Genomic DNA, 130,499 nt, shown 5'->3' with positions numbered 1-130,499 from the left:
AAACCTTCTCTGCACTCTTTCAACCTTATTAATATTCTTCCTGTAATTCGGTGACTAAAAGGTTAACTTGCAGGCTGAGTTTGTGGGAAGGAAAGTAAATACAATGTTAACATTCATTTTGAGAGGATTGGAGTACAAGAGTAAGGATGTAATGCTAAGAATTTCTTTATAAGGCATCAGACAGACTGCACTTGGAGTACTGTGAGCAGTTTTGGGCTCCCTATCCAAGAAAGGATGTGCTGACGTTGGTGAGGGTCACAGGAATGATCTCAGGAATGAAAGGGTTAACATATGAGGGGCATTTGTTTGGCCTCAGGCCTGTACTCGCTGTAGTTTAAAAGAACGAGGGGTGGATCTCATTGAATCCTATTGAATATAGAAAAACCTAGAGTGGACATGAGAGACCAGCTTTGTCAGAACTAAAAAGAGAATCTGTCGGAGTAAGAACTAAAAACAAGAAACAGTTGCCACTAGCCAGCAGTGGTGTATCTAAGGTATGGCAGGTATGGCACGTGGCCTGAGCGCCACCGAGCAGTTTCTGTTAAAGTCAGACAAGCCATCCTTGGATAGTGAAAAAAGAATTTTCTTCAGATGTATGATCTCTTTGATTATCATGAGTGAGAAGCACTAGGATGGCCTTATTTCAGAACATTGTGTAAGAAGCCCATGAAATGTTTCTTCATGAAGAAGGAAAGTGGAGCTGAAGGACAGAAGAGACAAAAGTTGGAGGCAGAGGAAGCCAAGAAGTCGAGCAAGTTCTTCATGCCCTTCTTTGAAAAGCCCGGAACAAGTAGTTCGACACATACCATGGAGTCGCCTGCACCTGCTACAAGTTTGTTAGAATCCGAAGGTGGAAAAAGTACAAATGTGTCATAAGCCACGGAAGAAGTCGAGTCAGATAAATTCGAGTATGATGAGATTAAGAGTGAGGCTGCCACAAAGAGCATGGACATGACAGGAGGGGAAGACGATGGTGGTGGTGGTGATGTTGAGTTTATTATGGAGATTTTACCTGATGAGATTGAACCTGACAACACTGAACCTAGTGAACTGGATGGTGTGAAAGAGCCTTTGAATTGTCATACCAGAAGTGAGTGAACAGCATGACATTGGACTTCTGAAGTTCGACAAGGATACTGGAAAAGCAATTCTGCCTGACGTGTTGAGAACAGAAATAATAAAGCTGGGCTTGAAGTATTTGCAGAACAGTGAGGGGCCTTTCCTACCACCAAATAACCACTCAATGAACAAAACTTGGTTCAAGAGGAAATTGGGAAATGGTCGTGGTGAGGAAGTGACTCACTTATGGCTGGTCTATTCCCCTTCTAAAAGGTCTGCATTTTGTATCTGTTGTCTTCTCTATTCCCGGTCAGACCATCAATCCTCATTGGTGCAGGAAAGTGGATTCAACCTGTGGAAAGCACCAGAAAAGATTAGTGCTCATGAAAATGCCAAGAATTATCGGGAATGCTTCATACAGTGGAAAGAAATGGAAAGAAATTCAGCTGGAAACAGAGGGAGTTATTGACAAGGTATTTCAGTCACAGATTAAGTAGGAAAAGGAGAAGCAGCGTGATATCTTGACGAGAATCCTTCACTGCATAAAGTTCCTTGCGACTCAGAACCTGGCTTTGAGAGGACACAGGGAGTCAATTCAGCTACACAATGACTCCAATGTGGGAAATTTCCTTGGCTTACTGAAACTACTGGCCATCTTTGACCCTGTCATAAAAGAACACCTCACTCATTTGGAAAGTCATCCTGGATCCACGTCTTATCTTTCACTGGGTGTCCAGAACAAGTTCATCCACATCATGGCATCCACTGTTAGCCAGAGTTTACTGAGAAGCATTCGTGAAGCCAAGTATGTTTGACTTGACTGCTGATCAGGCACACCATAAGCAGATGTCAGAAGTAATGAGGTATGTGGAAGTTGATTTTGAGAGGAAAACAGTCCGTGTTAGAGAGTACTTCCTTGGTTTTATCCAGATAATCAAGAAGGATGCTGAGAGCTTGGTTGAAGTCATCTTGAAACAGCTAGAGAAGGACGAAATGGAGCTACAAGATTGTCGGTCACAGTGCTATGATAACGCTGCTGTGATGGCTGGACACAGAAGTGGTGTTCATCAAAGAATAAGTGAGTTGAACAACCTCACAGTGTTTGGGAATTGCAAAAATTAGTCACTCACCTTGGTGGGTGTACATGCAGCCAAGCATGGTCACCTTTTTTGGAACCATCGAAGCTCTTTACATGTTTTTCTCTTGTTCAACACAATGCTGGAAAAGACTCAAAAACTCTGTGCCTGCGGTTGTTAAGTCGGAGTCCGTAACCAGGTGGAGTGCAAGGACAGAAGCAGTGAAACCCGTCAACAAGTACCTTGAGGAGATACTTCAAGTTCTCCAGGACATGATAGACAATGAAAACAAGATCAGTGAAACAAGAAGTGATGCAAGGCAGTTGTACAACTGCATGTTGAGTTACGATTTTCTGATTTTGCTAGGATTTTGGAACAAAGAACTCATTCGCATTGGCCATGTTCAAAAGAGACTGCAGGATCGTAGCATGAACTTCCATGATGCTGCCTTGGATTTGAAAGCCCTCCAAGATCATTTTTATGATGAAAGAGAAGTGTTGGTCAGTGAGTCACTCGAAGGAGTCAGCCTCTTTCAAGAATAGAATATTGAAGTTGAAAGATGTCAGAGGCGGAAGAAATGGATATCTGATGAGAACTCGAGATGTGCTGGGTTAATAGCTAAGGAGGAAATGGAACGAGTCATGAAAGGAACACTCGACCATCTTCACAGAGAAATGAACGAAAGGTTCGCTTGTTTGCACGACACTGATGCCAAGTTTTGGTTTCTTCTCGATGGCGAGGGACTGTGTTATGGCGCTGACAGTGCTACAAACCCCGTAACTGGGTGTTTTACCAGCAAAGATAAAAGATAGAAAAGATAGAAGTGTTCATTTTCAACAATAGTGATACTATTTTCAACAATATTTATTAGCAAAAATATACAAAATAATATCAATGCGAATATACAGAGAATATACGTTAGCAATACTAAACCTAAAAGTACAGGTATAATAATAACCACTAATGAAACAAGCTCTATTGTTGTCTAGGGGATAATGAATTGTCAGATGGAAATATATAGTTCAGTTCATGCAGGCTGCGGTAGTTGTTTGTCGATGTGTTGCAATTGTTGGAGAGAGAGAGGGAGAAAACGTGTGAACAGTAACAGCTATTATCTTGCCAGCCTTCCTTTACGATTTCAATCCGTTGATGCGTTGTTGTTGTGGCCATTCACGTATGACCCCTCCATCCTTTAGCTAGACCGTTCTTCCGTGGTGGACTCGTCACCCAGGCAAGGGTGGACACACACTCAAGCCCCCACCGGTCTCACTACAAAACACTGTGAGTTAAAATTTACCGACCCTTCGTTTGGTCTCCAATCTCCTACCCTGTCTCGTGGAGGTTCTGATGCTCACTAGCATTTTGCCTGGTGCATCTGAGGGGTGTACCCCAGACCTCATTTTTATCCCCACTCAAGGGGTCTCAGGTGTCAATCAGGTTGGGATGATGTAACCCATCAAACCAGCCCACTCTGGTTGTCCCCTGAGGGGTTTCAATGAATAGAACAGTACCAAGTAAACAATCCTTCTCCAAAAGACAATAGCAGTAATCAATGGTTCCGCTCCTCTTTTGTCAGTTGTGTCTCTCTCTCATTAATTTTCATGCTGTTATCAATAACAACTGCCCTGGCAGCTTTCCTTTGTCCCTCTTACTTCCTTGATAACAGCATCGAAATAGTAGCGATTTGCAATTCTCCAAAAGGGGGGGACATGGGCACCCTTCTGCCCATCAGAGTTGTTCATCCTTCGTAACAACAGTAATGACCTAAAGAAGAAGTGTGAAAATTTGGGTGAATTGTACAGCTCTGATGTTGATGGACAGCAGCTATATGAAGAAATTTTGGATTGCAGAATGTTGCTATCAAGGCCGGTCAACATGAAAATATCAAGATCTCAAGAGCTTCTTGAATTTATTGTCCAGTATGGAGATGAGAGCGTCTTCCCCAATCTTTGCATTGCTATTCAGATAATGCTAACCATCGCAGTTTCCATCGCCAGCTGTGACAGATCATTCAGCAAGTTAAAACTAATATTTTTGTATTTGAGAGCTTCCGAGGGTCGAGGCAGAGTCTGTGATCTTGCTCTGCTGAGTGTAGAAAGAGAAGAAACTGAAAAAACTGACTTTGATCACATCATAGACCAATTCACATCAGTGAAAGCAAGGAAGGTGCAGTTATAATTTTCATGTAGTGCCATAATTTGTTAATTAAAAGATTAACAAGCTTGACTTGTATTTTTGAGCTGATGTTATGGTAAAGTTATCTAAAAGATGGGTACCAGATGTTTGGACAGGGGGCGCATTTTCAGTGCTTGCTGTGTTGCCTTTATGGCATTTGTTTAGTTTATAATATTTTCGCTTCAGTAATTCATTTGTTAGCATTTTTTAGTTAAAGTTAGGATTGTTTCAAGTAAATTTGTTGCCTGTGATATATCGTGGCATGCGATGACGTCACATCTGGTTTCACCGCGTCTTGTGGGAAAATACTGGTTTGGAGAAATGGGCTCACATGTGTAGGATCAGCGCAAGAAAAGTTATCTTTCTATGCACTAGAAACATAGTGAAGCAACGCCGTAAGTCGGTGAGATAATTGATATGCTGAATTAAAATGTTAACGCTGATTCTGTTGAAAGTAATGACGGTTGATAAGGTTTATGTTTTCGTTAGTTTAAGAGTTGCGGATAGTTTGTGTTGAAGTGTATTTAAAGCAGTCAATGGCGTAAGTAGATTCTGACTGTATGCTGCATTTTAATGGAATGTAGTTGTTGTAGTTTACTTTTGCAAGTATTTACGATGTAAATGTTATATCAAGAAGGAAACAAATACTGTACAAATCTTGTATTGTTTTATCAACAGTTTTCACCATACGTTAATATGGAAGAGTGAACAGTAAACGGTTAATCTTACTGCGATCCTGTTTTCATTGACCACGGTTTACCTCGGTGTTTAGTTCAGCGTTCTCTTACACCTGAGCGAGAACACTACACTTGCCATAGGTGCTATTTTCCGTAGATATGCCCCTGCTAGCCAGTGACCGCTACTGAATTGATATACTTGCATGACACACCCCCAGGTCCAATTATTGCTCCAAAAGTCGAATGCTGTAATCAATCCTTTATTACCAAACATGGAATCTTGTTTGATGAACATCATCTTGAATGATGAAATTAAATGTATCTAAGCATTATTTTGCATTATCTCAGTGGACAGCAAAAGATATGACCTCTGCTGGTCCCAAGGTGCAAACTGCCACAAAATAAGCAAGAATATGTAACTTACTTCCTTTGCATTTACCACATCCCCACTCAGTTCAGTTTCAGTTTATTGTCATTTAGAAACCACAAATGTAATGCAGTTAAAAAATGAGACAACGTTCCTCCAGAATGACATCACAAAAACACATGACAGAACAGACTACACCAGAAAATCCACATAACGTTTGGCAACCCCCAAATCCAGAGTCTGGAGAGGCTGCTGCGTATTAATATCATGCTACCGTCTTAGAGCATTCCCTGGAAAGGAGCTCCAAACCCACCAGACAAAACAAGACTACCCAGACACACCAAGTCAGGAGACCAACTCTACCACCCAATAAACCAAAAACTAAAGCTACAAAACCACATAGTTACATATAACATGTAACCCCGTGGCTAGCCTCAGGCTCGCTCAGCTTGTTTCGTCTAGGGGGAGCAGCCTTCAGCTCCGCCAAACTGGGTAATCAGCTTGTGTGGATGCTGTGTGATGTCCCCACCTCGCCAATTAACAGACAGTACACCATATGCGATTAAATGATTACTCTTTATAGAGATTACTAAAACTAAGTGATTAATAATGATACAGTATATATGAAGGAAAGGAAAATAAAGAAACGGTGCCAAAACTTATCAAAGTCCAAATCACTTCGTGCATAACCATTGGAGCTCAATTAACAAAGTCTTCTGGCCACCATTTGATCCCCTCAGACCTCCTTGACTCGCAGCTCAGGACCACCCGAAGTGATCAACCAAGCACCCCTGGTACGTCTGTCTTCGTCTCCTCTCCTCGCCGAACCTCCTGGCCTCGGACCCCCGTTCGGGGTCCGTTCCATTGCCCAGTTTACAGCATCACATCCTCTCTCTCTCACCCCCTCACGCTGACCGCCCAATTCCTCGCCAACAATAGTTTACAGACTCAGAAGAGATAGAATAACATTAATCCCAATTGGTTAACAAATGAATACAATTCTCATTATCAGTAAATTCTAAACACAAACAAACTGAGAGAAAGCACTTATCATAACAAAAAAGCATTCCTACTTTTAACAAAACAAAGAAGCCATGTGCAGTAACACAAAAAAACCCACAAAAGAAGAAACCACCTTACAAACATATAACACTCATGTGACTAGTTACCATAATAATCACCCAACACAGAATACAAAGCAAATAGAGAACAGATATGTAGCTCCTACACCCACCTCACCTTCCTCACAACCCTATCTCTCAAAGCATAGAGTGTATGAGGGTTTTTTCCCATTGGAAACAGTTTGAAGTTGTACACAACATATACACAAAAGAATTTTTTAGTTTCAGGCTCTCTTAATGGAAAAAAAATCTGTTGGCCCATTGAAAACTTCCCATTTAACATCTTTGCAGGTACCATAGCATGTTTTTGCTTTTGAAAATACATGCATATTTACCTCAGTGAGCCTTACATGAGACTCCACTTGTCTTGTGGTAATTGGAGTACTATCTGGAGCTTAATTTTGTCTTCTCAAATCTGCGTAAAACTCTTGCTCTGCTTGAGTTGTTCGTGCAGATAACTTTGAACAAATATAACAATATGCATATCCTACAGATCTTCTTGTAACTGATGAGGGAGGTATGGGATCAAAATCTTCTCCAGTGGAATCCTCTGTGAAGCTAACAGACATTAGGTGTTCAGTCAATTAGAAAAAGACATCCCAGTCATTGCCCTGTACCAAATGAAGTGGCCACTGTGTTTTCATAGGCCATCTACTTCAAGATTCGATGTGTTGCACTTTCAGAGAGGCTCCTCTGGACACCACTGCTAAAAATGAGTGGTTAATTGAGTTACTGTCACTTTCCTGTCAGCTTGAACAAGTCTGGACACTCTCCTCTGACTTCCCTCATTAGCAAGGTGCTTTCACCCACAGAACTGCCACTCACTGGAAGTTTTATTTTGTTTTTCACCTCATTCTCTGTGAATTCTGGGACTGTTGTGTGAAAATCCCAGGAGATCAGCAGTTTCTGAGATATTCAAATAACCCCCATCTGGCATCAGCAATCATTCCACAGAAAAAGTTACTCTATCACATTTTGACCCCATTCTGATGTTTGGTCTGAACAACTTATGAGACGTATGGATTATCATCAACAGTAGCTTATCACAAAGGGGACCATCTTCAAGGGAACCACCACCAGGCAAGGGTCAACACATCAGTAGATTCCACAAGGTTACCCCAATCACACAACATGATAGCCACTTATCCAGTTCCACGACATACGAAATAACTTCCAACAGTGATTTGCCAGAGGGGTGCCTTTCTTCAGTGAACTACCACACCCAGACAAAGGGTAACACAGAGACCAGTGAGTTGGTTGCTGGTTTAAACTTTCAGTCGCCCAAAAGGGTGAGTTGAGATCGATCCAGAGTATTGATAAATGGCTCTCACAAGTTTGCTGCAACTAGAAGAAGTTTGCAGAGAGGAGAAGAGAGGAGAGGAAGGTTTGAAACAGAAGATACCTAGTGACAAAGAGATCACTGTTTGGACTCTCTCTCTAAGTAGCCCGTGAGGGTGAGTTTGTTTCCATTTGACTACGAAGGTGTGGTAGTCACTTAGTTAATCCACAGGAGTGGGTTCTCTGGTGAGGGGAAAACCTTTATGAGTACCACATGTGCGCTACTGACACCACTTGCAGCCTCTCCACCCTCAAGATCCCTCCCCCAATGCTGTTCGCCAACCTGACCCCCAACTGTAAACCTGTGGCATAATGATGCCCAAATATTTGAAAGACTCTATTTACCATGCCCAGGGATATCTACTTTCAATTTCTCTTGGTGTGCTATAGTTAAATGAAAGTAATTGGGTTTTATCTATGTTGATCTTGTATCCTAATAATTGACCATATTGTTCAAAGAATTACATCAATTTAGGTAAAGAGTATGTTGGTTGCCCTTGATGCACCATCAATAACTCACTCTGAGACGTAAAGGCGAGGTATTGGCTTTTATTGACTGGAAGAAGGAAGCAGCAGTGAGTGACCACCATACTACATCCTGGAGACTGAGAGGCCGGGCCCAGGCTCTGATCGCCTTTATACAGGGGTCTGTGGGAGGAGCCACGGGAGCATTCAGCAGGGGGCTTGTCCAGACAGGCACACGTAGTTCACCACAGCCCTAAATAGATCAAAATGTCATCTGCGAAACAGGCCAGTTTATGCTCTGTCCCTTTAATAGTAATTCCCCTGATATCTTCATTTTGTCTGGTGTATTGAGCTAATGGTTCCAGATATAATGCGAAGAGTAGCGGTGACCATGCTAAACCTTGTCTCATGCCCCTTTCCAGGGTAAGACTATTTGATAAATATCCATTGATTTTAATCCTAGCAGTAGAGTTGTCATATAGTGTCTGTATAGATTTAATAATTGTCATGGAAACTAAATCAATGTAAAACTCCGTAAAGAAAATTCCAATTAACCGAATCAAACACCGGGAGAAGGCAGGGGAGTGGCATTGAGAGGAACAATAAATCAACTATGATAAAACGGCAAAGCAGACTTAGGAGGAAATAGGAAGAGTCATGAAAGGAACACTCGACCGTCTTCACAGAGAAATGAACGAAAGGTTCGCTTGTTTGCATGACACTGATGCCAAGTTTTGGTTTCTTCTCGATGTCGAGGGACTGTGTTATGGCGCTGCAATATCTTATGATTACTTCACAAAATGTTTGCAGGCTAGTCCAATAATCTAAGCAGAATTTTTGTCTTTATTGCAAAGGGAATGGAGTTTAAGAATAAGGAGGTTTTGTTACAGTTGTACAGAACAGAGTGTTGATGAGGCCACATCTGTGAACAGTTTGCTTCCACTCATGAAGGAGCATTCAGTAGCGTTAGAAGCATTCCAGGTTAACTTCTTGAATGAAAGGATTGTTCTATCAAGAGAGCAGATATTTTTTAAATCATGGTGTGACAAGGGTAGACTGTAATTTTTGGAGCTTAGAAGAATGAGAGGTGCCCTTATTTGAACTTGCACGATCCCAGGAGTCTTGTGAGAACAGATATTGACTTATTTTCACTAGTGGGAGAATTGTGAACATGAGGACAGTTTTGCAAAATAAGGTGATTTAAAACTGTTGTGAATAAGTTCCTTCTCTCAGAGGGCAGTAGATATTGGGAATTCCCTGCTCGAGTTGGTGAAGGCCAGATTATTAGGTATATTTAAAATGGAAATAGGTAAGTTTTTGAAATAGATATAGGAGTTGAGGATTATGGAGTACCTGACCAAGTACTGAAGAGCTGTAATGACCAACTGGCTCTGGCAGAATGTGGTACCCAACTCCTTCAAGCAGGCTTCAATCGTACCGGTTGAATCGTACGCCCAAGAAGAGTGTGGTAGCCTGCCTAAGTGACTATCACCCAGTGGCACTTACATCAACAGTGATTAAGTGTCTGGACAGGCTGGTGTTGAAGCTCCTGTCTGAACAGTGACTTGGATCTGCTCCAATTCTTCTACTAAAGGAACAGGTCTACGGCAGATGCTGTCTCACTGGCTCTTCACACCACTCTGGAACATCGGTACAGCAAAGGTGAATGCATCAGGATGCTCTTCATCAATTATAGCACCATCATCCCCTCAAAACTAATCAATAACCTCTGAGACCTGGGCCTCAAAACCCCTTTGTGCAATTGAATCCCAATTTTCCTCACTTGTAGACCCCAGTCAGTTTGAATTGGCAAAAACATCTCCTCTACAATCTCCTATAATCACAGGAACGCCACACCACAGGGATGTGTACTTAGCCCCCTGTTCTACCCGCTTTACACCTAGGACTGTGTGGCTAAGTACAATTCGAACACCAATGCAAATTTGCATATGACACCACTGTATCAAAGGGAGTGATGAATCAGCATACAGGAGGGAGATTGAAAATTTAGCTGAGTGGTGTAATAACAACCACCTCTCACTCAATGTCAATAAGACCAAGGAACTGATTGTAGACTTCAGGAATGGGAAACCAGAGGTCCATGAGCCAGTAATCATTGGAGGATCAGAGGTGGAGAGGGTCAATAACTTTAAATTCCTGGGTGTCACAATCTCAGAGGACTTGAACTGGGCCCATTATTAAATACTATTGCAAAGAAGGCACAACAGTGCCCCTACTTTCTCAGAAGTCTGTGGAGGTTCATTGTAAACCTTAGCAAACTTCTATAGACGTGCGGTGGAAAGCATGCTGACTGGCTGCGTTACAGCCTGGTATGGGAACACCACTGCCTTTGAGTGGAAAATCCTACAAAAGGTAGTGGATTTGGCTCAGTACATCATGGGTAAAACTCTCCCAACCATTGAGCACATCTACATGATCTGTTGCCATAGAAAAGCAGCATCCATCATCAAAGATCCTTACCACCTAGACCAGGTTCTTTTCTCGCTGCTGCCATCAGGCCATTTTCATACATTTGTAAGTTGCGTGAAGCTGAGTCTCAATAGATTGAGACTTGTGGCCATACTATCCTGTAATCATCATGCAACCAGAAGTTCAAGGATCATATCCTAACTCTTCCAGTAGCATAGGGCAGCCATTGTTGTGCCCAAATTACATAGAATTCCATGGCAGATCCTGTTTGAAAACTGTGAAAATAGATATGGGCAAATTCATGGGTGTGATTCTCAAAGTAAAAGGTAACTTTTGCAGAATTTCAATATTGATCTGTTTCTGGTTTGAACAGAAAATGGATGACCAATGTGATTTCAGGTCTAGCAATGCTCATTATTAAAAAGGCTGCTAAAAGGGTTAAGTAATGAAAATTTGTTTGTAATTATTGTTCCCTGAATTGTTGCAGGAAATCAAATCAACTAGCAACAAATGCAATTGATTGTTATCGCGAACTAAATGCAGGAATACCAGTTTTAGCATGAAGCTATTCACGACACGGGGGACAGAGAAATGGGTCACAGTCAGGAGAGGGAAGGGGAAGAGTCAGGTATCAGAGAGTACCCCTGTGGCTGTACCCCTTGACAATAAGTACTCCTATTTGAGTGCTGTTGGGGGGACAGCCTACCTGGGGCAAGCGACAGTGGCCGTGCCTCTGGCACTGTGATTCAGAAGGGTAGGAAAAGGAAGAGGAAGGCAGTAGTGATAGGGGACTCTATAGTCAGGGGTTCTGACAGGCGATTCTGTGGACGCAGGAAAGAAACTCGGATGGTAGTTTGCCTGCCAGGTGCCAGGGTCCGGGATGTTTCTGATCGCATCCAAGGTATCCTGCGGTGGGAGGGAGAGCAGCCAGAGGTCGTGATACATATTGATAACAAAGACATAGGTAGGAAAAGGGAAGAGGTCCTGAAAGAAGACTACAGGGAGTTAGGAAGGAAGTTGAAAAGCAGGACCTCAAAGGTAGTAATCTTGGGATTACTGCCTGTGCCATGCGACAGTGAGAATAGGAATAGAATGAGGTGAAGGATAAATGTGTTGCTGAGGGATGGGAGCAGGGGGCAGGGATTCAGATTTCTGGTTCATTGGGACCTCTTTTGGGGCAGGTGTGACCTGTACAAAAAGGATGGGTTGCACTTGAATCCCAGGGGGACCAATATCCTGGTGGGCAGGTTTGATAAAGTTGTTGGGGAGGGTTTAAACTAGTTTGGCAGGGAGGTGGGAATCAGAATGTGAGTGCAGGGATTAAAGTAGAAGGACAAGGGCATGATGCTAAGAGTTCTGAGTTGATGAGGAAGGACAGGTAGGGTCAGAACATAATTGTAGCAAGTTAAAGGGGTTGAAATGTGTCTATTTCAATGCTAGGGGTATTAGGAACAAGGAGAATGAACATAGAACACGGATTAGTACATGGAACTACGATGTTGTGGCCGTTACTGAAACTCGGTTGGAGGAAGGGCAGGATTGGATGATGCAGGTCCTGGGGTTCAGGTGTTTTAAAAGGAATAGGATGGGAGGTAGAAAGGGGAGGGAATGGCATTGCTGGTCAGGGATAGTATCACAGCTATAGAAATGGAGGATGCTGCAGACAGAGTGTCCACTGAGTCAGTGTGGGTGGAAGTCAGAAATGGAAAGGGATCAATCACTGTGCTGGAATTAGTCTATAGGCCCCCAAATAGCCCTCGGGACACCAAGGAGCAGATAAGCAGGCAGATTTTAGAATGGTGCAGTGAATACAGGGTTGTAGTTATGGGTGATTTCAACTTCCCTTATATTGACTGGTACCTCCTGAGTGCAAGGGGGATAGATGGGGCTGAATTTGTCAGGTTTGTTCAAGAAGGATTCCTGACAGAGTACGTGGACCGGCTGACGAGAGGAGAGGCCATACTAGATCTAGTTCTGGGTAATGAACCTGGTCAGGCGACAGACCTCTTGGTGGGGGAGCATTTTGGTGAGAGTGACACAACTCCCTTAGCTTCAGCATAGCTATGGAAAGGGATAAAATCAGACGAAATGGTAAAACACTTAACTGGGGAAGGGCTAAATTTGAAGGGATGAGGCAGGAACTAGCGAGAGTAAATTGGAAACAGATGTTCAAAGGGGAAAGCACAGAAGTAATGTGGGAGAAGTTTAGGGACCATTTGAGCTGGGTTCAGGATAGGTTTGTCCCACTGAGGCAAGGAAAAAATGGTAGGAAAAGGGAACCGTAGCTGACGAAACATGTGAGGCAACTGATCAAGAGGAAAAAGGAAGCATATGTTAGATATAAGAAGCAGGAACTGGGAGGGGAGAAATATATGAGAAATATATTTCATGAGAAATATAGGATAACTGGGAAGGAGCTAAAGAAAGGACTTAGGAGAGCTCGAAGGGGGCATAAGAAGGCCTTGGCGTGTAGGATTAAGGAGAACCCCAAGGTGTTCTATGCATATGTGAAGAATAGGAAGATGATGAGAACGAAGGTGGGACCGCTAAAGGATAAAGAGGGCAACATGTGCCTGGAGGCGGAGGAGGTTGGGGAGGTCCGAAGTGAATACTTTGCTTCATTATTCACAAGTGAAAAGGATCTTGATCAGGATGAGGTCGAAGCAGAGCAGGCCTGTGTGCTGCACAGTGTGGAGATTAAGGAAGAAGAAGGACTGGATCTTCTTAAAAACATTAAGATCGACAAATCCCCAGGGCCAGATATGATACACCCTAGGTTGTTGTGGGAATTGAGAGAAGAGATTGCAGGAGCATTAGCCATGATCTTTGAATCCTCTTTGGCTGCAGGGGAAGTGCTGGAGGACTGGGGAATGGCAAATGGAGTTCCCTTGTTTAAAAAAAGTAATAGGGAGAAATCTGGGAACTATAGACCGGTGAGCCTAACGTCGGTGGTATGCAAACTACTGGAAAGGATTCTTAAGGATAGGATCTATGAGAATTTGGAGAAGTACAGTCTACTCATGGATAGTCAACATGGCTTTGTGAAGGGAAGATCATGCCTCATGAGCCTGATTGAGTTTTTTGAAGAGGTAACAAAAGAAATTGATGAGGGTAGGGCAGTGGATGTGGTCTACATGGACTTTAGCAAAGCATTTGACAAGGTCCCTCATGAGAGACTCATCCAGGAAGTCATGAGGCATGGGATAAGTGGAACCTTGGCTGTTCGGATAAAAAAATTGGCTTAAAGGAAGAAAGCAGAGGGTAGTTGTGGAAGGAAAGTATTTTGCCTGGAGGTCAGTGACTAGTGGAGTGCCACAGGGATCTATCCTGGGACCCCTGCTATTTGTGATTTTTATAAATGACCTGGACGTAGAGGTGGAAGGATGGGTGAGTAAGTTTGCGGATGACACAAAGATTGGAGGAGTTGTGGATGGAGCTGTAGGTGGTCGAAGTTTATGAGAGGATATAGACAGGCTGCAGAGTTGGGCAGAAAAATGGCATATGGAGTTCAATCCAGACAAGTGTGAGGTTATGTATTTTGGAAGGACAAACCAGAAGACTGAGTACAGGATTAATGGTCAATTACTTAAGAATGTGCATGAACAAAGGGACCTTGGGGTTCAAATCCATACATTCCTCAAGGTCACTGCGCAGGTTGATAGGGTAGTTAAGAAGGCCTATGGGATGCTAGGCTTCATTAACGGGGATTGAATTCAAGAGAAGAGAGGTCATGTTGCAACTCTACAAATTTCTGGTGAGACCGCACTTAGGGTATTGTGTTCAATTCTGGTCACCTCATTATAGGAAGGATGTGGAAGCTATGGAGAGGGTGCAGAGGAGATATACCAGGATGTTGCCTGGTTTGGAGAACAAGTCATATGAAACAAAGTTAGCAGAGCTGGGACTTTTCTCTTTGGAGCGTAGAAGAATGAGAAGGGACTTGATTAGAGGTCTACAAGATTATGAGAGGCATAGATAGGGTGGATAGTCAGTACCCGTTTCCCAGGGCACCAATAGCAAACACAAGAGGGCATATGTACAAAATTAAGGGAGGGAAGTTTAGGGGAGACATCAGGGGTAAGTTTTTACACAGAGGGTTGTGAGTGCCTGGAATGACTTGCCAGGGATGGTGGTGGAGGCTAAAACATTAGGGGTATTTAAGAGCCTCTTCGACAGGCACATGGATGAAAGAAAAATGGAGGGTTATGAGGTAGTGTGGGTTTAGTACTTTTTTTAAGGATTATATGGGTCGGCACAACATGGAGGGCTGAAGGGCCTGTACTGTGCTGTAGTGTTCTATGGTTCTATAATTCTAACTGCTCTCTAGATGGAATGACACATGCTGTAGAGTCCTTTTATTTTTGAATATTTAATCAAATTAAATTTAATCGAAGGAGTTATATCCCTTTTCATCAATCCACAATATTAAATTCTACTTTATTTCATTTCATTAATAATGCTTCTTTTAATTATCTAAAGACTCAATGATTAAGTGTAAGTTCTTAATAGCTAGAACACCATTAATTTCAAAGTATTCTTTATTTATGTAATCAATGCAAACACATGAAAAGTGGTTTTGAGACAATACCTTTACCTAACATTCCCCTAACTGGAAGAGAGGTTTTTGAAAATGCATGGCTGTAATTTTGTTGAAGTTTCATTCTGGGCTATAACTGCAGGGAATTGTGTTATTCTTGGTGTAATGTTAAATTTGAGGTGTGATTGCAAGATACTTTTTTGCAGAATTAAGGCAGAACCCTCAGCTGCATTTAACTATACAGTATAACTCTCAGTTGTTTCTCTAAACTGCTGCACTAAAACACATGTATAACATTTCAAATGGCTAATTAAAATCATGAAGTGCTTTATTAGTTTCAAAATAAGAAAGATTTCCCTTTGAGGTTTTCCTGACATATGACAGTGATACTAAACCTGAATTTGATTCCGGTATCAGGGGAATCAAGAGTTTGAGGGTATGGGGTTAGGGCAAGAAAGTGATACGGAGTAAAATGTGGAGCAAACAAGAGGATCAAACATCAGAGAAACAGCTTCCTTTCCAACACAGTAAATCAGATTTAATAAACCTCAGTTTTTTTCAAAATTATACTATTGTTTACTTTACCACCAGAAGTTCATCTACTTTTTTTGCAAAATCAAATTTCTAATCCAGACCCATTTTATAGGTATTAGCTAATTTTTGTTTCACCAGAGTAGATCTCCCTATTGAAGGTTCTTTAAAGACATCATCATCTTCTTCCAATTCACTCTCTTCAGTGTGTACAACTTGAAGGATGGTGCCTTTCTTTTAAGACCTCGTGAAACCTCATTCAGAAAGAAAGTTGTTAGTAATTAGATTATCCAGGATGCTACCTTGCCTATTATTTAATTTTGTTTAGAATGGGACACGCTGTTCTGGCTCTTCGAGCAGTGCCACCAGCAACCCACCGATTTAACCCCAGCCTAATCACAGGACAATTTACAATGACCTACTCACTGGTATGTCTTTGCAAAGTGGGAAGAAACCGGAACACCTGGGGAAATCCATGTATCTTACGAGGAGGACAATCAGACTCCTTACAGATGACACCGGAATTGAACTCCAAACTTCAACCCCCCCCCCCCCCATCCCCGAGCTGTAACAGCATTGTGTGAACCACAATGCCTGGTAGACATCTATTATTCACATGAAGTATTGAAAATGGCTGATAATTGAGTGTATTACAGAAAAATGAGTGAATACAAGCAGAATTTCATTCAATTTAATATAATGCAAAGATTTTATACAAGCAGTGTAACAAACCAAATTTGCTAGTGGAGTGATTAACAGGGAAATCTTACCTACAGTACTTCCTAAATTCACAGCCTTATTGTCTGAACAATGGAAACAGTTAAGTTGACTGCCCTGTAAATGAAAAACAACTGAACAACAGGTGGAGGGCAAGACGTGAGCCTATAGTTATGAGCTGTAAAAGTTTTGCCGGCTGCTCACTGTACAGAACCTACTCTCTCCTTGGCATTATGTGGGCTGCAAAGAAAAGAGCCATCAGCTGCTGAGCCAGCCTTAAGATGTCTGTGGATCAAGAGGTGTGACCCGTTGACCAATGCTGCTGGGACACAAGCCAGGGCCTGATCAACCCTGGCTGGGTCAGCTGAGAGAGAGTGTCTGGTGTTGAATGACCTGAAACACCCAATGACCTCAGGTCACATCATTGGTGATGTGTCCCAGTGCATTCGAGGATGCATCTCAGCATCAGATCAATATAAAGACATTGTTTTCGCCTTGTGTACGAGAGGGAGAGAGAGACAAATGGGGGAATGAGTGGAGTCTACTTTACGTGGATTCAAAGCAAAAATCTAAGTGAAAGGCTGAAACAACAAACTATCTGCAGGTTGAACAGCATCTGGGGGGGGTGAAAGGAACCGACAACTTTTCAGCTAGAGATCCTGCATCAGGTCTTGAACAGTGTTTCGATCCAAAACATCAGCACTTCCTCTCAGTCCTGATTTGGGGGGAGGTCATTTTTTTGTTTAAACTGTAACTCTTTACCAGCAGGAACATTAAAGAAAGAAATGTGAATAAATCCTTCAAACCCTTGTGCCTACTGTCCTATCCATAAGGTCATGGCAAACTTTTTTAACCAGTGACACTAATCCCACTGTGGTAAACTATGTATACCTGTCTGGACATGCCCCTCTGCTGACTGCTCCTGTGGCTCCTCCCACAGACCCCTGTATAAAGGCGATTGGAGACGCTACTCCTCCCTCAGTCTCCGAGATGTTGTGGTCTCTTTTGCTGCTAATAAAAGCCTATCGTTCACCTCCCATCTCCGAGAGTTATTGATGGTGCATCACCCACATCCTGTGATTCCCTAAATGTGAACAACTGAGCCTTCATATCCCTCGGAAGATTCTCTGCCCTACACATGGAGAAGTTCCCTCTCATTTCAGTCCAGAATGTCTAACCACTTATTCTGAGACTTCAGACCTGTGAAAGAAGGCAATTCTGATGGACAGTGAAAAATCAATCAGCAGCGGGAAACTGGTGCTCACAATGAGCATACTGGTTCCATAGATGAGGGAAGCACGGAGACAAAGCAGAGGCACTTGCTCCAGTTTCCTCCCACTTTCCAAAGGTTAGAGTTAGAACAGGGGTTCCAAACCTGAGTCCGTTGACCCCTTGCCTAATGGAATTGGTCCATGGCATGAAGAAGATTGGGAATCCCTGGGTTAGAAGGTTGTGCGCATGCAATGTTGGTGCCAGGAGCATACCGACACTTGCAAGCTGTCCCTGTACGTCCCTGCACTGAGCTGGTTCTTTTGTAGTTTCTCTGTATATGTGAAAAGTTAAGCTGATCTTTCAGATAACCCTAGGTTTCTCTAAGAGTTAATGATCATCCGATCTGCCAACAAACCTATTTGTGTTTACACTGACACAGGGCATCAGAGTCACAAAAAGGTGGAAGTTTGGAGACAGTATAGTTTAAGGCAAAAGTTATGTGAAAGCACATCTGGGAATATATCCAAAAAGAGAAATCCTGCGATTACCCCCACTGGGAATGATATTCCAAAATCATGGAGAAGAATTGAAAGTGCTGGATATTTTCAACAAGACAGGCAGCATCCGTGGAGAGACAAGTTGAATAAGCATTTCAGGTCATTGACTCTTCAGAACTGTGACAGTGAGAAGATAAATCTGTTCTAAATTGCAGAGGAGGCAGAATGGAGAGAATAAAGAGAATGTCTCCATGAGGACAAAATGTACGAATATCTAAAAAGTTAGGTAACATAGCCATTTTCAGACCAGCAGGTAAAAGTTCACAATAAAAGATAGCATTGAGATGTTTAGAAGTCTGTATTGGTTTCCAAAGGTTTAGAACACAACTTCCAACATCATAAGAACAATAGCAAAGGAATAAAGATTCAAGTTGGAATTTTTCTTGCCCACTGAGCTCACAGTTAAAGAGACTTGACCCCCAGCCCTTTCTAAGGAAATAAGCTGTTGTTCAAAAGGCTGAGTGAGGCAGATGCCACTCAAAGAAAAAAAAAACATAGAGGATCACATCATCTACAAAGCTCCTAGACTGGGAAAAAAAACAAAAGTATGTCACTAGAACAGACTCGTGGTACTATAAGCATTTTCTTTGACTTTGAAACCTGGAATGAAGCACTAGTGGTGGTAACCATGAAATTATTGGATTGTTGCTGAATTTAAATCCTACAATTTCCACCTCAGTGATTTTTCTCTTGCTGCAGTACTGAGAAGCAGTCATGAAATAAGCTGCCTGCCATCTATTAATGGAATAATTAGAAATATTCCAATCAGAGGGTAGAGAATTCCCTGGAACCACTGTACAACACTTCACTAAGGACTGCCATAGTTCAAGGAACTGAATCATCAAGGTTTCATTAAGAATGGGCAATACAAGTTGGCCTTCTCACTGACCCCCTTAACTAGAAAATGAATTAAAGACACAAATCTGCTCATCAGCTCCTCATGGAGTGAAGCATGCCATTCCTCCTCAGTATGACTTGTCTATTAATCAGATCACTTTCTTCCTCCAACCGCCAATTTGACCTACACTGAACCAGGGAATAAGTGGCAGCCAATTCTGGCTTGGGAATACAGTAAATTTCAGCCCTCTCTGTGGGGGTGACTACAAAGGGCAAAGGCTGAGCTGAGAAGAGGGAAGTGAGGCAATTGTTTTCTACACAGTGGGTGCCTGGAATCCAGAGGAAGAAAACTTAAAGTAGAGGCCCAAAGGAATCATAGGGCCACAGTAGACAGGGGAAGTCCAGAGGCTGCCTGTCTGACAGTTGGAGAACTGCTGGATGAGTGGAGGGATGGGAAATGTACTTTGTTTTGTTGTTGCATTATGGGTATGCTTTGTTGCTGCTGGAATGTTTGGCAACAGATGCAGGCAACCTTCAGCACGTTCTCAGGTGTGTTGGCTGTTAAGATGCATTTCACAGCATGTATATGTGATAAATAAATCTGTATCTCAATATGGGAACACGCTGCATGAATGGGTGGTGGAGGCAGAGACCATCAAGACATTTAAGAAGCCACTGGATGTATACTTGAATTGGGAATAAGTCAGCTACAGATGGTAGCCCGAAGGCGATGGGCCGAAGGACCGTATCTGCATCATCCCGAAACACCAACACAGGTGTGAAGGAAAGCGGGGAGACATCACGTGATACCAAAACCGCCCAATCCGAGGGACGCGGAGCACGTGACCAACAGAAGGCGGGGTTTGAGATGATTGACAGCGGAGGGTCAAGTGCGGCAGTCTTTCCTTGAACACGCTGGGCAGCTTCGTCCGCTCGACAACCCGATCCGGCCCACAGGTACGCTGGCCTTGAGCTCGTCCAATTCTGACTCCCCTGTGTCGGTAGATACGCCCTTCTTCGCTACGACTCCAAAAGGCCCCATCTGGCCCTCAGGCACGTCCGATGCGCCAATTCCTAAACCCCGCCCCTAGAATCGTTAGACCAATGAAATGAGAGGGGCTAATAAACCACGTGATCATTGACGCGTTTTCCCCGCCCTCCAATGGTCGTCACATAGATCCGGCGAATGGGAGGGGGGGAAAGAAATTCCCTTTCTCCTGATTGGCTGTCCCGGACGAACGGGTATCCAATGGAAATGCGCGGTTGCCTTCCATCCTGTGGACAGTGAAGCTGGATCAGGGCAATGGGCCGGAGGTTTCCGTCCCTCAGACCGGGTTGTCGGTCTGGCGACGCTGTCGGCGGCATATCTCACTCCGTCAATTGGCAGCAGTATCTGACAGTCCCACTTTGTGCTTGTTTTCAGATCTGCTTTTCAAAGTGATCTTCCTTTCCCCTTAAACAATAACACAAGATGCTGGGGGAACGCAGCAGGCCAGGCAGCATCTATAGGGAGAAGCGCTGTCGACGTTTCGGGCCGAGACCCTTCGTCAGGACTAACCGAAACGTCGACATCGCTTCTCCCTATAGATGCTGCCTGGCCTGCTGCGTTCCCCCAGCATTTTGTGTTGTTTGAATTTCCAGCACCTGCAGATTTCCTCGTGTTTGTTCCTTTCCCATTATTTGAATCAGTAAAGTTGTTTACTTCTCAGATTTCCCAATGTAATGAAAATTTTTTGTTTCAAAAATGTTAACTTTCCTTCTTGCTGTGCTTATTTCTGAAATTAAAATCCCTACTTCATTTCTCTAGTTGAATAAATAATCTTTAATCTCCATATCTAATTCATTTTTAAAAAAACAATTGATTTTGCTTCAACGAAACCTTTAGGACATATCTGTGTAAAATAATAAAATTTACATTTTTTATCTCTGGTCAGAAAATTGGAAGTTATATTTCCTTGTCCTTGAACAAATCTCTACTGAAAGTGGCTCCTCTCTGTTTAGCTGGTGTATTGTACACAGAACACATCTTTTAATATCAGCAGATTCTGAAAATCTTAAAGTTTAATATGTTGGCTGTATGTATCGCATCAGGTAAAACAAAAATAGTCATAAGTTCAAGATAGAAGATTCTCTGCCAGAACTGGTGAGGAAAGATCAAGTTAGTTTGTACTGTAACCAGTGTATAGGATAAATAAACTTGAGGGAGATAAGAGCAAGGTTAACAATTAAGAATTCACCTTTGACCATGTACTTGGAGTTGGGTCTTACTGGGCCTTGGCCAGATCAGGTATGCACCTCTGATCATATATACTGGGAGTTGGATCGTACTGGGCCTTTGCCAGATCAGGTATGCACCTCTGATCATATATACTGGGAGCTGGATCGTACTGGGCCTTTGCCAGATCAGGTATGCACCTCTGATCATATATACTGGGAGTTGGATCGTACTGGGCCTTTGCCAGATCAGGTAGGCACCTCTGATCATATATACTGGGAGTTGGGTCTTACTGGGCCTTTGCCAGATCAGGTATGCACCTCTGATCATATATACTGGGAGTTGGATTGTACTGGGCCTTTGCCAGATCAGGTATGCACCTCTGATCATATATACTGGGAGCTGGATCGTACTGGGCCTTTGCCAGATCAGGTATCCACCTCTGATCATATATACTGGGAGTTGGATCGTACTGGGCCTTTGCCAGATCAGGTATGCACCTCTGATCATATATACTGGGAGTTGGATCGTACTGGGCCTTTGCCAGATCAGGTATGCACCTCTGATCATATATACTGGGAGTTGGATCGTACTGGGCCTTTGCCAGATCAGGTATGCACCTCTGATCATATATATTGGGAGTTGGATTGTACACTGGGCCTTTGCCAGATCAGGTATGCACCTCTGATCATATATACTGGGAGTTGGATCGTACTGGGCCTTTGCCAGATCAGGTATCAACCTCTGATCATATATACTGGGATTGTACTGGGCCTTTGCCAGATCAGGTATCAACCTCTGATCATATATACTGGGAGTTGGATTGTACTGGGCCTTTGCCAGATCAGGTATGCACCTCTGATCATATATACTGGGAGTTGGATCGTACTGGGCCTTTGCCAGATCAGGTATCAACCTCTGATCATATATACTGGGATTGTACTGGGCCTTTGCCAGATCAGGTATCAACCTCTGATCATATATACTGGGAGTTGGATTGTACTGGGCCTTTGCCAGATCAGGTATGCACCTCTGATCATATATACTGGGAATTGGATCATACTGGGCCTTTGCCAGATCAGGTATGCTCCTCTGATCATATATATTGGGAGTTGGATTGTACTGGGCCTTTGCCAGGTCAGCTATGCACCTCTGATCATATATACTGGGAGTTGGGTCTTACTGGGCCTTTGCCAGATCAGGTATGCACCTCTGATCATATATACTGGGAGTTGGATCGTACTGGGCCTTTGCCAGATCAGGTATGCACCTCTGATCATATATAATGGGAGTTGGATCGTACTGGGCCTTTGCCAGATCAGGTATGCACCTCTGATCATATATACTGGGAGTTGGATCGTACTGGGCCTTTGCCAGATCAGGTATGCACCTCTGATTATATATACTGGGTGTTGGGTCTTACTGGGCCTTTGCCAGATCAGGTATGCACCTCTGATCATATATATTGGGAGTTGGATCGTACACCTGGCCTTTGCCAGATCAGGTATCCACCTCTGATCATATATACTGGGAGTTGGGTCTTACTGGGCCTTTGCCAGATCAGGTATGCACCTCTGATCATATATACTGGGAGTTGGATCGTACTGGGCCTTTGCCAGATCAGGTATCAACCTCTGATCATATATACTGGGAGTTGGATTGTACTGGGCCTTTGCCAGATCAGGTATGCTCCTCTGATCATATATACTGGGAATTGGATTGTACTGGGCCTTTGCCAGATCAGGTATGCACCTCTGATCATATATACTGGGAATTGGATTGTACTGGGCCTTTGCCAGATCAGGTATGCTCCTCTGATCATATATACTGGGAGTTGGGTCTTACTGGGCCTTTGCCAGATCAGGTATGCACCTCTGATCATATATACTGGGAGTTGGATCGTACTGGGCCTTTGCCAGATTTATTACTGAGAGAATTCTGGCTGTATGAATGGTTTTACTCTGAGGAGCGGTAGCCTATTGTAAGCTGCTACATTGACTACTGAAACCACACAATCTCAAAGACATCGCTGCAGAGTACGGGTATCTTGCTTCTTGTCAGTTAGGTAATGTTATGTAGAGGCAAGGGAGATTTCAGTCATGTCTCAATCTTCGGAATCCTGATGTTTTGAGCAAAAATACTCTGGGAATGAGGAACAGTGCCACAGTAACGTAACAGCACATCGTTATTACAGCGCAGGATGTTGGGAGATCGAAGTTGAATTCCAGCGCTGTCTGTAAGAAATTTCAACGTCGTTCCTGTAAGCATGTCGCTTTTCTTGGCTGCTCTGGTTTACTCCCACATTCTGAAGATGAACCAGTTAGTAGGTGAATTGGTTTTTGTAAATTGTCCCAGATTAAATAGGTGGGTTGCTGGATGGTGCATCTGACTGGACTGCAGGGGCCCGTTCTGCACTGTATCTCTAAATAGACATAAGGTAGTTTATTGGTAACCCTCCATCAACTAGAGCTTGAGGCATCCAACAGTAAACCAAGTTGATTCACTGAGAAAGTATTCAAACTGCAATGGAAACCTACCCAACACAATTTTCTCCCAATAAACATAGAGTAATTTATAGCAATTGATGGTGGGGTGGAGATATGTCTCTACCAAAGGAGGTGTAAAGCAGACAAGATGTAGCAGTTGCTTAACAACCCCCAGATCAGGGTCATGTGAAGCCATGGGAGCAGGTGGTGGATGGTCATAAGAGCAGCCGGTGCAAATCACAAGTCCTGGTTATGTGACCAGTGATGCCGGATAGACAATCTCTGAAGAGTATTGATAATAAGTGGTGTCACTGGTCTTGGAAAGTCCCTGCCCAGAAGAAGGCAATGGCAAACTAGTTCTGTAGAAGAATGTACCAAGAACAATAGTGGTCATGAGACCATGATTGTCCACATCATAAGTCACAGCAAATGATGAATTTATAGCAGAAAGTGTCAGTGTGGAACTACATCACTGATGAAGTGTGGCAGATAAAGTTATCTGTATAGTCAGTCTCAATCACTTGAAGCCAGGTGGTTATTAAGTCTGACTGAAGCAGAAATTATCCAATTGTTTCCACTTTGTCTGATGCCCTTCTATTTTACAGATGTGAGCTTGAAATGTGTTTGCCACAAGGTTCTGTGAACAATGTTCTTCTGTGATTTTTGAAGGGGATGGGAACCAGAGTGATGGGGCAGTTGGTATACAAGTCAATGCAGTGTGCGGTGTGACTGTGAGGAAAAACAGATACATGACAGGGCAAAACTGCAGTCAGAGGGATGAGTAAGAGTGTAACATGGGGGTACAATCAAAAAGCGTGATGAATACAGGACTGAAGGTGTTATATTTGAATGCATGTAGCATGCAGAATAAGGTTGGTGATCTTGCAGCATGGTTAGAGATTAGCTGAAAGAAGATCATGGTTGGGAGCTATGATCGTCCAAGGATACACATTATATTGAAAAGATAGGCAAGTGGGCAGAGGGTGAGGAGTTGCCTCTGTTGTTTAAAAAATGAAATCAAATCCAAAGAGAGGTGACATTGGATCAGAAGACGTAGAGTTAAGGAACTGCAGGGATAAAAAGACACTGACAGGAGTTATATACAGGTCTCCAAAGGGTAGAAATTACAATGGAGTAGAAAAGGCCAATGTTATGGTAGTCGTGGGGGAATTCATTATGCAGGTAGATTGGGAAAATCAGGTTGATGCTGGAGGGAGAATTTCTAGAATGCCCATGAAGTGGTTTTTTAAGGCAGCTCATGGTTGAGTACAGAAGAGAAAAGGCAATTCTGGGTTGGGTGTTATGTAATGAACAAGATTTGATTAGAGAGCTTCAGGTAATGGAACCCTCAGTAGGCAGTGATCATAATGTGATAGAATTTGAGAAGGAGAAGCTAATGTCAGATGTGTCAGTAACAACAGTGGAGTAAAGGGAATTAGAGGCATGAGAGAGGAGCTAGTCAAAGTTGGCTGGAAGGGGGCAGCAGCAGGGATGACAGCTGAATAGCAGTAGCTGGTGTTTCTGGGGGAAATTTGGAAGGCACGGGATAGATACATACCAAAGGAGAAATATTGTGAATGGAGGGCAAGGCAACTGAGCTGACCGGGGAAGTCAAAGACCAGATAAAGGTACAAGAGAGGGCATATAATATAGCAAAATGAATGGGAAGATAGAGGATTGGGAAGCTTTTAAAAACCAGCAGAAGGTTTTAACAAGAGAAAAGATGAAATATGAAGGTAAACTAGGCAATAATATGAAAGAGGATGCAAGAAGGTTTTTTTCAGGTTAATAAAGAGGTGAGAGTGGATTTAAAGAGCAAACACGAGGAAATCTGCAGATGCTGGAAATTCAAACAACAACACACACAAAATGCTGGTGGAACACAACAGACCAGGCAGCATCTATAGGGAGAAGCGCTGTCGACATTTTGGGCCGAGACCCTTCATCAGGACTAACTGAAAGGAAAGATAGTAAGAGGTTTGAAAGTAGTGAGGGGAGGGGGAAATGCGAAATGATAGGAGAAGACCGGAGGGGGTGGGATGAAGCTAAGAACTGGAAAGGTGATTGGCAAAAGTGATACAGAGCTGGAGAAGGGAAAGGATCATGGGACGGGAGGCCTCAGGAGAAAGAAGGGGGGGGGAAACACCAGAGGGAGATGGAGAACAGGCAAACAACTAAATATGTCAGGGATGGGGTAAGAAGGGGAGGAGGGGCATTAACGGAAGTTAGAGAAGTCAATGTTCGTGCCATCAGGTTGGAGGCTACCCAGTTGGTATATAAGGTGTTGTTCCTCCAACCTGAGTTTGGATTCATTTTGACAATGGAGGAGGCCATGGATAGACATATCAGAATGGGAATGGAACGTGGAATTAAAATATGTGGCCACTGGGAGATCCTGCTTTTTCTGCGGATGAGCGTAGGTGTTCAACGAAACGGACTCCCAGTCTGCGTCGGGTCTCACCAATATATAAAAGGCCACACCGGGAGCACTGGACGCAGTATACCACACCAGCCGACTCAAGGTGAAGTGTCGCCTCACCTGGAAGGACTGTCTGGGGCCCTGAGTGGTGGTGAGGGAGGGTGTAAGGGCAGGTGTAGCTCTTGTTCCATTTACAAGGATAAGTGCCAGGAGGGCGATCGGTGGGAAGGGATGGGGGGGGGACGAGTGGACAAGGGAGTCGCGTAGGGAGCGATCCCTGCGAAAAGCAGAAGGAGTGGGGAGGGAAAAATGTGTTTGGTAGTTGGATCCCGTTGGAGGTGGTGGAAGTTACAGAGAATTATACGTGAGAGTGGATATCGGGCCGCTGGAATATGACACTGAAGAGGCAGTAATTGGGGATCAGTCTTCACTGTGGAAGACATTAGCAGAATTTTGAGAGTGTCAGTGGGCAGATGTGAGTGTCGTTGCTATTACAAAGAAGAAGGTGCTTGGGAGATTGAAAGATCTGAAGGTTGCAGTGTCACCTAGACCAGATTGACTCAGCCCTGAGTTATGAATGAGGTACTTGAAGAGATTGTGGAGCAGTGATCTTTCAAGGATTGCTAGATTCCAGAGTTCTCACGGAGGACTGAAATATTCCAAATGTCACCCCGTTCTGAAAGAAGGGAAGGAGACAGAAGAATGGAAATTATAGGCCTCATAGCCTGACCTCAGTGGTTAGCCTGACTAGCAGTAGGCAATGGATGGGAATAAAGGGGTCTTTCTGATTGGTTGCCAGTGACCAGTGGTCTTCCTTAGGGCTCTGTGTTGGGACTGCTTCTTTTGATATTACTGTATATGTTAATGATTTTGGATGACAGAATTGAAGGCTTGGACAGATTGGGAAAATGGACAAAGAAGTGGCAGATAGAATACAGTGTGAGGAAGTCTATGGTCATGCACTTTGGTAAAAGGAATAAAGGCGTAGACTTTCTAAATGGGGAGAAAATTTAAAAAATCAGAGGTGCAAAAGGACTTGGAAGTCCTTGTGCAGGATTCCCTAAAGGTGAACTTGCAGGTTGAGTCAGTGGCGCGGAACCAAAATGCACGGAACCATTCATGTCGAGGGAACTAGAATATAAGAGCAAGGAAGTACTGCTGAGACTTTCTTTATAAGCCATTGGCCACACTGCACTTGGAGTATTGTGTGCAGTTTTGGGCTCTTTATCTAAGAAAATATGTTCTGGCATCAGAGAAGATCCAGAGGAGTTTCAGGAGAATAATTCTGGGAGTGTGTTACGAATGGGTCCAAAGTAGCCCCCTCCTTTTTGAGAATCACAAGATCGCTATTAATTCGGGTCTGGGACCCAGGAAATGAGAGAGAGACACACGCAGAATCCACAAGGTTTGGAATGTGTCCTGACCTCAGCGAAAACGGAACCATTGATAACGGCTGTTGTCTCTTGGAGATGGAATTGTGTATTGAGTACTGTACTATTCAATGAAACCCCTCAGGGGACGACCACAGTGGGCTGGTTGAGGGATTGCATCATCCCAACCTGATTGACATCTGAGACCCCGTGAGTAAGGATAAAAGAGGGTCTGGGGAATACCCCTTTAGACGCACCAGGAGAAATGCTAGAAATCCTGTGACAGTGTTTAATAGCGAAAGCTAGTGGGGGCTCGTGTGCGTCCTTCCCTTGCCTGGGATTGGCGGGCTTACCACGGAAGAATGGCTTAGCTAAAAGAGAGGCCACAAGTGAACAGCCACACCAACGGATTGAAATCATAAAAGGAAAATCGGCAAGTTTTTCTCCCAAATCCCTCTCTCTCTCTCCAACCATTGCAACCCCAGAGGTCCCCAAAGGCTGCAGCCTGCATGAACTGAGTGAACTTTATATTTCCATCGGACAATACATTATCCCCTAGACAACGATAGAGCTTATTTCTTATTGATTATTATTATACCCGCACTTTTAGATTTAGTATTGATGATGTATATTATCTGTATATTTGCATTGATATTATTTTTGTGTATTTTTACCAATAAATACTGTTAAAAATAGTATCATCAGACTTCAATGGACCTCTCTATCTTTGCTGGTAAGTGACCCAGTTACAGGGGTTCATAACAAAGTGGGGGCCTTGTCTTGAGATTTGATACCAAATTGGAGGGCCAGTGAATCGGGCTTTTAAGTCCAAACGTGGGTCTGGTTGCGCGGGTAACCAGATGGGAAACTAGCAAAGATGGACGTTGATGAATTTATAGAAAACCCGACTCTGGAGGTGCTAGAGGCTGCCACAAAGTTGGACTTGATAAATATTGCGAAAGGACTAAATCTCGCAGAGGTAAGGTTGTCGATGAAAAAGCGGGAGGTGCGGAGGGCCATAACTCAGTATTATATTGTGAAGAATGTGTTTTCGGCTGAGGTATTGGAAAATATCCCTGAAAAGGCACCAGCTCGTGGGACGGCTCAGTTAGAGTTGGAGAAATTAAGATTGGAACATGAAGTTAAGTTAAAGCAGCTGAGCTGGAAGCAGCTGAAAAGGAAAAAGAAAAAGCCGAAAAGCAACGGGAACATGAGCTCCAGCTAAAGGAGTTAGAGGTGAAAAGGGAGCAGGAAATTAAGTTAAAGCAGCTGAAAAGGAGAAGGAAAGGGCTGAAAAAGAGAGGGAGAAGGAGAAACAGAGGCAACATGACTTGGACATGGAGAAGTTAAGGCAAGAGTGAAGAGCTCAAGGGTCAGACCGAGAGGAGCGGTTTAATGTTAGTCGGGAGTTTAGGTTAGTACCTCTGTTCGAGGAGACGGATGTTGATAGTTATTTCTTGCATTTTGAAAAGGTGGCAGTGAGTCAGAAGTGGCCCAGAGATCAGTGGGTGGCGTTGTTACAAAGTGTGTTAAAAAGGAAGGCACAACGGGCATATGTGGCGTTGTCCATGGAGGAGGAGGAGTCTGAGAATTATGAGAAAGTAAAGGAGGCCATTCTTCGGACCTACGAATTGGTGCCTGAAGCCTATAGACAAAAGTTCAGAAATGTAAAGAAAGGGTGGAATCAGACGTATGCAGAGTTTGCCTATGAGAAGGGTGTGCTCTTGGATCGTTGGTGTGCAGCAGAAATGGTGGAAAAAGATTTTTGGCGTCTCAGGGAGTTAATTCTGATTGAGGAATTTAAAGGTTGTGTTTTGGATGATATCCGGATGTATTTGAACGAGAAGCCGAATAAATCCATATCCAAATTTGCTAGGTTCGCAGATGAATATGCCCTAACCCACAAGACAAAGTTTTCCTCAAATACAATTTACCAGAGAGACTGTGGGAATGGTAGAGAAAGCCCGCCGGCTGAGGCAGAGATTCAGCTGGGAGCTAGTGGTAAAAATCAAGGGGAGGAAAGGCAAGATGGCAGGAGAGGTCCTGGCTTGACCTGTTTTAATTGTGGAAAGGTGGATCATATTGCATCTAAGTGCCTTGCTCTGAGGAAGGAGATAGGGAAAGGGAGAGCAGCAGTCCCTACAGGATGTGTTGTGGTGATCAGTAAATCGACGAGAAAGCCCCAGGTAGACAGAATATGAGAGGGGCCTGAGAAATATATTTTGGAAGGAACCGTGTCTGTGAAAGAGGGAGACACACCAATTCCAGTGCGGATCTGGAGAGACACGGGAGCTGAGCTGTCATTGATTCGCAGTACGGTACTAGATTTTGGTCGCGAGACTGGAGAGGTAGCTTTGAGAGGCATAGGAAAAGGGACAGAAGCGGTGCCCTTGCATAGCATCATTATAAATTGTGAGCTGGTATCTGGACCAGTTGAAATAGGGGTGCGATCCGAATTCCCGAGAACTGACGTAGGCCTCCTTCTGGATAACGATTTAGCTGGTGGTGACGTTTGGTCGGCCATGGAGCTGATGAGCCAGCCTGTAAGTGTTGTGGACCCGCCCCTAGATTCCAAGATCTATCCCGCTTGTGCGACCACTCGCAGCATGTCGAGAAAGGCAGCTGAGAATGAGACCAGTTTAAATCCGGCCGGTATCGATTTGGCCGAGACGTTTTTACGGACCCTGTACCAAGAGGAGTTAGAGGGTGGTAAAACGGAGAATAGGAAAGTGGAAGAGTAAGGGAGAGGAGGTAGACCTGCCCTTAGCCAGGAGGAAATTTATAGAGGCACGGAGTAAAGATGAGAAACAGATAAGGCTGTTAGAAGGTCCAGGGTTGGACATGGAGGATCTGTCTGGTTTGGCAGAACTGTTTGAAGAAGTTGTAAGTTTTAAATGTGTTCCCAATAATGAAATGAGGGCAGTCCTAGATGAAAAGGATGCCATTACCTTGAAGAAGTCTGCTGGGTTGGCAGATGAGGTTGTTTCAGCCCGCAGGGTTGAGCTTACTCCGGAAGGGAGTTGCCCAGAGAGTAACTGGGAGGATCAGGGGAACTTAGAATTTGAAAAGGGTACTGGTATTGAAAGCCTGGAAGAGGTAGATGTCCCATTTGAGTGTGTTCAAGATGTGGATGCACGTGGTACTGAACCTAGTAATGAAACTCAGGAAAAGTCTGAGGTATTTGATTCAGTTAAAAAGGAATGCAGTCCTTGTCGGTCAGATGGACTTGGTTCAGTGAAGAAAGGGTTAACCTTGGTGCTAGTGGGAAGTGAGAATTCCCAGTTGTTTGTGTTCGAAGGTGTGTTAAAAGTTAGTGAGGAGATAAAAGGTGGTGAGGTGAATATTATTATTGAAGGAGAAGGGAAAAGTGTAGTTCCTAAATTGAATGAAGAAAATTTAAAGTCTGGATTGATGTCAGAAGCAGCAACCAGGCTACAGAGACAATGGCTTGGTAACACGGTGCCTGCGAATCAATTACAGGTTGATTTGGAATGTAAAGGTGCCCCACGCGCTATTGTTATTCAAGAGAGTGCTGTGAAGAGGCAGAATTTGAAATGCTGTTTGGACAAAGAGGGATCGCTTGCAGAGTTTAAACTGAAAACTAATAGCATGAAGGGTCCTGAAGATAAAACTAACAACTTGCTTAAAATTAAAGAATTGTGTGGAAATTCGGAAAAGGGTCTACGTTTGGAACACATTGTTGATAAAATAACTCTTATGAAAGGAGCATGCAAAAGCCTATTCCACACTGGTATACAAGTTAACCACGTGGGAGTTAACTGGAAAAGGGGCGAGGGTTGATGGGATGTCATTTTAAATAACAGGATCCGGTTTTAAGGGATTTCGATGAAGCATGTGAATAATAAAGACAACCCATGGAAGATTGACTGTTAAGTTTGAAAGTAAAATAAAGATTAGTATTTGCATGAACTTTTGTAATATACACGTAAGCTAAGATCACAACTCTTTGGTTTTTGTTTGTTGAAGAAAAGGAATAGAAATAGGTGGTTATTAAATTGGAGTCTGATGCTACAAGAATTTATTAAGGTACAAGATGTTAAGATATTAAAGGAAGTGACAATGTAATTGCTAACTGTTTAGATGCTGAATTGAATGCATAACTGTATTACTCTGTAGTGAAAAAAAACTCTTTTGTATTGTGTTAGATTCTGAAATCCTGTAAGACTCTGTATTAATTCATTTTTACCGGTGGTAAAAATATTAGAAGGAAGGGGGTGTTACGAATGTGCCGCAACTCTGAGGGGCCGAAGGGTACAAAGTAGCCCCCTCCTTTTTGAGAATTGCAAGATCGCTATTAATTTGGGTCTGGGACCCAGGAAATGAGAGAGAGACATGCAGAATCCACGAGGTTTGGAATGTGTCCTGGCCTCAGCGAAAACGGAGCCATTGATAACGGCTATTGTCTCTTGGAGACGGAATTGTGTATTGAGTACTGTACTATTCATTGAAACCCCTCAGGGGACAACCACAGTGGGCTGTTTGAGGGATTGCATCATCCCAACCTGATTGACATCTGAGACCCCGTGAGTAAGGATAAAAGAGGGTCTGGGGAACAACCCCTTCAGACACACCAGGAGAAACGCTGGAAATCCAGTGACAGCGTTTAATAGCGACAGCCGGTGGGGGGGCTCGTGTGCGTCCTTCCCTTGCCTGGGTTGGCGGGCTCACCACGGAAGAACGGCTTAGCTAAAGGAGAGGCCACAAGTGAACGGCCACACCAACGAGACTGATGGATTGAAATCATAAAAGGAAAATCGGCAAGTTTTTCTCCCAAATCCCTCTCTCTCTCCAACCATTGCAACCCCAGCGGTCTCCAAAGGCTGCAGCCTGCATGAACTGAGTGAACTTTATATTTCCATCAGACAATACATTATCCCCTAGACAACGATAGAGCTTATTTCTTATTGATTATTATTATACCCGCACTTTTAGATTTAGTATTGATGACGTATATTATCTGTATATTTGCATTGATATTACTTTTGTGTATTTTTACCAATAAATACTGTTAAAAATAGTATCATCAGACTTCAACGGACCTCTCTATCTTTGCTGGTAAGTGATCCAGTTACGGTGTTCGTAACAAGTGAAAGGGTTAATGTATGAGGAGTGTTTGATGGCTCAGGGCCTGTACTTACTGGAGTTTAGAAGAATGAGGGGATCTCATTGAAACCTTTGAATATTGAGGCCTAGATATAGTAGATGTTTAAAGGTGTTTTCTATAGTGGAGGAGTCTAGGACAAGAGGGTGCAGCCTCCGAATAGTAGCACATGGAGGAGTGAATTTCTTTAGTGAGAGGGTGGTGAATCTGTGGAATTCATTGCCACAGACAGCTGTGGAGGCTAAGGCTACGTCCACACTAGACCAGATAATTTTGAAAATGCCGGTTTTGCGTAAAAACAATAGGCGTCCACACTATGGGTTTTTAAAAATATCTCTATCCACATTGAAACGGAGATTTCGGCGAATCTGTTCCTGTGCATGCGCAGAACACATCTACCGAAAACAAGCGACATGTTTGGTGTTGAATCTCGCCGTAAAAGTGCGCATTTGTGTAGTTACAGATTAGAAAAACTTAAAACTTAAAACTTAAAACAGCTGTTGGCTTTCACGCAGGAGAACTTAAAAGTAAAAAAAAATACTGGAGCGTACGGAGGCAACCGACAGGGAGTTCATGGACAGATTGACCTGGCTGACGACGAACATTGAAAAACTGAATAACTCTGTTGCATTAATAAAGCACCTTGTTAAATGTATAAAACATGTCTGCATCAGTGTTATCTTGTATTTCCATACAATGTTACATTAGGCTGTTACACATCTATTGTCAGAGAAGTACTTGCATAAATAGGTAAACCACCTTCATAGGAGCAAGGACAGAAAACAGGGCAAAGTGAGTATACTTATTTATTCAGTAAGTTATGGGTCAAAGTGTTTGGTAAGTACATTTCTAACTCTTCTGGCTTCAGTTTTGTTGCCGTCTGTTCTGAAATTGTTAGGTTGCGTTCATGAAAACAATGAAATAGCGTGCTGCTGTCTGACAGTGTTTTCAGAAGTCTCCGGTTACCCCGTTCACACTGATCCCACCAATCTGGCGTTTTCAAAAATACACACTTTGGAGAGCGTTTCTGAAAAAGCTCTGGTTTCGGGGGACGAAAACGCTGTTTTAGTGTGGACGGAGGGTAAAAACGAAGAGAAAAAGCTTCAGTTATGGATTTATCCGGTGTAGTGTGGATGTAGCCTAAATCATTTAGTATATTTCTTACAGAGATTGATAGGTTCTTGATTAGTCAGTGTGTCAGAAGTGGGTAGAAGGCAGGAGAAAGATTGATCGTGATAATAAATCAGCCATGATGGAATGGCAGAGCAGATTCTGAGCCAAATGGCCTAATTCTCCTAATTCTTAATGGTCTTGAGGCAGGTGGACTGTTTGCAGATCTGTCCTGGTGTGGGGAATGAACTCAGCAGTGAACAGTGAGAGCAGTAGTCAGTGCCAGTGATCATCAATTGGGGTTCAACTCTCATCACTTTCTGTAAGGAGTTTGTACATTCTCCCTATTAGCATATGGGAGTTTTCTCCAGGTTTGGCTTTCATCCATGTTCCAAGGTTAAGGTTAGTAAGCAGTGTGTTGACAAATGCAGGCTGCCACAAGCACATCCTTATGTTTACACAAAACGAAGCATTTCATTGTATGTGTTGAAGTACATGGGACAACTGATGCCAATCTCTTTTCACTGCTCAGAAACCACTGCCTCAAGGAAGAAGGGTTAAACTTTAGACTCTTGACCCTTGGCAGTGACGTTAGGGATGTGGTGGAATGTCAAGATTTGATTTGATCATCTCAAAGGAGAGTAGGGAATTAAGCCAGCTATGCTTGTTGATGGTTATCCTAAAATCAAAAGGGCAACAACTGACTTATTTAGTTATTACTGGTTTTGGCCATCTCTTTGGAAAAATTGAAGCTTCATTTCTTGCCAAACCATAGAGGTTCAAGGTTCCAAAGTCGGTCATTGCTTAAAGTATTTTGGAATGCCCCAAGGCTCTGAAGAACAGTAGGGAAACGTAAACTTCTTGTTTTGTTTCTTTGCCTGATATGGGCCTGCTGATTTAAGTGCTCTGTTCTTTGTTGTAATGTCTAGAATTGGAAATATTGTCACATTATTTCCACAATAATGGCGCTGCTACAAGAAGGTAGCGTCAAGGCCATGCCGTTCTTGCTATTGCCATCAGGAAGGAGGTTCAAGAGCCTTTGGTCTTATACCATCAGGTTCAGGAACAGTTCTAACCCGTCGACCATCAGGCTGCTGTAATTTCACTCACCTCTGCATTAAACTGATTTCACTATCAATGGACTCGCTTTCAAGGACTCTGCAACACGTTCTCAGAGTCTTTAAAAAAATTATTGTATTTGCACAGTTTATCTTTTGGACATTGGTTGTTTGTCAGTCATTTGTGTGCAGCTTTTAATTAATTCTATTGTATTTTTTAAAGTGTGAATGCCTGCAAGAAAGTGAATCTGCGGGTAGCATGGGTGCCACGATAGTGTAGCAGTTAACGCAACGCTATTACAGCACGGGGTGTATTGTCCTGTGATTAGATTAGGATTAATCAGTTTGTCAAGGTGTTACTGGGCAACAGGGCCTACTCTGTGCTGTGTGGCTAAATATGGTGATGTGTATGTACTTTGATAATGAATTTATTTGATTATAAATTTACTTTATTGGTCTTTTCACCCTTCTCACAAACTAAATCAATGTTTTTTAAAGGTTCTTTTGAAGGATTTAGGAAGTGAGAACATGTGCTTGGCTCCAATGGCAGCTGCTGAGCATCTAACAACCTGCCTTTCTGAAGCAGTGCATCACATGGTTTGTCAGCTTGGCTTCGAGAGGGCAGACGGTGCAGATCTGGGCCACTTCGTGACCGTATCTGGGCAAGTCTGCTGGGAGACAATTACCAGTACACTACACATGTCAGACACAGGTAGCCTCTTGCATATTTATGATTTGCAAAACTTTGTAATGACACTGAGGAAAACTGATAATTCCATTCTGATTATTGTTACAGAAGAGCATAATCTGGATTATGTGGAAAGTGTGAGACAACTGGGACCTGTTTGTAAATCTGTCCATTCATATCTACTCTCACTCAGTGCAAAGCAATTCAAAGACCAGTATGATGTTTGGTTTAAGTGGACGGACAACTCAGAGGTAGAGAAAGCCAATAACTTGGTGATATTTTCATGACTGCCTTCAAGTGTTAATATCTCCCATTAGTTGAACGACGGTGTATTTGTGGGTCAGCTCTTTGCCTTCCCGATCTTGTTTCTTGCTTTGCTGGGTTATTCTGACTATTAATTTGTATTCTTGAAATGGCTTCCTTTTACCCAGTGCCTTGCTCGAGCTGCTGCATTGTGGTTGATGAGAAGAGAACGGTTGGGGGAAAAATAGCAGAGCACAGACACCATTATAGGTTTAGAATCCACTTCCTGAATAGTATTGATATTTTTGGACCCTTCTAAGGGAATTCATAGACGTAGAGATGACAGCACCAAAACAGGCCCTGCGACCCGTGTAGTCGGTTAATCTGCCTAGACCCTTTTGCCTGAATCCAGTCCATGGCCCCCCATACCTTTCTCATCCACACTCCTCCTAATATAACAATTGAACCTGATCCACCTCTTGCACTGGTAGCTCGCACCAACCCGTCAGTCTCCACTCAGTTCGCCCTTCACCTTTCACCGTAAACCTCTGACCTCTAGTTCTATTTTTGCTCACCCTGAGGGGTGGAAGCGGGGAGAAGTCTGCTTGCATTCACCTTGTCTATATCCTCAAAATTTTGTATACCTCTGGAAGATCTCCCTTCGTTTTCCTGCATTCTGATGGCCTTTGACTAATCCTACATTCTTCTCGTTCTTATTTGGCTCTGAAAGCCAGTTCTGCATTCAAAATGATCATGGCTGATGATACTCGGTTAAAGCCTTCATAGAAAAATAATCTCCATTTTCTCCTTCTCTTTTTCTATGTGTAGTATAAGTAGTTGCTCCCACATATCATAGCCTTGATACTTTCAAACTGGCTACAGGGTATCGTTTGACACAAAATACTCTGCAGATGCTGGTGTCAAAGCAACTCATACAACATGGAGGAACTCAGCAGGTTGGGTAGCATTTGTAGAAACAAACAGTCAACGTTTCAGGCTGAGATCCTTTGTCAGGACTGAAGAGGGAGGGGGCAGGGGCCCTATAAAGGGTTTGGGAAGGAGAAGGCTGGTAGGTGCCAGGTGAAAAACCAGTAAGGGGAAAGATTAAGGGGAGGGGATAGGCAGGAAAGGTGAAGGAGGAATGTAAGAGGAAAGCACTATTGATACTGAGAACGTATAAGTGTGCACACAGTTGTTTGATTGCTCAGTGAAACAATTGGGCCTCTTACACTCAGAAGTTTTCCATCTCTTTTCATAAAGACTTTCAAGTGTGCATGTGTTTTGTCTTGTCGGCCCCAGTTCATATCTCCCACATTGTAGCTTGTCCAGTGCATGCTGTTACTAACGTGACTCAGTAAAAATGTTTAATAATAATACTCTGTTGTCATTCTTGCTCCTCACATACATAACACTGGCAAATGGATTTCATTAAATGGTCGTCAGCATTGCTCTTTTCTTCATAATTGCAGTTGTTTATTGAAGTGTTTGAGGCCAGCAAGAGTTCACAACACACAGCCATAGCTCTCGGTTTGATGAAATTGACAGCATGCCTGGAACGAGCCTTGGGCAATGTAAGTAGCAATGTTAAGCTGTTTTTCTATTGTAGGGATAAGAGTGCAGTTGATTCCAGGTAATTGGGACCAGTATGTTTTGGCCCAATTAAGTGGCTGCCCCAATTAGCTGAAGTTTCATGGAAATAGTCAAAGTACTTTTTATTATCAAAGTATGTATAAATTATACAACCTCGAGATTCTTCTGCTTAACAGGTGACAAAGCAAGAAACCTGAAAACCCAATTTGAAAAAAAAGACCAATCCCCAACGTGCTGACAGAGAGGGAGAAAAAGGGGAAAAAAAACCCAAATTATATCAAGTCATAAAGCAAGTGTCACCATTCAGAGTGAAATTGAGTCCATAAACCGGAAGCTGAGAGCAGCTGGAGTAGGCCCATAGTCTCAGTCTTAGTCGTCAGTAAACAGTTAAAAAGGTAAAACAGTTAAAAAACAGTGGTAAAACAGTTAAAAAAGGACAAATTGCCATGTAACTGAATTTGAATCATGCATTTAAATGACATGCAGAACAAATTAGAATGCTGTTGGCGGTTATCCATCTTATCTAACAATGACAGGGAATTTACGCAGGCGGATGTTAAAGAGGAATCAACGTTACACTGGGTCAGTTCTACTCTGGATTTCAGAAGATGTCACAACTGGAATCTTCCTGGTTGTCGTGGATGACCATGACTACTTCTGTACCCTTTTGCTCTGCACAGTGCATTGCAGAGTTCCCTTCCTGGCTGTAGATCTCATCTACCCAGCCTACCATAGCTGACTTTGCATGCTAGGACAGGCATGGCCCTATCTCACTGGGAAATGACACCCACAGGCTACCCTCACCTGGTTTAGCCTGCCTGTTGAAGTGGTGTGCCGGATGTGGTTGCTGTCACATGCTAACAGCTACTTGGAGCTTCACGTGAGAACTGAGTATCACAGCTGAAGATGACTGTCAATACCTTCAAATCTTTGTCACTTTCTCTGCCGGCCGTTTCTGGCATCTCCAAGCGTGAATGCTTGAAACTGCTGTGAGCAAAACAGTTCTGAATTGTCTTCTGCTTATTTCTCACCAACTATCAGTACAAAGGTCACTGCTTTTTGAACTCAAACACATGCAACCGACACTATTTTAAAAACAATTCACACTAAGCATGATGTAGCGTTTAATGGCCACTCAAGTGCATGTGTCTGATTCTGGTTGTAAACTTTTCAGCAAAGTCTCCTGTCCCAATTCAGTGGCATAGTGTCCTAAATAAATGAAATAATCCGGGCAATTTTCTCGATTTGTTCTTTTCTTTAAGAGTTCTCCCAAATAAGTGCTTGCCCTGATGATCCGGTGGCCCACTTAACCAGAATCCACTGTACTTCCAGTTTTTCTGACTAAGGTGCAGTTAAAAAGGTTGCAGGAAACATTGGCCTTTTGATGCTCATTCTTTTCGATATCTAAAGGAAATAAGGGTTTGTTCCCAAGGTCGTCACTTATACCCCATTCCCAATTGCATTTGAAGTGAGCTGGATCATTTTAGAAACTAATTAAGAGTCACTTGGTACAGTGGAGAAACAAACTTGAATATAATGTGAGGAGGTTTCATTCCCTGAGAAAGTTTATAGTGGAGTTTGAACTTGTGAATTAGTTCTAGTCCTCTTAAAACAATTGCTAACATTGTATTTGCCTTCCTCACCACTGACTCAACCTGCAAACTAACTGTTAGGGAATTCTGCACGAGGACTCCCAAGTCCCTTCACGTTGCAGATTTTTGAATTTTCTCACCATTTAGAAAATAGTCTTCACCTTTTATTTCTTCTGTGAAGATGTATGACTAAATACTACCCAACACGGTATTCCATTTCCCATCTCTTTGCCTATTCTCCTCATCTAAGTCCTTCTGTAGCCTCTCTGACTCCTCAACACTACCTGCCCTTCCACCTATCTTCATATCGCCAGCAAATGTGGCCACAAAGCCATCAATTCCATCACCCAAATCACTGACATATAATGTAAAAAGAAGCAGCCTCAACACAGACCCTGTGGATAACCACCTGTCACCAGCAGCCAACCAGAAAAGGCTCCCTTTATTCCCACTGATCGGCCTCCTGCCAATCAGCTAATGCTCTGTACATCCTGGTATCTTTTCTGTAATGCTATGTGCTCATATATTGCTAAGCAGCCTTATATGTGGCACCTTCTGAAAATCAAAGTAGACAACATCCACCAATTCTCCTTTGTCTATCCTGTTTGTTATTTTCTCAAAGAATTCCAACAGATTTGTCAAGCAAGCTTTTCCCATCAGGAAACCATGCTGACTGCGGTCTTTTAATCATGGGACTCCAAGTACCCCAAAAACACATCTTTTAACTATAGACCCCAACACCTTCCTAACCACTGAGGTCAGACTAACTGGCCATTAACTTCCTTTCTTCTGCCTCTCTTCCTTGAAGAGTAGAGTGACGGTTGTAATTTTCTAGTCCTATAAAACCATGCCAGAAACCATTGATTCTTAAAAAATCATTACTAATCCCTCCACAATCTCTTCACCACCTCTTTTAGAACACTTGGGTGTAGGCCATTAGATCTTTCAGTTTCCCAAGTACCTCCCTAGTAATAGAAACTTAACTCTGCCCCCAAAACACTTGAACTTCCACAGTGAAGACTGATGCAAAGTACTTATTCAGATCATTCTCAATTTCCTTGTCCCCCATTTCTACCTCTCCAGCATTGTTTTCCAGTGGTCCGATATCTACTCTTGCCTCTCTTTTACACTTGTGTTACTTAAAGAAAGTTTCAGTATCCTCTTTAATACTATTTGCTAGCTTACCTTTGTATTCCATCTTTTCCTTACTGACTTTTTAGTTGCCTGCTGTTTGTTTTTAAAAAGCCTCGCAATCCTCTCAACATCCCACTATTTTTTTGCTCTATCATTACCCTCTCTTTGGCTTTTATGTTGGTTTAACTTTGATTGTCAGCCACTGTTGCATGATCCCGCCTTTAGAAGATTTCTGTGGGATATATCTATTCTGTCCCTTCCGAATTGCTCCCAGAAACTCCAGCCATTGCTGCTCTGCCATCATCCCTGCCACTGTCCTTTTCCAATCAATTCTGGCCAACTCCTCTCTCATGTCTCTATAATTCCCTTTATGTTACTGTAATACTGATATACCTGACTTTTGCTTCTCACATTGCAGGGTGAATTCTATCATTTTATTATTGCTGGTCGCTAAGGGTTCCTTTAGCTTGAGCTCTCTAATCAATTCCGGTTCATTGCACAATACTCAATCCAGAATAGCTGATCCCCTAGTCTGCTCAAGCATGAGCTGCTCTAAAAAGCCATCTTGTACGCATTCTACAAACTCCTCTCTTGGGATCCAGCACCAAACTGACTTTCCCAATCTGCCTGCATATTGAAGTCCCTCATGACTATCATAACGTGACCCTTTTGACAAGCATTTTCTATATCCTGTGGTAATTTGTAGACCACATCTTTGTCACTGTTTGGAGAACTATATATTGCTCCCACCTGGGTCTTTTTAACCCTTGCAGTTTTTTTTAGCTCTACCCACAACAATTCTTCACCTAATGATCCTATGTCATCTCTTTCTAAGGATTTGATCTAATTTTTTACCAACAGAGCCACCCCACCCCTCTACCTACCTACCTGCCTGTCCTTTTGATACAATGTGTATCCTTGGACATTAACGTCCCAGCTATAATTTTCTTTCAGCCAAGAGTCAATGATGCCCACAACATCATTCATGCTAACCTGTAACTGTGCTACAAGTTTATCAATCTTATTCCATATACTGTGTTCATTCCAATATAACACTTTCAGTCCTGTATTCTCCCTTTTTGATTCTGTTCCTTTTACATTGCAACTCATCCCATTGACTGCAATTGTGTTCCATCATCAGCCTGTCTTTGCTAGCAGTTTCACTACACACTTCCTCTGTTTGTAAACCAACTAACCCATGCTCAGTCCTATGACACTGCCAAAGTAGTACAAACTTTGCTGAACAGCTCAAGCAAACCTGCTCGCAGGATATTGCTCCTCCTCATGTTCAGGTGTAACTTGTTCCTTTCGTACAAGTCGTACCCCCTGTAGAAGAGATCCCAATGATCCAGAAATCTGAACCCTACCCCCTGCACCAATTCCTCAGCCACACATTCTTCTGCCAAATGCTCCTATTCTTGCCTTTGTTGGTGGATGGCATAAATTAATACCCTGACGGTCCTACTTTTCAGCTGTTTACCTAGCTCCATAAATTCTCTCTTCAGGACCTCCTCACCTTTCCTACCTTTGCCATTGGTGCCAATATGTACCAAGATACCTGGCTGCTCACTCTCCTTCTTTAGAATGCTGTCGACCCAGTCCGAGACATCCCTGACCCTGGCACTTGGGAGACGACACACCATCCGGGTGTCTCTATCGTGTCCACAGCATTTTGTTCCTATTCCTCTGACTATGGAATCTCCTATCACACTGCAGTCCTCTTCACCTCTCTGCTCTTCTGAGCCACAGAGCCAGACTCCGTGCCAGAGACCCATGGCTCCTCACGGTAGGTTGATGGTATCCAAAGTGGTATACGTACTACTGAGGGGAACAGCCACAGGGGGACTCTGCAATGGTTGTCCATTTCCCTTCCTTCTCCTTAGGTAGAAGAATAATGATGCAGAATAAAGTGAACTAGATTGAGGTCAAGAGTCCATCTTGTACCAACGATATAGGTAAAAAACGGGATGAGGTCCTACAAGGTGAATTTAGGGAGTTAGGAGATAAACTAAAAAGTAGGACCACAAAGGTAATAATCTCTGGATTGCTACCAGTGCCACGTGCTAGTCAGAGTAGAATTAGGAGGATATTTCAGATGAATACGTGGCTTGAAAAGTGGTGCAAGGGGGAGGGATTCAAATTTCTGGGGCATTGGAACCAGTTCTGGGGGAGGTGGGACCGGTATAAACAGGATGGTCTGCACCTGGGCTGTACTGGAACCAATGTCCTAGGGGGAGTGTTTGCTACTGCTGTTCAGGAGGCTTTAAACTAATGTGGCAGGGGGATGGGAACAAGTGCAGAGCGACGGGTGTAAAATGAGGGTTGAAGCAAAAAGTAGTAAAGTGAAAAGTAAAAGTGGCAGGCAGGCAAATCCAGGGCAAAAAGAAAAAAGAGGCACTTTTCAACATAATTGTATAGTGGCTAAGGCCTGAAGGCTTTGTGTGTCAATGTGAGGAGCATTTGTAACAAGGTGGATGAATTGAACGTGCAGATAGTTATTAATGAATATGATGTAGTTGTGATCACAAAGACATGGCTCCAGGGTGACCAAGGATGGGAGCTCAACATCCAGGGGTATTCAATATTCAGGAGGGATAGACAGGAAAGAAAAGGAGGTGGGTTAGCATTGCTGGTTAGAGAGGAGATTAACGCAATAGAAAGGAAGGACATTAGCCTGGAGGATGTGGAATCGATATAGGTAGAGCTGCATAACACTAAGGGGCAGAAAACGCTGGTGGGAGTTGTGTACAGGCCACCTAACAGTAGTAGTGAGGTTGGGGATGACATTAAACAGGAAATTAGAAATGTGTACAATAAAGGAACAGTAGTTATAATGGGTGACTTCAATCTACATATAGATTGGGTGAACCAAATTGGTAAGGGTGCTGAGGAAGAGGATTTCTTGGAATGTATGCCGGATGGTTTTCTGAATCAACATGTTGAGGAACCAACTAGAGAGCAGGCCATTCTAGATTGGGTATTGAGCAATCAGGAAGGATTAGTTAGCAATCTTGTCGTGCGAGGCCCCTTGGGTAAGAGTGACCATAATATGGTGGAATTCTTCATTAAGATGGAGAGTGACATAGTTAATTCAGAAACAAAGGTTCTGAACTTAAAGAAGGGTAACTTTGAAGGTATGAGGCGTGAATTAGCTAAGATAGACTGGCAAATGATACTGAAAGGGTTGACGGTGGATATGCAATGGCAAGCATTTAAAGATTGCATGGATGAACTACAACAATTGTTCATCCCAGTTTGGCAAAAGAATAAACCAGGGAAGGTAGTGCACCCGTGGCTGACAAGGGAAATTAGGGATAGTATCAAGTCCAAAGGAGAAACATATAAATTAGCAAAAAAAAAGCGGCACACCTGAGGACTGGGAGAAATTCAGAGACCAGCAGAGGAGGACAAAGGACTTAATTAGGAAAGGGAAAAAAGATTATGAGAGAAAGCTGGCAGGGAACATAAAAACTGACTGTAAAACACGCTGGAATTAAGGAGATTGAGAGGGGATCTGATTGAAACATATAAGATTATTAAGGGATTGGACAAGATAGAGGCAGGAAATATGTTCCAGATGCTGGGAGAGTCCAGTACCAGAGGGCATGGTTTGAGAATAACGGGTAGGTCATTTAGGAAAGAGTTAAGGAAAAACTTCTTCTCCCAGAGAGTTGTGGGGGTCTGGAATGCACTGCCTTGGAAGGTAGTGGAGGCCAATTCTCTGGATGCTTTCAAGAAGGAGCTAGATAGGTATCTTATGGATAGGGGAATCAAGGGATATGGGGACAAGGCAGGAACCGGGTATTGATAGTGAATGATCAGCCATGATCTCAAAATGGCGGTGCAGGCTCGAAGGGCCAAATGATCTACTTCTGCACCTATTTTCTATTGTCTATTAAAAGCTTTTATAGATACGTGAAAAGAAAAAGATTGGTCAAGACAAATGTAGGTCCTTTACAGTCAGAAACAGGTGAATTGATCATAGGGAACAAAGACATGGCAGACCAATTGAATAACTACTTTGGTTCTGTCTTCACTAAGGAGGACATAAATAATCTTCCGGAAATAGTAAGGGACCGAGGGTCTAGTGAGATGGAGGAACTGAGGGAAATACATGTTAGTAGGGAAGTGGTGTTAGGTAAATTGAAAGGCAGATAAATCCCCAGGGCTAGATGGTCTGCATCCCAGAGTGCTTAAGGAAGTAGCCCAAGAAATAGTGGATGCATTAGTGATCATTTTTCAAAACTCCTTAGATTCTGGATTAGTCCCTGAGACTTGGAGGGTGGCTAATGTAACCTCACTTTTTAAAAAAGGAGGGGGAGAGAAATCAGGGAATTATAGACTGGTTAGTCTGACATCGGTGGTGGGGAAAATGCTAGAGTTGGTTATCAAAGATGTGATAACAGCACATTTGGAAAGAGGTGAAATCATCAGACAAAGTCAGCATGGATTTGTGAAAGGCAAATCATGTCTGACGAATCTTATAGAATTTTTTGAAGATGTAACTAGTAGAGTGGATAGGGGAGAGCCAGTGGATGTGGTATATTTAGATTTTCAAAAGGCTTTTGACAAGGTCCCACACAGGAGATTAGTGTGCAAACTTAAAGCACACGGTATTGGGGTTATGGTATTGATGTGGATAGAGAACTGGTTGGCAGACAGGAAGCAAAGAGTGGGAGTAAACAGGACCTTTTCAGATTGGCAGGCAGTGACTAGTGGGGTACTGCAAGGCTCAGTGCTGGGACCCCAGTTGTTTACAATATATATTAATGATTTAGACGAGGGAATTAAATGCAGCATCTCCAAGTTTGCGGATGGCACGAAGCTGGGCGGCGGTGTTAGCTGTGAGGAGGATGCTAAGAGGATGCAGGGTGACTTGGATAGGTCAGGTGAGTGGGCAAATTCATGGCAGATGCAACTTAATGTGGATAAATGTGAGGTTATCTACTTTGGTTGCAAGAACAGGAAAACAGATTATTATCTGAATGGTGGCCGATTAGGAAAAGGGGAGATGCAACGAGACCTGGGTGTCATTGTACACCAGTCATTGAAGGTGGGCATGCAGGTACAGCAGGCAGTGAAAAAGGCAAATGGTATGTAGGCATTTATAGCAAAAGGATTTGAGTACAGGAGCAGGGAGGTTCTACTGCAGTTGTACAAGGCCTTGGTGAGACCACACCTAGAATATTGTGTGCAGTTTTGGTCCCCTAATCTGAGGAAAGACATTCTTGCCATAGAGGGAGTACAAAGAAGGTTCACCAGATTGATTCCTGGGATGGCAGGACTTTCATATGAAGAAAGACTGGATTGATTAGGCTTATACTCACTGGAATTTAGAAGATTGAGGGGGGATCTTATTGAAACATATAAAATTCTAAAGGGATTGGACATGCTAGATGCAGAAATATTGTTTCCAATGTTGGGGAAGTCCAGAACGAGGAGTCACAGTTTAAGGATAAAGGGGAAGCCTTTTAGGACTGAGATGAGGAAAAACTTCTTCACACAGAATCTGTGGAATTCTCTGCCACAGGAAACAGTTGAGGCTGGTTCATTGGCTATATTTAAGAGGAAGTTAGATGTGGCCCTTGTGGCTAAAGGGATCGGGGGTTTGGAGAGAAAGCAGGTACAGGGTTATGAGTTGGATGATCAGCCATGATCATACTGAATGGCGGTGCAGGCTCGAAGGGCCGAATGGCCTACTCCTGCACCTATTTTCTATGTTTCTATGTTTAATATACAAGAAGTCTGTTCAATTTTCTGATAATTGTTTAAAGTTAATTTATTGTCAAAGTCACTGTTTATTGTCACTGTATATGAGATTCATTTTCTACCATGTGTTCACTGTAAATTCAAAAAAAAAGTATAGGTGTCAATTTAGGCCATTTGGCCCATTGAGTCTGCTGTGCCATTTCATCATTGCGGATCCAATTTTCCTCTCAGCCCCATTCTCCTGCCAGATTTTATATCTCCCTCTATACTGATCACACACCCTCGATCCAGCCATTGACTGTGGTGTCATCAGCAGCAAACGTAACTATGGCATTGGAGCTGTGCTTAGCCTCGCGTTCATTAGTGTAAAATGAGGAGAGCAGTAGCCTTGTACTGATGGTGATTGTGGAGGAGATGTTGCCAATCTGAACTGACTGGGATTTGCAGGTGAGGAAGTTAAGGATTCAACTGCAGAAGGAAGTATTGAAGCCAAGGTCTTGAAGCCTACTGGTTAGTTTTGAATGGATGATAGTATTGAATACTGAGCTGTAGTTAATGAAAAGCATCCTGATGTATGGATTTTCACTGTCCAGATGTTGCAGGGTTGAGTGAAGAGCCAATGCTGTTGACCTGATAAGTTGGAGAGGATCCAAGTTGCTCCTCCGGCAAGAGTAGAGATGTTTCATCATCAATCCCTCAAAGCACTTCATCACAGTGGATGTAATTGCTTCTGAATGATAGTCATTGAGGCATGTTACCATGTTCTTCTTAGGCACTGATATAAAAGAACTCTTACTCTGCCAAACATAGAGTTAAGATATTGGTGAACCCTCCAGTCAGCTGACTAGCACAGGTTACTGAAGGATGCTCTCACGTTGGCCTGAGAGACCTGGAATCACAGGGTTGGCTGAGCTGTTGGAGTTTATGAAAGTGCCTCCATGTTCTGATGGTCAAAGCAAGTATAAAAGGTATTGAGCTCCGCTGAAAGCGTAACCTTGTCACCTGTGTCGCTTGATTTCACCTTGTAGGGAGTAACCTTGAGCTTGGTGGTGCATGCTCACTGGCTTTTGTATCTTCTGGCTGACGGGAGAGTAGAAAAGAAGGAATGTCTGGGGAGGATGGGGTCTTTAATTATGCTGGCTGCTTTACTACTGAAGCAGCAGAAAGTATGGACAGAGTCTAGAAAGAGGAGACTGGTTTCTGTGATGTGCTGAGCTGTGTCCACAACTCTCTCAGCTTCTTGTGGTCACGCGCAGAGCAGTTTCCATACCAAGCCTTTAGGCATCTAGATACTAGATAAAATGCCTTTGTGATTCATTGATTAAAAAATTAGTAAGGGTTCATGCTGAATTTCTTTGGCCTCTTGAGGAAGTGGGGGCATTACTGAGCTTTCTTGGCCGTGAGATAAATGTGATTGGACCAGGACACACTCTTGGTGATGTTTACCCTCTCAACCTCAACACTATTGACAGGAGCATGTGTACACCCCCGCCCTCCCCCCCCCCGAAGTTAATGACCAGATCTCGTTTTGCTGACATTGGGGAAAAGGTTCTTGTCATGACACCATGTTACTAAGGTCTCTGTCTCCTTTCTGTACTTTAACTTATTATTTGAGATATGACCCACTACGGTGTATTGTCTGCAAACTTGTAGATAGAGTTGGGCAAAATCTGGCCTCACTATTTTGAATGTACAGGGAGTGGAGTAGAAGATACATACTTGTGGGGCACCAGTATTGAGAGTAATCATGGTGAAGGTGTTGTTGCCTATACTTAGTGGTTCTAGACTGTTCGTCAGAAGGTCAAGGATCCATTTGAAAAGAGTCCCAGGTGTGGGAGTTTGGAGAAGAATTTCCTTGGAATCTTATTATTCAAGGCATCATCCCTGCAGAAGATGGCAGAGTTTGTCATCAAAATGTCAATTATAACTGATACCTATACCCGGCTGGAAGCCCAAGAAGAGTTTATTCGTCATGTACGCCAGGAAAGCATAGATCCTTTTCCAATAACCAGTTGTCTAGCGTAGGTATCTTTACTGGCCAAATGCTGCAGAACAGGTCCAGGGAGATGAAGTCTCCTGTAGACTTGTTTTAGTGGTAGGTAAATTGCAGTGTGTTGAAGTTAATGTGTGCAATATCAAAGATAAATGCTGTTTGCAAAGGACAGGATAGGTTGTAGTATAGCCCTATTAAACAATAACCTGCATCCAGAATGATTAAGGTGGTGAAATATCCCACGTGGCTTCACACAAGTCTGCAGGTTTGACACAAAATACACAAAGTAATAGAGACTTCTAGCTAAAAAATACATCAAAGTGGTAGAGTTTTCAGGAACAATTTAAAGGAAGGAGGAAAAATGTAGATATGAAGATGTAATCTGAAAGTCTTGGGCCTTGGCAGCTGAAGGCAAGGCCAATTAATAAATGATTTACAGTGTAGATGGGTCCTCTCCAGAAATTCCTTCTGCATAAGCCTATAGTTCAAAAAGTGGGTAAACCTCATTGTCAAGTTTATAATTGATTTGTCTGTTCCTTCTCAGTACCTTGTTACCAATGTTGAGCAAATGGTTATGGGTGTGTGTGTCTGCATGCACTGAAGACTTATGAGACAATCTCACAGATTCTGAGACAGGGTGTTATGTTGAAGTTGTGCAAGACATTGGTGAAGTCTAATTTGGAGTATCATGTGCAGTTTTGGTTACCTACCTATAGGAAAGATGTAAATAGGGTTGAAAGAGTACAGAGAGTTTATAAAATCTTGCCATCCCTGGAGGGCCTGAGTTATAGGGAAAGACTGAATAAGTTAGGATTTTATTCCTTGGAACATAGAAGATTGAGTGGAGATTTAACAGAGGGGTGAAGAGAGGGTAAATGCAAGCGGGCTTTTTCTACTGAGGTTGGGTGAGACTGCAACTAGAGGTTGTGGGTTAAGGGTGAAAGGTGAAAATTTTAAAGTGGAACATGAGGGGAATCTTCTTCACCCAGGGGGTTGTGATAGTGTAGAATAAGCTGCCAGTGCAAGTGGTTCATGTAAGCTTGATTTCAGTGTTTAAGAGAAGTTTGGATAGGTACATGGATCGTTGGGGACAATGGTCCCAATGCAGGTTGATGGGACCAGGCAGTTTCAATGGCTTGGCATGGACTAGATGGGCCAAAGGGCCTGTTCCAGTGCTGTACTTTTCTAGGACTCTGTTCCTAACGCCTGTCAAAACAAACAAAAGATCCAGCTGCAGGTCTGTTCTGGATAGATGTCATCTCTAAGAATGGCTGTTAATAGTAGGCTGATTTTCCTGTGTATTAGGTATTTCTCATGATTGGCAAAGATTGTCCTTTTCTGCTGAGAGACCTGTTGGCCTCGCGAGAGCTGGCTACGGTGTTTGGACAAAATGTGGTAAGAGTGTGTTTTTTTTCATGCTGTTGTTTGCTGGTGAAGTAAAAGCAAGATTTTTTTTTCGCCTTCAACTAGGCATGCAGATATAAAGTGTGTATTAACTTTGCCTGACTGGCTTTAATACTCTGTGTGATGTGTCTATTAGCTTGTATTGCAGTAAATGATTGGTTTGTTTTGCTCAAATGCAGATGAATGTTCTGCGTGTGTTCCTGGGATCACCTCGAAGTTTAAATCTCCGCAATATCTTGTGGCATGGATTTGCAGCACCTGGAGAAATTCCACCCATGTAAGGATTTTATTTGATGTATGTTTTTGATGTAGGAAGCGAGTGTTGTTACTAAGGCCATCTGTAATAACTTGGAGGGTAGCAGAATTACTGACTGGACATTGTGCAAGCAGGCAGATTTTTATACCCTGAAACTTAACAATAAATGCAAGTGGATACAAGGGTTAAGAAGGCTGGGGGAGTGGTGTACTTTGCACAGAGTACAGCTGTATAAGACTTCATTTAGATCACACTACAACTTCAGGGCATTTCTGGTCACCAAACTTCAGGAAGGATATAGTAACTTTATAACATATAACCATATAACAATTACAGCACAGAAACAGGCCATCTTGGCCCTTCTAGTTCGTGCCGAACACTTTCTCTCACCTAGTCCCACTGGCCCACACTCAGCCCATAACCCTCCATTCCTTTCCTGTCCATATACCTATCTATATACCATATACCTATCCATATATAACTTTGTAGAGTTTTCCAGCATGTCGCCTGAGTTGGAGAGTATTAGCTATAAGGGCTGGTCGCATAAAGTTGGATAGTTTTCTCTGGAGCATCAGGGTCTGAGGGCCTCTTGACCTGATAAAAGCATTTAGAATTGAGAAGTGAAGATAGAGTCTGAATTTTTAGAAATGAGTAATTCCGAACTCAGCTACTGGGGGTTTAGAGCTGATGTTCCCAAAAGGATACCTGAGGGGTTGAAGACACTGATCCAGATGAAGAGGAACTGGTAGAACAGTGAGCAGTGGGTCTGATATAATTTCAGATTCAGATTGATTAATTTATCACATGGACATCAAAGCATACAGTGAAATGTGTTAACAACCATCACATCCTAGGAATGTGCTGGGGGATGCCTGCAAGTGTCACCACTCATTCCAGCACCAGCAAAGCATGCCCACTATGTTCAGAACACAAGCAACAGCAACATCAAAAATAAACCAGCAGCAAACCAAGACCCTTTCCTTTCTTCCTCCCACCCACTCACATACAGATAGGCCTCCAGTGGACTGGCAAACATTGGGCCTCCAACTTCCCCAGTGGACTTGCTGACCCAGAGATCTGGCCATTTAGCCTTGACTCACCGACTTTGGTCTTCAACATTCGGGTTTTGATCTACATTATCGACCCCAGTACTCAACAATGATGGGGCCCAAACTCTGGACTTGCCAACCTAGGGTGTCACCAGCCCTCATTTTAACATGATGTACTGCCAGTACAGTGCTATTTTAAAAATCTGAAATAAAACTCGTTTTTTTTTGTTCTGGTGCTGAATTTATGATATGGAAAGCACCCTGTGACCTACTCAAGGAAAACCAGGAACACGTTAAGTGCTAGGGAATCTGGGCTCTTGGACACCTTTGATGCCAATGGAAGGGAATTCATGGATGGAACTTGGATAAATATATACCCTAAGTTTCCATAAATCAGAATCAGGTTTATCATCACTGGCATGTTTTGTGAAATTTGTTAACTTAGTAGCAGCAGTTCAATGCAATACATAATATAGAAGAGAGAAAAATATAAGTAAATCAATTACACTATATGTGTATTGAATAGATTTTTTAAAAGTGCAAAAAATGGAAATACCGTATATTTAAAAAATGTGAGGGAGCGTCCAAGGGTTCAATGTCCATTTAGGAATCAGATGGCAGAGGGGAAGAAGCTGTTCCTGAATCAGTGAGTGTCTGCCTTCGGGCTTCTGCACCTCCTACCTGCTGGTAACAGTGAGAAAAGGGCATGCCCTGGGTGCTGGAGGTCCTTAATAATGGACGCTGCCTTTCTGAGACATCACTCTCTGAAGGTGTCCTGGGTACTTCATAGGCTAATGCCCAAGATGAAGCAGATCAGATTTACAACCATTAGAACCGTAGAACATTACAGCACAGAAACAGACCTTTTGGCCCTTCTTGGCTGTGCTGAACCATTTTTATGCCTAGTCCCACTGACCTGCACCTGGACCATATCCCTCCATACAAGGCACAGAATTCAATTTTTAAAGTGCCTGCTGATCACAAAGAAAAAAAAATCATTCATGGATTTGCCAAGATCGTCACTGTTGAAAATCTTAACATGCTGAACGGCTGCATCATATGTGTGATGAACAAGTGTAAGACAAAGACTGGTTATTGGTAGTGTACAGATTCAGAATTGGGAATGATGGTGATCCCAGGCTTTCTCATTATATATTCCAAAAGATGAAACACTTCCTGCCCCAGATAAAGGGTACTCAACCTGTACTTGAAACTACGTCTGTGGTACATCCTCCAGTTATGATGAAATGTTTACATCGTGTTGTGTACATAAGCTCCTGATCTAAAATCTCCAACACTTTTATTGCTCTTTGTTCTAATTTTTTAAAGTCACATTGATAGCATGCTGCTAAGTATGCCCACAGAAAAAGAATCTCAGGGTTGTATGTGTTGACATGTATGTACTCCGATAATATGTTTTACTTTGAACATTTAAGACGAGTACGAGTTTCATTGTTGTTCCATTATCCCTAGGTACACTTCTATGCTGCTGTTGCTGACAGCTGGTTTAGGGCAGATACTGCAGACAGAATCCATGCCCCTACATCGACCTTATTTCAGATTGACACAATTGGAAGAACTTGCTGTATTTCCTGGTAAGCAACACAAATTGAAGCAGGAAATTAGTTTTGGAACTCTTTGTTGAGCTGGTGAAGGGGAAGGATGTCAGATGGGGAATGCTCCGGTCTTCCTGAGACACAGGACGGTTCAGCACAGACACAGACCCTTCTGCCTGTCTGGTTCACGCCCAGTCCCATTAACCTGCACCCAGACCAGAGCCCTCCATACCCCTTCCCATGTAGCTGTCCAAATTTCTCTTAAATGTTGAAATCGTTGCTGCATCCGCCATTTCTGCTGGCAGCTCGTTCCACACTCTCAATACCTCCTGAGGGAAAAAGTTCCCCCTCCTGTTCTCCTTGAACATTTCACCTTTTACCCTGAACCCATGATTCTCATCCTAGTTCCAACCTCAATAGAAAAAGCCTGCTTGCATTTACCCTATCTATATTCCTCATAATTTTGTGTATCTCTATTAAATTTCAAACTTTCTCTACTGGGAGCAGGTACTTTTCAGTTTGTGGGTGGCCATGTAAGTAATTTATTTACAGAAATCGCTGACTCCTTCAGCAGCACTAAGTGACAGCGTCTTCTGATCAGTAATGGGTGTGTAATGTAGTTGGAATGATTGTGGCTCATTATCCTGTGAGTACACTTGAGAGAAATGGCCACTTGGTGGCAGTAATATTGGCCTACTTACAGGAGAAATGGAAAACTTTCAGCAGTATCATAGGCACATGCATCTGGAGTTCAAAGTCCATTTACTATCAATGAACATATCACCAAATGCTATCCTGTAATGCATTTTCTTGTAGGCATATACAGGGAAATTAAGAAATACATTAGAATATATGAAAAAAATCTATACTTAACAAGATTTTAAACAAAAATCTGACAAACATAAAATGTGCAAAAGAGGAGAAATCATGCAAATAATTTTTAAAATGTACATAAATAACACTGAGTTATGGAGTTGTTGAAATGAGTTTACAGACTGTGGAATTAGTTCAGTATTGAGGTGAGTGAAGTTCTCCAGACAAGTTCCTGAACCTGGTGGTGTCAGACCTAAGACTCCTGTATTTCCTTCCTGATTGCAGCAGTGAGAAGACCACATGTCCTGGATGGTGGGGGCCCTTGATGATGTTGCTGCCTTCTTGTGGCAGCTCTCCTTTTTTTAAAATAAATTTTTTAATTGAGTTTTCAAATGGTTACAGAAAGAAAAAAATTATCAACCCTTCCCCCCTCCCCTTAACCCCTCCCCCCTAACATATCCCTGTAGAAGGAGAAAAAGAAAGAAAGAAAGAATGAATGCCTGGACATCGGAAGATCCTCACATGCTCCATGGAGTTCATAATAGCTTTAGTATATATATTTATCTCTTTCCCCAAATAACCAATAATTTTATCTTTGGAGCACCTATATATTTAATCCTATCTTTTGTAAATAATGGCGCCAAATTCTCAGAAATATTTCATATATATCTCATAAATTATAAGTAATTTTTTCAAATGGAATGCAGCTAAAAGCTGTATCTATTTTCATTTTCTTAATGTATGTTAAAATTCTTTTTCTTTTCACCGGTCCATTAAGCCCATTAACATTAAAACTTAAAAAATTTAGTAAATTAGTCATTATTTTTAACAGGGTTACTCCAGTCTATAGTAATACCTAACTTTTCAACTTTCGTAGTACCTTGGGGAATCTTTTTAAAATTCTCCATGTTGCTATGTGTCTCCCCACCCCCCGATTGTCCAGGCAAAGAAAGAAAGATTAAAGAAAAATAGATTATAAAAGAAAAAAATAACAAAATGCCCCCCTACTAATATTGTGAATAAAAAAAGAACACAACATTACCCCCCTCCGTTGTACGGGTCATGGCAATCGCCATGATTACACACGTGAATCCCGTAGCAATTGATCCGAAGTTCCCGCAGCTCCCCGTAACATAGAAAAGTATATATAAGAGAAGAAAAAATAATATCACTACTCTCGATTAATATTTCTCAAATTTTTACCTTTCTCCCCCTGTATCATATAATTAAGAATATATTTAAATATTCTTCTGTCCTTAAACATCCATCAACTCCATTCACTGTCCCTGTCTTCATCTTTAATCCGTTTCACTTTTAAATCTTTGGCTGTGGTTAGCGAATATTTGGGAGTTCTTGTGCAAATTCTTCCGCATCCCGATAATCAGTAAAAGATCTTCTTTTTCCGTCATCCAAAAAAATTATCAGGGTTGCTGGATGGCGCAATATAAATTTAGAACCCTTTTCCCATTAAACTTTTTTCACTGGGTTTAATTCCTTCTTTCTCTTCAAAAGCTCATAACTTATATCAGGATAGAAAAGAACTGTTTTCCCTTCTATCATCAATGGCCCATTTCTCTTTCTGGCACGTTGGGCAGCCACCTTCAGGATCTTTTTTTTATCTTGATATCTTAAGCATTTTATCAAGATTGATCATGGGTTTTGATCAACTTGAAGTCTTGATCTTAAGGCTCTGTGAGCCCTTTCAATTTCAATTAACTGGGCTCCTTCTTCCATTTCCAAAATTTCCAGAATCCATTTAAAAAAAAATTATTGGATCCTCTCCATCTATACCTTCTTTAAGTCCAACAATCTTAATATTATTTTGTCTGATAAAATTTTCAAGTACATCCACTTTTTCCAACAACCGTTTTCTTTCTGATGTCCAGGCAGAAATATTATCTTCCATTTTATTCACTCTATCAGTGGTGTCTCTCATTGTTTCTTCCAAGTTTTTAATTTTCTTGTCCATTTTGTCCTGTCTTTTCATCATTTTATCAAACATAACCTTCATATTTTTTAAAATTTTTTATTACTTTTAATGCTTTTAATTCATGCATTATTTGCACCAAAGATTTTTTTTATGTCTCCAATATCACCTCCAACCTCTTCCTGTTGCTCTTCTTTGTTTGTCTCTTCATCTTCGTCTGATTTATCCAGAGAACCTTGATTCCACCTCATATTCACTTTCACTTTCAGTTCCGATCATAGCTGGGATTTGTAGTTTTGTTTGCTCGTGTTTGCGCATGCCCCTTCCTTCACGCATGCGCAATTCCTGTTGCTCTTTTTTTTGGAAACGGTTGATGTTGCCGCAGTTTCCTTTTCTGTATCGCCAGAGGTAAAATGCACTTGAGCCCAAGGCTCTTTCATGGCAGCTGGCCTTGATTCTTTTCCAACTTGTGTTGTCTTCAAAGTAGTAGTTTTCTTCTGTTTTTGTTTAGGAGACACATCTGAAGACAATCCTGAGTAGTTTATAAGTAATCTTAAAAAAGTATTTACTAACTTTTCTTCACTTAAACATTATTTTACTGATTTTTTATGGGAGAGCTGTATTTCCACGTCTCGGTCCTACGTCATCACGGTCGTCCCCCGTGGCAGCTCTCCTTGTAGATGTGCTCAGTGGTGGTGAGGGTTTTGCCTGTGATGGACTGGGCTGTATCATTCATCGTGCATCTCTAGAAGTTTAGACATTCACAAGAGAAGAAAGCTGGCATTTTCAAGATTCAAGATTCAAGATTCAAAAATTTTATTGTCATTCTAACCATACATCAGCTCTGCAGGGCAGAATGAGACAGTGTTTCCCAGGAGCGTTTCATGTGGACCATGAAGGAGCCAACACAATTAGGTACTATCAGTTTGATAACGCCCATACACGTAATTTATTTACAGGAAGTTGGAGCATAAAGAGACACAAGTTGGCTCTTTGAGTGAGCGAGAGAGAGAGAGAGAGAGATGTAATTGGTCCCTAGTGTAATCTGCAAATATTTCTTGTTGTGCCCACACATATTAAATTTCCAGATTTTCTCTCAGCCTGTTGGTCTTTTTAAAGAGCTGTTTCTAATTAGGACATACTTCGTGAGCTCTTGAGATTTTGCCATGACCATCATGTTTTTTAACATGTTTCTTGTTTGCTGTGGAATACTATCACTTGGACAAGACTGAACTATCAAGAAAGCAATTTTCAAGTAGCCAGACATTCTCAGACAAAAAAATCTGGTACAACTGTATTGTATAATACCTTCTCCAAGGATTGTTGCTTTGTTGTGGTGGAGAGGCTTGTAAGTTCCTGAGATCCTGAGAGTTATGCCTTCTGGTGCTTAGGTCCTGGTAATGACCCCCATGGTGGTAAGGTCAGGGGGAGGTTCCAGACAAAGAGCGATCCAACCAAGACCTCAGCAGTGGAGCTGGTGGAATAGGATGACAGATGAATTACAACAGGAGTTAGTAAAGGCATGTAAAAAGGGCAACATTATAATAGTTATGGGGATTTCAATATGCAGGTAGATTGGGAAAATCAGGTTGGTACTGAATCTCGAGAGGGAATTTATAGAATGCTTATGAGATGGCTTTTTTAGAGCATGTTGTGGTTGAGCCACTTGGGGAAAGGTAATTCTGGATTGGGTGTTGTGTATTGATTAGGGAGCTTAAGGTGAAGGAGGCAGTGATTGTAATCTGATGGAATTCACTCTGCAGTTTAAAAGGGAGAAGATAAAGTCAGATGTATCAGTATTACAGCAGAGTGAAGGGAATTAGAGAGGCATGAGAGAGGAGTTGGTCAAAGTTGATTGGAAGGGGGACATAGCAAGGATGATGACAGAACAGCAATGGCTAGAGTTTCTGCGGGCAGTTTGGAAGGCACAGGGTAGAGGCAACCTGGCTGAAGTCAGAAACAGCATAAAAGCAAAGGAGAAGGGGATATATTATAGCAAAAACCAGTGGGCAGTTAGATAATTGGGAAATTTTTAACTGCCAATAGAAGACAACTAAAAAGCCATAAGGCAAGAAAAGATGAAATATGAAGGTAAGCAAGCCAGTAAGAGGATACCAGAAGTTTTTTTTCTGATACTTAAAGAGTAAATCAGAGGGGAGAGTGGATATCGGACCACTGGAAAATGATGGTGCAGGGAGAGTAATGGGAGACAAAGAAATGGTGGACAAACTTGAGTATTTTGCATCATGAAAGACACTAGCAGTATGCCAGAAATTAATTTCAGAAACAGTACTTCAATAAAAGTGATGTGATCCAGTTGTCTACCACAATTGCTGGTACACATTCAAAATCTAGCACTGTGCTGGGACTCGAATTTTCCTGCCAGACACCTAGCAGACCTTTTACACGACCCTGAGGCTGTCTCCCTATTAGCTGCCGATAATGTGCAGTTCAGCAAAAGGTGTTGAAAATATTCCTAAAATGCATTTTCTGAAGTCACAAGAGTGAATTACCATGGTGTCCAGATGGTGTCAGAAGACCAGGCTTGATTTGCTATACATAATGCAAGCCTATTCATCCTCTGCCATTCTTGTTAATCCAGCCTGTATAAGATTTATGATGGTACTAGACTAGCAGATTTTCCAATTCATCAATGTTGTTTGAACTGGTACTCAATTTGCTACTTTCAGAAAATGTTACCCAGCATCTGGTAAGCTTCACAGGAGCATAGCAATCAGTAGTTGGCGAGCCAGAGGCAGACCATCAGGATTGGAATAAGACATAGGAGCAGAAGTAGGGCATTCAGCCCATCAAGTGCTCCACCATTCCATCATGGCTGATTTATTTTCCCTCTCAACCCCATTCTTCTGCCTTCTCTCCGTATCCTTTGATACTCTGACTAATCAAGAACCTATCAGCCTCTGCATTAAATATACCCAATGACTTGGCTTGCACAGCCTTCGGTGGCAATGAATTCCACAGATTCACCACCCTCTGGCTAAAGAAATTCCTCCTCATCTCTGTTCTAAAGGGAATTCATTCTATTCTTTATAAAATGACTTCGTTCATTCTATATAAATTTACATGGAATAATTACTAACCTTTCTTTTGTTGCAAGTGAAGAAAATTGCTTTTCATTTCAAGCAGTAAAGTAGGGTATTGAAGATTTCTCTGCTAGCAAAATGATCTGAAATACAGATGTAAAATTCTTTGTTGTTTTTCCTAAAACAGATATTAATGAGGAAGCTATTGCTTTGGCCGAAGACTTCATTGGTAAATCTGGTTTTGTAGTGGAGATCATGCGACCTTACTGGAGAGAGGCGCTTGAAGCTTACAGAAATCAAAGGTAAGTTTGAAATTTATTGTACATTTATACAAAATGTGAATTGTGTCGTTTATTGCTTATTGTGTAAGGATCATTTCTTGGGAAAAAAACACATCAAAAGCAGGAAGACAAAATCTGATTTTTGCTGCACTGGCACTAGTCCTATTGATAAGATTTTTAAACTGGAGTGCCGTCTTCTCTGCCAAGCAGGCATGAGCTATTCAGTGACTGTAGTTGAGATAATGGCAACATAGTAGTTAGCGTGATGCTATTCCAACTCGGGTTGTCAGAGTTCGGAGTTCAATTCTAGTGCTGTTTGTAGGGAGTTGGTACATCCTGACTATGAACCATGTGGGTTTCCTCCTAGGTTCCAAAGATGTGCCATTTAATAGGTTAATTGGTCATTGTAAATTGTCCTGTAATTAGGCTAGTGCTCAATAGGTGGGTTGCTGGGCAGCGTGACTCGGGCTGGAAGGGCCAGTTCTGTGATATACCTCTAATAAATAAAATTGGGAAATTCTTCCAAATATAGACATTTAAAAAAAATCTTGTTATTATCATTGCCCTTTCAAATAAAGCTGTAAAGCTTGTTTGTCTATTAAGCTTCTGTAGAACATACCAAGGTTGTGAAAGCCTCTATAGTTATAAAGTAAATAGAGTGACGATATCCCTGTAGTCACTGAGCTGGATGTGGGACATATGACTTGCATTGAAGCGTCTGTTGTGCACCAAGCAGTCAAACAACTCATAAAACAGAGACACAAGGTGCTGGAATCTGGAGCAACAATCTGTTGGAAAACTTCAGTGGTCAAGCAGCATCTGTTGCAGTGTAGGGGGTGGAAGGAGGAATAGTCAATGTCTTGGTCCTGTTCAGGGTCTCAACCTGAAATGCTGACATTTCCTCTCCAGCTCAGTGGCATTATACTATTGCATTTTTAACGACATGTCATATGCACTTTATGTCAACTTGTACATCTATAGAATACTCTTTTAAAATCTGTTAATATTAATTTAAGTGTTATTCCACGTGTGTGTGTATATACACACACACACACACACACACACACACACACACACACACACGCACAATAAGATACTGTTTCCACTTCACAAATGCCCCCTCACCTGCTGTGTTTCTCCAGTAGATGGGTTTGTTACTCATGTTCAGATTTATTTTCATTCAACTGTACACATGTGTACAACAAAATGAAACAACGTTCCCCAGGGACCAAGATGCAAAATGCAGTACATGTATCACAAACACCACATAAAATAATATTAAAACAGTCATACATACAAATAAAAAAAGTATTCTGTAGATGTGGAAGCTGATGTAAAGTGCAAAAATTATATATAATTAAATATACAACTGTATAATGCTACTGGCACTGTCATAAATAAAGTGTACTGGGTAGTAACAGTGTGTTCAGAGTATCACAGTCTGGGGGAACAATCTATTTAAAATGGGGTAACCAAGATTGTATTCCAACACAGAAGGATAGATTGCTGGCAGGGCACTAATAGTCCCACTGTGGAACAGAAAATCTGAAGAGCAGCATCTACTGTCTTCTCTGTATGTAGACAGCTGTGCAGCAAGCTACGCAGCTTCGCAAAAATCACCCAATAGAAGCTTTCCGCTGTAGTTTTTTTCTGTGAAACTGCGGAGAATTAAATAAAATATGTATTAAATTCAATAGAAATCATTGTGCACCTGAATATACTAATAACATTGATTACTCTCACAACTGGCGTTAAACAAGGTAGTACACGTGCACTGCACTCCATAACTACATAGTGTAAGCAAGAGTAAAACTCGTGTCGCAATGATAAACTTAAACATAATCCTTCCTTCAAAATATATTTACTAAATGTTTACCAATATTACCAAAAACTCAAGACTCACAGATATTGCTATTTTAAGGGCAAATAAACATAGTCAGGAAATGATATAACACGACAGTTTATGTATAGGAAGTGATGTTTATGCAAAATGAACTGTGCCTGTAGAGGCAAGAATACAGCATTTCCAACAGGCAATGCATGGAATAATATTAAATATGTAGAAGGAAATATAGAACTCAAGAGATTCTGCAAATGTTGGAAATCCAGAGTAGCACACAGAATTCTGGAGGAACTCAGCAGGTCAGGCAGCATCCATAGAGAGTAATAAACAGTTACCATTTTCAGCTGAGACTCATGGCCTGAAATAATGGCTTTTTTTGTTCCTCTCCATAGTGCTGCCTGGCCTGCCATATAACCATATAACAATTACAGCACGGAAACAGGCCAACTCAGCCCTTCTAGTCCGTGCCGAACACTCACTGTCACCTAGTCCCACTGACCCGCACTCAGCCCATAACTCTCCATTCCTTTCTATATACCTATCCAATTTTGCTTTAAATGACAATATTGAACCTGCCTCTACCACTTCTACTGGAAGCTCATTCCACACAGTAAAGAAATTCCCCCTCATGTTACCCTTAAACTTTTGCCCACTAAGTCTCAACTCATGTCCTCTTGTTTGAATCTCCCCTACTCTCAATGGAAAAAGCCTATCCACGTCAACCCTATCTATCCTCCTCATAATTTTAAATACCTCTATCGTCCCCCCTCAACCTTCTACACTCCAAAGAATAAAGACTTAACTTGTTCAATCTTTTCCTGTAACTTAGGTGCTGAAACCCAGGTAATATTCTAGTAAATCTTCTCTGTACTCTCTATCTTGTTGACATCTTTCCTATAATTCGGTGACCAGAACCGTACACAATACTCCAAATTTGGCCTTACTAATGCCTTGTACAATTTTAACATTACATCCCAACTCCTATACTCAATGCTCTGATTTATAAAGGCCAACATACCAAAAGCTTTCTTCACCACCCTATCCACATGAGGTTCCACCTTCAGGGAACTATGCACCATTATTCCTAGATCACTCTGTTCTACTGCATTCTTCAATGCCCTACCATTTACCATGTATGTCCTATTTGGATTATTCCTACCAAAATGTAGCACCTCACATTTATCAGCATTAAACTCCATCTGCCATCGCTCAGCCCACTCTTCTAACTGGCCTAAATCTCTTTGCAAACTTTGAAAACCTACTTCGTTATCCACAATGCCACCTTCCTTAGTATCATCTGCATTCTTGCTAATCCAATTTACCACCCCATCATCCAGATCATTAATGTATATGACAAACAACACTGGACCCAGTACAGATCCATGAGGCACACCACTAGTCACCGGCCTCCAACCTGACAAACAGTTATCTACCACTGCTCTCTGGCATCTCCCATTCAGCCACTGTTGAATCTATTTTACTACTTTAATATTAATACCTAACAATTGAACCTTCTTAACCTTCCATGCAGAACCTTGTCAAAGGCCTTACTGAAGTCCATATAGACAACATCCACTGCTTTACCCTCATCAACTTTCAGCAACTCATCAACTGTCGAGTTGCTTAAAGAAAAATTGAATCTGCTAGTTAGTTGCTCTAAAATTTGACCTTTAAATTCAGAAGGCAATGCTCAGTCATTTCGTAGGGTGGGTGGGAGTGAGGAGAATGTGAAAACTAATTTCTTATTTTCTAGATTACCATTTTTTAAAAATATCCTCATCTAGTTCACCTGTGTCATTCAGGGCCCTTATCCACTCTGTCAAGAGTGACCACAGATCCAGAGCAATGGAGTTGACTCATTGCCCCTGAAATGTTGTGGCAAGCTGTCAGTAATTGAAAACAAAAACTGCATCTGTTGGAAATCTGAAATCAAAGCAGAAAATTCTGGAAATGTTCAGGAGATCCAGTAGTTTCTATGGTCCTCAAATTGTAACTTTTAAGACTTTCTTCCTGACCTGATAACTATTTATAGCTTTGGTTTTCATAGGAAAACCATTGGTCCTCCATTCAGTTCACTTTCTGCCCTTGCCTATACTTTCAAGTAATGGACTCTGGCCATGATACGGGGAGACCTATTGCCAAGAGCTCCAAGTTCTTCTCTGCTGCATCATCCAATCTGAACATTATGAAAAGTGAAATGACTTATTTTTTAAGGTGACCCGAAGAGAGTTTAGGGGGTTGTCAGAAATAGTTTTCCTGCACAGTATGTGGTAGGTACTTGGAATGGGCAAGGTGGTAGAGATTGGTACATTAGGGACATTTAAGAGCCTCGTAGTTTGGTACATGGATGAAAGAAGGACATCGGCTGCGTAATAGGAAAGAGTTACGTTGACCTTGGAGTAGGATAAAATGGTATAACATCGTGGTGGACCGACAGGCTTGTGCTTGCTATGTTCTATTTCAAGGCAAGGCTTTGTCAAATACAGAAACTGCAACTTTTTGGCCATTCTAGCTATGTATCACATGATCACAAATAATATAGGAAGCATTTCTTTTTGCCAGGGCATTATTCAGTCCATAGTGAGCTGATACTTGTTTCCACAGGTATGCGGACTGTGTAATACTACTGCTACCTCAGCTGGAAACTGGACTCCGCAAGCTTTTCACAGTAGTTAATAATTGTCCCAATAGGCTTCTAACCGCAGAGGTAAATACATTCATATTTGTGGAGCTTAGGACAAATCAGTTAAATGTCAGGATATTTACACAGGAGTGAGAGCAATTCAAGAGCTGTCTATTGGTTGCATTGTGCTTGTGGCTTGTTATTTAAATACATGAACTTAGAGTCGTACAGCATTACAGCACAGAAACAGGTCCTTAAGCCTTTCTAGTTCATGCTGAACTGTCTAGTCCCATTGACTCAGACTGTAGTCCCTCCTCATACCTCTCCCATTCATGTACTTAACCAAATTTCTCTTAAGTGTTGCAAATGAACCTCCATCCACTTCTGCTGGCAGCTCGTTCCACACTCATATCACCCTCTGAATGAAGAAATTCCCCCTCAGAGCACTCTGAGCTGTAATAGAGCCATATTAATGCTACCAAGGCACCCAAATTCCAACATCCCGCTTACCTGGTTTCATTTAGCTCAATGGAGCTATATATTTGGTTTGGCTTGCTTTATTTTTCTTTATCCTGTTTTGTTTTCTTGGTCTATAGAGGTAGATGAACAAGTAGATTGAGGTGTAAATCTGTGATTGCTTACTGTATGTATTGACATGTGAAGTCAACTATGCATTCAGAAGATGGAGGGGGTTAACAGTGCTTATGATTATACACGTGATGGGCTGTTAGTCTATTACCAAGCTACATATAGCCACAAGGATGTTGGGGGAGGTGTGAAAGGAGGCTGTGAAACTCTGCAGTCCATCATCCCTATCCAGAACCCATTTGGTGTTAGTGTGCCTCTAGGAACAGGGTAAAGATTCTCTCATGGAGACATCTGAAACAGGATAGCTGGAAGGAAGAGGAAGGTTTTAAAGTAAAAGAAAATGCTTTATGTAATAGAAATGTGAGACATAATCAAGAAATTCTGAGCTGGTCAGGGTAGTATCTGCTAGAAAAACAGTTATTGTTTCTTATCCAGTTAAACTACTTCCTAAGTATTCCACCATTTTTCTATTTCAAAGTATAATTGCACATTTGGTTTGTGAATCTCTCTGTACCTGATTTTTTTTTTGTATTTAGAGAATCTGATGTTTTGGTTGATGTGTGACATATTTATTGTGTAACTCCCCGGGTCGCCTCAGGCTCGCTCAGCTCGTTCTCGTTTAGGGGGAGCAGCCTTCGGCCCCGCCAAACTGGGTAATCAGCTGGTGTGGATGCTGTGTGATGTCCCCGCCTCGCCCAAAAACAGACAGTACACCATATGCAATTAAATGAGTACAATTTATAAAGGTTACTATAACTAAGTGATTAATAACGATACAGTATATATGAAGAGAAAATTAAAGAAAAGGCGCCAAACTTATCAAAGTCCAAACCACTTCGTGCACAGCCGTTGGAGCTCAGTTTCTGAAGTCTTCTGGCCACCATTCTATCCCCTCCGAACTCCTCGACTCGCAGCTCAGGACCCTCCGAACTCCTCGGACTCTCCAAACAGCTCAGGACCCTCCGAGTGGTCAACCAAGCACATCTAGCTTCATTCCCCCCCCCTCCTTGGAGAATCTCCCGGCCTCGGACCCCCCCTTTGGGGTCCGATCCTCGCCCAGCTTAGAGCATTGCGTCCTCTCTCTCGACCCCCTCGTGCCGATCTGCCCAAAAGCCCGTCAACAAAAGCTTACAGACTTAGAAGAAAGAACATTAATCCCCATTTGGTTTACAAAGAAATACCATTCTCGTTATCAGTAAATTAGCATTCCTGCTAGTTAACAAAAAGAAGAAACCCTCTTTACACTCTCCCTGCACCAAATAAAAGTCATGTCCTCATGACTACTAAATAACTCGCCACCTTTCCTGCCAACACACCGTAACCCAAGCACAAACAGTGACATCTCCTCCCCACACAGTAACCCTCATGCCCTGTTCCTCAGGCGCTACTTAGGCCAACTATTTGGGAGTTCCCTAACCCTTCTGAGACCTCCGTACCCCCTCACCTAAACCCTTCAGGCTCGGACACAACTGGGGATAACTTGGGCCCACTACCAACTCCTCTCTCAACCTCTCACTCATGCCCCACACTGCACACAGCTAACCCTCCCCGCTACACCTGACTCAATGGGAGAAGGGCCAAAGGTCTCTTCCTCAATCGAGGGAAAGTCAGCAAAAGGCAGCATGTACCACACATCCAGCACATCATCCATCGAATCTGTATTCTTCCTCATTCCTGTGATCGGTAGCTGCTGTTTGATCTTCTCCAAACGGAAACACGTGGCCTGCACTGCTCCCGCAGTCTCTTCAGCCTCCTGTTCAGTATTCACTGCACTTCTCTCCAGCTTTTTCTTCCTCATGACTTCTTCCAGATCAACTTTCAGGTTTTGCACTTCATTTGAACTGTCGATGGTCATCTTCAGGTTCCCTTCAAGCTTCCGCTTCTCTCTTCTGAGATTCATCTGTAATTTCTTCACCTCCACAAACTCCCCTCTCCGGGTTCTCAGTTTGCTATTACCCTCAGTCAGACAACTTTCTTCATTCTCTCCAACTTGTAAGTCTTCCGAATGGTTCCAGATCACTTTCTCCAGTCTCTCCGTCTTCATTTCAAACTTGATTCCGTAGAGACAGTCTCTCACGAGCTGCGACCTTCGCCAGCCCTGGCACGTGTCCCGAAAACACTTTAACTCGGTAGTTCTCAGCTGCTCCTGCAACGACCTCACTTCATATTCTCCTGAGGCAAATCCAAATACCAATAGATCATCCACATACACCAAAACTCCAAACGCCTCCACATCCCCTATGGTCTTCCACCTGCCCCACAGGAAGGTTGCAAGGGCTCCAGATATGCCCTGTGGCATCTTTTCGGACCCGAAGACTCCTAGGGAATTTATAACGGCAGTCTTCTCCTTGTTGGCCCCACTCATCGGGATCTGGCAACATCCACTCCTCAGATCCAGCACCTTAAACCACTTCACACCACTCAGACAGGCCATCGCCTCTCTGGCCCTCAGGGCCATATTCTGGTCACTGACAGTGCGCCTCTTCAACGCAATATAATCCATACACACGCTGCCTACGTCTTCCACGGCTGTAGGGGCCAGTCGCCGCAACCTCTCTCTCTCCGAGGTGTCTTCAGCAGTCAACTCCCCTCCCTTGTGGTATTTCGCAGCGTCCACGAAGAGGGTCTCACCATCAGATACTTCCCCCAGGCCGTACCACCACTGGCTCTTGTTTGAATTCGTTATCAGCCCAAAGCTGCTACACACGTCCGCACAAGCAGCTCGAAACCCTGGGTGCATCGACAATGCCTCCAAACAGCGCTCACCCTCCTCCTCCGGGCAGGCTCCCAAGCGCACCAGCAGGATTTTGGTTCTCTCTAGAACAGAAACTCTGCCCGTCTCAACAGGGTCCGGACACATCAGCATTAACGATTCCTGAACCTCAGTCTCCTCCACATTTGCCTCCAAGAACTCCATTTTCACTGACCAACAACCGTTGTCTGGATAATCACCGACACTGGTACCCCGAATCTCCAGTGTCCTCAATGTCGTCAAGGGTAAATGCTTCCAATAACGGTTATGAAACAAACTGTACAGCAACTTCACCGGCGCCCCGGTGCCGAGGATGGCTTTAACTTGACTTCCATCCATCCGTAACAACACCTGTGCGCATGGCCCCTCTAAGCCTTCAGGAATAGGGTCTGCTCCTTTCGGGAGTTCCTTGGTACATTGCTGGGAACGTGCTCCCCCAGAGACCCCAAGCCGTTCCCCCACTGGGCCTCCTCTAAGTTTCCCGACACCTCTCGAATCAACGGAACAACTGATCCCCTTGACAGATCCCCTTGGCACCACAAGCAATTTATCTGCCCCCCTAGGCAAAAAGGGATACCCTAAAAACTTTCCACCAATCTCCTGCCACGGATATGATAAGCCCCCCAGCTGCGGCATTTGACTTCCAGTCGAACCACACGCATTTTCCCACACTTTCCCAGAACTGGCAGCGGTCACTTCGAGGTAATTGCGCCTGACAGTTCTAACAAAGTCACCAGCCCGCCTACTCAAACTTTCAACCAGTCCCTGTCGCTTTTCCTCAGCCAAGCACTGCCACTCACCCAACAACTGAGGGGTCCGCTCCGCCCATGCCTCCGCCCCTTTAGGGCTGGACATTATTCCAATAACTGGGCGGAGCTCACCACTGCTGAAACATCCCAACCTGTCACTCCTCAATCTCCAAACAGTACGGACAACCCATGGTCCCACCACCATTTCGTCAGCCAACAGCAACCACCCCACCCAACACACACACCCCGATAACCAGCAATCGCACACCCACAAAGGCACACCAGCTCTTCGCCGCAGACACAATTTAAAGAGGGTGATCACACAGCTTCCACAGAAATCAATCCCGGACGAGCACCCCACAATGTAACTCCCCGGGTCGCCTCAGGCTCGCTCAGCTCGTTCTCGTTTAGGGGGAGCAGCCTTCGGCCCCGCCAAACTGGGTAATCAGCTGGTGTGGATGCTGTGTGATGTCCCCGCCTCGCCCAAAAACAGACAGTACACCATATGCAATTAAATGAGTACAATTTATAAAGGTTACTATAACTAAGTGATTAATAACGATACAGTATATATGAAGAGAAAATTAAAGAAAAGGCGCCAAACTTATCAAAGTCCAAACCACTTCGTGCACAGCCGTTGGAGCTCAGTTTCTGAAGTCTTCTGGCCACCATTCTATCCCCTCCGAACTCCTCGACTCGCAGCTCAGGACCCTCCGAACTCCTCGGACTCTCCAAACAGCTCAGGACCCTCCGAGTGGTCAACCAAGCACATCTAGCTTCATTCCCCCCCCCTCCTTGGAGAATCTCCCGGCCTCGGACCCCCCCTTTGGGGTCCGATCCTCGCCCAGCTTAGAGCATTGCGTCCTCTCTCTCGACCCCCTCGTGCCGATCTGCCCAAAAGCCCGTCAACAAAAGCTTACAGACTTAGAAGAAAGAACATTAATCCCCATTTGGTTTACAAAGGAATACCATTCTCGTTATCAGTAAATTAGCATTCCTGCTAGTTAACAAAAAGAAGAAACCCTCTTTACAATTGCAAGAAAATTGATGCTTTAAATATATTCTAAATTCTATTTCTTTTGTTGCAGTCCACAACGCTTTACACCACATTTGATGAAGTAAGTCTGGACTTTATTTTTATTTGGAAACTTCAACTACTGTCTTCTCAGAACCAGTTATCTACTGAGGGTTGGAGGAGTTGTAAAATTATGCACAGGATGAGAGGCATTAGCCTATTGAGCCAGCACAAATTCGAAAGCCTGTGCTTTACAATTTCCTACCACTGCACTGCACATATTTCTCTTCAAAAATATCCAGTTCCTTTTTTAAAGTAACATTGAAACTGCTTTGACCAGGCTTTAATGTAATACATTGCCAGTGAGTTAAGTCCTTTGCAAGGTTACTTACCAATTACTTTCAATCTAACTACTGACCCACTTGCTAATGATAGTTCTGTTCACATTGGCAAGGACATTAGTTCCACAATTATCATTGTGTCCATGTAACCATCAGCTCCAGTAAATGTCGATCATGGCGTCAGAACAAGACAGAGAGTACACAGTCCTGTGGAAGGGTCTCGGCCTGAAACATCGACTGTACTCTTTTCCTAGATGCTGCCTGGCTTGCTGAGTTCCCCTAGCATTTTGTTTGTGTTGCTTGGATTTCCAGCATCTGCAGATTTTCTCTTGTTTGTGAGTGTGCGAGAAGTCTAAGATTACTCTACAATGCATTGCTCATTCAAAAAGTGCATTAAATGAGGTTGTTAAGTTGCAGGCACAGTTTGCCAAGATATTGCAAGTCTGTTTGGCAATGAGAAGCTAATAAGGGCAGGAAAGAGTTTCAGATATTCCGAGATACAGGGTAGTTGTTTATTATTGTCACGTGTACTGAGATACTCTGAGAAGCTTTGTTTCACTTGCCATCCACTCAGTTCATTACAGAACATGAGTACATTGCAGTATTACAAAAGAAAGGGTGATGACAGAACGTGGGATAGAAGTAGCAGAACATCTGGCCTTATGGGCCTCTGCTGTGCTAAAGACATGTTCTATGCCATTTGCTTTCTGAACTGCTGAGTCCAGTTGTATGAGGAGAATGCAGGAAATTATTACTAAAACAATTCTTGAATAGCCTAGTGAAGATGGGATGGTACTATTTGGAGCACGTTTACAAAGCAAGGCACTAGCGATATGCAGAGTAAGAACAAACATTCAGAGAATGGAGGTGATTGAACAAGACATTAAAAAAGTGATATGTAGAGAAATATTTTATAGTAACAATGGTTTTGGTTAGGAAAGCTCTGCCCAGTGTAGTGTTGGACCATTCAGAAGGAGCTGGTCAGTACCTGAAAGAGAAGAATTTGTAGCTTTATGGGGAATGGGACGAACCAAGGTGCTTGCTTTAAACTGGTATGGATGTGGAATCGAATGGCGACTAGCTGTTACTGTTGTGTGATGTGCTTTCATAAGTGATCTGAAACCAATGAGGTTCACTGGTTGCTCTTTACAGATGCTGGCGAAATACCTAGAGAAAGGTGATACAAATCAACTTCCAACAGCCCTGGGAGATCCTATAGTGGTATGTCCCACAATGACAAACTGCATTTGATAAATATGTACAGCACTGGTTGTTTGAAGGGGGAAAAGCACAAGTGTATCGATACAATTTCCAGGCACGTTTGCTTAGAGCGTGGTGAAATTGGGCTGGTTGAAGCAAATGTGCATCATCACAGAGTAAGAAAGCTCAGAGGCAAGCCTGCAAATACCTTGTGCCTGAGTAACATCACAACTGTAGATCCTGTGATGGGTATAATGTGTCTTCAGCAGCGTTCCCCTTTGTTCCTGCAGAAAGTAATTACAATTATGCCATCAAGATCTTATCTCGTTGTTTGCGACCAGTAAGTAGATGAGAATGATTAAAATGAAAGATTAGTTTTATTTGCCACATGTACATCAAAACATACAGATTTGTTTGCTTCAAATCAAATCAGCGAGGATTGTACTGTGGGGGCAGCCTGCAAATGTTGCCAACGTAGCATCCTCATGACTGACTTTGTATGTCTTTATGTCCTTGGAATGTGGGAGGAAACTGGAGCAGCCACGGGAAACCTGTGCGGCCACGGAAAGAACATTCAAATTCTTTCAAGACAATGGCAGGAATTGATCAGTGATCTCTGATGCTGATATATTGTTACACAGAACATTACAGCACAATAAAGGCCCTTCAACCCATAATACTGTGAAGACCTTGTATCCTACTCTTAAGATCAATCTAACTCTTCCCTCCTACATAACCCTCCATTTTTTATTAATCATCCACGTGCCTATATAAGAGTTTCTTAAATATCGCTAATCTGCCTCTATCTCCACCCCAGGCCGGGTGTCCCATACACCTACTGCCCCAGGCAGGGTGTCCCATACACCCACCACCCCAGGTAGGGTGTCCCATACACCCACCACCCCAGGCAGGGTGTCCCATACAGGCAGGGTGTTCTATACACCCACCACTGTCCTCTAAAATTCACCTCTAACTTATACTTCCCTCCAATCACCTTAAAATTATGCCCCATTGGATTAGCCATTTCTGCACTAGAAAAAATCTTTGGCTGTCTACTCGATCTACTATGTGTCTCGTAACACATTGTACACTTCTATCAGTCATGTCTCATCCTCCATTGCTCCAAAGAAAAAAGCCCTAGCTTGTTTAACCTATCTTCATAAGATAAGTCTTTGAGTCCAGGCAGCATCCTGGTAATTCTCTTCTGTAGAGCTTCCACATCCTTCCTAACAAAGTAGTTCTGCTAACTACTGTGCAACTGTGCCACTCCATTTAGCTTTTGGCATCTAGGATAAGGAGCCTCTTGGGGCAAGTACTATGAAAATGATTAAAGGCTGTCACTATTTAGGGAAGGGCTAGTGGGATTTGACATCATGAGGATACAGGGTTAATATCAATGATTTTGCATTCCATATAGGAAATCCTTTGGGATCTTTTAAACCATCAAGAGGGTCCCCGAATCCGCGACCACTTGAGTCATGGTGAGCTGGATTTGAACACGTTTCCTGAGGAAATGGCCAGTCACATGGTAGCACTGGCCATTGTTCTACTACATCGCTGCTGTAGAAAAGGAAATGAAACTGTCAAGGTAACTGGCTAATTCTTCCATTCACCATTCTGTTAAGTGACAGTCATGTGTACGTTTGATGTGGGCTGACGCGTGCTTCATTGAATATAGGAAAGTGAGTGCTTGAAGGCGATCATCAGTTCGATGGATTCGTACTGCTCTCGGTTCCATCCCATCGGAAGACTTAAACAGCAGGTACTCAGTTCTTTCCTACTGCTTTATTAGATTAAAACCTCCAGGTGGAATTTCTGTTCCTGTTCAACATTAAAGTCTTTTAAAGATTTTCTGACATTTGCAGAACAGAATAATGGCACACTGGCCTGGAGCAATGGCAAGAGGTGTAATCTGTCCTCTCTGTACTGTTCACTTAATTGAAGGTGATTGATTTTCTAAAACACTGTGTAGGTGTAATGGTCTTTGTGTAGGTGTAATGGTCTTCAGAGATTCAGTATTTATTTTGCCGGTTGCGTAAAATATTTGCAGGAGAACAAAGGGGTCAGCATTATTCATTAGACAGCTGCTTCAGTGCTGTCTTGGCACTCACCACCTTCAAACTAATTTAGTATGTTAGACACCATAAAACATTGGAGCACAGTTAGGCCATTTGGCCCATCAAGCCTGCTCCACCTTTCCATCATGGCTGATCTATTGTCTCTTTTAGCCCCTTTCTCCTGCCTTCTCCCCATAACTTTTGATGTCCTGACTAATCATGAACATATTCACCTCTGCTTTAAGAATACCCAATGACTTGGGCTTCATGGCTGTCTGTGGTAATGAATATCACAGTGTCACCACCCTCTGGTTAAAGAAATTCCTCCTTATCTCTGTTTTGAGGGATATCTTTCTATTGTGAGGTTGTTTCCTCTGGTTCTAGACTCCCCCACTATAGGAAACATTCTCTCCACGTTCACACTATCTAAGATAATCCAAATTTTGCTCCAAAATTCCATTAATTTTCTAAGTTATATCAATGTCTGCCTTGTACTGTCTCAGTTTGTTTACAAAGCCACATAAACTGTGATGTGGGGGTACTGAGTGAAATGCCTCGGCAGGAAGTTCTTGTTTTTCATTGCAGTCCCGAGTTATTAAAGGCAGCAACTCACATAGTTTGTATGATGTCAGATGGAGCTGGCTCATTATTGAAAGAATTGGCTGGATGCCTGTTGTTGGGGGTATTGCTTTGTGTTGATTCTTCAGCTGTTTCCTCTTCCAGCTTCGACACTGCGTCGGATGCCTACAGAAATGGAATGAGATTCCCAGACCCTCAGTAGAGCAAACTTCGGAAGGACCAGGGTAGGAAAATAAGTAGAATAATTTCAAATTTATTATCAAAGTACCTATACTGTACATCACCATGTACAACTGAGATTTATTTTCTTGAGGGGATTCACAGTAAATAGAAAAAAAAGAAAATGGAAAACTGCACACCCAAGTAACATGGGACAAGCTAACAATGTGCAAAAGATAGTAAATCGTGCAAGTGAAACAAAAAAAGCAAAATAATAATCAAAGTTCTAAATGTTCGAAGTAAATTTTATTATCAAAGTACATATATGCCACCGTATACAACCCTGCAATTTATTTTCCTGCAGGCATACTCTGCAAATCCATAGAATATTAGCTATAAGAGGATCAATAAAAGTCGAACCAGAGTGCAGAAGGCAACAAATCATGCAAATGCAAATATAAATAAATAGCAAAAAATAATGAGATCAAGAGTCCTTAAAGTGAAATCATTGGTTGTGGAACCATCTCAGTGGATGGGCGGGTGATAATTAATAATACTGAGAACATGAGTTGTAGAGTCCTTGGAAGTGGGTCCGTAGGGTGTGGCTTTCAGTGATGGGGTGTGTGAAGTTATCCATGCTGGTTCAGGGGTAAGAACTGTACCTGAACCCAGCGGTATGGGAAATTAAAGCTTAGTAACGTCATGTTGCTGCTGAAAGGTTGTAACCAGGCTGGGAAGCGCCTGGTGTAGCTGAATTGTGGCGACAGGGGAAGTAACACGTTTAATTTTTGGCCTACGCTGGGCTTGCTGATATTCACACTCTCGCAGTACGGTAGTTTCATTGCTTTCCATAAGATCATCAGACGTAGGAGCAGTACTAGGCCCATCATAGCTGATTTATTATCCCTCTAAACCCCACTCAACTGCCTTCTCCCCATATCCTTTGATGCCCTTACTTTTGGGGGTAGAGCGAGGGGGGGAGAGCTACTGTCCAGCTAACCTCTGAGGAGGAGGGTGTGGGATAGTAGTTATTGGGCAACATAATTTATTTTGTTGTGACAAAATAAATTCGGCACACAGAGGATGGACTCTTCATTCTTTACTCACCAGATAGCTCTATTGAATGGTTCTTACCAGCTAATTTCACCTAGACCGCTGTTGACTTCGCCTTTCCTGACCTAACGTAACTAGTGTCTAATAAAACCATAAGACACAGGAGCAGAATTAGGCCATTTGGTCCATCGAGTCTGTTCCACCATTCAATCATGGCTGATCCTTTTTTCCCCTCCTCAGCCCCACTCCCCAGCCTTCTCCCTGTAACTTTTGCTGCTGTGTCCAATCAAGAACCCATCAAACTCTGCCTTAAATACCAATCAATGACCTGGCTTCCACAGCTGCCTATGGTAACAGATTCCACAAATTCACCACCCCTGGCTAAAGAAATTTCTCCGCATCTCTGTTTTAAATGGACAACCCTCTATCCTGAGGCTGTGCCACCTTGTCCTAGACTCTCCCACAAAGGAAAACATCCTTTCCACATCTACTCTGTCTGGGCCTTTCAGCATTCAAAAGGATCCAATGAGATCCCCCCTCATTCTTCTAAATTCCAGTGAGTACAGACCCAGAACTATCAAATATTCCTCGTATGATATCCCTCTCATTCCTGGAATCATCCTTGTGAACCTCTTCTGAACCCTCTCCAATGCCAGCACATGTTTTCTAAGATGAGGAGCCCAAAACCATTCACAATAGTCAAGGTGAGGCCTCACCAGTGCCTCACCATCACATCCCTGCTCTTGTATTCTAGACCTCTTGCATGCTAACATTGCATTTGCCTTCCTTACCACTGACTCTACCTGCAAGTTAACCTTTAGACTGTTCTGCACAAAGACTCCCAAGTCCCTTTGCATCTCAGATTTTTGGATTTTCTCCCTGTTTAGAAGATAGTCTGCACTATTTTTTTCTACTACCAAAGTGCATGACCATGCGTTATCCAACATTGAATTTCATTTGTCGCTTTCTTGCCCTTCTCCTAATCTGTCTTAAGTCCTTCCACCTGTTTCCTCAACACTACCTGCCCCTCCACCAATCTTTGTATCATCAACAAACTTGGCAACAAAGCCATCTATTCCATCATCTAAATCAGTGATATACAGCATAAAAAGAAGCAGTCCCAACACCAATCCCTGCAGAACACAACTAGTTACCGGCAGCTAACCTGAAAAGGATCCTTTTATTCCTATTTGCTGTCTCCTACCAACCAGACAATGCTCTAACCATGCCAGTAAATTTTCTGTGATACCATGGGCTGGTAAGCAGCCTCATGTGTGGCACCTTGTCAAAGGCCTTCTGAAGGTTCAACTATACAACATCCACTGCAGCCCCTTTATCTATCCTACTTGAAATCTCCTCAAAGAATTACAATAGGTTCATCAGGCAAGATTTCCCCTTAATGAAACCATGCTGATTTTTCCTGTCTTGTCCTGTGTCTCCAAGTACTCTATAACCTCATCCTTAACAATTGACTCCAACATCTTCCCAACCACTGAGGTCAGGCTAACTGGTCTATAATTGTCTTTCTGCTGCCTTCCTCCTTTCTTAAAGAGTGGAATGACATTTATAATTTTCCAGTCCAGTGGTTTTTGAAAGATCATTACTAATGCCTCCACAATCTCTACCATTACCTCTTTCAGAACACTAGGGTGCAGTTCATCTGGCCTGTGTGACTTGTGTACTCTTGGGTCTTTCAACTTTTTGAACATCTTCTCCCTAGTAATTGTAACTGCACTCACTTCTCTTCCCTCACAACTTCAACACCTGGCACACTGCTAGTGTCTTCCACAGTGAAGACTGATGCAAAATACTCATCTAGTTCACCTGCCATCTCCTTGTCCCTAATTATTATTTCTCCTGCTTCTTTTGCTAGCAATCCTATATCTACTCTCATCTCTTCTTTATTCTTTACATATTTGAAAAAGCTTTTACTGTCCACTTTGATATTGTTTGTTAGCTTGCTTTCATATTTCATCTTTTTCCCTCTTAATGATTCTTTTAGTTGCTCTCTGTAGGGTTTTAAAAGCTTTCCAATCCTCTATCTTCCAACTAATTTTTGCTTTGTATGGCCTTTCTTTTGCCTTTACATTAGCTTTGACTTCCCTTGTCAGCCATGGTTGTATTATTTTGCCATTTTGAGTATTTCTTTACTTTTGGAATATATCCATCCTGCAGCTTCTGTATCTTTCTCAGAAACTCACACCATTGCTGCTCTGCTGTCATCCCTGCCAACATCTCCTTCCAATTAACCTTGGCCAGCTCCTCTCTCATACCATTGTAATTTCTTTTATTCAACAGTTCAATATAATGTCAGAGAAATTGTATACAATATACATTCTGAAATTCTTTTTCTTCACAAACATCCATGAAAACAGAGGAGTGCCCCAAAGAATGAATGACAGTTAAATGTAGAACCCCAAAGCCCCCCCAGCTTCCCCCTCCCACACACAAGCAGCAGCAAAGCAATGACCCCCCCTTCTCCACCAGCAAAAAAGCATCGGCGACCCCACCGAGCACTCAAGTGTGCAGCAATAAAGACACAGTATTGCAGTTACACCAAAGATACTCGTTCAACATACCACAGGCTCTCTCTCTCCCTAATAAGGGAAGAAGAGGTGTCCCCATTTTACAGCGAGCGGGGAGACATAACAAACATCTCATTGATTTACGACGTTAAAAGTCTGTTGCGTCACTTTTTCTGAGCTCTGGGCCCAAAGATCTCGGGCCTCTGGGCACACAGCCGGCAGCCAGCTTGCTGCTTTCGATCTTCTCCTTCCCATGACACACGGATTTCCTACAGAGACACCAAGGGTCACCAACCTTGAGCCTGCCGGTTCCAGAACCAGGAGATCCCGGGACCCTGAAGGTGCGCTAGCCTTCTAGGTTGCATATATCAAATAGCAGCCAGTAGTGAGACCCTGAGAGCAGGACCCGTTCCCACAAAGTCAGCATGCAATTTCAGGTCAGGGTTTTCAAAAGAAAAATAGAAATATTAAAGATGGAAATAGAGCTGTTTCCAAAGACAGGCTACGTCAAATAAACAGTATATTTCTGTGTGGAATGAGCTTCCTGTAGAAGTAGTAGAGGCCAGTTCAGTTGTGTCATTTAAGGTAAAATTGGATAGGTATATGGACAGGAAAGGAGTGGAGGGTTATGGGCTGAGTGCGGGTAGGTGGGACTAGGTGAGATTAAGAGTTCGGCACGGACTAGGAGGGCCGAGATGGCCTGTTTCCGTGCTGTGATTGTTATATGGTTATATGGTCCACTGAAATACTACTGCATCAGACTTTCTCCCTATCAGATTTCAAGTTGAATTCAATCATATTATGATCACTGCTTTCTAAGGGCTCTTTTTTACCTTAAGCTCCCTAATCGCCTCTGGTTCATTACGTGACACCCAATCCGGTATAGCTGATTCCCTAGTAGGCTCAAGGACAAACTACTCTAAAAAGCCATCTTGCAGACATTCAACAAGCTCACTCTCTTGAGATCCATTTCTAAGCTGATTTCCAAATCGACCTGCATGTTGAAATCTTCCATGATTATCAAAATTCTGCCTATTTGACTCACCATTGCTATTTCTTGTTGTAATCTGTGGTCCACATCCCAGCTACTGTTGGGAGGCCTGTATATAACTGTCGTCAGTGTCCTTTTACCCTTGCAATTTCTTCACTCAGCCCACAAGGATTCAACATCTTCCAATCCTATGTCTCATCTTTTCACTGATTTGATGCCATTGTTTACCAGTAGAGTCACACCACTCCCTATATTGACTTTGCTGTCCCTCTGATACAACATGTAACCTTGGACATTCAGCTCCCAACTACAATTATCCTTCAGCCATGATTCAGTTATGGTCACAACATCGTACTTGGCATTCTGTAATAGTTCAACAAGATCATCCACCTTATTTCTTATACTCCATGCATTGAGATATAACACTTTGAGTACCATATTGGCTGCCCTTTTTGATTCTGCATCCCTAATGCACTGATACTCACCCTGCTGGCTGCAATTATGTCCTGTGATCCCCCTGCCCTGCCTGACAGTCTGACTGCATGCTATCTTTACTTTTGAACAGGTCATACCTCCCCCAGAAGAGGTCCCAATGATCCAAGAACCTGAAACCCTGTCCCCTGCACCAGCTTCTCAGCCACACATTTATTTGCCACATCATCCTGTTTCTGCCCTCACTAACACATAGCATGGGCTGCGATCCAGAAATTACTACCCGGGAGGTTCTGTTTCTCAGCTTTCTACCTAGCTCTCTAAATTCTCTTTTCAGGACCTCTTTGCTTTTCCTTCCTATGTCATTGGTACCAATATGTCCAGAGACATCTGGCTGCTCCCCCTCCCTCCCCAAAGTGTTGTGGGCGTGATTAAAGATATCCCAGACTCTGGCATCTAGGAGGCAACATACCATCCGGGTGTCCCGTTCACATCCACAGAATCTCCTGTCTGTTCCCCTCACTATTGAGTCCCCTGTCACTACCGCTTCCCTCTTTTCCCTCTTTCCCTTCTGCACCACGGATCTATGCATAGTGCCAGGAAGCAGTCTCCATGGCATTCCCCTGCGAGGTCATCCCCACAACAGTACTGATCACTTCTGGAACATTGAAATCTGGATCAGGCTCACAAGAATGACCGTGGGAATAAAAGGGTTAAGTGTTTGATGGTTCTGGGCCTGTATGCACTTTTTTTCAGAAGAATGAAGAGAGATCTCATTGAAACCTAGCCAATACTGAAAGGCTTAGATAAGAGTGGACGTGGAGAGGATGTTTTGGAAAGTGGAGGGAGTCTATGACCAGGCAGCACAGCCTCAGAACTAAAGGACGTCTGTTTAGAACAGAGATGAGGGTGGTGCATTTGTGGAACTCATTGTCACAGCCAGCTGAGAAGGCCAAATCATTTGGTGTATTTAAAGCGGAAGTGATAGGTTCTTGATTTCAAGGGTTCCAGAGAGGAGGCAGGAGAATAAGGTTGAGGGCGATAATAAGTCAGCCAAGATGGATTGGCGGAGCAGACTCTGGGCTGAATGGCCTAATTCTGCTCCTGTGTTTTATGGGCTGAATCAGGCTTCAATGAGGATCCCACCACAGCTAAATGGACTGCTGATTGAGTAAGCTTGCATATTAGCAAGCTGACCAAAGTTTGTTATTGCTGGGGCTGGGATGCATGCAGTAAGCGTCTGCAAACCCAGGTTCACCAGATTTGATCCACAGAATGGTAGGTTGTCATTGCAGGAGATGCAAGGTTGAGCAGGCCTTTACCTCCTTTGCAAAGTGCAGAGATGATGTTCACCCCAGGTGTCACTGTCTCAAATAAGGGATAAGGGCTCAGCATTTTGTTACAAAGATGATGCTTACTTGCTCATCCAGGGTGTGGTGAATCTTTTGTACGCAGCACCAAGTGGTCTGTGGGAAGTTCACTCACAGGCAACATAGACCATTCAGCCCATTAAGTCTGTCCCAGCATTTGTTAATGGCTGCTTTACTATCCCTCTCAACCACCTTCTCCCCATAATCTTTGACACCCTTACTAATCGAGACCTACCAATCTCTGCTTTAAATATACCCAAAGATTTGGCCTCCAGAGCCATCTGTGGCAATGAATTCCACAGATTCACCATCCTCTGGCTAAAGAAATTCCATTTCATCTCCATTCTAAATGGATGTCCCTCTATTCTGAGGCTGTGCCCTCTGGCAGTGACTTCCACAGATGCACCATCCTCTGGCTAAAGAAATTGCTCCTCATTTCTGTTCTAGATGGACATCCCTCTATTCTGAGGCTGTGCCCTCTGGTGGTTTATCCTCCCACTATTGGAACTACCCTCTCTACGTCCATTCTATCCAAGCCTTTCAGTGTTCCTGATGAAGGGTCTCAGCACGAAACGTCGACTGTTTACTCTTTTCCGTAGATGTTGCCTGGGCTGCTGAGTTCCTCTGGCGTTTTGTGGGTTTTGCTTTCAATATTCAGAACGTTTCACTGAGATTTCCCCTCATTCTACTAAACTCCAGCGAGTACAGTAAACTCATCAAACGTTCCTTAGATTTTTGTCTATTCATCTGGGATTTGTGCAGGGTAGTGGTGCTGAGGCTGGAAGTTAACTATCATCTAACTCTGGTAGAGCAAGTGCAAGGGGCCGAATAGGTAATCTTTTGTCACATTATACAATACTGTATCCTTTGGAGAGGAAAGTAAAGTAGAGTTGGAGAACAGATACTCTATGCTTGGACAGAAATGTAGGTAGGAAGGTTCCGGAGAGATGTGGGCCACACATAGGCAAGTGGTACCAGCGCAGTAAGGCACCTTGGTGAGATGGGATTAATTCCATGCTGCACAACTTCATAATAAGCATTGTTATCAGAGGAAACAAGTATTACTTTAATGTAAAAGTAGAATTTGAAAGGTAACGCACAGAAAATGCTGGAGGTGCTCAGCAGGTCAGGCAGCATCTATGGAGAAGAATAAACAGCCAATGTTTTGGGCTGAGTCTGTTCATCAGAATCTTTATTCCTCTTCATTGATGCTGCCTGACCTGTATATTTACTCCTGCATTTTGTCTGTGTTACTCTAGATTTCCAGCATCTATAAACTTCTGTGTGTGTAGTATACGCAAAGTGAATTGGGAATTAAGGGGAAAGCTTACTGATTATAGTGTTGATGTACCTTTCTTCCACCCCACATTACTGACAGGTCTGAGTACTCAAGCCCAAGAGCTCAAGCTATTTCTGCCTGCCTTGTGAAGGAACTAGTTCCCTACTTAATAAAGCGACTACAGCCAGTCTACAGTGAAGAACTGAATATGTCACAATATTTGTTAGCTGAGGAGTAAGTATTCTGGGATTTGTTGGCAGTTTCGCTGTTATAAAACCGTAAGACGGGTACAGAGTTAGGCCATTTGACCCACTGAGTCTGCTCCGCCATTCTATCATGGCTAGTTATTATCCCTCTCAACCCCATTCTACTGCCTTCTCCCTTTAATATCCTTACTACTTAAGAACCTATCAAGCTCCACCCTCTAACTTGGCTTCCACAGCCATCTGTAAAGGGGGTGAGTAATTATGCCATCAATTATTTTGTGTTTTAATAATTGTCATAAATTTAGACCAATTTGTAGAAATTTGCTTTCACTTTGACACAAACGTGTCTTTTCTGTTGACCAGAGTCAAAAAAGCCAAATTCACTCAACTGTGATTCAATGTTGTAAAACAATAACACATGAAAAATCCCAACCCGGGGTGTTGTGTGTGTGCTTGTGTGTGGGGGGATCATTTGGCTGCGTGAACTTGCTCTGTGGTTTTCCAATTCTGAACCTTGCACATTCCCATTTCCTATACCGGGTTGGCTTCAACGGTCTAAGTAACTGACTTAGTTAGCAACTCTCTGCAGCTTATTTCAATCCTGTGCAGTAACCCTGCCTCTCCCATACCAGATGATGATGCAGCCAGTTAGAACGCTCTCCACAGTGCAGCTGTAGAAATTTTCAAGTGTCTTTGGTGACATACCAAATCTCTTCAAACTCCTAATGAAATATCGGCAGTCATGCCTTCTTTGCAGCTGCATCGAAGTGTTGGGTCCAGGATAAATCCTAGGAGATCTTGACTCCCAGGAACTTGAAATTGTTCACCCTGTCCACTTCTGATTCTGAGTGGGACATTAAGGAAATTGAGCAGGTGGCTTTATGAGAGGGAAATAGAGTTTGCTAAATTTGCTAAAATTAATGGATAAGAAGGATGTCCAGAAGGCCTTCAGTAAGATGCCACGAGGTTATTGCACAAGATAAAAGTGCATGGATTAGTTAAAAAGTTGAAGTCTGTTCCGGACCTTACAGACTTAACAGGCCGGTTTCCGTGGCGTGAAGTGACTGAGAGTATGAGACTACAGCCCCCCCCCCGGATAGGATGCCAGTCTATCGCAAAATTAACCCCCAGCATTTTGCCAGTACCCATTTTCAGCTGGGTGGACTGGAGCAATGTGTGATTGAGTGCCTTGCTCAAGGATACCTCGGCTGGGGCTTGAACTCATGACCTTCAGATCACTAGTCCAACACTTTAACCACTTGGCCATGTGCCACACAATGCATGGATTGGTAGTAATATAAATATTGATAGGGAAATGGCTGACAGAAAAAACAGAAAACTATGTCAGGGTAAATGAGTTGTTTTTCCATTGGTGGTCTGGGGCTTCAATTATTTAGAATCTGTATTAATGACTTGGAGGAAGAGACCACATGTACTGTCACCAGGTTGGTCTTTGATTTAAAAAAATATAAATGTGGTTAGCAATTGATGAGCACAGAGAAAGATCTGAAATAAAAGCAAATCTGCTAGAAAGCCTCCAGCTGGTCAACAACAGCGTGTGGAAAGAGAAACAGAGTTCAATTCTGTCAAAACTTAAAAGGATATTATTACATAAGTGAGCAAAAAGTTGGCAGTGCGTGTTGTGGAGTAAGTGTGACACTATTCACTTTTGAAAGGAAGAATAAAACTATAAATTACTATTTAAATGGAGTAAGACTGAAATATTGCACCACAGAAGGATCTGAGGTTCTTCAAACATAAAACTCAAAGGGCGTTATGGGCTTTTGGGATGGCAAAATAGGACAACCTTCTGCTTCTGTTTATGTTCTTAATAGATCACTCAGCTGTGTGAACTTGTTCCGCGGTTCTCGAGATCACAGTATCTGAACTCTACTTAATCCCATTCATTCCATATCCATTTAATACTTGGATTAAGTTGAAAGAGAACTGCTTTGAGTTTTCATTTCACTGAATCCCAGGCTTGTGTTTGAAATTCTTCATGGTCTTGCCTGTAACCCCTCCAATTCTACCACACTCAAATCTGAACATCTCCAATTCTGAATCTTACACATTCCCATTCCCTACTCCAGGTTTGCTAAACATGTCTTAGCTCCAGAATTCCCACTCTAAAACTCTCTGCTTCTCTTTTTCCTCCTCATAAGGCACTTACTTTTTTTTTAAACAAAAACAGTTACTTCCATTGACCAAATATTGGTCAGTAGCACTGACACCATCTTACCCATTCTCTGTGAAACCTTGTTCAATAATCCTTGGGATGCTATGCTACACTGTTAATGATACTATGCAAATGAGAGTTCCTTATGTTATATCCTTCCTAAGCTCTTTGAGTTTAGTGCATTGTCTTTACTGAGAATGGTTCTTCCTACTACAGGCAACTTCACCTGGTAACTAAACTGCTGGGCAGCTCCATACGCACTTTGTACTGTCCTCGGACTGTTTTGGAAGTGGTTGCCCTGCTGCGGAAAGTGGTCTCACAGTGCCTGACTGTTTCAGAGCAGGTGACAAGCGGTGCTGTGACTCGCCAGCAACTGTGGTTGAGCAAGTCTCTGCGTTCGCGCCAGAGGCACAATTATCTCCGTATGTTGGGCAGGTGAGGGTTTCCTGTAAAATGCTTTATGTGCAAGCTGTGTGGGCATAAGGGATTAGTTCAGATACTGATTTATTTGGTTCAGCGGTACTTTGTGGGCTGAAGGGCCTGTTCCTGTGCTGTAGTGTTCGATGTCCTATGCTTTAAACTGTTACAGTTATCTAGCTGAGAAATTCAGAAGTCCCTTTCAGGGAAATGGAACCCCCTGGGCTCTTGTGTGTATTGGTATTTCATAAATGTCCAGCATCTGAATGAATTTCTGACAAAGCTACCATCTTGTTCATTTCCCCCATTTCACAGAATGATTTGTTGTAGTTTAACATTGTGATTTCTGCACCAGCAAAGCAAGTTCTGACTGCAATGACTTTTCTACTGAGATCACAACAGTCACAAATCACTCCCTAACTCTGCGTATAAGGCTCTCCTTCTTGCCTCTGCAAAATGTGTGGTCATAATCTCCACTCAAATGCCATTTGTCAACAGCATAGAAACTAAGCTTTTTTTGCCTTTTTTTTCTATGATTAATATGCTGATGTTCTCCAGTAACTTATCACTTTGATTTTGCAAAAGCCTCAAGACCATGCCTCCAAGAAGACCACAACCTTGTCGTGGTTTGGAGGCTTGTGTGCCTCAGTGACCCAGAGAGCCGTGTTGGCTGGAGTCAGGGCCTTATGCTTTGGCTCTTGGTAGGGTCACCCATGCCACACAGGTCAAAGGGTAGAGGCCAGGTGAAGAGTGGTCCACCAGTCCTCCAGGTTCGGGGGTTCAGCTCAGGGCTAACGACCCTGACAGGTAAAACAAAATTGTTATGTAAACAGCACGTCTGAGTGTGACGCTGTTCCTGAGTCTACACCTGGTACTTGTATGGCTGACTGTAGTGAAAACTGAGCTACTGACACGATGAAGGAAGTCCTGAACACTGCCAGAGATGGAAGACCTGCATTGCTGACCTAAACGCCAGACCATGGTTAACTTCACCAAACTGATGTGTTGCATCTTAATCAAATGATAAGTGTAAAGCCTTATAATGTAATTGTTCTGGAAATTTAAACAACTCAGATGTGCACACACAATTTACACACGTCTGCTGACAACTTTCCACATTTGTTTCTTACTCCATAAAATTGAGATTACTCAGGGCACAAATTAGGACTTAGCCATGAAACCACAGTGGATGTTTATTTCTAGATAACCTGAATGTGCTGGTACTTCTAACTGAACAACTTTGAATAAAAAGAATGGATTATGTATTTCTTTAAAGTCCTGGTTTTTAAAATATTCTCTCATGAGATGTTTGTTTTGCTGGTATAACCAGCATTTTAGACATATCCCTTTTTCCCTGAAGCGTGGTAGAAGAAATTATCTTTGAAATACTGCAGACATAAGATATAGGAGCAGAATTAGGCCATTTGGCCCATCGAGTCTTCCCTGTCATTCCATCAATGCTGATTTCTCACCTCTCTCTCAACCCCATTCTCCTGCCTTCTCCCTGTAACCTTTGATTCACTTACTAATCAAGAACCTATCAACCTCCACTTTAATCATACACAATGTGGCATTGAATTCCACAGATTCACCACCCTCTGGCTAAAGAAATTCCTTACTGTTCTAAAGGGATGTCCTATTCCGAGGTTGTACCCTCTAGTCCTAGTGTACCCCATTATAGGAAATATCCACTCTATCTATTCAATAGATTTCAATGAGATTTACCCCTCATTCTAAACTCCATCAAATGCTCCTCATACAAGTGCTCTCATATTCATGTCCTCCAAGATGTTGACCTAGCAGCTCTGAAGATGCAGTAAAATTTGCAAGTCAGTTTGGTGTGAATGTAATGAATGCATGTGCTAAGTTATTGGTTGTGTTCAGTGAGAATTAATTACTGTTTTATTTTACAGTGTTCAGTATTTGCACTCCATCTTCAGCTTAATCACTCTACTAGTAACTGTGGAACTGCTCAACACAAGGACAATAAGTGAAATGGATTCTTCTGAATGCCGCATTTACTTGAAGTAAGTGCATTAGTCTATGTTCTTCACTACACTTCATAAAAGAAGTTGTGTATTTGTACTCCTAATATTTTAATGACTTATATTGGAATGCAAACTGATGACTAGATGTTGATACTCCCCGCTTCCTGCCCCCTTCCCACTCTCAGTCTACAATTGAAACCCCCCTCCCACACACACAAACAGAATCAGGTTTATCATCACTCACATGTCACAATTTTTTTTGGCGGCAGCAATACAGTGCAATACATAAAATTACTATTGTGCTATGCAAAAGTCTTAGACACTATATATACACATACACCTATGACTTTTGCATAGTACTGTATAATGTGCTTTCTCCTTGAACTTGCTCAAGTGAAGCAAATTCCATCATAGTGTATTTATAGCACAGAAGGACAGCTAGTTTTTCTTGCCAACCCCACTTTGGAAGAGCAGTCACATTAGTCTTGCTCTCCTTATAGTCCTAGAAATGTCTTAAGTACGACCAAGTGATGACGAAGGAAAAATGGACGTCTGTATGCAAGGGGCGTCATTTGGAGGGAAAATGGGGAACTGGTTTTCCAAATCTAGTTGGGGGGAAGAAGTCAATTTCCCCCTTTTTACTGATATGCCAATCTCTTGCTCCCTGAGATGGGGGCGGTAAGGTGAGGAAAGACAATCCATTATCTCTATATGCTTTTAAAATGTTTAATTTTGGTCTCTGTGAGACATCAACTTCAGGTAGAGTGAGGAGACTTTCCTAGCAGGAGAATTTTATATGTAGCAAGATCATGAAGAACTTGCTATTAGTGTCATTAACTGGACCAAAACTCTCCTTTACCTATCTGTCATTACAAGAGGACCAGTATTAGTTGTTATATTTAAGACTATAAGATATCGGAGCAGAACTAGGCCCATTGAGTCAGCTCCACCATTTCATAGTGGTTGATCCAATTTTTCTCTCAGCCCCAATTCCTGCCTCCCCCCCACCCCCATCCCATATCCCTTCAAGCCCTGACCAATCAAGAATCTATCAACCATTGCCTTAAATGTACATAAAGAGTTGGGCTCCACAGTAACTGTGGCAAAGAATTCTACAGATTCTCCACCCTCTGGCTAAAGAAATTCCCCTCATCTCCATTCTAAAAGGATGCCCCTCTATTCTCAGCATTTTCTATTGCTTGGACCCTGAGCTTTAAACTTCCCTAGGTAAACTCCCTGCCTCCCGCTCCTTTTTAATAGTTGTGTGAAGTACTAAGGAATACTTTATTATATGAAGGACCAATGGACACTTAAATAATGGTCTGGAATATCCTGAACTGCCACAACTACTGAGCAGGCAGAGTGACAGAGAGATTCAGCCCTCCAGGTCCAAACTGGCCATCAAGCACCCTCTTTTTCCATGAACCATACCCCAGACTGTTTAACCTTCCTGCAGATTCTGCTGTGCAGTGTCTAATCAAACTACTAACTTAATGTTTCTGGGATGGAGGTATCTGGAGCACCTGGAGGAAACCTTTGTGTCACAGGGAGAAGGTGCAGACTCAGCCTCACACCACTGCAGGTTGCAACTGAACCCAACCCTGGTTGCTGGAGCTGGGAGACTTTGGCTGCACTGTATCATCTCTACAACTCTATATATAATTTGACAGAACAAATCTTTTTTTTTTGTAGTAAATCCTGCTCTTGCACTTGCAGATTCTTGAAGTCTTTGTTGCAGTACACAGAAAATACGGTGACGTACACAAGCCCAGGGAAGAATAAATGGGAGGAAACCTGGGACCTGACTGAAAAGATGCAACAGAAAGTTAAAGAATTTTATAACAGATGGAATGATATCTGTGCAATGAGTGTGGCTGGGAATACTTGGTCTTAACCCAACATATTTATGTACTTCTAAAAATACCTTGAAGAATTTCAAACAAGCCTGGGATTCTGCTGAAGGAATGGACCTTAGCTATGTCTGTGGATGTAGGTTTACTTGTGTGAAACTAGAGCAAGAATTAATGAGATATTTTGTTATGGAGGCCAATGCAGTAATACTCAGTCCTCCCCACATGGACATACTGAGCATGATCCTCTTCCCTACTAGTCCTGGTATGAGAAGAGTTTGTTCAACAGGGACGTTCTCTCTTCTCCTCTTTCCCAGTGGATAGACAGTAGAAGATCCAGTTGCCTCAGAACTCAAACCACCAGGCTCAAAGACGGCTTCTGGTATTAAAAGATGATTGAATAGTTCCCTATAATCTACCTCATTATGATCCTGCACCTATTGTCTTAACTGACTGAACTTTCTTTGTACCTGTTGCACTTTATTCTGCATTGTTATTGTTTTACCTTATTCTAGTTAAATGCACTGTGTAATTGATCTGTACAAACAGTATACAAGACAAGCTTTTCACTGTATCTCAGTACATTTGACAATGATGAACCAATTCCAATTATGGATCAAATCTAGCCAACTTGCATTTGGTGCTGATGGGTGTTACCTTACACAATCGACTATTGAAAGGAGCACAAAAATCCATTCTCGATAGTTGCAAGCTTTATCCCCTAAAATAAAGTTCTTTTTGCCAAGGAGAGTTCCACAGAAGGTACAGCATTCCAGCTTACTTGCAGTGGTTAATGGTCACTTGTAATAAAGAGGCCATCACATCACACACACATGCCTCTCCCACCTGGGATCAACAGGCAGGAATTTCCAGGGCATTGAATCTTGAGTCTATCTCACTCAGCAAGAGGGATGGATTGTTACTGGAACTGCCTCGCTGATGTGGCTTGGATAACCTGAGAGGTTGTGGAGACCTTGGAACCTATTTGTATCTTAAAGAAAAAGAAGTTAATTTTGGGGAAATGGGATAGGTAAAAATTACAATTTGAATTAATCTTTCTTTTTTGAAAATAAATTGGTGAAAAATTATAATATTGTTTGGTAGAACATGAGTGTGGTGGGTGTGTGGAACGCCCTGCCAGGCTGGTGGTAAAGGCAGATACATTGGGGACATTTAAGGTGCTCTTAGATATGCACGTGATGATAGAACAATGGAGAGCTATGTAGGAGGGAAGAGTTAGACTAGTGTAAGAGTAGTTTATAAGGACACTCTAGTGTCTCAGAATGGTAACTGGTGGCATTGTAGATTCAATGAGTCCTGTTCAAGACAAAATTTGCATGTTCTGCAACCGGTGATGTACCCTTACTGTTACTGTCTGTTATATGCATTAATGATTTAGAGTTGTGATTAGTAGGTTTGCAGATGACAAAATTCACGTAATCAGGTCATGGAATAATATTGATAATGGACAAATGAAATTTAACCCCCAGAAGTGTGATGTGATGCATTTTGGGATGTCAAATAAGGCAAAGAAATGTACAATGAATGATAGGCCTTTGTAGTATTGAGGGACTGAAAGACCTTGGTTTATAAGAAGGTGGCAGCATAAGGAGATAGAGTGGTAAAGAAGGCACTGTTTATTAGCTGGGGCATAAAATGTAAGAGAGTAGGGCAACTATGATATATAGTACAGGTTGAGTACCCCTTATCTCAAATGCTTGGGGCTAGAAGTGTTTCACATTTTAGAAGATACAATGAGGTAGGTTGGGATCACCATTGTTTCTCACTCTGAATTTAGGTGCTACCAGTTAAGCAGTCTTTGTCTTACACTTGTTCATCACACATAGATAATGATGCAGCCATTCGCATGTTTTCATCAGCAACAATCTTAGCGATCTCATCAATTAATTTCTCTGATGCTTGGTGATCAGCAGACACTTTAGCACCACAAATCTTTTAAAAAGTTAATGCATTTACTTAAATTTGTTAAACAAACCTGCTGAATATTCTAATTACCTTTAATTTTCAGTTTGTCTGATAGATCTTTGCTTGTTTGATGATCAGCTTATCATTAAGTGGCATGTTCACTCCAGGGCTGACAAACCTCCTCTTTCACTACATAATCGAGTTTCTCATTTTTCACTTTATGTAGTGTTTTCCTATTTTTCATTAACTTGTTCATTACAAATATGAGCTTACTTCTTAGAACTGCCTGTGATGTATAGATACCCAGTGCCTTGTGGTATTTTCCATTTGTGATGCGCTCAACAATATTTTGGATTTTGGAATTTTGGATAAAGGGTGGCCACTTTATTAGGTACACCTGCTCATTAATGCAAATATCTAATCAGCCACTCATGTGGTAGCAACTCATTGCATAAAATCATGCAGACATGGTCAAGAGGTTTAGTTATTGTTTAGACCAAACATCAGAATGGGAAAGAAATGTGGTCTAAGTGACTTTGACGGTGGAATGATTGTTGGTGCCAGATGGGGCAGTTTGAGGATCTCAGAAACTGCTGATCTTCTGGGATTTTCAAGTACAGCAGTCTGTAGAGTTTACAGCGAATGGTGCTAAAAACAAAAATGCTCTGTGAGCAACAATACTTTGTTAATGAGAGAGGTCAGAGGAGAATGACCAGACTGGTTCAAGCTGACAGGAAGGTGACAGTAACTCAGATATGCATACGTAACAACAGGATGTGCATTTCTGAATTCTGAAAATGTTGAATCTTGAAGTGGGTGGGCTACAACAGCAGAAGACACACTGGGTTCCACTCCTGTACCTAACAAAGTGGCCACTGAGCATATCTCTCTAGCAGTTTTATTTCAGATTTTCCTTTGGCAAAATTAAACAAAATATAAAGGGTCTCAGCCTGAAACATCGACTGTTCATTCCTCTCCATAGATGCTGCCCGACCTGCTGAGTTCCTCCAGCATTGTGTGTGTGTGTGTTAAATAAAATACGGCTTATTTATTTTCTATGGAGCTGAGGTGGGATCGGATAGAGGTGTACATAATTATGTGGAGCATAGATAAAGGTAAGCTGTACTGAACATTTTCCCTATGCCAGAGATGTCTATAACCAGAGGGCATAGGCTTAAGGTAAGGAGTGAGAGGTTTAGAGGACAGGAAAGAAATAGTTCCTTTGATTCGGAGGGTGATTGGAGATAAAAACGTATGACCATCGAGGGTGGTGGAAGCAGAGATTCCCAACATTCGACAAATGTTCAAAAAAGCGCTTGTATTGCCGAGACATAGAAGGCTACAGATTACGTGTTTATAAATGGGGTTAGTATAGCCAGTCCTGGTCCAACCACAGATTCTGCAGCCAAGAAAGCTCACTAGTGCTTTTCTTCAGCAGGCTAAACAGATTTGACACGTCCCCATCGATTCATTAATGCACCATTCAAAACATCCTATGTGGATGCATCACACACGAAATGCCTGGAGGCCAGGCAGGATCTACAGTTGATGACTGGGGTCAGTCTGGATGTATCACCTCTTGGTATGGTAACTGCTCTGCACGTGATCACAACAAACTTGTTCCAAATGAATAAATGTTCCATTGTGCAAGAAAGTATCCCGAGATAATCCTGGAAACTTTAGACTGGCGAGTCCCACGTCGGTGGTAGGGAAGTCACTGGAGAGGATTCTTAGCAATAGGATTTGTGAACACCTGGAAAACAACGGCTAATTAAAGAGAGCCAGCTTTGCGCAGGAGATAAGGTGAGAGAGGGAAAAGGGAATGGGGAATGGTGAAGGATGCGGGGTGCATTACCAGAAGTTTCAGTAATCGATTTTCATGCCATCAAGTTGAAGGTTACCCAGACATAAGGTGGTGTTCCTCCAACCTGAGTGTGGCTTCATCATGACAGTAGAGGAGCCCATGGATTGACATGACGGAATGGAAATGAAAAGTGGAATTAAAATGTGTGGCCACTGGGAGTTACTGTTTCTTCAGGCAAACAGTGGTCTCCCAATCTATGTCGGATCTCACCAATATACAGGAGGCCACACCAGGAGCACCGGACACAGGAAATGATATCAGCGGACTCACACATGAAGTGTGGCCTCACCTGGAAGGACTGTTTCAGGCCCTGAATGGTAGTGAGGGAGAGGGTGTGGGGCAGATGTCGCATTTGTTTCACTTGCAAGGTTAAGTGCCAGGAGGGAGATCAGTGGGGAGGGACAAATGGACAAGGGAGTCGCATAGGGAGCGATCCCTGCAGAAAGCAGAAGGTTGGGGGAGTGGATGACGTGCTTGATGGTTCCCTTCCACAACCACCACTCTCCTCCATCAAGCAGAACTTGTCCTCACTCTTAATAATTTCTCCTTTGGTTCCTTCCATGGGCACTCACATGGGTCCCAGCTATGCCTGCCTGTTGGCTATGTGAAACAATCTATGTTCCAAGCCTACACTGGTGTCTGTCCTCCACTTATCCTGCGCTACATCGACAACAGCATTGGTGCTGCTTCCTGCATCCATGCTGAACTCACTGATTTCATTTACTTTGCCTCCAACTTCCACCTTCCCTCAAATTTACCTGGTCTATTTCCAACACCTCCCTCCCCTTTCTCGATCTCTCCATCTCTATCTCTGGAGACAGCTACTGATGTCTATCATAAAACCTCTGATTCTCACAGCTACCTGGACTATACCTCTTCCCACCCTGTTACTTGTAAAAACACCAGACCCTTTTCTTAATTCTTCCAACTCTACTGTATCTGCTCTCAGGATGAGGCTTTTCATTCCAGAACGTAGGAGATATCCTTTTTCAAAGGAAGGGGCTTCCCTTCCTCCATAATCAACACTGCCCTCAACTGCATCCTTTCCATTTCATGAACGTCTGCTCTCACCCCATCCTCCCGCAACCCTAACTCACCTACCACTCCACTAGCTTCCATGTCCAGCACATAATTTTCCATAACTTCTGCCATCTCCAGCAGGATCCCACCACCAAGCATATCTTCCCTTCTCCCCACCACTTCCTGCTATCTGCAGGGATCGCTCCTCACACGACTCCCTTGTCCATTCGTCCCTTCCCACTGATCTCCCTCCTGGCACTTACCCTTGCAAGCAAAACAAATGCTACACTTGCCCCTACACATTCTCCCTCACTACCACTAGGGTCCCAAACAGTCCTTCCAGGTGAATCTGTTGGGGTCATATACTATGTCTGGCTCTCCCGGTGTGGACTCCTGTATATCGGTGAGACCCAACACTTCGCTGAGCACCTATGCTCTGTCCACCAGAAGAAGCAGGATCTCCCAGTGGCCACCCATTTTAATTTCACGTCCCATTCCCATTCCGATATATCAATCCATGGGCTTCTCTACTGTCATGATGAGGCCACATTTCGATTGGAGAAACAGCACCTTATATTCCATCTAGGTAGCCTCCAATCTGATGGCATGAACATTGATTCCCTGAACTTCTGCTAATGACCCCACCCTCTTTCCTTCCCCATTCCCCATCCTCTTTTCCCTCTCTCACCTTACTCCTTGCCTGCCCATCGCCGCCCTCTGGTTCTCCTCCCATTTTCTTTCTTCCATGGCCTTCTGTCCTCTCCTATCAGACTCCCCCTTCTCCAGCCCTGTATGTCCCTCACCGTTCAACTTCACCCCTTTCCTCACAATTTCCCCGATCACCTGGTGCTTCTCCCTCCCCTCCACCCATCTTTTAACTCGACTTAACTTCTGAAGGGTCTCAGCCCAGAACGTCAACTGTACTCTTTCCCCACAGATGCTGCCTGGCCTGCTGAGTTCCTCCAGCATTGTGTGTGAGTTGCTTGTATAAATATTGATGGCAGTTAGTTGAGAAAGGTAAAAACAAAAGCCAATGTGTGGGTGCAGCTCAGTAAGCTTGACTGTGGGTGGCAGTATAGGAAAAGATTCCCTTGGCATTGATAGTGGAGCGTGGGTCGGAATCAGGTTTAATATCACTGGCTTATGTCCTGAAATTCGTTGTTTTGTGGCAGTAGTATATTGCAGTACATAATCATTTAAAAAATTAAGTTACAATAAATATAAAAATTAAACTGGACAGTAGTGCAGAAAGAGTGTTTAAAAAAGTGAGGTAGTGTCCATGGTTTTATTGTCTGTTCAGAAATCTGGTGGTGGAGGGACGGAAGCTGTTCCTGAAACATTGAGTGTCTCTTCAGATTCCTGCGCCTCCTCTCTGATGGTAGTGATGAGAAGAGGACAAGTCCTGGGTACTGGGGGTTCTTAATGGTGGAAGCTGCATATTTGAAGGTGTCGTCGACCCTGGGGAGGTAAAAGATGTAATTAACTAAATGCCAAACTTACACAATCACACTCCTCACTTTCATCCATGGATTGTTCATTACATTTTACTTTAATAAGTCTAAGTATGGTCCCAGTTATTGTTAACTAATAGGAAATGCGAAGAACAATGCCTCCACTAGACTGGACCATAATCTATAATTACCAAGAGTATCTGTCAGGCAAAGTACAAAGGATGCAATGAGCTGATATTCCAGCAATGTTCTCATACATACAACCTGATTGTTGTGGTTAATTTATCTAAAATAAACATAACACTCGATTCACAGTAGCTGAATCTGTACTATTTTTGTTGAAAGGGTGGATTCCACTTAACCCTTCCCCTCCCCTCTCCCCAACCGTTTTAGTCTGCTGTCTTCCCCCTTCCTTTCCAGACCTGAAGAAGGGTCTTGGCCTGAAACACTCACTGTTTATTCATTTCCGTGGAAGCTGCCTAACCTGCTGAGTTGCTCCAGCATTTTGTATCTGTTATTCTAAATGAGGAGGAAGTTGTTCTTTTGTAATGAAGGTCACTGATTGGAATACACAGAGGAAATTCTCAAAAGAACTAAGGGAAAGATGAGTTTTTTTTGGTAGCAGATCAAGATCTGGAATGCACTTTGTAAAAGAATGGTAGAAGCAGCTTTAATGCTAACCTTCAAAAAGACAGGGATACTTATAAGGAAAAAGTCCTGATGAAGAGCCTCGGCCTGAAATGTTGAGTGCTTATTCATTTTCATGAATGCTGTCTGACCTGCTGAGTTCCCTGAGCATCTTCTGTGTGTTGTTCTAGATATCTAGCATCTGCAGATTCTCTTTGGTTTGGTTTCTACTCAACTTAGTAATTTAATTTAGTGACTAGTTAACCTACTACCCTGTAAGTTATTAGGTTGCTCCGGGTGCTTCCGTTTCCTCCCACGTGGTCATACAGACAACGGTGGGAACTGAGCCCTTTTGCTGGCACTGCAAGTGTTGTACTAACAGTACTCACTATGCCACTCACTAATTTGCTTCAATCCCATGAATATATTTTTTGCCCTGCTGCAAAGTCAAATTTGGGTACAACAAACCTACTCCTAACAGGTGTGCTCCCTTATTTAATCCCATAGCCTCCCCACTATTGTTTATTTTATTTGCATTCTTGAACATGCTGCTGTTTACCAGACCTACCTATTGCCTTTTGCTTTAGTGTCAGTTTAAGGGTATGATTTATAAACCTCATCACTGGCACTTCCCTTCAGCTTTCTATATGTAATGCAACACATACAAAATACTGCAGCAACTCAGCAGGTCAGGCACCATCCATAGAAATGAATAAACAGTCGACGTTTTGGGCTGAAACCTCCATCAGGACTGGAAAGGAAGGGCGAAGATACCAGAATAAAAAGGTGGGTGGAGGGGAAAGAAAATAGATAGGAGGTGATAGGTGAAGACAGGTGGAGAGGAAGGAATGTGAAGAGAAAGGAGGGGACCCAGAGGTATGTGACAGGCCCAGGTGAGAAGAGCTAAAAGGTTAAAGTAGGGAATAGATGAAGAGGGGAGGGGTTTTATTTTAGGAGAAATCGATATCCATGCCATCAAGTTGGGGGCTACCCAGATGGAATATAAGGTGTTGCTCCTCCACTCTGAGGCAGCCTCATCCTGGCATAAGAGGAGGCCATGGGCTGACATGTTGGAATGGGAATTAAATGTTTGGCCACTGGGAAATTCGGCATTTGGGGGAAGGGAGTGGAGGTGCTCGATGAAATGGTCCTCCAACTTTACGATGGATCTTGCCAATGTAGAGGAGGCTGCATAGGGAGCATTGGGAACACCAGATGACCCCAGCAGATTTGCAAGTGACTTGTTCCTGTGTAGCTTTGTCGTTAATGGAAGTTTATTGTTGCTTGTAACATCAGTGAAGTGGGGGGTGTTGTCAACTTACAAATTGAATTAAAGTAAATGAAGTCATGAATTGGTGGAATTGCCTCAATAATCTCTTGAGATGGCGATCTTTGCACCTTTTACTCTCTGGTTCCTTTCTCAGTGACCTCCTGTACCTAATAAAATGGCCACTGAGTACATCGATGATTTTCTGATGCTGTAAGCCCATCCACTTCAAGGTTCAACATACTGTGTATTCAGAGATGCTCTTCTGCACACCACTGTTGTAGCGTGTGGTTATTTGAGTTACTATTGACTTCTTATTAGTTTGAACCAGTCTGGCCATTCTCCTCAGACTACTCTCATTAACAAGGCCTTTTGGTCCACTGAACCGTCACTCACTGTTTTTTTTTTCTGTTTGTTGTACCAATCTCTGTAAAATCTCGAGAATGTTGTGCCTGGAAATCCCAGATCAGCAGTTTCTGAGATCCTCAGATCACCCCATTTTGCATCAACAATCAATTCATAGTCAAAGTCAGTTAGATCACATTTATTCCCCATCCTGATATTTAGACTGAACAATAGCTGAACCTCTTGACTATATTTGCATGCTTCTAGACCGTAAGATATAGGAGCACAATTAGGCTATTTGGCCCAGTCAAGTCTACCCACCATTCAATCATGGCCAATCCTTTTTACCCCTCCTCAGCCTCACTTCCCAGTCTTTTCTCTGTAACCTTTGATGCCACATCCAATCACAAACCTATCAGACTCTGCCTTAAATACACCCAATGATCTGGCCTCCACAGCTGCTTGTGGTAACAAATTCCACAAATTCACCACCCTCTGGCTAAAGAAGTTTCTCCACATCTCTGTTTTAAATGGACTCCTTTCTATCCTGAGTCTGTGCCCACTTGTCCTAGACTTCTCCACCATGGGAAACATCCTTACCACGTCTTCTCTATCTAGACCTTCCACATTCGAAAGGTTTCAATAAGATACCCCCTCTCTATCCTTCTAAATTCCAGCGAGTACAGACAACAGTTTAGATGAATACCCTTTCATTCCTGGAATCCTCCTTGTGAACCTCCTCTGAACCCTCTCCATTGCCAGCATATCTTTTCTTAGATGAGGAGCCCAAAACTGTTCACAATACTCAAGGTGAGGCCTCACCAGTGCCTTATAAAGCCTCAGCATCAGATCCTTACTCTTATATTCTAGACCTCTTGAAATGAATGCTAACATTGCATTTGCCTTTCTCACCTGCAAGACTCAACCTGCAAGTTAACTTTTAGGGTGTTCTGCACAAGGACTCCCAAGTCTCCTTGCATCTCAGATTTTTGGATTTTCTCCCCATTTAGAAAGTAGTCTGCACATTTATTTCTACTATCAAAGTACATGACCATGCATTTTCCAACATTGTATTTCATTTGCCGCTTTCTTCCCCAAAGGCCAAAGATGATCTGCTCTGAGGTTGGCGGACTGTGTATGTGGATGGGTGAGAAAGGAATGTGTTTTTCTGCCCAGTATTGTTGGCATACTATGTTGGCACCAGAAAGTGTGGTGCATCACTCTTGCATGCTGCCCCAGCACATCCTCGGGTGTGTTAGAAGTTAATGCAAACAATGCATTTCACTGTAGGTTGCGATGTTCATGAGACTAACAAATCTAAATCTTGAATCTTGGACCTCACTTACTCTGGTGAAGCTGACCCCTCAGAGCTGTTAATGCTGTTTGGATGAAGCTGAACTCTCAGAGCTTTTGGGCTGTGCTGAGATTTAGACCGGTGCTGGTAAGAACCAAAGCACTATGCCCAGGGTGCTGTTTGGAGGGGGCCTGCAGGTGGCAGTGTTCACTTGTACCTAGCACCCTTGTCCTGCTTGGTGGCAGAAGTGTCTGGTTTGACGGGTGTGTTCGCAGTGGCCCAAGTTGGAAGATGGGTACACAGTGCAGTTGCAGGGTATTAGGGAAGAGGGAGTGAATGTTGAAAAGCTGCTTTTGCCTGGATGGTGTAGAGGTTCTTGAGAATCCAGCCAATCGAGTACATTCAGTTACGTTAGTCATTCAATACACTATGAAGCTCATTCATGGAACTTTCCTGAGCTACTGGCCAATGTTTATCCCACAGCATCATGAAGTAACCCATCTAGCTTTGTCCGATACTACAGTATACAAATTGGTTGCCATGGCAAACCTAGCTTCACCTCAGGGCAATTTGTTGTATATGAAATGTTTAGGACCTTGAAGTACTTTATACATGCAAACCTTTCCCTTCATTACAGTGCTTTGCACAAGTTTGATTCTGTGGTTTACATTACACTGCCTGACATTATTCCAACTATTTGTTGTCCATTCAAAAAGGAAGTCCATTCTCATCTCAGCATCACACATTATTCATTCAAATTGATGTTAGCTGTTGTTGCTCCTTGTTTAAAGCACTGTGCTGTCTCTAGTATGTGTACCTTTGTTAGATACACTTGTACAACTGCCATGTATTGCAAATCTCTTATCAACCAGTCGCGGGACAGCAACTCCATGCATAAACGCATGCAGACATGGTCAGGAGGTTCAGTTGTCATTCAAACCCAACATCAGAACGGGGAAGAAATGTGAATTTGACTGTGGAATAGTTACTGGTGCCAGACTGGGTGGTTTGAGTATCACAGAAACTTCTGATCTCCCGGGATTTTCACACACAACTGTCTCCAGAGTTTATAGAGAATGGAGCAAAAAGAAACATCCATTGAATGGTAGTTCTGAGAGCAAAAATGCCTTGTTAATGAGAGAGGTCAGAGGAGAATGGCCAGACTGGTTCAAACTGACAGGAAGGCGTCAGTAACTCAAATAACCATGCATTACAACAGTGGTGTGCAGAAGAGCATCTCTGAAGGGACCACACTGGGTTCCACTCCTTTACCTAAAAAGTGACTGCTGATAGTCTACAAAATGCAATGTTGCCTCATTATTTGGTAATAATAGTTGCCCTGCCAATTATCAAGACCGGTACATTCAGAGCTGATGAAAATCACTATCTTAGAACTTTCCACACTCAGTAGTTTAGGAACTGCTCTGCCATCAGATTTCTGAATCATCAATGAACCAACAAACCGACCTCATTATTCATCTTTTGCACTGTGTATTTATTTTTGTAACTTATAGTAGTTTTTTTTAAAAATGTTTGGCACTGTGCTGTTGCTGTAAAACAGTAAATGGTACTGACCTAGAATTTGAGAGTTGAAGAGGCCATCAGTTGAATCAGAGCATTTTATCCATAGCACTCAATGAGTTCATCCCAATGCGATGTGATGTCTCTGCCCTCACAACCATTCCAAGTACCAAAGACTGATTCAAGATTCAAATTTATTTATCATGTATACACTGAAATAAATGGTGAAATGCATCATCTGAAATAACAGCCAACACTACTGAGCGTGAGCCTGGGCAGCCACATGTTCTGGTGCCAACACAGCATTTCCTCAATGCTTGGCAGAACACAACAAAACAGAACGAGCAGTGAAAGATCATCGGTACAAGTCCAGATCCTCCCTTCCATCCAAGCACATACGTAGCCCTCTAACCCCAACAGTCAGTCTTCTTTGGCCTCCAGCAAACTTGGACACGCAGACACTGGGCCTTCAACTACCCCAGTGGACTCAGAGATTCGTGGACCTGGGGCTCAGGCCAACTGGCCTCATCTTCAAGACTTTCGATCCAATCCTTGACATAAATCCCAGGACCCGACAATCACTGAAAACAAAGCCTCGAACTCTTTACTCACCAGTGAAAGGACCCTGAACACTAAATGTTGAACTGATTCGTGAACCTAAGGCATCCTTCTTAAGATTGCTTAGATCTTGCATGTTTGAATTGCAGGAATGCTTTCTCCCAAAAGAGGAAACCAGTATCATCAGCATCGGCCATGTTGTAAAATAAATTTGCTTATGATACAGAGCATGACACCAATGTATATTGTAAGGAGGATTCAGAGTCGAAGTGAATGGGCAAAGACATGGCAGATGGAATATAATATGGAAAAATATGAAATCATTCAACTTGGTAGAAAAATTAGGGATTTTTTAAAATGACAGGAATTTGAAAGGTATTGGTTGTGGGTTGAGGGTGAAAGGTTAAATGTTTAAGGGAAACATGAGGGGGAACATCTTCACTCAGAGGATGGTGAGAGTGTTGAATACTGCCAGTGGTAATGGTAGGTGTGGGTATGAATTCAACATTTAATAGAAATTTAGGGAGGTACATAGATGGGACAGCTATGGAGAGCTACGGGATTGGTGCAGGTCGAAGGGACTGTACAGAATCATAGTTTGGCACAGACTAGATAGGCTGAAGGGCCTGTTTCTGTGCTGTACTCTATAATTCTATGACTCTATGGCGTATTTATACCCAAATTGTTGAAAGTTAACAAGGTTAACATGTAGGCACAGCAAGCAATTAGAAAGGCAAGTAGTATGTCAGCATTCGTTGGTCCTCAGTCATCTTGAGTTCCATGACCCCGATCTGTCCAGACCGTGCAGTATCTGCCAGTGCATCAGCGTCCCCTAGTTAAACAAAGACACGCGCAGGCATTCTTCATTAAGGAAACCCAGCCTAACATCCCAGATTAGGTCCCGTGGCCATCAGCAAGTGGCAAAGGGGTAGGGGCAGGATTGTGAGGTCTGGAAGCCCACACTACACCAGAATATGTGCACCTGATGTGCCTCTAGTGCTGTCTGAAGAGCCACTGATAGACAACCCATAGGAGAGAAGATCATACTAGACTCACGGGATCACTGCAAGGGCATTGGAGGAGACATACCTTTTATAAAGGTGGCTGGATAGATTGCATTCAAAATATTATGTTCAGGTCGAGTGTCTGTCCCAAAGGAACAATATATCTACACTCTGTGGACATCTTATTAGGTACAGGTGGCACCGAATAAAGTGGCCACTGAGTGCATGCCCATGAGCTTCTGTTGCTGTGGACCATCTACTTCAGGGTTCGATGTGCTGTGTGTTGAGAGGTGTTCTTCTGCACCCCACCATCGCCCTCCTGTCAGCTTGAAACTGTCTGGCCATTCTCCTCTGACTCTCATTCACCCACAGGACCGCTGCTCACTGAATGTCTTTTTGTCTTTCACACCAGTCTCCGTAAACTCTAGAGACTATTGTGCACGAGAATCCCAGGAGGACTCAGGCAGATTGGGGAAATAGGCAAAGACGTGGCAGATGGAATATAATGTAGGGAGTTCATGGTGATGCACTTTGGGGAAAAAAAGGCATGGACTATTCTGTAAATTGGGAGAAAACTCATAAATCAGAGGTGTAGAAGGACTTGGGAGTCCTTGTGTAGGATTCCCTAGAGGTTAACTTGCAGGTTGAGTCAGTGGCAAGCAAGAGAAATGCAAAGTTAACATTCATTTCAAAAGAAATTGAGTACAAAAGCAAGGATGTAGTGCTGAGGCTTCATAAGTCAGATCACAGTTGGAATATTGTAACCCTTATCTAAGAAAGGATGTGCTGGCACTGGAGGGGGTCCAGAGGAAGTTCAGGAGAATGTTCCCAGGAATGAAAGGGTTAATGTATGAGCAGCATTTGATGCCTCTGTGCCAGTACTCACTGAAGTTTAGAAGAATGAGAGAGATTATCATTGAAAGATGTGGAGAGGATGGATCCTGTAGTGGGGGATGTCTAGGACCAAAGAGCATTGCCTCAGAACTGAGGGACGTCCATTTAGACCAGAGATGAGAAAAAAATTCTTTAGCCTGTGGGTGCATTGCTGCCACATGATTGGCTGATTAGATATTTGTAACATCAAGCAAGTGTACCTAATGAAATGGCTGCTGAGTGTTTATCGGAGGGAGTGCAACAATTTAATTGATTGATTTCTGGGAAGGAAAGATTAAGCAGGCTGGTTCTAATCTCCATTCACAAACATGGGAATTGAAGCCGAAAAGGTAAGTTGAACCAGTTCCATCATTTAATGAAGTCATGATTGATCTGATTGTAACTGCAATGCTACATTCCTATCTACCTGTGATTACCTCTCATCCCCTTGCTCGTCAAGAATCTACTCATTCCTACCTGCCTGTGGGTACCTCTCATCCTTTTGCTCGTCAAGAATCTACTCATTACTGTTTTAAAAGGCTTAGATGGAGTAGATTCAGAGAAGATGCCTCCAGTGGACTGTAGTGGGAAGGTTTGTCAACTATGCATCAAAGTTCAAAGTAAATTTATTATCAAAGTATGTATACGTAACCATGTAGAACCCTCAGATTCATTTTCTTGCAGGCATTCACAGTTGAACAAAGAAGTACAATGGAATCAGTCCAAGACTACAAATAACCATAGTGCAAAAGAAGATAAGCCACAAATATAAAACAAAATCAAATAATGGTAAGTAACTGAATGATACTGAGAAGATGAGTTGTAGAGTCTTACCAGTTCACACTGTAACCACACTGCCAAATGCTATTGACAAGCTGCTCTCTTAATCCTGTTGAGAAATCCAAGATTTAAAAAAAAATGGACAACTAGTTTAGAGCTGGCTTCTCTACACAGAACATCTGGAGAAGTAGTATCACCTAGTCGAGTTGTGGGCCTCCATTGGTCAGGGACAGTCATGAATGTTGTGTTCCAGCTGTCTACGTGATACACAAACCTAGGCAGTACGACGTGCAGAGCAAGCTGTTGCCCATATAGCAGGCTCCTTCTCTCACACAGTTTGATGAATTCAAAGGAATGGCAGAGATTGATGCAGTTTGGCACCAACGGCATCACAGTAGTTGCCAGTCAGTGTTGAACTTAGGAATGCCTTAGGTAATCCAGTTCAGGATTTACTCCCAAAGCCTTCCCCGTGAGTGGGTATAGCCACGAGGTTTGAGATCAGAGTTTTCCTTCTCTTAGATCAGTGGCCAAACATGGCTGGCATGCCCCACCTTCCCAGAGTGACAGGCTTTAAGGCACCAGTAACCCGCCATTACCCCTTCTCCTGTCAATAGGAATGGTTCCACAGGCTTAATAGCTAAACCACATGTGAAGACCAGGGGCTGAACTTGGTTGTCAGAGGCTATTTGAGATCCCTACAATGGACTTCCGGCAAAATGGCGATTGTTTAGTTGCTCCGAACTTTTGCTCCGTTATTCTTCTTACCTTTGCACTATATGTCTCCCTTCTTATACCTTAGTTAGGTATTTTATTAGTTCTCTTTTACCTGCCTCCGAACACATCTATCTTATCATGGCTACCAAAAGTACTAAAAGTCGAATTTCTTCCGACTCCACCTGAGCTTGAAAGGGCTCACAGGATTTATATTCCTCGTGCAACTCTGGGTTCCTGTCCACAGCCGGTTATTTTATGGTTTCATCAATACCAGGTGAGATGCCTATAATTGGGAGCATTTAATAGGTACTGGGAGTTCATTTCCATAAGCTCCAGCTATGACAGCCTTAAGGAACCAAGTGTCAATTGAATGAATGAAGAACTCAGCAGATACTTACCTGATAAAGAAAGTGCCAAGAGAAAGAATAAGTGGTTGTGACGGAGTCCAATTCCCTCTGTTGATTTAGCACTTTTCAATCTTCCTAATTCACTTAGTGAAATTTGTGTTAGACTGCCACACCAACAAAAGCAAATTACAGTCTCCCATTTGCTCTGTTAATGTAAAATGCCCATTCTAGATAACATGCCAGTGGTGCAGCTGACTAGTCGTATCTGAATCTATCTATCTATCCATCCTACGGCAATCTTTCAGTTGTGTGCTGAGCATTTTAAGTCAGGTGCCTTTTTATTTTCTGGTTATTGGAGACATAAGTATTCACAATGACAACAGGTGAGCACTTAAACATTAATTTTATAAATGATTCCTCTTGTCTGATAACAAGAATTGTCAGCATGACTGGAGTCGGTTGATATTTCTCCCCTTGTCCAGTTGTGTTCAATACTACATTTAGATAAGGTGCATGGTGACATGTGTTTGTGTAAGAATGGAATCTCGTGGGTTTTTCATCTTGCTTATCTTTTTTACTCTCTCTACTTTAGTTCATCTGTTATCAGGCACTATTCTCACCCTGCCCCCTGGACACTCCAATTCATACTATTTGACAAAATTGCACAGAGAAAGGACTTCCACTTCAAAATTCACTTGTCCCAGCATCACCAGAGCCTTGCGTGTGAATTTTTTTCAGATCTTTTAAGAGACAGATGGTAGTAGAAGCAGATAAGTTAGGGGAATTTAAGACATTTTTAAATGCCTCTAATGCATATGGATGATAAAAAAAATGGAGAGTTATGTAGGAGGGAAGGCTTAGATTGAACTTAGAATAAGTTGTAAGGACAGCACAATATTGTGGGCTGAAGGGCCTGTACTACGCTGTAATGTTCTATCTTTTATATGTGGATCCATGGAAAAACCTCAGCAGTAGAACAGGCCATTCACCCCAAATAGTCCACATCAACATCTACACCCAGATGAAAACAAATATAGTGGCTTTCATGAACTCAGAAGATTCAGTGAAGCCAAAGACTGTTTCAATGTAAGCAAAACCTGTGCACAGTAAGTTCCTAACTATGCTAATGACTGAGGCAAGCAGGCTTCAGTTGCGCACAAAGTTCACTTTCATTTTGAGAGGACTAGAGTACAAAAGCAAGGATGTAATACTGACTCCTTATAATGCATTGGTCAGATAGTATAGTGAGCAGCCCTGTGGGTGTACCTACACCTCGGTCTGCAGCAGTTCAAGAAGGCAGCTCATCACCACCTTCTCAAGGGCAGCTAGGGATGGGCAATAAATGCTGGCTTAGCTGGCGACGCCCATATCCTGTAAATGAATTTAAAAAGTGTTTTGGGCCCCTTATCTAAGAATGGGTGTGCTGGCATTAAAGAGAGTCCAGAAGAGATTCACATGAATGATCCCAGAAAGGGTTAATGTATGAGGTGTGTTTGACGGCTCTAGACCTGTACTCACTGCAGTTTAGGAGAATGAGTTGGGATCTCTGAAGCTTATCTAATATTGAAAGTCCTAGATAGAGTGGATGTGGAGAGGATGGTTTTTATAGTGGAGGACTCTAGGACTAGAGGGCACAGAGAAGGAGGAATTTCTTTAGCTAGACAGTGGTGAATCTGCAGAATTCATTGCCGTAGATGGCTGTAGAGGTGAAGCCTTTGGGTATATTTAAAGCAGAGGTTGATTGGCTCTTGATTAGTCAGGGTGTCAAAGGTTACAGGGGAGAAACAGGAGAATGGGGTTAAGAGTAGTGTGAAATCAGCCATGTTGGAGTGGTAGATCACACTCAATGGGCCGAATGCTCAACTTCTGCTCTTGTGCCTTGTGACAATCTCTTGTGAGATTTTATGATTTGCACTTTGAACCTGCAGCTCAGTCTTCCAAAACAACTGTAAGAATTATCAAGAGATTCAGCAGAGGCTGGAAATCCAGAGCAACACACATAAAATGCTGCAGGAACTCAGCAGGTCAGGCAGCATAGAAGGGAATAAAATGTCAACATTTTGGGCCAAGATGCTAATCAGGACTGAAAAGGAAGGGGGCAGGGGGTGATAATGGTATGCTTGATGGGTGCAAAGTTTTCTCAGCTATACTTCCTAGGGTTATACTGCACCTGGAAGGAAAAGATAATTAAGTGGTATTGATAGAGTGGAGAGCCAGAGTCTTTTAACCAGGGTGGAAACAACTAACATGATGGGAATTAGAATTTATTTAGATCTTACATCTATCCCACAATGTGAGGGAGTAAAAATCTTTGCGTTATGGCTCTGTTGCAATGTACAGACATGTGAATTTAGAAGTCTAATGGCTTGTAGAAAGAAGCTATCCCGTAGCCTATTGGTCCTGGCTTTAATGCTGCAGTACCTTCTGCCAGACAGAAGCAGCGGAAACAGTTTATGGTTGGGGTGACTGACATCCCCGATGATCTTCCAGGCCTTCTTTCTGCCCTGCTGTTGTAAATGTCCTCAATGGACAGATGTTTTCATCTACAGATGTGCTGGGCTGTCCATACCACTCTCTGCAGTGCCCAGCGATCAAGGTTGGTGCAGTTCCCGTACCAGGCAGTGATACACCAGTCAGGATGCTCACAGTGGTACCCCTGTGGAAGGTCTTGAGATTTGGTGGCCCATGCCAAACTTCTTCAGTCACCTGAGGTGGAAGAGATGTGCTGTTGTACATTTTGGCCACAAAGCCAGTGTGTACAGTCCAGGTGAGATCTTTGGTGATGTGTATACCAAGGAATTTGAGACTACTCTCCCTCTCAACTGCAGACCCATTGATGTTAATCGGCCGAGCCTGTCTCCATTCCTCCTGTAATTCACAATGAGCTCTTTTGTTTTTTTTGGACATTGAGGGAGAGGTTGTTATCTTGGCACCACTGAGTCAGGGTGTCAACCTCTCCTCTGTGGACTGTCTCATTACTGTTAGAAATAAGGCCGATCAATGCAGTATCATTGGTGAATTTGGTCAGCAGATTGGAGCTGTGTGTGGCAGCACAGTCGTGGGTGTAAAGGGGGCAGTTGTCCATGATCTGACAGGAAGTCTAGGATTCATCTGCACAAGGTGGGGTGCAGGCCGAGGTCTTTGAGCTTCCTGTCAAGTCTGGAGGGAATTATAGTGTTGGATGCTGAACTGTAGTCCAGGATCAGCATTCTAACGTACGCATCCCTCTTCTCCAGGTGAGTGAGGACGGTGTGTAGTGCTGTGGCTATGATGTCATCGGTGGACTGGTTCTGTCGGTAGGTGAATTGTAGGGTCTCCTGAGTGGGTGGTAGGGTAGCATGCTGCAGATGTAGTTTTTAACCACAATTTGAAGGTGATTGGAGGAAAGTACTTGGGGGTATCCAAGGTAAGAGTTTTTACACAGAGAGTAGTGGGTGTGTGGAACATACTGCTGGGGTAGTGGTAGAGGTAGATACATTTAAGGGTCTTTTAGTTAGACACATGGATGACAGAAAAATGGAGGCTATGTGGGAGGGAAGGGTTTGATTGATCTTAGAGGAGGTTAAAAGGTCAGCACAACATGTTGGGCCAAAAGGTCTATACTGTGCCGCATTGTTCTCTGTTATAACCAAGGCAGAAGATTGCCATGCAAAGTTTCTTACCTGCTTGGCCTCTCCGTCTCACCCCACCTTTGATAGATTGCTTTTCCTCAGTGATGTTGGGTCTAAGTCCTTCAACAGCTTTCCTGCAGCTGTGTGGGAATACCTTCACCACATGGGCCTCTCAAGGGCAGTTAGTGGTGGTAATGAACATTAGATGAGACTGGTATGCTGGCACAGTGGTTTCTACATTGCTTTACAGGCCTTAGATTGGGATTCAATTCCCACCCATGTTGGTAAGGGTTTCGTAAATTCTCCCTGTGACCACGTGCGTTTCCTCCGGGTGCACTGGTTTCCTCCCACACTCCAAAGACGCAGTATAGGTTAGAAGTAGTGAGTGTAGGCATGCTAGGTTGGCGCTGGAAGTATTGCGGGCTGCCCCACAGCATAATCCTTGCTGATTTGTTGGAAATGACACATCTGTATGTTTCAATGTCCTGTAAATGTGACAAATAAAGCTTATTTATTTATTTGGAGATACAGGGCCTTCCAACCCAATGAGCCGCACCACCAGCAAACTCTTGGCCCAATCACAGGGCAGTTTACAATGACCAATTAACCTACTAACCAGTACATCTTTGGACTGTGGGAGGAAACCGGAGCACCTGGTGGAAACCCACGCAGTCACGGGAAGGATGCACAGAGGAAGCTGTTAACACCCTGAGCTGTAATCGTGTTGCACAAACAGACACACACACTACTACCATTAGACAGCGAGGAGCTGGCAGTGAGACATCAAACATGATTTTATGATTAACTCCACTCCACTGGGTATAACACATTAAGGCCTTAAAGGCCAACACATTTCACACTCTAGTTCCCCCTCACATAATTGATAATAGACAATAGGTGCAGAAGTAGACCATTCGGCCCTTCAAGCCTGCACCACCATTTTGAGATTATGGCTGATCATCTACTATCAATACCCGGTTCCTGCCTTGTCCCCATATCCCTTGATTCCCCTATCCATAAGATACCTATCTAGCTCCTTCTTGAAAGCATCCAGAGAATTAGCCTCCACTGCCTTCCGAGGCAGTGCATTCCAGAACCCCACAACTCTCTGGGAGAAGTTTTTCCTTAACTCTGTCCTAAATGACCTACCCCTTATTCTCAGACCATGCCCTCTGGTACTGGACTCTCCCAGGTTCTGGAACATATTTCCTGCCTCTATCTTTCCAATCCCTTAATAATCTTATATGTTTCAATCAGATCCCCTCTCAATCTCCTCAATTCCAGCGTGTACAAGCCCAGTCTCTCTAACCTCTCTGCGTAAGAAAGTCAAGACATCCCAGGAATTAACCTTGTGAATCTACGCTGCACTTCCTCTACAGCCAGGATGTCCTTCCTTAACCCTGGAGACCAAAACTGTACACAATACTCCAGGTGTGGTCTCACCAGGGCTCTGTACAAATGCGAGAGGATTTCCTTGCTCTTGTACTCAATTCCCTTTGTAATAAAGGCCAACATAACTACTGTCTCATCAGTAGGTAGGAAACAATTCTAACAGTATTTTGCTTAAGTTTTAGGTATATATACATAGCTAGGGTGTCCAAGACTATTGCACAGTACTGTAGTAATTTTATGTATTGCATTGTACTGCTGCCACAATCAAATTTCATGACGTGAGTGATGATAAAGCTGATTTTGATATGGGTCTCCATTGTGAATTGAGAGTGGGAAGGGGGCAAGGAGAAGGGAATCATGGTTGGGAAAAGGAGAAGGAGAGGGGAGGATGTGGGAAGCACCAGATGGACATTCTGTCATGATCAATGAGCGAATTGCTTGGAATCGAATGTCCTTGCTTGGTGTCTCAGGACTGGGTGTGTCTGCACTCATGCCAGCCTCCACCCTCTTGCCCCTGGCACTTGTCCTACATACTTCCCGTGGCACTCCACCCCCACCATTCCCAACATCCTTTCTCCTGCCAGGTTTACAAACTCGCTCTCCGTTCCACATTAACAAATACCATACCATGCACAAGTCTTAGCCAGACTTCTTTTCCCAGAGAGTTGTGGGGGTCTGGAATGCACTGCCTCGGAAGGTAGTGCAGGCTAATTCTCTGGATGCTTTCAAGAAGGAGCTACATAGATATCTTATGGATAGGGGAATCAAGGGATATGGGGACAAGGCAGGAACCGGGTATTGATGGTAATTGATCAGCCATGATCTCAAAATGGTGGTGCAGGCTCAAGGGGCCGAATGGTCTACTTCTGCACCTATTGTCTATTGTTATGTGCCTAAGACTTTTGCACAGCACTGTACACACAGAAGCAGAAATATTGAATTCTCTTCTACATAGACTTTGATACAAGGCCAATAAATCAGAGTTTGGTCATCAGAGTAGTCAGAGAGATAAGGAAAAGATAGATGTAGGTTACATTGATCCTACTTGAATAACAGAACAGACTCAAGCAACAAAATATCTAGCTTCTGTCTGTGACCACTTTATTGAGTACCTCATCTACTGCTGTAGCCCGTCCACTGTGAGTGACATTTTGCATTCAGAGATGCACACCACTGTGTGTTTATCTGAGTTACTGTAATCTTCCTGTCAGCTTGAACCAGTCTGACCATTCTTCTCTGACCGCTCTAATTAACAGGGTGCTTTTGCCCACAGAACTGCCACTCACTGGGTGAGTTTTGTTTTTGTAAACCAGTCTCTCTAAACTCTAGAGACTTTCACGCTGTGCATGAAAATCCCAGGAGATCAGCAGTTTCGGAGATACTCAGATCACCCTGTCTGGCACCAACAATCAGTCACTCAGATCACATTTCTTCCCCATTCTGATGTTTGATCTGAACAGCAAATGAACCTCCTGACTATGCCTGCATGTTTTCATACATTGAGTTGCTGTCACATGATTGGCTGATTATATATTTGTATTCAAGATCAGGTGTGCAGGTGTACTTAATAAAATGGCCACTGGGTGTATATATTCAGGATTGACGCACCAGATGTACATAGAACATTGAAACAGAACAGTACAGGCCCTTTGGCCCAAGATGTCTGCCCACCCTTTAACTTACTGCAAGATGAATCTAACCCTTTCTTCTCATGTAGTCCTCCTGTTTCTTACATCCATGTTCTTAACTAAGAGTCTCTTAATTGTCCCTAATGCTTCAGATTCTACCAACATCCTGGCAAAGCATTCCATTCATCCACTACACCCTGAGTTTAAAAAAAATACCTGACATCCTCCCCATACATTAAAATGATGCCCTCTACTATTAACCACTTCTACTCTGGTGAGAAGTCTCTGATTGTTCAATCGATCTATTCCTCTTACCATCTAATACAGCTCTATCAAGTCACTTCTCATCCTCCTTCACTGCAAAAAGGAAATCCCTCACACCCACAGCCACATAGTCCAGGCACCATACTCCCTCTGGGCCTTCTCTAAAGCTCCCACATCCTTCCTATAATGAGGTAACGAGAAGTCAAAGTTGAAAGTAAACACGATCGGAGTACATATCTGTCACAGTGTACAACCCTGAGATTCACGTTATTGCAGGTATTCACAGTGAGTATAAGGAAATCCACTAGAATCAATGAAAGACTGCACCCAACAGGACAAACAACCAAAGTGCAAAAGACAACAAACTATGCAAATACAAAATAAAAATAATGAATAAATAAGCAATAAATATTGAAGACATGAGATGAAGAGTCCTTGAAAATGAGTCCACAGATTGTAGGAATAGTTCAGTGATGGGGTGAGTGAAGTTGAGCCCCACTGGTTCAAGAGCCTGATGGTTGAGGGGTAATAATTGTTCCTGAACCTCGTGGTGTGGGTCCTGAGGGTTCGGCACCTTATTCTTGATGGCAGCAGTGAGAAGACAGCATAGCCTGGTTGGTGGGTGTTGCTTTCCTACGACAGCACTCCTCTCAGATGTGCTTAGTGCTGGGGAGAGCTTTACCCGTGATGGACTGGGCAGAATCCATTACTTTTTGTAGGATTCTCTGTTGAAGAACATTGGTGTTTCCATACCAGACCATGACGCAACCAGTCAATATCCTCTCCACTACGTGTCTATAGGGAATTGTTAAAGTTTAAGATGTCATACTGAATCTGTGCAAACTTCTAGGGAAGTAGAGGTGCTGTTGTGCTTTTGAAATTGCACTTTGCATGTTGGGCTCAGGACAGTTCCTCTAAAATGATGGTGCTGAGGAATTTACCGTTACTGACCCTCTCCACCTCTGATCTCCTGATGAGAATTGGCTCACAGACATCTAGTTTTTTCCTCCTGAAGTCAATAATCAGCTCCTTGGTCTTGCTGACATTGAATAAGAGGTTGTTATTGTTGTGGCACCACTCAGCCAGGTTTACAAATCTCCCTCTTATATGCTGATTCATCACCATCTTTGAATCGGTCAACAACAATGGTGTCTCCAGCAAATTTAAATATAGCATTGGAGCTGATTGGAACAGGTGGGTGAGAGCACACAAGCTTGTGCTGATGGAGTTTGCAGAGGAGATGTTGCCAATCCGAACTGACCAGGATCTGTAAGTGAGGAAATAGAGGATCCAGTTGCACAAGGAGGTATTGAGGCTAAGGTCTTGAAGCTTATTGATAAGTTCTGAGAGGATGATGGTATAGAATGCCCAGCTGCCTGATGTATGGTGTGAGTCCTTGCTGTCCAGATGTTCCAGGGTTGAGTGAAGAGCCAATGAAATGGCATTGGTTGTGCTGATAGGCAAATTGGAGTGGATCCAAGTAATTTCTCACAGGAGTTGATATGCTTCATCGCCAATCTCTCAAAGCACTTCACCACAGTGGATGGAAGTGCTACTGGACGGAAGATATTAAGGCTGGTTACCATGTTCTTCTTAGGCACCGGTATAATTGAAACCTGCTTGAAGCAGTGGGGGGTTCCCTCAGATTGCTGAAGTGAGAGGCTAAAGATATTGGTGAACACTCCAATTGTTTCATCAGCACAGATCTTTAGTTCTCAGCCAGGTATCCTGTCTGGGCTGGATGCTTTCTGAATGCAATATTCAAACACAGTATTTAAATATAATATTCCAAGTGTGGTCTAACCAGTGTTATACAGAGCTGTGACATTACCTCATGACTCTTCAACTCAATACCCTGTCCTTAGGATAAATTTAATTTTCAGTTTACCAGCTTCCCAAGTACTATGGACAGGTAATGATTTCCTTCATTTCATTGTTCTCACTGTACTCTAGGCTTGCTAATATTTCATAGTGACTGTAATGAGCCCACTTTTTTCACTTGTTTGTCTTTTCTTTTTACATGCATATAGAAATCCCTCTGGCCAGTCCATTCTCTTCCAGTGAACAGCACAAGACTGAGTTGTCAGTGTAGCAGTTGAGACTTGCCTGATATAGAAACCCACAGCACAATACAGGCCCTTCGGCCCACAAAGCTGTGTTGAACATGTACTTACTTTAGAAGTTACCTGGGTTTACCCATAGCGCTCTATTTTTGTAAGCTCCATGTACATATCCAGGAGTTTCTTAAAAGACCCTGTCGTATCCGCCTCCACTATCATCTCTGGCAGTACATTCCACACACCGACTACTCTGTGTAAAAAAAAAACTTACCCCGACATCTCCTCTGTATCTACTTCCAAGCACCTTAAAACTAAGCCCCCTCATGTTAGCCATTTCTGCCCTGGGAAAAAGCCTCTGACTATCCACATGATTAATGCCTCTCATAATCTTATACACCTCTATCAGGTCACCTCTCATCCTCCATTGCTCCAAGGAGAAAAGGCCAAGTTCACTCAACCTATTCTCATAGGGTATGCTCCCCAATCCAGGCAACATCCTTGTAAATCTCCTCTGCACCCTTTCTATGGCTTCCACATCCTTCCTGTAGTGAGGTGACCAGAACTGAGCACAGTACTCCAAGTGGGGTCTGACCAGGGTCCTATAAACCTCTCAGCTCCTAAACTCAATCCTATGGTTGATGAAGGCCAATGCACTGTATGCCTACTTAACCACAGAGTCAACCTGCGCCACAGCTTTGAGTGTCCTATGGACATGAACCCCAAGATTCCCCTGATTCTCCACACTGCCAAGAATCTTATCATTAATACTATATTCTGCTATCACATTTGACCTACCAAAATGAACCACCTCACACTTATCTGGGTTGAACTCCATCTGCCACTTCTCAGCCCAGTTTTGCATTCTATCGAAGTCTTGCTGTAACCTCTGACAGCCCTCCACACTATCCACAACACCCCCAACCTTTGTGTCATCAGCATATTTACTAACTCATCCCTCCACTTACTCATCCAGGTCATTTGGAAAAATCATGAAGAGAAGAGGTCCCAAAACAGATCCCTGAGGCACACCACTGGTCACCAACCTGCATGCAGACTATGACCCATTTACAACCACTCTTTGCCTTCGCTGGACAAGCCAATTCTGGATCCACAAAGCAAGGTCCCCTTGGATCCCATGCCTTCTTACTTTCTCAATAAGCCTTGCATGGGGTTCCTTTTCAAATGCCTTGGTGAAATCCATATTCACTACATTTACTGCTCTACCTTCATCAACGTGTTTAGTCACATCCTCAAAAAATTCAGTCAGGCTCGTAAAGTACTTTGATAAAGCTATGCTGACATCCTAATCATATTATGCCTCTCAGGATCTTCTCCATCAACTTCTGAAGACTCACTGGTCTATAATTTCCTGGGCTATCTCTACTCCCTTTCTTGAATAAGGAAACAACATTGCAACCCTCCAATCCTCCGGAACCTCTCCTGTCCCCATTGATGATGGAATCTGTCCCCATCACCAGAGGATCAGCTAACTGCTCCCTCACCTCCCACAGTAGCCTTGGGTACATCTCAACTGGTCCTGGTGACTTATTCAACTTGATGCTTTCCAAAAGCTCCAGCATATCCTCTTTCTTAATGTCTATAGGCTCAAGCTTTTCAGTCTGCTGTAAGTCATCCCTACAATTGTCAAGGTCCCTTTCCGTAGTGAATACTGAAGCAAAGTATTCATTAAGTACCTCAGCTATTTCCTTTGGATCCATACATATTTTTCCACTGTCACACTTGATTGGTCCTATTCTCTCACATCTTATCCTCTTGATCTTCAGATGCTTGTAGAATGCCTTGGGGTTTTCCTTAATCCTGCTCACCAAGGCCTTCTCGTGGCCCCTTCTGGTTCTCCTAATTTCATTTTTAAGCTTCTTCCTGCTAGCCTTCTAGTTTTCTAGATCTCTATCATTATCTAGTTTTCTGAAACTTTTGTAAGCTTTTCTTTTCTTCTTGACTAGATTTACAACAGCCTTTGTACACCATGGTTCCTGTACCCTACCATCCTTTCCCTGCCTCAATAGAACATACCTATGCAGAATGCCATGCAAATGTTCCCTGAACATTTGCTGCATTTCTGCCATGCATTTCCCTGAGAGCACCTGGTGCCAATTTATGCTCCCCAGTTTCTGCCTAATAGCATCATATTTCCCCCTATGATAATCAAACATTTTCCCAAATTGCCTACCCCTATCCCTCTCCAGCACTATGGTAAAGGAGATAGAGTTGTGATCACAACCTCCAAAATGCTCTCCCACCAAGAGACCTGACACCTGACCAGGTTCATTTCCCAATACCAGATCAAGCACAGCCTCTCCTCTAGTTGGCTTATCTACATATTGTGTCAGGAAACCTTCCTGAACACACCTAACAAACTCCACCCCATTGAAACCCCTAGGGAGATGCCAGTCAATTTTGAGGAAATTAAAAATTTTCCAACACAACAACCCTGTTATGATTGCTCCTGTCTCCCTATCTGCTCCTTGATGTCCCTGTTACTATTGGGAGGTCTATAAACACACAGTAGAGTAATTGACCCCATCCTGTTTCTAACTTCCACTCACAGAGACTCCATAGACAATCCCTCCATGACTTCCTCCTTTTCTGCAGCCGTGACACTGTCTCTGATCAACAGTGCTACGCACCCACCTTTTTTGCTTTCCTCCCTGCCCTTGAGCCAATCAAGGCTCTGTAATGGCCACAACATCATAGCTCCAGGTACTGATCCATGTTCTAAGCTCATCCACTTTGTTCATAATAGTCCTTGCATTAAAATAGACACATCTCAAACCATCGGTCTGAGTGTCCCTTCTCTATCACCTGCCTATCTTCCCTTTCACACTGCCTGCAAACTTTCTGGACTTGTGACCCAATGGCTCTATCTCATCATTGCTGTTGATGCACCTCAGAATGCAGGTAGACCAAGGGCAATGGAATGCCTGATCAGGAAATGGAGTTGCAGTGATTGAGCTGCTGAGAATAGCTGGGGGAAACTAATTAAATCATTGAAGAAAGCAGCCTCTCATCCACATGGAAACCTGACAAAACTAGGCTCCTCTATGGCAAATACCATATAGAACATAGAACAGGACAGTATGGTACTGATTTTGTGCTGACCTTTAACCTACTTTCACATTAGTCTAATGCTTTTCTGCCACATAACTCTCCATTTTTCTTTCATCAAGTGTCTATTAAACATACTGATTGGACAATGTCTCACAGATACCACAAAGTCTGGAGTTAGGGTTAAAAATGTAAGATTAAGTCCATTTACCTACCTACTCCCTCCATACCAGTCAACCACTAATGTACAGAGAATCTCAGGCCCTAGCTGGATTAAATTGCATCAATATCCCTGTGTGATTCTCCTGTTTATCTCCAAACACCTTAATTAGATCTGATTGTAAATACAAGGCAGCTGAGGAACATCGTTTGGCTGACCAAACTATCTGTAATTGTTTAAAAGCCAGCTGCTGTGTAGACCAGTGTAGTGGGGCATTAATAAAACATCTGTTTCAACTGAGAACCTGGGACCAATCTCCTTCGTTAAGCCTCCAATAAATCTGATAAACAACTCATCTTGCTTTTTATCAGTTCTCAGAAGCTGCTGGCGAATGCAATCGAGAACAGGCTGAAATGTACACGCTGTACAAGGTCGCAGGTAAGATGTTATTACATTGACTTTCTCTGAAACTCAAACATGAGGAGATGCAAGGCAGAGATAACTATGACATCTGGGAGATGTGCAAACCCAGAGAATACCTGTTGTAATTAATCATCTTCTATAATTAACCAGGGATGTAATTAGATCTAATGATACTGAATACATGGTGCAACCATTTAAACACACAAAACATCGGATGTCACCTGTTCTTAATGAAGGGATCAGTGACCTACTAAGGTATCCTCCATGCACAGCAGTCGGTGTATTAGCACAGAAGAAAAACAGTGTTGGAGGTGAGCGACTATGAGATGCTTTTAGAACCAACTGCAATTGTGGAATCTCAAATGTAGAATTATCATTGCAAACTGTTTTATTCAGTATTATTTCCTTTCTTGGTTAAATAGAAGGTAAAGGTGTTGGATTAGAGTAAAACACATTACTTATAATCAGAAGAGGTTAGCCATTATATGGAATATGATAGCCATGCAGTGAACAGTCTTTATGTTCCCTCACCACCAAATATCCGACACCTCTCATATATTTGCGCTAAAGACTTTGAAATGGTGCTCTGTGTGGATTAACAGGTGAAATTTAATGCATTGGCTTGAAGTTCCTCCCTAAATAAACAGCCTTTAAAGTAATTTTGCACAAATGAGGTTACTGAAGATGTAACCTGTGGTTCAGGTCACACTGCAAAGAGGTGAGCACAAAAATGTAGGCTGGTTTTCAGTCAAGGTACTGAGGGAATGCTGCCTCATTTGGATTACATATACATAAACGGTATTACGTACTGTTTTTAAGATGTGCAGGGAAGTATGCACATGGTATCTTGTTCAGTATTTATTCCCATACCAGAGCCAAAAGGAATTCAGATTCTTTGCTCATTGCGACACTGGTTTTTGTGAGGGCTTACTGTGCATAAATTAGCAGACCCTTTTCCTGCATTAGAACTATGACTCAGTTAAAAGTTATTTATTGCCTGTAGATTACTGAGGCAATCATGAATTTGTGGAAGATTCTACTGAGATTTTGTTAAACTGGTAAACCTTGTTCATGAGTATGTGCAGATTAAATGCTGTTTAGTCAAGTCACTTTTTATTGTCTTTTTGACCATAACTGCTGGTACAGTATGCAGTAAAAATGAGACAATGTTTTGCACAACCATGGTATTACATGAAACAGTACAAAAACTTGACTGAACTACGTAAAAAAATGACAGAAAAAAACTACACTAAACTACAGACCTACCCAGGACTGCATAAAGTGCACAAAACAGTACAGACATTACAATAAATAATAAATAAGACAATAGGGCAGTAAGTTGGTGTCAGTCCAGGCTCTGGGTATTGAGGAGTCTGATAGCTTGGGGGAAGAAACTGTTTTGTAGTCTGGTCGTGAGAGCCCGAATGCTTTGGTGTCTTTTCCCAGATGGCAGGAGGGAGAAGAGTTTGCAAGAGGGGTGTGTGGGGTCCTTCATAATGCTGTTTGTTAGTCTTGTATCTCTCCTTGTGACAATTAAATGTCTCTTTGTTATATCAATTGAGTTTATTTCTAATCTTTTTCCAGTTATTAATTGGGTCTAGTTTCTGCCCCAATTCTCAAGATTCAAATGTATCACATGTACGTTGAAACATACAGTGGAACGCGTCATTGGTGTTAACAACCAACACATCCAAGGACGCAAGTGTTGCCACATATTTCAGTGTTCTGGTACCACCGTAACACGCTCATCATGCTTAGCAGAATGGCACAGAAACACAACCGGTGACTAAACTACAGCGAAACAAGACCTGTTCCTCCCACTCACACACATACACAGTCCTTCATTGTTTAACGTGGACGTTGAGAGGCTTGTGATTAGTAAGGGCGTGTAAAGGAGAATGAGGTTGAGAGGAAACAGGAAGTAGCCGTGATGGATTTGCGGCATGGACATTGGGACTCGTGGCTTAATTCTGCTCCTACGCCTTATTGTGTCTACTTCTGGTTGTTGCTCTATAGGAAGGATATTATTAAGCTTGAGAGAGTGTGAAAAGGATTAGCAACTTTGCCAGGATGGAGGGCTTGAGTTATGAAGAGATACTGGATAGCCTTTGTTTCCCTTGTTTGCTTTCCCTGGACTGAAGGGTTGAGAAGGATACATAGTCATGATAACCAGTCAGGCTATGCTGTTGAACATGAGGACTAATTCAGTTGTGGGGTGTCTCTGATCCCTCGCTGGGGAGTTTATAATAATACTAGTGGTGCGATCACTTGAATATGATGTTCTCCTATGGGGTTGCTCATTTAATGTGGAACACCTGTGTGTGGCTTTGTATAACATGGTGAGTGTTGTATATTTAATGTTTCAGTCATATAGTAAGTACATCATTTGATTAAGCATTCTTCATTTAAATAATTAGTTGTGGGTTGTATGTTTTAAAAAAAGTGAATTCTATCTGTCATGATGCTATCACGTGATGTGTGGGAGCCTCACTTAAAGTAAGATTCAACGTACATGAGTTATCTCCCAGTTCCCTTGTTTTCCTTTCAACTAGTTTAATGTTTTCAAGCTACAAAGTGTAACAGGAAGGCTGATGCACGGGCAGTCGCTCTGTGGTCGTTGACAGATTGGGGCCAGGGCCCAGTGACATGGAATACAGGATGACTGGGAACCCTTCACTGCTGTAGCCATCCTCCACCTTCACTGCCATTGTGATGTGCTACCAGCTTGCCCGCTGAGATCCTGGTTGGATCGATCTTTGCAACCTCTCCTTGACCTTACTGGCATGGGAGGCCCTACCAAGAGCTAAGCCCCAGGCGGCATCACTCTCGATATCTTGGAAACTCTCATTTGTTATTTATTGTCTATCTATTTATTTATTGAGATGCAGCCGTTCCATCCCTTCGAGCCATGCCACTCAGCAATCCTTGCCTAATCACGGGACAATTTACAACGACCAATTCACCTACCAACCAGTATGTCCCTGGACTGTGGGAGGAAACCGGAGCACCTGGAGGAAACCCATGTGGTCATGGGAGCGAACGTGCAAACTCCTTGCAGGCAATTGAACCCGTGTCGCCTATATTGTAAAGTGTTAACTGCTGTGCCTGAACCTTGGAGAAGTGTGTGAGCTCTCAGGAGGAGTCTGCAAATTAATTGTAACAAAGTTTGATTCTGAGTGACTAAAAGTCTAGGCAGTAACTGGAGTGGGATTTTCTGACCTTGGATACTGACTGGTTTGACAATCTCTGCTGCAAGATCCTATGATAAATGCCATTACAAGGCCCATGACGTTTCTGAATTTCAACTGCAATAACTAGCAGTCAAACATTTGGTGTTGCACACAAAAATGATCATCACTGGAGAGTAAACATCAGCTGGAGCTCCTGTTCTGGTTCTCCAGAGTCACAAATGGAAAATGTCTTTCTATGGACAGAAGCAACATTCACTTTAAATGTGGTACTCTAGCAAACAAATTTAACACCAACATAGAATGTAGAACATAGATCAAGATTCAAGTTTATTTGCTATGTTAATATTGGAACATACGTTGAAATGCTGCATTTCTGTTAACAGCCAACAGAGTCGAAGGGGTGAAGGGGACAGCCTGCAAGTGTTGCCGCATATTCTGGTGCCAGCATAGCATACCCACAATGCTCTGCAGAACCACACAGACAGAGCGAGCAACCAACAACAGGAAAAACAAGGCATCACACACAGAATGCTGGAGGAACTCAGCAGGCCAGACTGAACCTGTGGAAAAGTCAGCATTTTGGGCTGAGACCCTTCTTCAGGATAGGAGCAAACAAGTCCCATTCCTCCCTCCCACCCATGCATATATACAGTCCAGTAACCGCAGGACAGGCTTCCCACAGACCTGAGGTCGGGCAGGCATTAACTTTCCCAACAGTCTGGCAAAGGCTTGCATACTCTGTTCTGACCCAAGGGCTTCGATTTGTGGATTCATCCGTGAGCTTCAATCCTTACCATTGATCACAGAACACGCTGATCACCTAACACTGCGCCTCAAAATCCGGAATCGCCAGTGGTGGGACCCCAATCATTGGGCTTCAAACTCCAGTCTCACTGGAGCTCATAGAACAGTACAGCACAGTCTGGGCCATTCAGCCCATGACATTATGCTAACCCTTTAACCTACTCCAAGATTAGCCTAACCCTTCCCTCCCACACAGTTCTGCATTTACCATTCACCTATGTACCTACATAAGAGTTTCTTAAATGTCCCTAATGTATCTGCCTCTACCACTGCCTCTGCAGCATGTTCCATACACCCACTACACTCTGTTTTTTAAAAAAAAAAATCCTCACTCTGACATTCTCCATTTTCTTTCCTGAAAATGCATTCACGTTAGGACACCTTGAATTGCCCATTTCTGACCTGGGAAAAAGACTCTGGTTATCCATTCAATCTCTGCCTCCTATCATATTGTACACCTCTAGCAAGTCACCTCTCATTCTCCCTTGGTCCAAAGAGAAAATCCTTGGCTCGCTCAGCAAGCATTCAACATGATAAAACGTGCAAATTCTAATCAAAACCAGCAATAGGAGCCTTTATAAATATAAAAAAGAGAGCTGTACAGAAACACAATATTTGAGAGTTAATTCATATAAATCAATAAAAGTTTAGGTACAAAAAAATTAAAACTAGTGAAATCCTTGTGTGATTGACTCACTTGTCGACACCAGTCAGTCCAGATTGGCAAAAATATCTCCCTTACAGCCTCCTACAATCACAGGAGCACCACAGGGATGTGTACTTAGACCCCTGCTCTACCCGCTTCACACCTACGACTGTGTGGCAAAGTACAGCTCCAAAACCATACGCAAGTTTGCTGACAACAACCCTGTTATGGGCTGTATTGAATGTCATGATGAAGCATTATTCAGGAGGGAGGTGGAAAATTTGGCAAAGTGGTGTAATAACAACAACCTCTCACAAAATGTCCATAAGACTAAGGGACTGATTGTAGACCTCTGTGGAACCAGAGATCCATGAGCCAGTAATCATCAGAGGATCAGAGGTGGAGAGGGTCGGTAACTCCATGGTCTGCAATGATCAAACCGAGGGTGGTACAGACTGATGGCGATCTATCCAAATGTGGTATGGACTGATGGTAACGTAACCAACTGTTGTACGGACCGACAGCGATCTCTCCGAGTGTTGTACAGACTTGAGAGGGAACAGCCAGTTTCTCAGTGCTCCATAACTTCATCAACAGATGTCATGAATGGGATTCGAACCCATACCCCAGATTGGGGACCAGAACACCTGCGTTTCTACGGAAGGAATTTCATTCTTTGTTTCTGGTGTCTCAGACCACTCAATCAAGCATGGTTGTTCTATCAAATCCTCGGTTTAAACTGATCTCTTGTTATATGATGGAGGAGTGACATAATATTTTGTCAGTGTATGTTTATTTTTATATATTCACCCAATGTACATCGACATGTTTATCTGGTGCCTTTACAACAACTGGACTTGTCAACATTTTAACCAATTTGAACAAGGCACAAATATTTATGAAACAATGTTATAATGAATTCCATTTCAGATTGTCGGTTGAGAATAGATGTTGGGTCAGGATATTCTGAGGATCTGTGTTCTGCAAAGCTGTGCTGTGGGACCTCTTGTCAACACAAGAAAGCAGGCATTGGCTTTAGCTTCACATTCGATGTTCAAAGTAAATTTATTTTCAAAGTACATATATGTCACCATATACAATCCTGAGATTTGTTTATTGAGCACACACTCAGTAAATCCATAATGGAATAATAACCAGAATAGATCAAAAAAAGATCGCACCAACTTGGGCATTCAACCAGTATACAAAAAACAACAAACTGAGCGAATACTAAAACAAATAATAATAATAATAATAACATAACCAATAAGTCTCAAGAGCATGAGATAAAGCATCCTTGAATGCGAGTACAAAGGTGGTGGGAATGTTTCAATGAGAGGGCAAGTGAAGTTGAGTGAGGTTATCCTCTTTGGTTCAAGAGGGGTAATAACTATTCCTGAACCTGGTGCTATGAGTCTTGAGAATTCTGTACCACCTTCCTGATGGCAGCAGTGAGGAAAAAAGCATGACATATGTGATGGGAGTCATTGATGATGGAGACATACTTGAAAGACAGCACCCTGACACTTACAGGGCCAGCCTGAAACGGTGTACTCAGCGGACAGGATCCCACGGTCGTGTAGTGGTTAGCACATTGCTTTAGAGTGCCAGTGATCGCCGATTGAGGTTTAATTTATGCTGTTGCCTGACCATTCTCATTGAACTCTGGGTGTTCCTATTTCCTCTCTCGTTCCAGAGGTTAGTGTTAGTGAGCTATGAGCATGCTATATGGTGCTGGAAGCGTGGTGACATCTGCGGGCTGCCCAGTACAATACTTGCTGTCTTGATTCTACACAAACTGTGCACTTCATTCTTTGTTTCAATGTACAGAAACAAATGAAGTTTGTCAACAAAATGGAGAGAGTACAGAGAAGATTTACTAGAATGTAACCTGGGTTCAGCACCTAAGTTACAGGGAAAGGTTGAACAAGTTAGGTCTTTATTCTTTGGAGCGTAGAAAGTTGAGGGGGGACTTGATAGAGGTATTTAAAATTATGAGGGGGACAGATAGGGTTGACGTGGATAGGCTTTTTCCATTGAGAGTAGGGGAGATTCAAGCAAGAGGACATGAGTTGAGAGTTAGGGGGCTAAGTTTAAGGGTAACATGAGGGGGAATTTCTTTACGCAGAGAGTGGTAGCTGTGTGGAACGAGCTTCCAGTAGAAGTGGTAGAGGCAGGTTCGGTATTGTCATTTAAAGTAAAATTGGATAGGTATGTGGACAGGAAAGGAATGGAGGGTTATGGGCTGAGTGCGGGCCAGTGGGACTAGGTGAGAGTAAGTGTTTGGCACAGACTAGAAGGCCCGAGATGGCCTTTTTCCGTGCTGTAATTGTTATATGGTTATATGGAAGTTAATCTGACTAATGGAGTGCAAGCATTGGTGCTTGTCTTGCAAGAGATGTATGCCTCAGGCACCACATGGACAGAATGCCCATCTTTCCATGAAACCAAGGTTTGGTACTTAGAGAAACAGTTTCTTTGACATCGTTTCTTTCCCAGTCAATTCATCACAGCATTGCTATGTATAATGACAGATGGCAACATTTGGTCACTGCTCAAAACAGATTAGCAAGAGGTTCTCTGTGTTGGAGGGACCAATTATCACATAATACCCTTAGGGAGCACATATCAGATGTTCACTGGTGCTAAATAATATTTGAATTGAAAAAGATCTTCCTCTGAACATCACATTCAGTGTTTAATGTCAGCAGGTTGTAATTAGCTAATTAAATAAGTGGGACTGACAGAGAGTCCCTGTGGGAGAAGATGTACCACAGGCTGCTCCTGAAATATGAGGAGGAAAGCTCTTGGAATATTAAGTACCGGTACTGAGCACAGCTCACACCTTGCACTTTAATAAAGATCTTTTGTTGTAGGATCGCAAATTGAAAGCAGTGTCCCAACAAACTTGTGGTGTATGATACAAAGCACGGACAGGGTGGAGAGCCACAGGGTGAAAATGGCTAACGCAGAGGGCATAATTTTAAGCTGATTGGAGGAAAGTTTTGGGGGTAGGGGAGATGTCAGAGGAGGGCTTTTCACACACAGAGTAGTGAGTGTGTGAAATGACCAGCCAGGGCTGGTGGTAGATGCAAATACATTTGGGACATTTAAGAGACACATGGATGGTAGAAAAATGAAGGGCTATATGGTAGGGAAGGGTTAGATTGATCTTCCAGTAGGTTAAAGGGTCAGTACAATATTTTTTGACAATGGGCCTATACTGTGCTGTTCTAAGTTCTAAACCAATTTACACAGAAAAGATCCAGGGTACTATTTCCTTGCGCAATCAGAACTCGTAAGCTTTCTTTCATTAGGGTACAGTTCCAAAGGTGGTCTGTGACTGTTGGGAGAGTTTGCAATTTGCTTACACATTGACACGTTATTGGCTGTAAATGCTCTGAGCCGGAGTAAGTTGCTATTTAAATGTTAGACTTTCAAGCCTTTGTATGTAGCAATGAGCCAACCATTTAGTAGAAGGAAGGATTACCGAATAGTTGAAGCATTGCATTCAAAGACTTACAGATCCATAACTAGAGCCAGTTCAAAGTCAAATGGGAGTTTGTATGAATGCAATTTTCAATTGAGGCTTTTAAAGGAATAGCACCCCAGGTGGTAGGGTGGAGATGTAAGATGCTCCTCCCTCCTTCCCTCCACTAGCCTGAAGATCACCCTTTGGCAAGGTATAGCACCTGTATTAGAGTCACGTGAAGCCATGAGAGCAGGCAGTGGATGCTCATATGAGCAGCTGGTGCATATCAAGTCCTGGTTATGTGACCTCTGACACCAGGCAGACAATCTCTGAAGAGTATTGATAATGGCTGGGGTTACCCATCTTGTAAAGACGCTGCCCAGAAGAAGGCAATGGCAAACCACTTCTGTAGAAAAATTTGCCAGGATCAGTCATAGTCAAAATCCATGATTGCCCACATCATGCAACACAACACACAATAATGATAATGAACAGAAACACAAAGTGAGTGAAATATCCAGGCAGATGTTCTGTGAAAGGTTAGTTATTTTCCTCACCAGTAGCCATAATGAAAATGTTTTTCCATAGATTTTTTTTTTCCTTGAACAGTTTCTCCCCTTTCTGTGTCTGAAGCTCTGGTCTATATACAGGGTCATGTACATCTCATCAGGTGAGTAGTCATTGTATTGCAGGTTTAAGTCTGTCCTTGGAGGAGGACTGGAAATCACAATGCTATTCCAAACCAGAAGATAAGGATTCCTTCCATTGGAACTATAGCTGAGCTCATCACACTTTGGGAACCTTCTACTGGGAATATCATGTGTGTGGAAAACAGTACAAGTGTAAGAGAGCAATCTGACACTTTAGGAATGGTCAAGTAACATCAAGAAGAATGACAGTAAGACTGGATGAATTAGAATCCATTCCTCTGCCTTTGATTTCTCTAACGGATGACTCGTTCATCTGCAACTCATTGGAATGACTTTTTAGTTTGTAGGAATTTTAGCTGTGTGTTGGAAATCTTGTGTTTTGTAGAAATCATTTGTGATTTGGAAGTTTTATAAGTTAGAAATCCTCTGAGTTTTAAATGTGTTAAGAATTTTGTCTAAATTTAAATGTGCATCACTAAAAGTAATTGAACTATGTTTAAAATACTTTGTTAGCAGTATGGGAGTGGGGGTGGGTGTGGGGGACCTGCCTCTCAAATAGGTGTTGGCAGCTTAAACGCTCTGTGGAGGATAAACAGGGAAGTGATCTAGCCTCTGAAGAGTGGGTGGCTACACCATAAAGTCCCTTTAGCAAGGGTACCCATAGTTATCTATATCAGATAGGGCTTAAAATCTTAGAGGTTAGCAAACACAATACCATCACACAAGATGATATAGCACTAAGCATGTGGGAGCTTTGTGAGTGAGTGGCACAATCCATTGGGCTTGTGAGGTGGAGTTGTAGTGATGGAGGATGAGGGGGCACCATAGATACAACTGTCCCTCTGTCCATTATTGTTCCATGCTTCTGCAATCCTGTTAAGAGATTGAAAGGGTGGAGAGCTTCAGATTGCTAGGAGTGAATATCACCTATAGCCTGTTCTGGTCCAACCATGTTGATGTCACAGCCAAGAAAGCTCACCAGCATCTCTACTTCCTCAGGCGACTAGAGAAATTTGTATGTCCCTGATTGACTCCTGCCAATTTTTATTGATGCACCATCACAAACATTCTGTCTGGGTGCATAATGGCTTGGTATGGCAACTGCTCTGCATGTGACTAAAATGAACTGCAGAAAATGGTGGAAACCTTTCAGAAGTCCACAGGAACCAACCACCCCTCTGTGGAATGTGTCTATACTTCTCACTGACTCAGTAGAGCAGCCAGCATAATGAAAGTCCCCACTTACCCCAGGCTTTCCGTCCTCTCCTCCTTTCATTAGGCAGAAGGTACAAAAGCCTGAAAGCAAACACCACCACAGCTTCTATCCCACAGATATCAGAGTCTTGAACAGACCTCTTGTATGATAAGGTGGGTGCTTGGCCTCACAATCTACCTTGTTATGATCTTTCAATTTATTGTTTACCGGCACTGCACTTATTTGGTAGTTTTTACACTATATTCTGTGTTATAATCGTTGCACCTTGTCCTTTTCAATGGACTTTGTAATGATGTGATCTGTTTGAACAATACGCAGGATAAGCTTTTCACTGCACCTTGGTACATGTTACAATAATAAACCAATTTCGATCTTACCACTTTTGCCCATTACCACTTTTCATTAACTACCACTCCTTCAGTTGCCAATACCCTTCTCCTGGAATTCCCTCCACAAACTTTTCTGCCTCTTAACATATGTTTACTCTTTAAAATCCCCCTCTCTATCCTAACTTTTGCTCGCCTGCTCTAACATTCATTATAATGGGCATTAGATATTTATTTGATAATGGCAAATTGACTATTATTTACTACATTAAAGGTATATAAGCACATGTTGTTTCATTAAAGAGCTGATTAAAAAAAATTAATTTAATGATCTTAATTTTTAATCAGCTCCCTGCTACCTGTTACTACATATTCATGTTAAATGTTTTACCGAAAAGAGAAGTAAATGGAGTTTAGGAATTCATAGGTTAATGTAACATTAGAATCTCCTCAAAGTTTTCTCTGCTCAGTGAGGTTGTTCCAGAGCTAGGAAATCTAACAACACAAACTGGATTTGTCTGCTCATATCAAATGGGAAGGGTTCTGCATTATTAATAGGTGATGGTTTATTCATACTCATTACAAGCAGTTAATGGTATTGTGTGGATAATCGGGGTGTAATGATTCACTCCGCCTGCCAAAGGTTCTATTTCTACACATTCTCCCCACTCTAAACAAACTTCCATCATGGCAGCACGTTCATTGAGATTTCACGTTACGTTCCAGAGACCATGCTAGGTACCTGATTCTTCCGGAATAATGCAAAGACCTTCAGGCTTACTCTGTCACCAAAGCCCATCAGGTTGGTTGGAGATGCCCAAGTCATCACAACAATCCTAAAATTTCCCTTTAGAAATGGATGTAATGGAAAATTCAGTGCATTCTACACATTCAGACTTTTAATAAACCGGGATAAGGGTTTCCTTAGTTAGGATGGTGTTATCACCTCCATCCTAACGACTCTGTATTGGCTTCCTTTAAAAGACCATAAGATATAGGAACAGAATTAGTTCATGTAGCCACTCGAGTCTGCTCCGCCATTTCATCATGAGTGATCCACTTTTCCTCTCAGACCCAATCTCCTGCCTTCTCCCCATATCGCTCCATGGCCTGACCAATCAAGAATCTATCAGCCTCTGCCTTAAATATACCCATTGACTTGACCTCAACAGTCTTCTGTGGCAAAGAATTCCACAGATTCACTACTCTCTGGCTAAAGTAATTCTTTTTCATCTCCATTCTAAAAGGACATCTCTCTAGTCTGAGGCTCTGTTCTCTGATCTTAGACTCTCCCACCATAGGAGACATCCTCTCCACGTCCACTTTATCGCGACCTTTCAACATTCGATAGGTTTCAATGAGGTCACCCCGCCAGTGAATATAGGGCTGCAGCCATCAAACACTCCTCGTATGTCAAGCCTTTCAATACCAGAATCATTTTCCTGAACCTCCCCTGAACTCTGTCCAATATCAGCATGTTCTTCTTTATCTAAAGGGCCCCAAACTTCTGTCAATGCACCAAGTGAGGCCTGACGAGTGCTTTATAAAGCCTCAACATTACATCCTTGCTTTTATATTCTAGTCCTCTTGAAATGAATGCTAACATCACACTTGCTTCCTCACCACTGACTCAACCTGCAAATTAACCTTTCGGGAATCCTGCACGAGGACTCCCAAGTACCTTTGTGCCTCAGTTTTGAGTTTTCTCGCCAGTTAGAAAATAGCCTGTGCTTTCACTTCTTCTACTGAAGTGCATGATCGTACACTTTCTGACACTGTATTCCATCTGCTATTACCTTTTAGGGTAGATTTTATTTATTTAGAGATACTGCGTGGAGCAGGCTGTACTGGCCCTTTGACTCGCACCACCCCAGCAACCTCACAACCTTGATTAACCCTAACCTAATCACGGGACAATTTACAATGATTACCCAGGCCATGTTTGTATTGTAGGAACAAACCAGAGCACCTGGAGGGAAAAAAAACTCATGCATTCCACGGGGAGGACTAACAGAGGTTCCTTACAGTTCGGCATTGGAATTGAAGGCCCTGAGCAGTAATAGTGTTGTGCTAACCACTACACTACCTACTGTGACACCCACCAAAAGTTCTCCTTATTTTTTTTTTAAAGTTCTGTATGATCTAGGACCAGAGTATATCACTATTATTTTCATTTTATAGTTCTCAGGGTTTCCTCTGCCAGTCTTAAAATTTAAAAAATCTCCCTCAAAAAAAGGTCACCTTTTTGAATTACGCTCCTAAACTGTGGAACTCAGTACCTAAAACTGAAAGAGATGCCGACTTGGTTGACATGTTTAAACACCAGCTCCAAACGTATTTATTTAACCTTGTTTTCAACTAACATCTTTTTGTCTTTTATTTTCATGTTTGCACTTTATCCCATTGTAAAGCACTTCGTCTATATTGTCTGTATGAAAAGTGCTCGATAAGCAAGTTATTATTATTAATTGTCTGTGAACTCCATGGAGACCATCAGATGCCCGTGTACCCTAACCCAATTACCATCACTTGGTTGCTAGCCTTCTCTGTCTTGAAACAATATATGGAACGTCCAACTAGATGATTGGCAGCTGGATCCAAATGATGTTGGGGGGGTGGGGGGGGGGAAGGCAGGGAATGCGAGGGTTAAATATGGAAGAAGAAAATTCGATGTTCAGGTAAGTGTATGTGGCAGGAAAACTCTAAGTTACCTGATATTGGAAAAATCAATATTCATATCATTGGGGCGTAAGCTACCCAAGCCAAATGACATCTTTCGTTTGGCCTCTCTGCGGTAATGAAGAAAGCCAAGGATAAACAGGCTGGTGTGACACACCTGTCAATCTTCCACCTTATTACAAATGAAACCCATCTTCTCTCAGCTTTTCCCAACATTCCACTTCCCCCAACTACCTTCTCCCCTACCTGGTCTCACTTATCACCTTCTAGCATGTGCTCCCCCCTCCCTCCACAAACCTGGCCTTCCCTCTTCCTTTCCAGTCCTGATGAGGAGTCTTGGCCCGAAGAATCAATTGTTCATATCTCTCCTGACCCGCTGACTTCCTCTAGTGTTTTGTGTGTTGCTCTGGACTTTCAGCATCTGTAGAATCTCTTGTGTCTGCAACCGAAAATATTTGTTTTTATTTTTAAACTTTCTTTGGAACAGAGAGTGAAAAATTATTCAGTAAATAATATCCATTTCTGATGGGTTTGCCTTGGCTCCATGAAGGTGAGCATGTTGGCCAGTTAATAGTATGGTGTAGTTGCAGGCAAGTCCTGAGTAAACACTACCAGGAAGATTTCCCCCGGGAAGTAGCAACCCTAAAATAGCTGTATAATTCCAAAGCAATTTTGTCACATGTACAACTTGCTGTTAAAGTGGATTTCATGCACCATTACCTGACCACACCCTCACCAGCGTGAAGACACCTGTGAGTGGTAAACACAAGATGCTGAAATCCAGAGTAACACACGTACTAAATGTTGGAGCAACTCAGCAGATCAGGCAGCATCTATGGAGAAGAATAAAGAATCAATGTTTCAGGCTGAGACCCTTCATTAGGGTCCTACCTTCTTATCAGGGTCCTAATGTAATCTCAGTATGAAACACTGACTGTTTATTCCTCTCCATGGATGCTGCCTGACCTGCTGAGTTCTTACAACATTTTGTATGTTACACAGCTGTGAGTGGATAGCTGGCAATGAGGAGATTGTTGGGTTGAGGCATAATGTAAATAGTAAACAATGCCTGCAAATTAAGGTCAGGACAATTGGTCTCTTAATTGACCAGTAATTACCTCCAGCTGTAGTTCCCTTGTTTCCTTTTATAAACAAATGCATCCATGTCGCTTCACACCAATTTATGATGTTTACAAAATACAGATCCATCCAGTGATTCATGCATCACCAAATCCCCAGAATGGAAGCTTGTGCTCCCCATTTTCCCTTTTCAAATCAGTCATATTCAAATTATAATGTCCAGAAACCACTTACACAATATTGGTACAAGGTGGCTGAATTTTATATACTGTATTGGATACATATATGTCATATTGTGGCTATTCTAACCACAGAAATGTTCCTCCTGAATTCCTTATTGAACTGGCAACCTTTGCTTTTTGGAGCTCTGGATACAGAACCCCATTTTCCATCTACATCTTCTTCATCAAGCCCTTTCCCAACCTCAGAAACCAGTTTGATTATTGGCTTTTGGCAATTGGGAATATCCTGCAGATGCATTCAATACAAAAACTAATATGTCCAGGAATTGCTTTCATGATACTGATATAAGACAGAACGTGGATCAATACATGGAGCTATGATGTTGTGGCCATTACAGAAATTTGGGTATCTAGGGCAGGAATGGCTGCTGAGTGTGCTGGGCTTTAGATGTTTCAAAAAGGACAGGGAGGGAGGCAAAAAGAGGTAGGGGTGTGGCTTTGCTCATCAGGGATAGTATCATGGCTGCAGAAAAGGAGGAAGCCATGGTGGAGTTGTCTACTGAGTCACTGTGGGTGGAAGTCAGAAACAGGAAGGGGGGCAATAACTACTGGGTGTTTTTTATAGACCCCCCCCCCCCCCAATAGTAACATTGAGGAGCAGATTCTGGAATGGTACAATAATAATAGGGTTGTTGTGTTGGGAGATATTAACTTCCCTAATATTGACTGGCTTCTCCTTAGATTGACTGGCAAGGGGTTTGGATGGGGTGGAGTTTGTTAGGTGTGTTCAGGAAGGTTTCTTGACACATTATGTAGAAAGCCAACTAGAGGAGAGGCTGTACTTAATCTGGTATTGGGAAATGAACCTGGTCAGGTGTCAGGTCTGTCAGTGGGAGAGCATTTTTGAGGTAGTGATCACAACTCTATCTCCTTGAACATAACGCTAGAGAGGGATAGGAACAGTTTGGGAAAACATTTGATTATGGTAGGGAGAGATATAATGCTGTTAGGCAGAAACTTGGGAGCAGATGTTCTCAGGGAAATGCATGACAGAAATGTGGCAAATGTTCAGGGAACATTTGCATGGCATTCTGCATAGGTATGTTCTATTGAGGCAGGGAAAGGATGGTAGGGTACAGGAACCATGGTGTACAAAGGATGTAGAAAATCTAGTTAAGAAAAAAAGCTTATGAAAGGTTCAAGAAACTAGTTACAGCTCTAGAAAATTACAAGGGTGCCAGGAAGGAGTTTAAGAATGAAATTAGGAGGGCTGGAAAGAGCCAGCCTTGGTGAGCAGGATTAAGGAAAAACCCCAAGGCATTCTACATGTATGTGAAGAGCAAGAGGATGAGCCGTGTGAAAATAGGAGCCAAAGTGGAAAAGTGTGCATGGAGTCAGAGGAGATGGCAGAGATACTTAATGAATATTTTGCTTCAGTATTCACCAGGAAAAAGGATCTTGGCAATTATGGGACTGAAACGTTTGAGCATATAGACATAAAGAAAGAATGTGCTGGAGCTTTTGAAAAGCATTAAATTGGATAAGTCGATGGGTCCAAACGCGATACACCCCTGGCTACAGTGGGAAGCGGGGGAGGAGATTGCTCAGCCTTTGTCGATGATCTTTGCATCATCAGTAGGGATGGGAGTAGTACCAGAGGATTGGAGGGTTGCAAATGTTGTTCTCTTGTTGAAGAAAGGGAGTAGA

The 130,499-nt window shown here is 42.8% G+C and overlaps 1 protein-coding gene across 2 annotated transcripts; it reads left to right on the top strand.

Moving 5' to 3' along the window:
- Positions 1–16,427: 16,427 nt before the first annotated feature.
- Positions 16,428–87,096, top strand: LOC132403171 (endoplasmic reticulum membrane-associated RNA degradation protein-like). 2 transcript variants are annotated; one of them, XM_059986526.1, is made up of 18 exons: positions 16,431–20,056; positions 35,378–35,591; positions 35,676–35,818; positions 37,280–37,381; positions 49,134–49,223; positions 49,412–49,509; positions 52,011–52,132; positions 58,065–58,179; positions 62,606–62,708; positions 67,802–67,831; positions 69,222–69,290; positions 70,687–70,857; positions 70,948–71,031; positions 72,050–72,129; positions 79,814–79,948; positions 82,313–82,531; positions 84,427–84,540; positions 86,218–87,096. In XM_059986526.1, exons 2-18 carry the CDS (start codon positions 35,408–35,410, stop codon positions 86,393–86,395), a joined length of 2,037 nt encoding a protein of 678 aa, XP_059842509.1. In that variant the 5' UTR covers positions 16,431–20,056; positions 35,378–35,407; the 3' UTR covers positions 86,396–87,096. The 2 variants fall into 2 exon arrangements, with proteins under 2 accessions (XP_059842510.1, XP_059842509.1); XM_059986527.1 differs by lacking the exon at positions 79,814–79,948 and having other exon boundaries at positions 16,428–20,056.
- Positions 87,097–130,499: the final 43,403 nt, after the last annotated feature.

This window comes from Hypanus sabinus, chromosome 12, assembly GCF_030144855.1.
Source record: "Hypanus sabinus isolate sHypSab1 chromosome 12, sHypSab1.hap1, whole genome shotgun sequence".
In the NCBI taxonomy this organism is placed as follows: domain Eukaryota; kingdom Metazoa; phylum Chordata; class Chondrichthyes; order Myliobatiformes; family Dasyatidae; genus Hypanus; species Hypanus sabinus.
The sequence above is the reverse complement of the archived record's forward strand: the minus strand, read 5'-3'. Positions and strand labels throughout refer to the sequence as shown.

Bases quoted from the DNA above. Each gene is read 5' to 3' on its own strand.
- LOC132403171 (XM_059986526.1), top strand. From the start codon at position 35,408: ATGTGCTTGGCTCCAATGGCAGCTGCTGAGCATCTAACAACCTGCCTT. The intron at 67,832-69,221 runs GTAAGTCTGGAC...TGCTCTTTACAG, and splicing joins TTTACACCACATTTGATGAA to ATGCTGGCGAAATACCTAGA. The intron at 72,130-79,813 runs GTAGGAAAATAA...CATTACTGACAG, and splicing joins CAAACTTCGGAAGGACCAGG to GTCTGAGTACTCAAGCCCAA.